Source organism: Notamacropus eugenii, chromosome 3 (assembly GCF_028372415.1).
Source record: "Notamacropus eugenii isolate mMacEug1 chromosome 3, mMacEug1.pri_v2, whole genome shotgun sequence".
Taxonomy (NCBI): Eukaryota; Metazoa; Chordata; class Mammalia; order Diprotodontia; family Macropodidae; genus Notamacropus; species Notamacropus eugenii.
In genome coordinates, this window is record NC_092874.1 from 347,274,856 (window position 1) to 347,419,034 (window position 144,179).

Consider the following 144,179-nt stretch of genomic DNA (forward strand, 5'->3'; position numbering starts at 1 on the left):
CATGCGACCTTTTGCCAGATTGTCTATAAAATTTTCCCCCCAATTTACTGCTTTCTTTCTAATTTTGGCTACATTGGTTTTATTTGTACAAAAACTTTTTAAGTTGACATAATTGAAATTATCCATTTTACACCTCCCAATGCTATCTCATCTTTTACAAATTATTCTCATATCCATAAGTATAATAGATAATTTGTTCCATATTCCTCTAATTTTCTTGTGATATCTCTCTTTATAACTAGGTCATACACCCATTTTAACCTTATGTCGGTAAATGGTATAAGATATTGATCTTTGCCCAATTTCTGCCAAACTTCTTTCTAGTTTTTCCAACAATTTTTTACCAAACAATGAATTCTTATCCTCAAAATTTAAATCTTTTCATTGGTCAAACATAAGGTTACTATAATCATTTACTGCTGTTTATTGTATGTATTCTGTTCCACTGATCTACCTTTCTATTTCTTAACCAATACCAGATAGTTTTGATAATTACCAGATAGTTTTGATAATAATTTGATAATATAGTTTAACATCTGGTACTGCTAAGCCTCCTTCCTTCATATTTATATTTTTGAGTAAAATTACATGAAAATTACTTTTAACCATGAGTCCAAATCCTCTTCATCAAGAAGTATCCCATGTAATTTATGCTCATTCTTTCATTTCCATACAATCTTCTTAAAGATTTTAGAGAATTCTTCCAAGAGGTAGCAATGGGACATAAAATGGAATGCTCCAAACAGCTTGATTGTTGAAGGGCCTCCAGAATACAGGAGTTTAGTTTCTTGCTTTCCTCTAGGATTATGTCTTTGCTTTATATATACATAAAATATTCCACCACTGGGAAACCATTACCACAAGAAAGGAGTAAATCTGATGTGTCCCAGAACATTTATTTCACTCCAGCAATCTTGTCCATTCCCACCACTATATGAAAACAGAATCAGTGTCACATATTTCCCTTCCCTGGAGCAGCATGCCAATTCTTTGTATTAAAGCAATTTATCCCATTAATTGAGAACAGTACAATGTCAAAAGAAATATAATCATTGTGTGCTGTCATTTTCTCGATTTCAGTTGGGAACTGGATATCCAGTCCAACAATTTCTTTTGTTAGAGAAAGCAGTTCATTTTGCTGAAGTTCTAGGAATACTTAAAGAAAGCAGCATGTACACCCAATTAAAATGTCCTTGTTTTCTATTAAAAATCACAGTTCTTTTAATTGAGTCAAATCACATGGAAATTACTCTCAACCATGAGAACCAAAGTCTCTTTCTCAAGGAATATCCCAAGTCATTTACCACATTATTTCATTTCCATAGACTACATAGTGTCCTTCCTAAAGACTTGCCATGATTCCTCTTAAAGGAAACAATTTGGCTTGAAATAGAAGGCTCCACAGCCTGATTATGGAAGATTTTGAAGTAAATAATGGAAACCAAATGTCTTGCTTTTCTTTAGGATTATGTCTTCACACAGACATAGTAAATAGGGCACTAATGGAATACCATCCCCCAAGAAAGCAGATGAATCTGTTGTGTTCCAAGCCATTTGTGTGATTTCAGTATATCACCCATTTCCATCACTATGTGAAAGTCCCTTGAAATACCACTGAATTTTTAAATACTAAAATAACATTTATTCTCTTTATGGAAAGTTCTCTGCAAAAACAATGCAAAATTTCATTCTTATGGATTGAGAGAGAAAGCTGGCTTCAGGGGACAGAGCCAAGATGGCAGATTAAGAGCAGGACCCAGTTGAACTCTCTCAACATTCCTCTTCAAATAATTTTTAAATAACACCTCAAATAAAATTTTGAAGTGGCAGAGCCAACAAAACACTTTTCCAGCCTAAGAAAACTTAAGAGGTTGGTAAGAGAAGTCTGTGACACAAGGTGGGTGAGAGAGTAGGCTTATGCAAGAGTATACACATGCAGTGGCAGCAATAGAAGCAACAGTAGTGGTAATGGCTTTGGGAACTCTCAACCCAGAGATGGTAAGGAATCCATACAACCGGTTATAAAAGATTACAGGGTACACTTTGCTGGCACTGGGCACAGCTAGCACTGATTGGCAACTCTATTGCCCGTAAGCAGTTCTGGATCACAATTCCAGGGCAGAAAGGAGCACCAGTGCTTTTATCTATAGGAGAACAGAGGACCTGATCACAGTTCCAGGGCCGAGGAGTGCTTACACTCGCAGCTGTAGGACTGCAGGGTTTTTTTCCTGGGTAAAGATCAGAGTGCAGACCAAGAAAGCAATCACCACACCTCTCCCTGGATCACAACACCTTGAAAGCACTGAAAATTTGAAGACATCCCAAAACTAGCTCTGAAAACAGCAGCACAAAAAAGCCTCAAGCTTGGAACTGTACTTTTCCATGCCTAGATGAGCCCAGTTCAACCTTAACATAAAATCCAAATTCAAGAAACAGGAAAATAAGTTAGCATTAAAAAAAAAAAAAGAAGAAGAACTTGACCGTAAAAAGGTACTGTGGTGGCAGGGAAGACCAAGACACAAACTCAGAAGACAACAACATGAAAACAGCTACAAACAAAGCCTTGAGAAAAGCAAATTGATTCTATTTTTAAATTGATTCTGTTTTGTATTACTGAAAATATTTTGTATAGCTGCCTTAGTCAAGTTTTTGTCTCTGAGTTAAATTGGGAAATTCATCAGTCCAAAAGTTCAGTTTTCCTCTCTGAGTTATGTTTAAAGTTCAGTTTCCCCATAAATTGCTTTAGTTAAGACAAAAGCTATTGTCTCTATACACTAATTGCTCCTGTATAATTAAAATAAAGTTGTTATCTATATATTATTAGTTATTTTTACAGTTGGACCAAAATCAATTGGAATTTCCTACATACGCCTGCATTCCTAATTTCTAGCCAATCATATTGTCCCACACACCTAAGTTGCTTCATGACCCTTTTCAGGAGTTTTCTTGGCAGAGATACTGGAATGGTTTTACTATTTCCTTCTCCAGCTCATTTTACAGATGAAGAAAGTGAGGTAAACAGATTAAGAGTCTTGCCCAGTGTCACACAGCTAGTAGGTGTCTGCGACCATATTTGAACTTAGTTCTTCCTGATCGCAGGTCCAACACTCTATCCACTGTTTGTCATCTAGTTGCCCTTGGACTACTTGAAAGCTATGATTTAAAAAAAAAGAGTCTAGACATCACATTTCAAGATATTATCAAGGAGAACTGCCCTGATACTTAGAACCAGAGGGCAAAATGGACACTGAAAGACTCCAACAATAACCTTCTGCAAGAGATCCTCAAACAAAAACTCCCAGGAATATTACAGCCAAATTCTAGAGCTCCCAGGTCAAGGATAAAATACTGTAAGTAGCTAGAAAGAAATATTTCAAATGTCATGGAACCACAATCAGAATCATACAAGATTTAGCAACTTCCATGTTGAAGGAATAGAGGGCTTGAAATATGATATTTTGGAAGGTAATGTTGCTAAGATTACCATTAAATTGAGTATACTACTTCAGGGCAAAACCTCAGACATTTAATGAAATAGATGACCTCTAAGCCTTCCTGATGAAAAGATCAGAGTTGACTAGGAAACATGACACACAAACAGAAGACTCAAGAGAAGTATAAAAAGGTAAACACAAAAGAGTAATTAATAGAATTCAACAGAGTTAAACTGTTTACATTCCTATATGGGAATATGACACATGTAATTCCTAAGAACTTTATCATTATTGAGGCAGTTTAGAGGGCATGGATGTGAGACAATTATGTTGGAATTATGTCCAAAGAAACCCCCAAAAAACCAAAGGGGTGAAAAACAGGGATGCATTGGGAGAAGAGGGAAGGGAGAGATAGAATGGGGAAAATTTTTCTCACATAAAAAAATTACTCAAAGAAGAGCTTTTATGGTGTGAAGGAAAATCGATGGATGTTTGAACCCCACTTTCATTGGAATTCATCCAAAGATGCAAAAATATATACATAAGTATGCACACACACACACACACACACACACACACACACACACATATATATATATATATTGTGTATCTATTTGACCCATTCTGGAATTAGGAAGGGAAGGGGATAATCAAAGGGAAGCATAATATAAGGGAGGGTGGATTAAGGAAGGCTGTGGTTAGAAGCAGAAGAGATTTATGAGGAAGGACAGATAAAGAAAGAGAGAGAAGAAGAATTAGAAGAAAATATGATGGAGAAAAACAAATAATTATGAGTCATAATTGTGATTGTGAATGGAATGAGACAGAAATGTAAGACAGAAACAGATAACAGAATGGATTAGAGACTAGAATTCAACAATATGTTGCTTACAAGAGACATATTTGAAAAGAAACACACACACAAAGTTAAAATAAAGAGGTGGAACAGAAGTGGCTATGCTTCTGCTGAAGTAAAAAAGTCAGGAGTAACAACCATGGGCTCAGACAAAGCAAAAGCAGAAATAGACTTAATTTTAAAAAATAATCAGAGAAATTACTTTTTGCTAAAATGTACCATAGACAATGAAATAATATAAAAAATTTACAAGAAGTTTCTCTGATAAAAACTTCATTTTTCAATATATAACGAGTATAAAACTGAATCAAATTTATAAAAATGAGAACCATTCCCCAATTGATAAATAGTCAAAGGATATGAACAAGCAGTTTTCAGAAAAAGAAATCAAAGCTATCTATAGTCATATTAAAAAGTGTTCTAAATCACTATGGATTAAAGAAATGCAAATTAAAACAACTCTGAAGTACCATCTTGAAGCTATCAGAAATGACAAATCCTTGAGGAGATATGGAAAAACAGGCAAGCTCATGAAATGTTGGTGTGGTATTGAATTGGTCCAATCATCTTGGAGAACAATTTGGAACTGTGCTCACTACTACCAATTGTATCCCAAAGAGATCAAAGAAAAAGGAAAAGAACCTATACATACAAAAATATTTGTAGCAGCTCTTTTTGTTGTGGCAAAGAATTATAAATCAAGGGGATGCTCATGAGTTGGAGAATGATTAAACAAATTGTGGCATATGATTGGGATGGAATACTATTGTGTGAATATCAACAAAATGTGGCAAGTCCTCAAAGAAATGGGAGCATCAGATCATCTTATCTCTCTCTTGAGCCAGGAAGGAGCAGTTAGAAGCAAACATATAACAACTGACTGGTTAAAAATTGGAAAATGATAAGGTTGTATACTGACACCTTACTTATTTAACTTACACACCAAGTACATTATGTGAAATGTCAAGCTGTATGAGTCAAAAGTTGGAATTAAAGTTGCTGGGAGAAATATCAACAATTTCCCTACTTTCTACCACCAAATTAAGTTGTTTTTTTTTTTTTTTTACTTCCTACTGCTTTTTCTTTTCTAAAGTCACAATTATCCTCTTGTAGGTATTTTTTTTTCAACAGAAAGCAAATTTTCCTTGGTGTGGATTCAAAGTGAAAGACAGCTACATTTCACTCCAATAACCACCAAACTGGAAGTCTCTATGAGGAGCATCGTAGTATATATAATTCAAATATTGATCGAGATTCCTCATTAGGCACCATAAGTCCTGTGTAATATTTCTCTTACCAAATAGTTTGTCTTTACTTCCTCCACATTCTTCAATGTGACAAATATGACAATTTAAAATGCTTCAGAACCCGAATGATTGTTTTATATCTTGCTTCCCTGGAGCATTATGCAATTCATCTAAATTGAAGTAAGTTTTCAAATCAATTCGAGAACTATCACAAAAGAAACAAGATATTAGCTTCCATTCCAGTTAACTGACTTCAACATTCAACTGAATATCTGGTTCAATAAATTGTTTCTTAGAGAAAAGTAGTTTGCTTTGCTGAGGTTCTAAGCAACAGATCTTTTTTTAATGGCAAGGCAACCATTCTTTTAATTGAGGAGAATCACAATAATGTAGCTCTAAAGCACAAAAAATATAGCAAAGGCATCTTTCTCAATTTTTATCCTCTATTGTTGGCTCCATCGTTTAATTCTAATAGAGTACATAGCATTTCTTCTTCAGTGTTTCCAGAATTCCTCCTATAGGCAATAATGTGACATGAAGTGGAAGACCATAAAAATGTTTGGTGAAGTTCCTGAAGAAATTGTATGAGAGCTAATGTGGTGTTTTTTCTCTGCCTACATCTTTCCTTTACATGCACATCATCTATATCATCAACTGAGTACTATATACACACAAAGATTGTAAAGCCAATAAGGTCCATCACATTTATTTGCCTCCTGGTATCTCCCTGATTTCTATGACTAATACATTTTATTCACTGAAATATCAATTATCTTTTTCTAGGAAAATGTTTTAGCAGAAGGCAACATTTCATTCAAAGTAATTGAAAGAGAAACCTCACTTCATTTGACTATAATAACTACTAAAGTAAGAAAACTTATGAGGAATATTATGATATATTTAATTTAAACATTGGATTGTTTTCTTGGCTAGGTGTATTAATTCCTTTATGTCACTTGTTCTGTTTCCAAATATTTTGGTTTTATTCCCTTTATAAATTTAAATGTGTCATAAATTGGAGAAGGTCTCCACTGAGAATTTGTAGAATATCTTCCAAAACCTTAATGAAAGTGTCAGTATACCATTTCTTTGTCTTGAAATAAACTATGCCATTTATTGAGAAAAATATAAACCTCAAAGGGAAAGTGAGGAGGAACTTGTGCTTTACATGCAATTACTTGTTTCTGGATATTCAGACCACTGCATGCTGCCATCATTGTTTTCACATCCTGTCTGTCTATTCTTCTTATAATAATGTAGTCTATTAAATGCCAATGCTTTCTGTGAGGGTGCATCCATGAAGTTTTAGCAGATTCTATTCCAGTTGAGATTTACAAAGTGGGGGTGGGGCATCCATTGCTTATACAAAAGCTGACTGAAGTTTTCTGGGTTATATGCCAAGAAGAGGTTAACCCCCAGTAATGCAAGAGTAACTCCATTGTCCCCTTCTATAATATAAAGGAAATAAATTGCCCTGTGACAATCACAGGGAGGTCTCTCTCTTCATCATTGTTGGCAAGATTCTTGCCAGAGTCCTCCTTAATAGGCTGATTCTTTGCCTGGAAGATGGTCCTCTACCTGAGAGCCAACATGGCATCAGAAAGGGCTGGGGAATGACTGATCTGGTTTTTAATGCCAACAACTCCAGGAGAAATGCCAAGAGCAGAACAGATATCTGTATACAACATTTGGCAAGCTGACCAAGGCTTTTGATACTGTCAGTGTGAAGGTTTATAGAAAATTATGTCAATATTTAGTTTCCCAGAGAAGTTCATCAATATTGTACATCATTTTCATGATAGCATGTTTGCTTGGGTTCTGGATAATGGATAATGGTGCTTCTGCTTTCCCAGTCACCAGTGGAATGAAACAAGACTGTTTGTTTGCTCCCATGCTTTTTGACATGTTTTCAGTAATGTTGTCAAACACCTTCAATGAGGATGAACATGGCATCAAGGTCAGCTACCACACTGATAGTAAATTATTCAACTGAAAAGTCTAGAAGCCAAGACTAAAGTAGAGGGACGGTTGGTGCATGATGTTCACAGACAATTCTGTACTCAATACAGCCTCTGAAGCTGAGATACAATGAAGTATGGATCAATTCTCTGCTGCTTGCACCAATTTTGACCTAAAAGTTGACCTGAAGAACTTTGGAATAGATTGTGTGACATGGGAGATACTGGCACAGAACAGCCCAGTATAGTGTGCCCTCATCAAAGAAGGTACTGTGCTCTGTAAGCAAAGTAGAATAGAAGTAAGTCATAGTAACACATGAGATGCACAAAATTTAGAGAATTCATGTCACATGTTCACATGCACTATTTTTGCCTGAACTATGGTAGATAGTGATGTAACTTCAATCCTCTTCAAGAATGAAGGACAACAACCAACCAAGTAACAAAGTTCCCACTCAGCTTTGGTGTTTTCAGAAATGCTTAAAAGTCCTTCATTCCATTAAAGATCCATTCCTCCCTGATTATACTCGGCTTTGTAGGGTGTGCTATCATTAGCTATAAGCCTATTATCTTTTGCCTTTTATAGTAATTTTACTCCAAGAACTCTTCTCATTTTTCCATTGAAGCTGTCAGATCTTGTGAAATCCTTACAGTCATTCCATAGTACTTGAACTGTTTCTTTCTAATCACTTGATATATGTCTCTATTTCTGTCTCCAGACATGGGGTACAGCTAGTGCAAAGGCTTGGCGATAGAAGATGGAATGTCATATGTGACTTCAATTTCTCTAGACTGCAGAAGGCAAAAAGATGAATAATGCAAACAAAGCTAGAGAGGTAAGTTAGGGACATATAGTTAAATTCTTTATAATATTTTATTTTTCCCCAATCACATGTTAAATTTTTTAACATCTTTTAAAGTTTTGAGATCCATATTCCATCACTCTCTTCCTCCATCCCCTTCCCTCTCCACAAGACAGTAAGCAATCCAATATAGTTTATATATATTCAATGATGTAAAACATTTCCATATTAGTCATTTTGTACAAGAAAACTCAAATAAAAACATGAAAGAAAATGAAATGCCGCATGTTTCAGTCTGAATTCAGGTGGTATTAGTTCTCTCTCTGGAGGCAGATAGCATGCTTCATCATGAGTCCTTTGGGATTGTCTTGGATTATCATATTGCTGAAAATAGCCATGTCATTCACAGTTTTTCACTGTACAATATTGCTGTTACTGTGTATAACATTCTGCTGGTTCTGCTCACTTTATTTTGCATTAGCTCATGTAAGTCTTTCTAGGTTTTTCTGAAATCATCCTGCTTGTCATTTCCTATAGTACAATAATATTCCATCACAATTATATACCATGGCTTGTTTAGTCATTCCCCAACTGATGGGCAACTTCTTGATTTCCAATTCTTAGACACCACAAAAAGAGCTGCTATAAATATTTTTGTACATGTATATATGTCCTTTTCTGTTTTTTATAAAGATGTCCTTTATAGACCTAGCAATGGTATTGCTGGATCAAAGAGTATGCACAGTTTTATCCCTTTTAGGCATAGTTTCAAATTGCTCTCCAGAATGGTTGGATCAGTTCACAACTCTACCAACTATGCATGTGTCCCACTTTTCCTACATCCCCTCTAATATTTATCATTTTCCTTTTCTGTCATATTAACGAATCTGATAGGTATGAGGTGGTACCTCAGAATTGTTTTAATTTGAATCAATAGTGATTTAGAGCATTTTTTCATATGACTATAGCCTTGTCCTTTGTCTGAAAACTGCTTGCTCATATCCCTTGACAATTTATCAATTGGGGAATGACCCATTCTTACAAAATTGACAAAGTCCTATATACATTTGAGAAAAATGGCCCTTATCAGAGATACTTGTTGCAAAAACATTTCCGTTTTCTGCTTTCCTTCTAATTTTGGTTGCATTACTTGTGTTTGTGCAAAACCTTTTAAACTTTATATAATCAAAACTATCTCTTTTACATTTTATAATGCTCTCTATATTTCCTTCGTTCATAAATTCTTCCCTTATCCATAAATCTGACCAGTAAACCATTCCATGCTCTCCTAATTTGCTTATAGCGTCAGCCTTTATATGTAGACCATGTCCCCATTTGGACTGTATTTTGGTATATGGTGTGAGATGTTGGTCTACACCTAGTTTCTGCCATGCTGTTTTTCCAGCTGCTGCATCAGATTTTGTCCAATAATGAGTCTTTGTTCCAAAAGCTTGGATCTTTGCCTTTATCCTAGGCTAGATTACGGTAGCAATTTACTATCATACAACGCGTACCTCATCTTTCCCACTGATCCACCACTGTATTTCTTAGCCAGGACCAGAATGTTTTGATAATGATTGCTTTATAATCAAGTAAAGTTCTTTAAAAAACCAAACAAAAGAGTCCTGATTCTGAAGACGTTAGAGAACCAAGAGTTTATTGAATAGGGGAATGACTCGGTCACAAGAAGAGGTAAGAGAATCCTTTAAGACTCTCAAGGAAATGTCAGAGGATGAGACCCCCTAGAGGACACTAGAGGAGTCAGGAGAGGAGCCAGGAGGCGCAGTCACTGACCGGGGGCTCTCTGGACTCGTTTCTTTAGCCCCCACTTTCAGGGAGGTGGATCATGCATAAAGCATGCACAGTCTCTACATCCCAGGACCGCTCCCAAGCTCCCCAGCATCCTCGGAGAGCTCCCTTGCCCCTCCCACCCGCCGTGACGAGCTGACGTAAGACTACGTCACGACGCCGCGGCGTCCGGTCTGGGCGGCGCCGAAGTGGCCGAGAGCTGCGGCGCCCCGGCTAACTGTGGCTGGGCACCCTGCGGCTCCCAGGCGTGCGGGGCCCTGTAGTCCCCCGGTTTTCGGTTGCCCCCGGCCCCCGTCCCTCTCCATCTTGGCGCCCCGTAGGCCTCCCCCGAGGCTCGGTCTGGGTCCCGCCTCCCCCCGCCTCGCGCCCCATCCGTCAGTCAGCGTCCCCTCAGCGAGGTCGGCGGCGGCTCCCATGTCCAGGCCGAGCAGCGTCTCCCCGCGGCCGCCGGCCCCGGGCGGCGGGGGCGGGGGCGGCGGCGGCGGCGGGGTGTCCGCTCAGTGCGGCTCGGGCTCCGGCGGCGGCGGCCGGGCCAAGGGGCTGAAGGACATCCGCATCGATGAGGAGGTCAAGATCGCTGTCAACATCGCCCTGGAGCGCTTTCGTTACGGAGACCAGAGGGGTGAGTGCGGCGGGCGTCCGGCCTGGGCGCGGGGCTGGAGGCGGGAGGCCCCGAGGGGGCTGGAGGCGGGCCTTGGACGTGCTTGGGCTCGCGTCCGCGGGGGCTCCGGGGACCTCCGCAAGCTCGGGACCCCTTAGAGGTGGGGGTCACGTAACGGGAAGTCCGGGGGGCACGGCCCGAGGAGGCAGTGCACCGGTCAGATAGCAGCAAGGGGGAATTGGGCAGGATGCACCGCGTCTGTCCAGCTCCGCCCGTTCTACCAAAAGTGTATTTATTTATCATTCGGTGCAGTGAGAAGCCGCGACCTGTCAGGAAGACTAGCGGGGCTCGGACCTTCACCTCTGGGAGCCGGGCTCGTCCCTCGAGTTTTGGTGCCCGTATCTGTCAGGTGTGGAGGTCGTGTGTGGAAAGAGCTGAAGTTTAGGGCTGCCCAAAGGGCGTGAGAGTGCGCCTTCCCTCTGGGAGAGAGCCTCTTGTCTAAAAAAGCCTTTTTATAACTGTGTTCCTTATCATTTTATATATTTTATTTTATGTATTTGAACCGTTATTCTGAGAAAGGGTCCACAGACTTCACCAGACTTCCGTAAGACCCCCCCCCTGTAGAATCTTCCTGTGCAAACAGTCACTTACTCAGAGGTCTTGAACACGTCTGTGCTTCCATCAGTGTAGGGAGCTCTTGATAAGTGTCTCCCCCTTCCAAAGCAGACTTCAGAAAGTAGCCCAGTGCTCTGAGATGACTTGGCCAAGGTCACACAGGCAGAAGGAGGACCAGGACCGGAGCTTGGCCGAGTCCTCCTTTCTCCTCACCTTGTAAAAGGCCCAGCCCAACCAGCCTTGATTTTCCCAGTTGTACCCATGCTTCCCCACCTCACATGCTTCCTTCTCCCCGCTTCATTTCACCTCCTCTTTTAGGTGTTATTAGAATGTCAGCTCCTTGAGGGACTATCCCCTTTTTTTTATATCGCCAGCATTCATATAGTGCTAAACGATAATAAGCACTTAATAAATGCAAACTGTGCAGTAATTCTAAGTAACGCTTTATCTAGGACATGCATGCAACAGTTTTTTTCCTTGAATTATCTCTAACATGACCTCCCCTAGTGACTTGCATTCACTAAATGTTTTGAATTGTCAAAGTATCTAAATGTTTGGGTTGACATTTCTCCATTTTTTAAAATATGAGCCCATGTCAGAAGTTCAAGGAAGAAGAATTTTCCCAGACTTCATAGAACTTAGAATCATAAATTATTAAAATTGGAAGTAAAAAGTGGAAGTACAAATAACTACAGTGCAATATAGAGAATGTGTGTGTATATATCTATCTAGATATATCTATCTATCTATATATACGTATATATGAGAGAGAAAATGCTACAGAGAGAAATGACTACAATGCACTACAGAGAATGAAAGTATAAAGTGTTCCATCAGGTCAGAAAAGGGATTGATTACTTCCAACTAAGGCTGACTTCTTGAAAGAAATAACACTGATTTAGGCCTTGAAAAATAGGTAAAAATTGAAGAGTTGGAGCTAGAGAAGAAGGGCATTGTAGCTGTAGAAACACTGTTTAAAAGGATAGAGATAGGAAACCAATGTGCATGTTTAGAAAGTTAACAGGTAGCTCAAATGAAGCTTCAATTCTGAAAAGACCTTTAGGGTCTCCTGTTGCATCCTGGGCCATCTCCAGTCATCTTGATGAATGTCTGATCATTGGACCCAGAAGACTCAGGAGGAGAAAGTGAGGCTGGTGACCCTGAACAACCCTCCCTCACCCTTAAAACAAAGTCAACTGCAAGTCGTGTCATCATCTCCCTGATGTCATGGTCCTCTTCTGGAACTAAGGACAAACACGACACAACAAATTCTTTTGGACCATATTGGTGGTATACATATAATTGCTTTTTCATTGCCAGGCTTAACATTTGGGTGATGTGTTTGAAGTAATGATATAAGGCCTGACTTAATAGTAAATGCTTATTGAAGTGAATTAATTACTTGTACTTACCATCATGTAAACATAGTAAAGATAAATGAGGTTTCAAGTATATTATTTTAGCCAAAGCTAAATAAAAGAATTTTTTTCTTCCTCATATGTGACCATTTAAAAGAATACATTTTTCTTTCTCTAGAAATGGAATTTCCTTCTTCTTTAACCAGTACTGAAAGAGCTTTTATTCATCGATTAAGTCAGTCTCTTGGTTTGGTCTCTAAAAGCAAAGGGTAAGTTCATTTATCTTTTCTTATCAAAGAGAAATTTCTGGCTACTTTTTATAGTAATATATATCTGTGGAAGGGGGGAGGGAAAGAGAAACACTTCTTTTACTGTGTCTGACTTTTCTGTATACCCATACCCATATTTTCTTCCTGTTTCTTTTATCTCCTTCCCAATTTCTTCTTCCCCAGGGGGAAAAAGGAAGAAAGTAGTTAAATCTTACCTTAAAAGAGAAAGATGGTCTTGACTTGATATCAAAATAGAAATGTTAAAACAGGAAGTGATTTTGTAAATATAGCTAGTTGAATCCCCTTATTTTGCAGATGGGAGAAATAAAACCTGAGAAGTGAAATGCTTTATCCAACATTGTACTAATGAGTGGCAGAGCTAGAATCTGCTGCTTGCTCCATTTATATCCTATTTTTTTGTTTGTTTATAGACATCTGTTTTATTCTTGATGTGGTTTTCTTGTTTGTTTATTTCTTTGTGATGAGGAATTATAGTTCATGTCCTCTGCTTATTCTCTTTCTGATCAGGTTTTAGGTTTTAGAAACAATTATAAGGCTGAGCATGACGGCATGAACCTGTAGTCCCTGCTGCTGAGGCTTCCTGCTTGAGTTCAGGAACTCTGAATTATAGTAGGGCTAAATCTGGTACCAAAATAATGAGCGCCATGGAGTCTCCACTGTAGGCTGCGTAAGGAGGGACTTATGGCCCAGGTTGAAAAAAAGGAACAGGTTGAAAGTTCTGTGCCCATCAGTTTTGGAATTGAGTCCATGATAGCTCTTGCACTAATAATAATTAGCTGTTACTTCAGTATGCAAGGATTTGTGACTTTACACATGTGGGTACTAATATTGATCACAGCCTTACAAAAGTTGGTCTTTGATAACTACTATGACTGAAAAATGCATCCCTCCGTACCAACCCTGGAGATAAGAATGTATGGGCAAAATAAAGAGATCCTGTCTCAAAATAAATAGTTATATAAAACAGGTTGGATAGAGGGGAAAGAAGAGTAGGAGGTTCCATTTGAGAGATATCCTCAATGAAAAAGCAGTATGTGTTGAGCACATTCTGTTTTTGGAGAGAAATTATTAGTTAACTTACCTTTTAAATCAAGAGTTTTTTTGTTTTCTTACCTTTTTTGCATCATGGGACATTTTGGCAATGTGGTGAAACCCATCAACTCTTTAGGATAATGTTTTAAAATACGTAAATTAAAATAGATGAGACTACAAAGGAGAATTATTGAATAATTATTGAATTAATTAATTGAATTATTGAAATAATTACCAAAATAGTCACCAGAACAAAAAAACAAGTTGACAGAATCCATGATAAGAACTCTTGTATTAAGGAAAAGTCAAATGCCAAAAAAAAAAAAAAAAGCAACAGAAAGAATTATGCAGGCGATTCTTCACACATGATCCACAAATACCCGTTACTCTTTAAATATTCAGTTGCCTTTGAGTCTAGGAAGTTCCTATCTTATACTCCCAAAACTATTGCTAATCACTTCACTGGGTGGTAGTAGAGTCCCTTCTTGCTGCTAATGCTTCAGAAAGGGAAAGGTATGCTTCTTGGGGCCCAAGAGTTTTATTTGGAATTTGGAACACATTTTCCCAAAGAAACAATTACTCATATTGGATAGTTCGTAGGTCAGCCTGCAAGGATAAGGAGAACCATACATTTACAACAGTATTGTTTTCTGCTAGTGTGGTTATTTTCTAATTTTAAATATACAATATTTTAGCTATATTACACTGGTCTTATCGCTTCCTGGCAAATAGAAGGAGAAGAAATGGAAACAGTGTCAGATTTTACATTCTTGGGCTCAAAGATCACTGCAGATGGTGAATGTAGCCATGAAGTTAAAAGACACTTGTTCTTTGGAAGAAAAACTGTCGCGAATCTGAACAGTGTACGAGAAAGCAGAAACATCACTTTGCCAGCAAAGGTCCATATAGTCAAAGCTGTGGTTTTTCCAGTAGCACTGTATGACTGTGAATTGGACTATACAGAAAGCTGAGGTCTGAAGAATTGATGCTTTGGAATTGTAGTGCTGAAGAAGACTTTTGAGAGTTCCTTGGACATCAAGGAGATCAAATCAGTCAGTACTGAAATAAATTAATTCAAACTGTTCATTGGAAGGTCAACTACTGAAGCTGAAGGTGAAATACTTTGGCCATGTAATGAGAAGACTGGACTCGTTAGAAAAGACTGATGTTGGGGGGCGGAGCCAAGATGGCGGAGTGGAAAGACGCACATACACATAGCTCCGAACCCACAACTCACAGAATGGCTAGAGGGGACCAACTCACCGTGAATTCTGCACCCAGAGGCCACGGAATATTGGAGCGAGGGAGATTTCTGTTCCGGAGAGACCTGCAAACCTCTCGCGGGGGGTCCTTCGTGCTGCGGACTGGGCGCCGGGACTGGGAGCTGGGTGCAGCCCTGCAGCAGCCACGACACCGTGAGGAGGAGATCCGAGCGGGCTGCGGGGACGGGACCTCCAGCGGCCACGAGGGTCCCTCCACCCACAGAGGGACCTGCAAACCTCTTGCAAAAGGTCCGTCGCGCTGCAGATGCGGAGCCCAGCCCAGACCTGCGGCGGCTGCGGCTCCGAGAGGTACAGATCCAAGCGGGCTTCAGAGACGGGATCTCCAGTGGCGGCACAAGCCCCCCCACCCACAGGTGACGAGGGTCGGTGAGAAAGTCTCTTTGGTGGGTCGAGAGGGGAGTGGGGTGCCCCCATGGCTTGGGCCCCCCCGGGAGATAGAAGCTGAGAGGCGGCTGCAGACAGGGGCTCCCCAAGCGGGCGGGAGCCTGGATCCATTGTGGAAGGTCTGTGCATAAACCCCCTGAGGGAACAGAGCCTGAGAGGCGGCCCTGCCCCGACCTGACCATCTGAACTTAATTCTCACACTGAATAGCAGCCCTGCCCCCGCCAAAAGCCCTAAGGCAGGAAGCAGCATTTGAATCTCAGTCCCCAAACGCTGGCTGGGAGGACCAGGAGGCGAGGTGGGTGTGAGGAGAATATTCAGAGGTCAAGCCACTGGCTGGGGAGAATGCCCAGAAAAGGGAAAAGAAATAAAACTATTGAAGGGTACTTTCTCGGAGAAAAGACACCTCCTCTCTTCCTTTCTGACAAGGAAGAACAATGCTTACCATCAGGCAAAGACACAGAAATCAAGGATTCTGTGTCCCAGCCCACCCAATGGGCTCAGGCCATGGAAGAGCTCAAAAAGAATTTTGAAAATCAAGCTAGAGAGGTGGAGGAAAAACTGGGAAGAGAAATGAGAGGGATGAAAGAGAAGCATGAAAAGCAGATCAGCTCCCTGCTAAAGGAGAACCAAAAAAATGTTGAAGAAATTAACACCTTGAAAACTAGCCTAACTCAATTGGCAAAAGAGGTTCAAAAGGCCAATGAGGAGAAGAATGCTTTCAAAAGCAGAATTAGCCAAATGGAAAAGGAGATTCAAAAGCTCACTGAAAAAAATAGATCTTTCAAAACTGGAATGGTACAGATGGACGCTAAGGACTTTATGAGAAAAGACTAATGTTGAGAAAGTTGAAGGCAAAAGGCAAAGGGAATAGCGGAGGATGAGATGGATCATGTCATGGGAGAAATGACATAAAACTTGGAGAGACTTGAAGAGATAGTGAAGGATAAAAAGTCCTGGCATGCTGTGGTTCATGGAGTCATAAAGAGTCAGATACAAGTGAACAGCTAAACAACAGAAAAAGGAAAAAAAAGTTCAAGGTTTCAAATAATTGGTTTACTAAAAAGATCTTTGGAATATGAGCTGCTGATAACTTGGAAATTTGTATTTAGTTTCAGGTAAAAAAGAGGGATCTATTTGGGGGTAAAAGATCAGGACAGTGTAGAAATATCAGTAGAGGTAAGAGGGGAAAAGAATTATGCTAGTCATAATGAATAAATGAGTGAATGAAAATTTAATTATTAAGCATTTATTTCGTACAACAGAGTATACCAAGCACTTGGGATACAAATAGAAAATAGAAAAGACTGTCTCTGTTCCCCTGGTCTGTAGATTGCAATGGCATTTGGTGGGAGGTAGTTAAGAAAATGCATAGAGGAGTATGCAGAGCAAGGAAAGGGATAAGATAACATCTAGTATGAGAGGAAGTATAAAACAGAATTTTTTAAAGCACCCATCATTTTCATTTTCTGATGTTGCAGCTTGATCAAGGCACCCTTTCCTCTGCCTACTTGGTGCCATTTCTTTTCATACCTAAGAACAGCTTTTGCAATATGATTAAGTGGTCCCACAGATTCTTTAGGTAACTTCTTTCTTTGGTTGTATTTGAGTCATTTCTTTTGGTTTCATTTCCAGAATTCACTTACCTGTTCATGCTTTTTGGTCCCCTAACCTCATATGGGTAGTCTTGTCTAATTTTTGAATGATAACTTCTTTGAAATAACCCCTATGACCTTGCCTGTTAGCTATTCCAGATCTCCCCCTTTGTACCTAGCATTGTTCTTTGGCATGAATTTATCATATGATTCTAGTGAGATATTTTAAATTAATCTCTGGACAATATTGTCCGTAAAGGAGACAGATTTCTTACTTTGTAGAAGTAAAGAGTACAATCAGAGATAAGTTGACTGTATTTGTATATGTAAAAGAAATTTCTACAACAAAGGATGAGCATTTCATCAAAAAGGAAACAGCACTTGAGTACGGTGGTGCACACCTGGAGTCCCTGCTAATAAAGAGGCAGAAGCTGGTGCTCACTTGAATGTGGGAGTTCTGAGCTATAGCAGCACTAACGTTGATCAGTCTTCAGTAAGTCTTGCATCTATATGGTGAACCCAGGGGGCTGGGAGGGGGACACCTGGCTGCCCAAGGAGAGGTGAACTGACCCAGTTTGGAAATAAGGCACATATCAGCAGTGAGATTGGACTTGTGAGTGGCTACTGCCCTTTCAGCCTGGGTAAAATATGAGATACCTAGTATCCAAAATAAAGGAAAAAATGCTGTAGAGTAGTAAAATGTGTGATACCTAGTAAAAGTTACTGTCCAATACAAAACATTAGTGTAAATGCCCAGATTCTACTTGATAAATGATAAAAAAAATAAGAAATAAATACAATTAGTATATAAACAGAAAAATTCCCAGTCTTATTAGCATAGTGATTTCCTCACAGTAACAGTTATTATAAGGTAGAAAGTCAAGGCCTCAGTTTCTTAATTTGTAAAATGAAGAAATGGAAAGACAATAGAAATATGGTGGATTAATTGTAAAAGGTACTTTTAATTACAGATAGAGCTAGCCTTCTATTGTTTTCTCTTGTAATATTGGATAAATCACTCTACCGGTGCCCTCAGCATTCTCAGATTTGTGACTGTAGCTATTGAGGTTCCCTCTTGTGAACTCTTATCACTCCCAAGGTATTACAATGATGGACACAATAGAAGGGGAAATTTAGGTTATGTAAATAACAAAAGATATTAATATAATGTATTTTACAATAATAAATGAATGACCTTAGTTGGAATTGTTTGATCATATGCTCTGCTACCTTCTAGAAGAACCCAGTGTCATTTTCATGCTATGGAGAGACTTTGGAAGAGGACTTGAAGAAACACTTAGCTTTAGGGTGATAAAAAAATATGTTTCCCTTACTTTATGAACCTTATTTGAGACAAAACAGTCAAAGAACTTTAAAACTGTAACACTTCCTTACAAATGGGAGAAATAGACCTTGAGGTAGCTTCTTAATCTTTTGTTAAACCAAAGATAAATCTGTGATGATAATAGAACCAACACTGGGATTTATATATTTTTAATCATTATATTAGAATTTTTTTGATGACTGTTTTTACAACAGTCATTTTTAGAAGTAAAACAACACTTCACGCAATTACATGGGCAACATTTTGTACCTATAGCCAAAGACAGGAGAAAGATGCATTCACTGGGGATAAGATTGGTCATTACAGTTACAGCTCCAGCAGAGGGAGGTGTTATTCAGTCATTTTTCAGTTGTCTCTGACTTTTCTTGACCCCATTTGGGATTTTCTTGGCAAAGATACTGGAGTGGTTTGCCATTTCCTTCCCCAGGTCATTTTACAGATGAGAAAACTGAGGCAAGTAGGGGTTTAGTGAGTTGCCCAGGGTCACACATCCAGATTTGAACTCAGGAAGATGAGTCTTCCTGACTCCAGGTTCAGCATTTTATCCATTGTGCCACCTTATGATTAGTTAAAGACACCCATTATATTAGATTGTGTTCACAGGATTCCATAACAGTGAGAGTATCATAGTACGTGCTGATGAGACATTTAGAGGGAATATAGTCTGGATAGGCGACTTAAAACTTTTATTATTTTTGGATCCTATTCGAATTGTTTCTACTGACCCCTCCCGCCACTCTCTCCCCACAGGCCATTCATTAGCTGGTATTTTATCCACCACCGTGCTAAAGGCAATCTTCATGTACATAAATAAACCTTTTTCAGTAATTGTAAATTGAGTTTCAGGCCTTTTTTTTGTTTAATATTTTTGTGATAAATTTGGACATGACTTCTTTTTACTGAAGGTTTTGGAAGGCATTTAGTGGATAAATACATCTGAAATCTAGTTTCTGCCACATAACTGCTTTTGTGACTTTGGGCAACTCATTTAACTTTTTTCTGCAGCAGACAGCTTTTTTAAAACTGGAAGTTGCAGAGAAGTTATTCATCATCCACATTGGCTGACAAAGTTCCTTGTTTCTGCTCCCAGAACTAACAGGTCCAGTCAAAAAGTAAACAAAACCATTAGAAATATGTTTTTTGAGTAGGAGTAAGTTTTGTGTATATAAATGACTTTATAATTTTAAAATTATTTTTCAGAAAGGGAGCAAATAGATACCTAACTGTGAAGAAGAAGGATGGATCAGAAACAGCACATGCAATGATGACCTGCAGTTTGACTCACAATACAAAGCACGCCGTTAGGAGTCTGATTCAGAGATTTCCAGTCACAAATAAAGAGCGTACTGAACTTCTGCCTAAAACAGAACGGGGAAATGTGTTTGCAGTTGAAGCTGGTATGTCTGTCTTCTGAATTTCCTTCTATATTTTGCGATGTGATGATTTTCCCCTACTCTGGACTAATGTAATTAAAACTAGAATGAAACAAGTTTTCCAAATTTCGTTAGTTAAATTGTGCAGTATATGGATTTAAATATGAAATTGTTTAAGTATTAATTTATATAGTGCAGAGTTTGACTGTTAGTTTTTCTTTTAGTGGAGTGGTAGAGATACAGAGTTTTTGATTTATGGAATGTTCCATAAATGGCTTTTTTGGCTATGTTCCAAAGTGTAAAAACATCAAATTAAAATTTTCTGATTTAGAAAGGAAAATAGAAATAATTAGTTCCCTCTGTTATTTCAACGTTTTCAGTTTTTTCTGGTAACAGATATCATATACTATTGTGTTTTATGTGTGATGATGTAGTCCGCAGCCAATATGAGGTTCCAAGCCTCAGGAATTTAAAAACTATTTAAGAAAATAGTTAGACCTGTAATTGTGTACAGATTGCATATTGATTTTAGCTTGTGGACTGTGAATTTGATGTCTGTTTTAAAATACCTAGTTAAAAAGATGTTTTGGTAAATTTGTTAACTTTTTGGAGTATCATACTTTTTTTAATTAATAAACTTTTGTGGTTCTAACACTGAAATTTATATTTTATATAAATAACTCCACTGAAGTCCTATTTTAGTGCCTCATCAGGGTGCAGAGATATACCTAGGTTCTTGAAAGTTCTCCCAATAGATCACAAAATTTGACAGATCCTCATAGAGCCTGAGAGGTGGCTCATCTCCAGGGTTGATACAGGCTGATGCATTTTCCAGCCATAGCAGCTATCAAACACCAATTCTTGTAGGACTGTGATCAGTATTAGTACCCACATGTGTGAAGTCACAAATCCTTGCATATTGGAGTAGTAGTTTAGAATAAGTGTTCTGTTCTTAATAATATCATTCTTTAGATTTTGGAACATCTGTAATTTTAAATGTGTTAAACTCTGGTAAAAGAGTTGAAATGAAGAGTAACAACCATACAGGGGGATAGGTGACAGAACTGTATCGCTCCTGCTCATAGACAGGAGAATAGGAGCCAACAACGAGCAACCTTGGGACCGTAGTGCCATCACCTCCAGCTCCCAGCATAGAGAGCAGCGCACAGAGGGAAGATTATTGGATGTGAAATGACTTTTGCACTCCAGTTGAAATCCCAGTGCCCCTTAGAGCTCAAATTTATACAGAGTTTTAGACAACAAACATGAGTCCAATGTGAGATTGCCCTGTTATAGGACCAGTAAAGTGAGAATATTTTCTAAATTGCATAATAGGGAGTGATGAATGAGGGGCAGTGATGTAGGGAGCTTAACTTAAATGAGACCATTCTAATAAGAGATTGAAGAAGGTTAATGCCCAGTCTCTAGAGCTGTATCAGTCAAATTGGTTTTCATTGTTCAGCATAAACCCAATTTTGATATGGAAATGAAAATAGCATTTATTAAGTTCATGTTATGTGCAAATCACTGTGGATACAAATAGAAAAATAAGTTAGTTCATGATCTTCTGCAGCTCATATTCTAATTGAAGGATGCAGTATACATAGAAATACTGTCATTTTCATTGATTAAAAACCTTTTAATTTCTGAAGTTGAATCCATTTTACAATGCCAAGACTTTGGTGGTGAGCACTTTCTTTCCTAACTGAAGTAGCTTTGTGATGTACTTTAAAAATTTTTTTTCTTGATTTATTTTGTTTGACACAGTAAGATTGTCTAATATTCACAAAATATGGTCCCTGCAAAACAGTTAAATGAAAGTACCTAATACAGTGGTTTCATTTGTTAGTGTTTGTTACTTTCAACATGACATAACAACAGTTATGTTGACTTTTGTAATTTAACACTTTTTGACAGGAAATAGGTATTCTTGATAACTTGTTGGCCTTTGTCTTTGATCAGAGTTGTTTCCTTTTCATTTTGTTTTTTTTTTTTTTAACATTGCTATAGTCATGTATATTGGTCTAATTTTGCTTCATTCATTTGAGGTTTGTTTTTTGTTATCTTATTAGTTATTTCTACTTATTCGGGTTATTTCCACATTCATGCTGAAGTAGGAAAATTGTAAGGTCTTTTCCTCTAGATGAAAAAATTCTACTGTCATAATGTGCTTATTTGTTATAGGACAAGAATAAATCTTAGCACTTAAAAATATGAATCAAATATAATAAAGGTTCTTGAAAGCAAGGACAAAGAGGACATGGCTTTTTAAACCCAGCGTACACATACTAAGGTTGGGGGTTATATTTGGTAAATAACAGAAATTTATAGACATTGTTTCATTTTCTTTTTTTGTTACGTGTTTCATCTTTTGTGCTGTTTTTTCCTTTTTTTTATGCTCTTGTTAGCTACCTGAATATCTGTCTTTATCAGTGGAAGAGAAAATTAAAATGTACATATATTAGACTATTTTTTTATTCACTATTGTTTGTTAATATCTGTCTTATTGTGTTTTCCATTTTTTTTAAAGAAAACCGAGAAATGAGTAAGACAAGTGGACGGCTGAACAACGGTATACCTCAAATTCCAGTGAAAAGGGGAGAATCGGAATTTGACTCTTTTAGACAATCTTTACCAGTGTTTGAAAAACAAGAAGAAATTGTCAAAATAATTAAAGATAATAAGGTTGTTTTGATTGTTGGAGAAACTGGGTCAGGAAAGACCACACAGGTTTGTTTGTCTTTAATTCAGCTGAAGAAAAGTATGTGATTGTATTTTGTAGTTTAAAGGCTAATTTTATCCATGACAGGAATCTAAATATGATTGAGACAAAATTTGCATCTGACTAGGTAGTACTTTTTAGGAATCCGTAAGAAAATTTTAGTTGTAAAAGAAAATTAAATTTAACAACTATTTATTAAGTGTTTATTATATGCAAGACATTGTGCTTGTTTTTAGAAATACGGTGAGAGAACTTAACATTTCTACAAGGCCTTACATTTCGCAGTGACAATGCCACATCCTGGGTAAATAGTTAAGGGGAAATATCAGAGAATAAAGTTCAGTGAATTTTGATGTAGGAGAGAGCTTTAATAGGACAGGAGTGATCAGAGAGTAAATGAAACCTTGTAGTTAGTTCACTAAACCCTCACAATAACACTATATCACTTAATCAACTAGCATTTATTAGGTGCTTCCAGTGTGCCACTGGATGATAGGGATAGAAAAACAAAAAAGATATACTTCCTATCCTCAAGGAGTTTGAGGTCAATAGGGGATATATCTGTATAATTAGTTACAAAATAAATACAAGGGGAAGTATTACTAGGGAGATCAGGAAAGACTTCATGTAAAAGGTAATACTTGAATTGAATCTTGAAAGAAGTAAGGGATTATATTACATGAATGTGAGGAGAGAGTATTCCAGGCATAGAGATGGTCTATGTAAAGATACAGATGAAAGATTGAATGTCATAGGTGAGAAATAGGAAGAAGGCTAGTTTGGCTAGAACAGAATGTGGGAAAGGGGATAATATATAATGAGGTTGGAAAGGTAGGTAAGGGCCAAGTTGTGAAAAGCTTTAAAAGCAAAACAGAGGAATATATATTTGATCCAAGAAACAGTAGGTAGTCACAGGAGTTTGTCAAGTAGTAGAGGGGCAGGGTCAAACATATGCTTAGGGAAAATGATGTTGGTAGCTAGTAGAGGATGAATTTGGAGTTGGGAGAGCCTTGAGACAAGAAGGCCATAATTAGCCAGTAGGGTCATCCCAGGTGAGAGATAATGAAAGCCCACCCTGGATTAAATTGATGGCCTTTGTGGATAGAGTGAAAAGAATGAACGTGAGATGTTGTGGAGCTAGAAATGGTGAGAGTTGGCAAATGATTGAATATATGGGATGAGGGAGAATGAGGAATTGAGGATAATTTCAAGGTTGTGAACTTGGGAGATTAGAAGGATGGTGATTCTCTGGACAGAAATAAGAGATATGGAAGAGGTAATGAGATAATGATTAAAGATAATTATTTTGAACATGTTGAGTTTGAGATTGTCTATGGAAAATTTTTTTTGAAATTTGAAGTATACAATAGATAATTGGTAATATGAGACTGAAGCTCAGGGAAAAGGAGGCTAAGGTTGGATTTATAGAGATGGACATGGTGATTAAGGCCATGGGGGTTGATAAGATCATCAGAAGAGTATAAAGAGAGAAGAGGACCCAGGACGAGGTCATGGGGAACACCCTCAGAGAGTGGGACATGGGTAAAAAGGCAGCAAAAGAGATTGAACAGTGGGCAGACAGGCAGGAGAACCAGAAAAGAATGATCATAAAAATGGAAAGAAAACAATGTCTACAAAGAGTGATTAACCATATCATATGTTATTGTTTGTCCTTCATTCTCAAAGAAGACTGTGACATCAGGAAGGTGATACCATGACTTGTGAGTTGAATTTAAGTGAGGCAGAGCTGTGCAAGGGTTTACCAGCCTCACTTTCTCCTCCAGAGCCATCTGAGTCCAGTGGCAAGATATAGGTCAGGATGACTGGAAATGACCCCAGATGCAGTGGGAGGCCATGGCCTTTTGAAGCCAAGGTCTTTCCAGGTTTCAGTTTGACTGAGGCAACACACATTCAGTGATTATGGCTAAGTAAGAAATGAGGCAAAGAATGACCTCTTTTACCTAGTGTGTCCCACCTCCCCCCCCAAAATGTGTGTGTTTATGTGTGTATGTATGTATTTGTGTATGTATACATATATACACATTTATATACATATATAATGTATATACATATATGTATGTGTATGTACACACACACACACACACACACACACACACACACACACACACACACACACACACACACACACACACACACACACACACACACACACACACACACACACACACACACACACACACACACACACACACACCCCCTATTCACATTCACTCTGAGCAGTCAGGCCCAAACAATGACCCTGTGGCTTGGCCCGAGACCTATTATTGGACAAACAGAGCCAGTGATTTGGGTTTAAGGCATGGAACTTTACAGGATTAAATGTAGCAGAAAAGTCAAGGAGAGGGATAACTTTGGAGAGAGTACTTTCATTTGAGGGATGAGGTGGGAAGCAAGATTCCTCAGGGATAAGGAGAGAGAGTGGAGTCAATGAACACAGGCTTTTTTTTCTTTTGATGGGAAATACAAGTTGTTATTTAGTACAAATTGTTTTTCAAGGATATCTGTGTTTGTGTTCAGCAAGGAAAGATTCAGTAGATAAGAGAGATTGAAGAAAGGGTGAGTGATATAGGAGGCAATCTGCTCTTTATAAAGAATCTTTTTATAAGCCAGATGGGATGAGAAAGAGGGAAGCTCATAATATTAGTGTTTTATTTTTTCCAATTACATGTAAAGATAATTTTCAACATTCATTTTTGTAAAATTTTGAGTTCCAAATTTTTCTTCCTCCCTTCCTTCCCTCTTCCCAATATAGCAAGCAATCTGATGTAGGTTATACATGTACAGTCATGTTAAACTTATTTCCACATTAGTCATATTGTGAAAGAAGAATTAGAACAAAAGTGAAAAAAAACCCTCCAGAAAGAAGGAACAAAAACAAAGTGAAAATAGTAAGCTTTGATCTGCATTCAGACTCCATAGTTCTTCCTCTGGATGTGGTTAGCATTTTCCATCATGAGTCTTTTGGAATCAAAAGACTTGGATCATTGTATTGCTGGGAGGCACTAAGGAATGACTTCTTTCTTCTTTCTAGTATTAGATTGTCAGCTGAAAGGGTAGAGGAAAGGGAAGTTTGTGAAATTTGAAAAGAGAACAGCCTCTGTGAGGAATGGGATAGCAAATCAGTAAGGAGAAGTAAAAAGATTGACTTGCTACAGTGTGGACCAAGTTAGGGTTAAATAATTTGTAGTGACTCAGCTTGGTTTTATCTTCCCCCTGTCCATTTAGCAGTACATGACTAAGAGTGAGAGGATGATGGGAATAATCCAAGGCTGGGTTTGGTAAACTATGATGGAGAAAGAAGGCAGATGTAAATGAGGCAAATGTAACTTAGAATTTGTCTTAGATAATAGTTACTGAAATATCAAAAAGGTTTCATTAAGACAGTTTTCACCTATTAGGTAGCACAGTGTGATGGCAGTAGAACACTGATGTGTTTTCACTTTTCCTTTGTTAGCTTTGTGTTGCACCTGTGTTAAGAAAATGTTTCTGTACTTTTCCTAGACTCTTCTATGGTCATTTCCTTAATTTCCTGAACTTTTCTCTGCATATATCATTTTATATTTACTCAGCAGATAGAATGACACATTGCCCCTTATCATTTTTGCTCACTCTTTACACATTAGTGAAAAGAAATCAGTGGGAACATTCTTATACATTCATAAGCCCTTCTCAGTTGTTATCACTATTCCTCCCCCTTCCCCAAAGAGAATCAGATGATAGAACTTAAATTTCTTTTTATGAAAAGCCCTTTTATAAAGAGCAGTACTGGTTAAATCCTCTTACAATCAGCTCTAAGAAATTGTCCTGATTTCATTGTTGTGCTAGAATATTTTGTTTCAGTATCAACTGTTGTTTGGAATAGGTAATTCGTTTGAAATCTTTTTCATTTCTATTATAATTATATTCATTATTAGTAGAATATGATGTGTAAATTTCGAACACCATGATAATCTATAGTGATAATGATTCAAATTCAAATGATTCAAACACAATTTTCTTTATTTGACATTTTCCTTTAAACAACTGATATTATCAGATTTCCTTTTATATTCTTGTATTTTAAGCTTTTTTACTTTTTCATGTTAATTTACTAATTATGCTAAGGTACTTAAAATTTTAATTGGGAACTCCAACTCTATCTTGTTGGTATAAATAAGATGTGATAAAACCCTGGAAAGGTGGGGAAGAAAGCAGTTGAAGTACACTATTATAAATCACTGGAGTTTTTTGCAAGATTATAGGTAATTATTCCCTGGGATTTAAACAATTACAGCAAATTTTCATAATGAGTACATGAATAATTAGCTCTACCTGTCTTGTTGATTGAGTTTGAAGAATTTCAATAGTGACTGAAATCTTTGTTTCAGATTCCTCAGTTCCTTTTAGATGATTGCTTCAAAAATGGAATTCCCTGCCGGATATTTTGTACTCAACCAAGACGTTTAGCTGCTATTGCTGTGGCTGAAAGAGTTGCAGCAGAAAGAAGAGAAAAGATTGGCCAGACAATTGGCTATCAGATACGATTAGAAAGCAGGTGATGTAAATTTTCCTAAAATATGTTTTTTTAGTCTATTGTGTGGACAAAACTGCATTTACCAGGTTTAGTCAAAATGATATAAACACTTCATACCATTAATTTTTCTCAGAGTTTCTGAAAATTTGGATTCAAAGTTGGTAACTAAAACCATTTGAGTCTTTAAAATAATAATTGTCTTCGAATATTTGGCAATGAAAGAGTTAGAAAACAGGAAATAGAAAGTATTTCTCTCGTTTCCAAATTGGCAGTCCCATTTGGGAGAAAATATTTCATAGGATTTGTGTTTCAGATAAGAGCTTCTTCACCTTTCCCATTGCTTAGTGCCTTAATCTAATAGCTGACGTTTTAGCTATTCTATATACTTTGCAGATGAGGCATTCATGATGGCTTAAGAAAGCAGCTTTACTGAAGAGGACATTTTTTCCAAGGAAAAGCTTTGAAGGGTGCTTGATTACTTAAAAGAAAAGTGTCACATTGTTATCAAAAGGAGACTTTGGGTAATATTTTGTTTGTGGGGTTGATGGATTATCTGTGACATTTTCCACAAGGCTGTGATAATTGAGCATACAAACCACTGATCTGATAATTTTATTAATAGTAGGGGATATATAATTAAAATATAATCATAATAGATTTGTAACTTTGCAAAACACTTTACTTCCTTAGAGTTTCCCCAAAGACTCTTCTGACATTTTGCACTAATGGAGTATTACTTCGCACATTGATGGCCGGAGATAGCACATTGTCAACTGTGACACATGTTATTGTGGTAAGAATTTTGCTCTTTCCAATATTATAACCGAATTTCAGTAATTGTGATTGTGACTTTATTTGCCAGTGTAGAGCAGACTATATAAAAGATAAGAGAGGCAGCACAACATAGTAAATAGAGGGCCAGCTTTGAAATCAGAAAGGCAAATGTTCAAATCTCCAATCTGATGCATGTTATCTGTATGACAAGGGAGAATTCTTTTACTCTCACTGCCTCAGGAAAATCTGCAAGTTTCAAGTTACCTAGGGAGTTACCTATGTGAGTGGAAGATGTTTTCACACCAGGATATCCCCGTACTGATTAAAGCATAGGTTCAGACCCCACCCCTTCAAAGAGAGAAATATTTGTTTATTGCACACTGTTATATATGATGATTTTTGATATTTAAAAAAATGAGTTTATTTCTTGTACTATATTTAAAAGAAGATTAAGTTCAAATTCTGCCACAGACACTTATTATCTGAGTGATCTTGGAAAAGTTATTTAACCTCTCTGAGCCTCAATTTTTTTCATCTGTAAAATGAAAATAATAAGAGATCCATCGTAAGGATCAGTGAAATATCTTTAAAGTGCTTTGCAAACCATGAAGCACTGAATAAATGCTAGTTGTTTTTGTTATGAGTAATAAAATTATAAGACTTATTTAATGCACCTTAGGAAAATTATAATATTTATATAGTTTGCTTGTCCTTTTTATGTAAGAAAATGATGCTAAGGAATGACCATCAAAGAGGTTCATGCACTTTGTTTAGTTGTGATTTTCTTTTTTCTTTCCTTTGTTTTTTTTTAAGGCAGTAGGAAGTTAAGTGACTCACCCAGAGTCACACAGCTAATAAGTATCTGAGGCCAGATTTTAACTTAGGTCCTCTTGACTCCAGGGCTAGTGCTCTGTCCTGACCACCTGCAGTCAATAAGCTGTCCCCTCACACACACACATATACCTTGCTGCCTCTGTGATTGCTTTTAAGAATCCACACTTAACCCCATTTAAAGACTTGATGTCGATAAAGAGCTAGCAAAGGAGTTTGAGAAATGATTGAATAGATGGGTAGAGAACTAGGAGAGAATGTCAGGAGGAGACAAGAATATACAGAAGTAAAGCAATATCAGATGCTGTAAAGACAGGTCAAGAAGGATGAGAAATGAGAATAGATCACAAGATTTGCTGTTTACATAATTGGAAACTTTGTATGGATCTGTTTCAGTTTGAGTGATACATTTGTACCTTCACTGGACACCTTGGAAGTATTATCTTTGGCCATGGTAGAGAGTAACTCTTAACTTAATTATCTAAGTATTCAACCTTTTACCTCATTATTACCATATTCAGATCATCTGACCTAACTGGTAACTGATAAGGGCAGCTGGTGGTATAATGGATAGAGTGCTGGGCTTGGAGTCATGAAAACCTGAATTCAAATCCAACCTCAGATACTGACTGTGACTCTGGGCAAGTCACTTAACCTCTGTTTGCCTCAGTTTCCTCAGCTGTAAAATGAGGATAACAAGGGTTGTGAGGACCTAAATGAGATAATATTTATGAAGTGCTTAGCCCTTTGTGTGGCATATAGGAAGTAATCAGTAAATGTTCCCTCTTTACCACTGGTTTACCTGAGAATTAAGTAACTAGTTTTTTAGGGCTTTTCACAGAGTAAAATTGTTACTGTGTCCCAGAATCATACACATTTACGATGAGATAAACTAGCAGAAAATAGCGGTTTCATAATTAATAGTTAGTGGATCACAAATTTATACCTGGAAGGATCTTCAGAGATCGTGTTATTCAGTCCTCTCAAACAACTTGCCCAGCATTACATAGTTGTGGACCTGGAATTCAAACCCAGGTTCTTTAACTTCAGAACCTGTGTATTTTCCATATAGTATATGTCCTCTCACATAGTCCTTTATCTGGAGTTTAGATTTAAAGGTGTTTTTGAGTTATTTTTGAGTGATAGTCTTTTAAGTAATAGAGTTGGGGTATAAAGTAAAACTATGTTAATTCACTCCATTAAATTCAGATTTTGTATTAATTTGACAAGAGTTGACTGAAGTTTAACTTTTTTGTTTCTAGGAAGAAGGATTTACAATGATTTGTTAGTTAAGTAATACTTATAGAGAATTCACTTAATAAACTGTTTCTTTTCACATATTCAAATTAGATTTTCACTGATTCAAATTGACCATCCTCACTAGTTTGTCTGAATTGTTAAGGTTTTTAGTCTACCTTTTATCAAAAAATAGTACAACAAAAGAGATCGTAGTTACCTGTAATGTCTTAACAATTATCTTTTTTTTTTTTTTCTTGATTCAGGATGAAGTACATGAAAGGGATCGATTTAGTGATTTTTTACTCACAAAGTTAAGAGACTTGTTACAGAAGCATCCAACTTTGAAACTGATTCTTTCTAGTGCTGCATTGGATGTAAATCTCTTTATAAGATATTTTGGAAGTTGCCCAGTGATATACAGTAAGTAAATATGAAATGTGGTCAAACATCTCAGGGAAACGTATTATTAATATCATTGTTAAATATTCTTTGTTGAAATTTTGGAAGTAAAAAATTTCCTTTTTTTTTTTTTGCATGCTCAAAATCATCTTAACCCTATCTACATCATATACAAAGTTGAGTAGAATTAGTATAGTTATGCACTAGGAATAGGTTCCAATGCCGTGGTAAGGAGAAGACAGAGGAATTGAATTTATCTTCCTAATATTTAAGTTCCAGACCAGTACTTTCTGAACTATACCCAAATGTTGCCCATTACTTTCTTAAATCCTTTTACCCTGAAATGCATTTTAGAAAACTGCTTTTTTTGCTTTCATTCGCTAATTCAGCAAATACAGCATATTTGTATCGTTACAAAGCAGTGTTGGAGATGCAAAAATGAATAAAAACCAGTAGAAGGCACAACTCGATGTTCATAAGAAATCCTGGGGAAGTTCACAGCTGAAACTGATGACTTCTGTGAGGGAAAGGGGTTGGATCAGATCAGGGAAATATCCATGTAAGAGGTGATATTGGAGTTGGGGCTTGAAGGGTGTGTCCAGAAGGGGCAGGGATGGTAAGGGCTCTTTAGGAGTAAAGAGTAGTAGCTCTTTAAGATAAGCTAGAGAGGCATAGGACAGATTTAGAAAACAGTAGTCCAGTTTCTCTGGAGTATAGAGTGAAGGAAAGTAGTAAGAGAGGAATCTGGGCAGATGAGTTGAGGCCAGATAGTGAAGACTCTGTCAGATATAGTTTCAGCAAAAGCTTTGGGGAACTACTTTTTGAGTTATGGAAATGATATGAGCAGATCTGTGCTTAAGATTGATTTTTCTGTTGTGTACATTATGAGGTAGGGAGAGACTGGCACCAAGAACACAAGGTAAGAGACTATTTTAATGATTCAGGTAAGGCATAATCAAGGCTAGAACGAAGGTATTAACAGTGGGAAGGAAAATTTATTGAGTGCTTAGTCTGTGCAGCACACTCTGTTAAATTTGGGGGATACAGATAGAAAAGTAAGAGAGTTCCTGCTCCCTCCAAGCTCACATTTCAAAAGAGGGAAGACAATGCATACAGGAAATTTCAGCTGTAAGTCATACGGAAAGGTCCACTGATCCTAAAGGGTACATCTGAAAAACAGATGTTAATGTATCTTCTTTAATGTTATTTGCACTGATTAAAAAAAACAACAACTTTTTCTTAGGTTAAACTATTTGAAAATGAGAGTTTGGTAGTGAGAGTTTTCTTTTTTCAGACCTTCAGTAACTAGCTGCTGAGGAGGCACCGTCTGCCCAGATTTCTGAAGCAGTGGCTAGGTCACATCTCCAAAGGGTTAATTTCCTGACTGATGACTAGTATGTGACTAGTCACTAGTAGTTACTGATGTCACTTCATGACAGTAGTGGAGCTGGCGATTCTTTTCCTGGGACTCTTAGCTTTAACTTGCTTGCTTATAGCGTTTTATTAGCTGCATTTGTTAGTAGTGGCAAGGATGGTGTAATCATCCTTTTGGAGGACGTTGTTTCCCTAGTTGATGGCTTCCTGATTAAACTGAAAGCAAGGCCAGTGGTCTAGGGGCATTGCTTTACCCTGGGCTTTTGGTGTCAGAATCATAGGTTGTGTTTGTATGAAAAATCTGGAGGGAGTTGGTGACCCAGGTGGTGGTGGTAGTGATTATAGCTTGGTTTACCTGAGATGTGTTACCTCTTGGTTCTCCCTCAGGCTACCTTGCTACTTCAGCTATATTGATAAGTCACTAAGAATTTTAATATAATCAGAATTTTCACCAGCTTTGTTCAAAATTTATAGTTGTAGTATTTTTGTCATAGTTTAATGGAAAGATCATTGCTTCTGGAATCACAGGAACTGGATTCAAATTCTACCTCTTGATACCAACTCTGTGACCCTAGGCAAGTTACCTAATCTTCGTAGGCCTCAATTTCCTGCCTCATCTGTAAAATGAAGGGGTTGGACATCCCTTCCAGCACTAGGTCCTATGATCTTTGCTCAATTTACATTAATAAATCATTTTGTAGTGTTATGTTGATTTATTTCTGTCTCCTGTTTCTGCATAACTGAAATATTTTCTGTATCCATATAGTTTCCATTTGTGTTACTAATACCTCAAGTTTTAATTTTAAATAATCTGTACTTTCATTTAAAAAAATGCAACCAATTCAAGGACTTTAAGCAATCATTTTAATTGTGTGAGAGTTTAGTCATTTTAATCTCTTGCCTCAGAAATGGATTGTGCAGAGAAATAAATAACAAATGAAAAAATGTAAGTAAATGGATGAACAACTAAATAAGAATGTTAAAAAATGAGAAAAATCCCCTCTTGATGAATAGTTTTAATTTCTAGGAAGTGTTTCTTCCTATCAAACCTTTAATTTATCTTTTAATTTATCCTGTACATAGCTTATTTGTACATAGTTGTTTTCATGTTACCTCCCCTATTAGAATGTGAGCTGCTTGAGGGCAGGGACTGTCATTTGCCTTTCTTTCTATTCTCAAGGCTTGGTATAGTGCCTGACACATAGTAGGTACTTAATAAATATTTATTGACTATTGACTAGTAACTGATTTGTCTTTTTTTTTACACTTGTTAATGTATGACATTTTACTTTAAGATCTTTTATTTGATCCTGTGATTTTGTTAGCATTGGTTATTTTTGCTTAATTTCTTTGAATGTTCAGATAAGTACCTGAACATAGATAAAAGAAAAAATCTTGTATAATTTCTTTTTCTGTTTTCATTGTTTTTAGCATTTTAATTGATTTGGTTATTCTTAATATTTTTTAAAATTATACTTATACTCCTATTTACTTTGTTCATTTTAAATTTTGGTCAATTTCCATTTTCTTCTGGATTTTTAGCCATTTCCTCTCAGTTTTGTGTTACCTGCAAATTTTACATGCATTCTACTTATATCTTTTTTCCAGGTTATTTTACAAAAAAATCAGTTTATATACTATTAGGACTGAATAATACTACTAATAATCAAGGGTTATCTGTGAAGTACAGTAAATAGGGAAATATAATAGTTTACAGAATCTGTCATGTCATTGATTTTTATACTTCTTCCATATCCCTATGATGTGTAGCATAAAAATGTGTCCAACTCCTATCCATCCACAAGAGGGCCACCCACTGTGTTGCATGCCTTGCTCTAGATCTGTTGACCTTATGTGGATAACAATGAACATCTAGGCTGCCTATTGTGTTGTTTCTTGTTCTCCCTGCTTTTGATTTTTCCACCTCCTTTTCAGTCACACGTTTCTTTGGCATCTTTTATATCACCTTACAGCAGCCTTCTACACTTGCAAGTGCAACCTGAACCAGATTAAGATGTCATTGGGAAGTGTTTAATAAAATAAAAATACATGTAGTGTAATGGGCCCTGTTTGTGTGACACCACTGTTTTGCATTGCTTCTAGTTTGCCTTGTTGTTAAAATGCTCATACAAGTCACATGTCTTTCCATTGAACTTTGAGTGAACTTAAACTTTGCTCCTTTGGAGACTTTTGTATTCCATGAAATAAATATAGCCATATTTCAAATTGCTTTCCATAATTGGTGGGTCAATTTGCAGCTCCACAAAGAATGCATTTGGACTTTCTACAATCCTTCCAACAGTTGTTCATTTTTTATTATGGAGCCTGACATACATTTTAATTTGTATCCCCCTTATTTAGTGATTTGGAGTATTTTTAATATGGTTTTTTATGTTTTCTACACAGATATTTGCTTATATTTTTCAGTAAACAGTGGTCTCAGGTTAACTTAATTAACTTAATGTCTAAAACTGTATGATTGTTAACACTCTTTACCCCTGTTCAACTACTCTGCTGCCATCACTGCAAAAATGAAAGGTAGTCTTATAAGATAAAGGATAGTTTACACCTATCTTCACTTCAGTGGGTTATTGTGGCCGAAGAATTCATTGCCTATGGCTAGTGTACTGTTAAGGAAGCTACCTAGACTGATCTTCAGAAGGAAAATGGTTACCAGGGCCATAAAGTCTTTCTAGGACTTTCCAGAGTTTGTGCTCTGCTAACATAGCCTTCAGCAACCCAGGATTACTTGTATGCTACATTGAGGCATTGAAGTGAAGAATACTTATTTATTTTTTTAAAGTAAAGACATTTTATGAAGAATAAAGACAATTTTAGACCATTTTTCTTTTAAAAATCAGTTTTTAAAAAGATATCTTAATGTTAAGGTCTTCTGGGAAAAAGTAATATGCTTCTGATTTGCTCAATAGAAAAAATATTTTTTGATTTTTTTAGTACAGGGAAGACCATTTGAAGTAAAAGAAATGTTTCTGGAAGACATTTTAAGAAGTACAGGATATACAAACAAAGAAATGTTAAAATACAAGAAGGAAAAACAGCGAGGTGAGTTTTTTTCTTGCACAGAATATAAATATGCTTTTTTACTAAACATAACAGAGGAAGGTGAAGTTGAAATATTTTTCTTTTTATTTGTTATATAAATGCTGATGTCATCTAATAACATAAGCCAAAAGCATGCCCCCATATGTCTAATGACATAAGGCAAAACCATGCCCTCCTGTATGGCTGTTGACTTGGTGGGTGACATGAGGAATGGGAAAGATTAGCTGTACTTAGCAGGAAAAGAAATGTGAGCCTGAAACTAATTATTGTAGCTTGAAACTGATCTTGCTGGGGATCAGGAAGGTAATGGAACAGTATCATCTCCCGCAGATTCTGTCTTTCCTGTTAAGATTTACAGTCCTGGACTGTAAATAACCATTTGGTTATTTGGTAAATAATCATATCATAACCACTTGGTTATGTTATATTTCCAGTCTTGGTTATAGTATAATGAATAATTTGGATTCAATTATTTCTGAAGTCTCTTTTCTTTATGAATCCTATGGTTTTATAAACATTTTGTCTTCAGTTTTGATATAGTTCTAATAAGGCTTAAAAATTTTGCCTAAGCTTCAATTTTTAGAATTTGACATTTCTTTTACTTCATTATTCATGTTCCATAGGAATTTTTTGGAGTGTTTTAAGTATTTTCATTTAAAATTTTCATTTAGAAAGTACCCATTGGTTAAAAGTAAACATTCATTATACATTGAATGAAATTAAATGAAATAAAGTGATTGATTATATATATAAAGCCATAAACCCACTGTTTACAATTTCAGTTCAACAAAATTTATTAGCCTTTTTTATATGCCAGACTCTTATATTTATAAAATGTGTATATTTACTTTTACAAAATGATAATGTAAACATTATGTTTGATTCCTCCTCTTCTGATCTGTGGTTCCTCTCAACTCATGTGTTTTTATGGCTAATAGTATTTTGTTTTATGTAGTTGTTGTCAATATGTATGTTGTGGATTTTCTTTATTCTGCATCATATTTTATAAGGCCTCCCACTTTTCTTTGTGTTTTTCCCATTTGTCATTTTTTATTGTGCAAGAACATCCTATTACAGTCATTACAAAAGTATTACAATACAAAAGTAGTACAGTACTTTTTATTTAGTATGTAATCCACCTCTGAATTTCTATGTGCTTATTTTGTATACATTCTGTATTTATTTATGAATAGATTGTATGGGGCATAGAATATGGGGCAGCTAGGTAGTACAGTGGATAAAGCACTGGGCTGGTAACCAAGAAGTCTCATTTCCCTGAAGTAAAATCTGGGCTCAGACACGTACTAGTTATGTGACCCTAGATAAGTCACTTAACCTTGTTTGCCTCAGTTCTCCATCTGTAAAATGAGCTAGAGAAGGAAACGGCAAACCACTGCAGTGCCTTTGTCAAGAACACCCCTAATGGGGTCATGAAGAGTCGGACATGATTGAGCGGTAACAGTAACAAGTTAAATATAAGCTGTGTGAAGGCAGGTCTGTCTTACCTTTGTATTTATATTTCTAGCATCTAGTGTAGTAGATGCTTAATAAATACTTACTGATTGAATTGTTGACTGTCCAGGTTACCTCCAATATTTTACTAGCATGAATAAAACTGCTCTGAATATGCTTTTACAAATCGCTCTTTTTTATCTTTCTATAGCATCCTCGGATTATATTACTAATTGTGGTAACATTGGGTTAAAGGATAGGAAGTTTTGTAGCTCTTTTTGTATATTGCCATAATATTTTCTAAAAATATATTTCTATCTTATGCCTCCAATGTAAATGGTCTACTTATTTCACCACAGCCCTTCCAACTTTGGATTTTACTGCTTTTAAGTACCTTTGTAAATTTAGTGGATGTATCTAATAATTCAACATTGCACACTTTTTTTGGTAAAAGTTTTTTATAATTTGTATTTCAAGAAATGTTTGTTCATATCTTTTCATCACATATCCATTGAGGAAAGAATTTGGTATTACTTTTGAAAAATTACTTTTGGGGTTGTTGCATGGCTTATAGATACCTTATTAGTAGGCTGGATTGGCAAATAGTTTCAGATCTGAGAGCATCATTCACAGGAAAATGTTTCAATTTATGAGTACATTTAAAGTATTTTTTATTTCATTAACTATTTCTCAGTTACATGTAAAAATTTTTCAACATTTGTTAAAAATTTTTGAGTTCCAAATTTTCTTCCTCCTTTCTTCCTCTCCCTTGCCCCTTGAAAAGATAAGCAATGTGATATAAATTGTAAATGTGAAGTCATGCAGAACATTTCCATATTTGCCATGTTACAAAAGAAAATAAGAAAAATTTTAAAAAGTTAAAAATACGCTTCAGTCTGCATTCAGACTTCATTATTTCTCTCTCTGGTGGCGGGTAGCATTTTTCATCATGGGCCTTTGGAATTGTCTTGGATGGTTGTCTTAATCAGAGCAACCAGGTTTTTACAGTTAATGGTCCTTACATTATTGCATTACTGTGTTCAACATTCTCGTGATTCTGCTCACTTCATTTTACATCAGTTCATATATGATTTCCCAGGTTTTTCTGAAAGTATCCTGCTTGTCATTTCTTATAACACAATAATATGACATCACAATCATGTACCACAATTTCTAGTTGGTAAATATCCCCTCAGTTTCCAGTTCTCTACCGGCACAAAAAGAACTGGTATAAATATTTTGTCACATAGGTCTTTTTCTCTTTTTTTTGATCTCTTTGGGATACAGATATAGTAATGGTATTGCTGGATTAAAGGATATGCACAGTGTTATAGCCCTTTACACTTAGTTCCAAATTTTTCTCCACAATTGTTGGCCCAGTTCACAACTCCTCCAAAAGTGCATTAGTATTCCAATTTTTCCACATCCTTCCAGCATTTCTCACTTTCCTTTTATAAGTACATTTTAATATTTTAAATACAGTTAATGACAAGAACTTTAAGGGAGGTATTACTATCTTAGGACATAGCTTTTAATGCCACTGCATTTATATTATTTAATTTTATAAGTGGATAAATTTTTAAAGTTTTCCTTTTAAAAAATTGATGCATTTTTATATCATATTCATTTCCAAATGTACCTTCCTACCCATCAGTTCTTGTGACAGATTTTAAAAATGTCAGCCAGCCAAGTTGACCTTGTCTAACATAATGTGCATAGTGTTTGCTCACATCTTCAGGGAAGGATATGAGGTTCATCTTCTCAGTTTTTATCTAGGGTAAAACTTCATTTTCTTGTTTTTTCTGTTTATGTTGTTATAGTTAGTGGGTTACCGTACTTGGTGTGTTCTTGGTTCCGTTTACTTCACTCTGGATCCTTTTGTGAATGGTTTTTTCTGAGCTCATTTGTTGTTATAGCACAATAATATCCAGTTACATTCATGTATCACAATTTCAAAGAAATGAGTTTTGAAAAGCAAACTAAACAGTGTACTGACAAATAATCTTTCTCTTATAAATGATTTAGAAGAAAAACAGCAAACTACTCTTACTGAATGGTACTCTGCTCAAGAGAACAGTGTGAAACCTGAGTCTCAGAGGCAAAGAACCGTTCCAAATGTCACTGAGGAGTATGATTTATTGGATGACGGTGGGGATGCCGTGTTCAGTCAGCTGGTAAGACTTTCACTGTCTCAACTGGAACTTTGAGAGTTTTCATTCTTTTTTTCTGAACATTAAGTTGTATTCTAATCATTGTTCATTATGAACTTAGAGGATTAATTTATCAGCTAAATGGTGCTAGACTTTTTACTTTTTAAAAAATGTGTCTATATCAACTCTTCGAAGAAGAAAAATATTTAAAATTCTACACGTTTTTGTAGTTTCTGTGATACTCATTTCTATGAGGTATGGTTCATGATTTGAGCACATTCAAAACCCTGACATTTTGTGTATATTTTGATGCCTCATTGGCGGCGTAGCATTGACCCTGTATTCACAAAGACTGTGTCTGAAAAATACAAACCTGGCAAGTGTTAGAAGTTGGAAAGGCTTTAAGTATGGTACACTGCCAGCTATTGTCTAAAGACCAGCCAAGCTGAATTCATTCGTAATTCATAATTATCCTCTAGTCCCTGTCAACCAATGAATTTTTTTTGGTCAGAGCACACATGAAACTGTTTCCTAAAACATGGAAGTGTGCTCTCTCTGGTTGGAAGAAGTATACATACCAATGAAATTTCAGATCATTTGAAGTGTTAAAGAATTTCAGAGCCATTTTTGATAGTGTCATTGCAAGTTTAACAGGGCTTGACTGGAATTATATATTCTTTATATGTCTGGAGGTAACTACCATGAATACTTGTTGTGAAGTTCATGCAGAACATGTCATTGTTGTCATCATCACATTATTTATATTTATGTTTTATATTATTCTATAATATACTTATAATGCTAATTGCTAGAATATATATATAGTCCCTTAAAGTTTTCTAAGCACTTTATATGTGTTATCTCATTGGATCTTCTCCACAACTTTATGAAGTAGAAATTGTTATCGTCTTCATTTTTATAGATGAGAAAACTTGGACTGAGAGAGATTAAATTACTTGTCACATAGCTAGTTAGTGTTTGAGGTAGGATTCTAACTCAGGTCTTCCTGACGTATAGATCTGGCACTCTGTCCAGTGTGTCACCCAGCTGCCTAGTTGTAATGTGTTTGTCTTTACTTGACTGATACTAAAGATTTTTTGAACTAATGGTTATAGATGATCACATTCTTAAAAACAATCTCTTCAGACATTAGATTAATTTGAACATTTCTGCATTTTTAGACCGAAAAAGATGTGAATTGCCTTGAACCGTGGCTAATAAAAGAAATGGACGCTTGTCTTTCTGACATATGGCTGCATAAAGATGTTGATGCCTTTGCTCAGGTGTTTCACCTTATTTTAACTGAGAATGTTAGCGGTAGGTTGCATCTTTTAATAAATTGCTCAATACATGCAGTTATCTTGTAGAGAAAATTTAGGTTACATAGAAATTTATTCCCTAAGTTTTTCATTTATTTTCAAAAAGTTGTTTATTCCTCAAACATGTGAGTGCCTACTCTGTAAAGCACTGTGGAGTATACAAAGACAAATGGGGCATGGTCTCTGCCTTGTGATCATAAGGTAATTTGTGTTCAGTACTTACTTTACTTTATATCTCTGAAACCACCTTTTCATACTAATATATTGGAAAATATTTGTGTATACTGAGTTACTAATTTGATAAATGATATAAAATAAAACACTGAGGTATACTATATATGCATAATATATGGTGTTGCCAATATTTCAAGTCAGGAGGTATCCCCACATCATGTTTGTGGAATATGATAAATGCTAGCAATCTGTGATAACATCAGGATGCATTTTCAGGGTTGTACGGGGCCGTAGGTAATATTTGTAAAAATCTCATTTATCTTAGTTTTCTTCTACTTCCTGGTCCCTTTCTTCCATGCATTATGAGATGCTTAATTGCTCTCATGCTGTCATCTTGGTGTACTAGATCCCATACACAAGCCTAACCCCTGTCTTATGTAGTGTGCCTCATATGTCAGTTACCTCCCTATATACAAGAGGTGTGCGTGTGCATGCGTGTGTAATGAAAATACTCATTCTCAGATATTTCAGCCAAATTTTTTGCATTGTGAGAACTAGTATCATTTTCTTGAGTAGGTTTGTATTTTTTAAAAAGTTTATAAAACCAGATGAATCTTTAATTAGTAGATTATATGGGAAAATTTGTGAAGAGAAAGTTTGTGAGAGCTTCCTGATACAATTTAAATAAAATAACCTATAGTTGTCTTAGAAGTTTATAAAGTGCTTTTCATATATTACATCATTTGAACCTCCCAGCCTCTGTTTGAAGTAGAAAGCACAATAAGTCAGTGATCTGAGACTCAGGGATTTCCCTAAAGCCACAGTTTCTGTGTGGCAATGTTGGAATTTGGATTCAGGTTATATGACACTAATGACACTTGTTTACTATACCAGGCTGCTCCTTGTTTATTCTGGGTCTTTGGTACCTTCCATTCAGGACAGGACAGCAAGTAAGGCTTGTACTTTTTTATTTTCCTTATTCGGTCCCATTTCCTAAAAAGGAAAATTTTCTTTTCTGGTATTTGTGGAAATGAGAGGAAGGGAACAGGGAAGACTCTTTAGGTACCTTCACTTTTTCCCTTTGAGTGTATATCTCACTGTGTGTAGGGGATACTGATCATCTTTAGGCTTTTCATGACCTATAAGATCTAATGTCTTCAAATAGCCACTTAAGACCATTTAAATCTATGGATTTTGTGCCTTTAGTTATACAGTTTGGAGGTTTAGATGATTTTTTTAGGAAAACATTTCCTTATTTTTCTTTTTGAGTTTGAACATACAAGGTATTCCAAAAGTTATAGTGCATTGTAAAGCTTTAGTATCTTAAAATGACCATAAGAATTTTGAGGCACCTTGTAAAAAAAAATAATATATACATTCATTCCTTTTCTTCTGATAATTTATATCTTTTTATATTGTTTTGATGAATGGTTATGGTTGGGAAGTTTACATTAGTTTGATAGGTAATTATAGTGTACTAGGTAAGGATAGTAAAAATGAAAGAAATTTGCTGCATGTCATAATACTTAACCCACGAAGTACCTAATTCTCTTTTCCTAAAATTCTGTGATTCAGGGAAAGTATTGGTTGTACTAAGTTATGTTTTTGAAATTAGTGTTGTTAACTCGTTTGGGCCAACCATTAGGCCTAGAACTAACTTTACTATATAAAGCCATTTTTAATAAAGTTTCTTTTAATGAGATTTTATACATATTAAGTGGCAGCTATTACTAGACACATTGAATTAAAATAGCAAGGGTTATTATTTAATTATTAAACTTTCTGTGTAATGTTCTAAGGTTTACAAATCATTTTGCATACATTAACCAATTTTACCTCATAACAGTTTTGTTGAGTGACTACCATGGAACAAAAGAAACAACCTTCTGAGAAGTGAAATAACTCACCATTGTCACATGTCTAATGTACATCAAATTTAGGAATCTGGCCCAGATATCTAGTGATCAAGTCATGCTCCACAATGGCTAAACCTCAGTCTTTTTATTCTAGTTGACTTTTGAATTCTGTTTTATTTTTATTTTTACTTTTCTGTAAATCCCCATCCTACACGTTTTATATTTTTTCATAGTTTTTTTTCTTTTGGTTAGAGTGCCTTCTTTCCGGAGGCATTTTTATTCTCCTTCCTCCTTTTTCCATAGATGCCTTTATTTGCCTTACTCTGGTCACCAAAAGATTGAAGATGTGGGCTTAATGGAGACAAGCCACTTAAAATGGAAGAGAAACTGAAGTTGAGTTACCTTGTGTGATAGGGTGGGAACATGCAGCTTCGTTGGAAATTTGGGATTCACTGGGATCAATGATATTGTTTTATTATACATATATGTGGACGTGTGTATTTTTATGTCTATTGTATGCTTTATGCATGATATAATAATACATGTACAATATAACTATATTCTGCATTATGTATGCATGTATCATGTGTGTTTATGTGTATATATTATATATAAACAAATATACATATTTATGTGTATAATATAACAATATTGCACATTATATATGTACATATAGGTATATGTGTTCATGTACCTATACGTAACACGTATACTAATGCATATACATATATAGAAACATACATACGTGTATGTGTGTATTAAGTCCTTCAGTATGTATTTGAAAATTATCAATTGAATAGAAAAAGTCCTAACAGATAATTCAGCTATAGTATAAGTAGTAATATGCATCAACTTTCATCAATCTTCTTTATTTTCTATAATAAATTCTTTTCAGTAATTACCGATTCAATTTTGGATATTTCATAAGAGCAACTTATTTTGAGAAACAGCAATTTGTTAAAATTCCTGAGAAATTCATTGTAGAAAATATTTAACTTATCAACTTTTTATAGGAAAAAACATTTTTTTACTAATGATGCAATTCTATTTAAATGCGATGGGGAAATTATCTTATAGTTTATCATCCTTTGTGAGTAATACTCTGAATTAATAGATTTCTGAGTCTAACATCACTCACTTACTGATAAAAATAAGTTTGCATTTTCCTGATCTTTGTATCCAGAGTCCGGTTTATAACTTATGTTAGCATTTGTGATCAAGAAAGAGTATAGGCTGAAAGAAATAATTCATGTGATTTAGGAGATGATAACCTTTCAGTGTTAATTCCTTCTCAGCGGTGTTACAGATTTCAAATATTACTGTTTTTTATTTAAAAATTTAAGTTACCTCCACTTAATCATTCATATGGCAGAGTCTTTTCTCTAATCTTACCTGTGTTGAGGGTGAGATAAGAACAAACATCGTCATGGTTGACCTGCTTGAGATTGAATTTTTTGAAGAAAAAACACCTTATAATATTCTCACCATGTAATTACATTTCAAGTTTATTCTCATTTTAAAAGTATGGCTAGTATTTTTAAAATGTTTGTAAGTTTTTACATTTTTAGTAGCAATTAAGCATCTAGTTTCTGGAATTGAAGACATTTTAGTATAAAAGTTGAATATAAACTTAAATTTACTATATGTGACTTATTTCATATGATAGTTTGAAAAATATTCTTATAAATATTATTTTTATTGTTTTCTTTTTTGTTAGTGGATTACAGACACAGTGAAACCAGTGCAACAGCACTAATGGTTGCTGCAGGAAGAGGTTTTTTGAGTCAAGTAGAACAGTTGATCAGTATGGGAGCCAATGTCCATAGCAAAGCATCAAATGGCTGGTAATTTTTTTAAACCTCAGTCATATGTGTTTTTATGTCTATTCATTTATTTGTACTTTTACGCTAAAAATTCTTTCACGTGCATTTGGATAGATAAATAATAAAATAATTGCATGTTTTGGATGTTAATTTAAAGGAAAGTCGATCTTAGATTGAGTCTTTGAAATTTTGGCAGGATGGCTTTAGATTGGGCTAAACACTTTGGACAGACTGAGATTGTAGACCTTCTGGAGTCTTACAGGTAAGGCAATATTCTTGCTTTAAAGATATTTCATACACATACACACATATATGTGAGAAATCTTTGTTTTAAGATGATATACTGTAATAAAATTGAGGCAAACATCTGTATAATATGATATTCTGTTATTAAAGATGTTTTATTTGTTATTTTTGTAGGAATATGATACTAGATAAGAATCAATGGGGTTTGACTTATTTTTTATTAATAGACTGAAAAATCAGAAGATAGTGCCCTAAGTTTTTAATTGTAATGAAATAAATGGATGTTTTAATAATTTTTAAAACAATGTTATTACCATTTTAAAGATTTTTTTAAAAATAAGTTCTGCTCACTTATTTTACCCTACTACAAGAATATTTTTAATATTTTATTTTTTCCCAAGTGCATGTAAAACAATTTTTAACATTCATTTTTTTTTTTTAAATGAATTTTGAGTTCCAAATTCTCTTGCTCCCTCCCTTCCCTTACTCCACCATAGGCAATAAGCAGTTTGATATAGGGTTACACATGTACAGTCATTTGAAACATTTTTCCGTATGAAATTATGTTGTGAAAGGAAACATATACCAAAAGAAAACCCATGAAAAAAACAAAGAGAAAAATAGTAATCTTTGATTTGCATTCAGACACCCTCAATTCTTTCTCTGGAAGTGAATAACTTTTTTCATCATGAGTCTTTTGGAATTGTCTTGGATCATTTCTTTGCTGAGAATACCTAAGTTATGCACAGGTGATCATCATGTAACATTGCTGTTATTGTGTATAGTGTTGTCCGGGTTCTACTCACTTCACTTTACATCAGTTCATATAAGTCTTGGCAGGTTTTTCTGAAAGCCTCCTGCTCTTTATTTCTTAGCACAGTAATATTCCATCACAATCATGTATCATTTTTTTCAGTTATTCCCCAGATGATGGACATTCCCTCAGTTTATAATTCTTTGCCACTACAAAAAGAGCTGCTTTAAATACTTTTGTACATGTAGATCCTTTTCCTTTTTTTTTATCTTTTTGGGATGCAGACCTGGTAGTGGTATTGCTGGGCCAAAGGGTATGCAGTTTTATTGCCCTTTGGGCATAGTTCCAAACTGCTGTCCACAATTGTTGGATTAGTTCACCATTATACCAACAATGTATGAGTATGCCAATTTTCCCATGTCCCCTCCAACATTTATCATTTTCCTTTTCTGTCATGTTAGCCAATCTGATAAGTGGTACCTCAGAGTTTTTTTAATTTGCATTTCTTTCATCAGTAGTGATTTAGAGCATTTTTTCATATGACTGGAGATAGCTTTGATTTCTTCTTCTGAAAATTGCCTGTTCATGTCATTTAACCATTTATCAGTTGGGGAATGACTTGTATTCTTATAAATTTGACTCATTTCTCTGTATATTTGAGAAAAGAGGCCTTTATGACAGATACTTGCTATAAAAATTTTTTTCCCAGCTGTTTTCCTTCTAATCTTGGCAGCACTGCTTTGCTTGTGCAAAACCTTTTTAATATAAAATGACCAAAATTATCAATTTTATATGCTCTTTTTCTTCTTTGGTCATAAATTCTTCCCCTATCCATAGATCTGACAAGTAATTATCCCATGTTCCCTTAACTTGTCCTTTGTCTAAAAATGTCTAAAAATCACTTACCCATTTTGACCTTTTCTTGTTATATGATGTGAGATGCTGGTCTCTACCTAGTTACAACCTTACTTTTCAGTTTTCCTAACAATTTTTGCCAGGTAGTGAGTTCTTGTCCCAAAATCTTGGGTCTTTGGGTTTATCGAACACTAGATTATAATGGTCATTTACTCCTGTGTATTGTATGCCTAATCTATACCACTGATCCACCACTCTATTTCCTAGCCAGTACCCAGATTGTTTTGGTGATTACCACTTTATACAGTTTTGAAGTCTGGTATAGCTAGGCCACCTTCCTACAAATTTTTTTTCATTGATTTTCTTGATGTTCTTGACTTTTGAACTTCCACATGAATTTGTCATGATTGTTTCTAGCTCTATAAAATAGTTTTTGGTAGTTAGATTTTTATGGCACTGAATAAGTAGGTTAATTTAGGTAGAATTGTCTTTTTAGTATATTGGCTTGGTCTCCTGATGTACAATTACTGTTTTTCCAGTTGTTAGGATGTGATTTTATTTTTGTGAGAACTGTTTTGTAATTGCGGTCATATTGTTCTAGAGTTTGTCTTTGCAAGTCATTTTTCAAGTATTTTATGTTGTCCACAGTTATTTTAAATGGAATTTCTTTTTCTGTCTCTTGATGCTGGGCTTTATTGGTAGTATGTAGAAATGCTGATGACTTATGTGGATTTATTTTATATCCTGTAGCCTTGCTAAAGTTTTTTATTTCAAGTAGTTTTTTAGTTGATTCTCTAGGATTCTCTATGCCATCATCATATGCAAATAGTGATAATTTTCTTTTCTCATTGCCTATTCTAATTCTTTAAATTTCTTTTTTCTTCTCTTATTGCTATAGCTAGCATTTTTTGTACTATGTTATAGTAGTATTGATAATGGGCATCCTTGCTTAACCTCTCATGTTATTAGGAAGACTTCTAGCTTATCTCCATGACAGATAATGCTTGCTGATGGCTTCAGATAGATACTGATTACCATTTTAAGGAAAGTTCCATTTATATTTATGTTTTCTGGTGTTTTTAATAGGAATGGGTGCTGTATTTTGTCAAAAACTTTTTCTATATCTGTTGAAATAATTATTTGATTTCTTTTGGTTTTGTTATTGATATGGTCAGTTATGCTGATAGGTTTCCTAATATTGAACCAGCCCTGCATTCCATACATTCCTGGTATATGATCCATGTTTGTTGATCCATAGTATATGATCCTTGTGATACATTGTTGTAATCTCCTTACTAGCATTTTTAAATTTTTTTTTCACATCAGTCATTAGAGAAATTAGTCTGTAGTTTTCTTTCTCTTTTTTAGTTCTTCCTGGTTTAGGTATCATTTGTGTCTTAAATGAAATTTGGTAGAGCTCCTTTTTGCCTATTTTTCTGAATAAAATATATATAGTTTTCGAACTAATTGTTCTTTAAGTGGTTGGTAGAATTCATTTGTGGATCCATCTGGCCATGGGGATTTTTTTTTAGGGCTACATACCAAGGCCTATATATGTGTATGTTCATCCTTCATTGCCGAAGAAGACCATGCCATCAGAGAAATGATGACATGCCTTGCACTTGACTTTGATTTGAGTGAGGGAGGGCTGTGCACGTCACCAGCCTCACTTCTCCTCCAGAGCCATCTGAATCCAGTGACCAGATATTCATCAGGATGACTGGAGATGACCCAGGATGAGGCATTTGGGGTTAAGTGACTTGCCCAAGGTCACCCAGCTAGTGAATGTCAAGTGTCTGAGGTGAGATTTGAACTCAGGTCCTCCTGACTCCTGCACTGATGCTTTATCCACTGCACCACCTAGATACCCCTTTTTTACCAAGGCCCATGCTGGCTATGTAAGGGACCTCACTGCTGCCTCATGCATGGTAGCAGGACCTTGCTACTTCCTTGCTGGGGTATGGCCTGTTGCTGGCTTACTTTCACTGCCTGCAGTGCATTGCAGTCACTCATGCCTCATTGCGACAGTTCTTTTCTGTTGATATTCTAAATTATCTAAAACTAGAAAATTGTTTCTCTGCTCCTTTCTGTCACTCCAGAATTTGTTTTGAGGTGTTATTTTAAAGTTGTTTGGAGGGGAATTTGGGAAAGCTCTGGCAAGTTCCTACCTTACTTTTGCCATCTTGACTTCACTTTCTAAGTCAGCAAGAATCTTATCAAAGACAATTGTAGGGAAAATTGTTTTTATTTCACATAGGATGTCCATTCTCTTAAAATAAGTGAAACTCTTAACGTAATGATCTTATGGAATGGAATGCTTTTGGATTTATTTTTTTCTTTTAACATGAATTTACTAGACAAAGTAAAACTTGAGAACTACAGTAGGTAGTGTTACTGTTGTTTTAGGATGGGCAGTAAGGTGTCCTAATTTAGTACCAATTATTAAAAGAGCCCTTAAGTAACCTGCAAAGGTCACATTGTCCTAGATCTAAATAGAGACACCTGAAGCACCATTATAGGAAATTCACATCAACCTGCTATAAAATCTGGAGCACTTAGAAGTTTAAAATATTTCTGTGGGTATATTCTAGAGTACTTGTTCCTGTGCCAGGTTTATCTCATCAATCTCAGCTTATTTTGGAACAATAGTATGTGAATCAATATGGTTAAGTTTTGGATTAGTCATCTTCCAAGAACAAAAAACAAAGGTATAGGACCATTAGCTTTCTGAAAGCTCTAATATTTTTTGATGGTGTCCCCTTCAGATCCTCTAGGTATTCAAATGAAGAGGGTCTAAAAGTATTCTTTGAATTGCCATATGGCAACTGGACAGCTCATTTTATTTTTACAGGTCTTGACCATTATTTAAAGAAATTTGTGAACCTTGAAAAGTAAATAAAACAAAAAAGTAAATGAAAAGCAAATTTACTGAGAAATGTGTGATAAGCTTTTAAAAAACATTTTTATTGATTGCTTTGGTTTTTATTTCGCATTTCCCAAATGTATTGTTCTTTTACTCCCCCGCCTAACAAGCCCCTGTCTTACAGAAAGATTAAAGAAGAGGGGGGGAACAGATCAACTCACATACTGCTTTTATTTGACCATATATGGAATTTTCTATACTTAGAACCCTACCTTTTCAATGAAAGATAGGAAAAGCATTTGTTGACTCTTTTCCAGGTCCATACTTGATCATTTTAATTATTCATTGTTCAGTTTTGTTTCTTCTTTGTGTTTATATTGTAGTCATTTGTATATTGTTTTCCTGATTTTACTTACTTCACTGTCAGTTCATATAGGGCCTTCCATATTTCTCTGTATTTTTTGTTTGTTTTTTCTTACAGTGCATTAGTCATTCTCCAACCAATATGTTCTTGCTTTGTCTTCAGTTCTTTGCTATCCCCCCCAAAAAAATCCTGCTATGAATTTTTTGGTCTGTGTAGTGTATTTCTTTCTGTTATTGTCATCTTGTAGTTTATGCCTGTGTAGTAGGTATATATGAGTCAAAAGTAATAGACGTTCCCCCAAAGAGATCAGGGAAAAAGGAAAAGGACAAAGATATTTATATCAGCTCTTTTTGTAGTGGCAAAGAATTGAAAATTGAAGGGATGTCCATCAATTGAGGTATTGCTGAACAATTTGTGTACATGATAGTGATGAAATATATTGTGCTATAAGGAATACAAGTAGAGGATGCTTTCAGAAAAAATCTGGGAAGATTTACATGAAATGGTACAAAATGAAATGAGCAGAACCAGGGGAACACTGTATATAGTAATCACAGTATTATAAGCATCATCAGCTGTGAAAGACTTAACTATTCTCAGCAATACAGTGATCCAAGACAACTCTGAAGGACTTATGATGAAAAATGCTATCCACCTCCAGAGAAAGAACTGACGTCTGAATGCCAATGGAAGCATCCATTTTTTTATCCTTTTTTTAAATTTTTTGGTCTGTATTTTCCTTCACAACATGACTAATATGGAAATGTTTTTTCATGCCTGCACATTTATAATTGATATCATATTCCTTGCCTTCTCCAAGAGGGAGAGGTGTGGGAGAAAGGGACAAAATTTGGAACTCAAAAATTTACAAAACAAATGACTCCTTTTTCAGCCTGTTAAAACCACTGCCAGCACTGTCAATTAAATGAAAACATTTCTAATAATGATTTTTTTTTTGTCTGCACCTGTGATTTCAACAGTGTGGAAATTGTGTTATAATTCACATTTTTATGGTACTTTAAGGTTTACAAATCACTTTCCTCACAACAACCCTTTGGAATTGGAGGTGTGATGTTATCATTCTCATTTTACAGATAAAGAAAATAAGGCTCAGAGAAATTAAATAATTTACATAGGGCAATATAGTCAGTTAAAGGTGAGAATCAAAATTTGAACACAGGTCTTCTGACTCCCAAGTTCAGTGTTCTTTCCACTATATCTTACTGCTGTCTCCATAAATTGTTTTACCACAACCCCAGAAGAAAAGCAGAAAAAATGGCACAGAATTGGCATTTATTTGCCACCAAGGAAACTTTAATTTAGGTCACCTTCTTAATTTTGAGGATATTAAGATTATAAGTATATAATTTTGTTTTCTAACAAGATGAGATCTTATCATTACATATTGTATTAATAAAAGTTGTTATTCAATCGTATCTGCCTCTCTGTCACCCCATTTGGGATTTTCTTGGCAAGCCCTAATTCACCGATCTGGTCAAGTAGCACAGCCTATTTAAAATAGACACTGATTCTACAATACCTTAAAGCGGTAATTGTAGTTGGTGTGACTTTTTGGTGTTCCAGGGTACAAAAAGGCCAGCTTTTAGTGCCTTATATACGTTATGTGTCTGAACCTAACCTGTATTTGTTACTACAGATATTGTCCCCATCTTAGTGATAAAGAAGCTCAAGTTCAGAGAGGTTAAGTGACTCGTCGATGGTCTTATACCTCCTAAGAGTTGGAGAAAAAATTTGAACTCAGGATTTCCTGACTCCAAACTGTAACCCTGTTTTCTATGCCATGTTTCTTCAAGGGGACTTCAAGCACCTTTGAAACCCCAAATAGCAATTATCATTAGGCTATGGGAATATGCCATCTATTTGACAGTATAGTAGTAGGTAAAATAAATTTGTAATATAATATTGAGAAAATACTGACTTTTGAAATTTTACTTTTTATGAGAAATTAAATTTTCTTTATTCTGTTTGCTTTTTAAGTGCTTCATTGGAGTTTGGAAATCTAGATGAAAGTTCCTTAGTCCAAGCAAATGGAAGTGATCTTAATGCAGAAGACAGAGAATTACTGAAAGCGTACCATCACAGCTTTGATGATGAAAAAGTGGACTTGGATTTGATTATGCACCTTCTCTATAACATCTGCCATAGCTGTGATGCTGGTAAATATGTACTGTATGTTAAACTTAAGGAACCAAAATAATTCTGTTTTAAGGTGATTTTTGTTTTTTCCAAATTATTTATGTGGAGTTATGTATGTATATATATATATATATATATATATATATATATATATATATATATGTATGTGTGTGTATAGTAATGCATGAATAGTTCCAAAAATGATTTTAGTATTACAAATTGGCTATACTTAGGTTGTTTCATATTGGTAGACCTTCAGTAAATATTTCTTGTTTGATTCAAGTTGTATTAAGTTTTGTTGGACTTTTTTTTTTCTTTATTTTTCCCATAGGCGCAATCTTAATTTTCCTGCCTGGATATGATGAAATTGTTGGACTGAGGGATCGCATTCTGTTTGATGACAAGCGTTTTGCAGATAATGCACATAGGTAGAATCATAGAATTTTAGAACTGGAATGGCCCTTAGAGATTATCTAGTTCAAGTCATGTATTTTATAGATGAGAGGAAATTGAAACCCAGAGAGGTGAAGTGATTTATCTGAGTGAAGCTGAAGTTTTCTTATTTAGTTCATTGCTAATCTTCTTTAATGTTCTGTTATACTATCTCTTGTTGCCTATAGGTATCAAGTCTTTATGCTTCACTCAAATATGCAAACTTCTGATCAGAAAAAGGTACTAAAAAATCCACCCTCAGGCATTCGGAAAATAGTAAGTATCATACAGTTTTTCATTTCAATTCTTTTTTTTTTTTCTGTTTCTAGCATTACTTTAAAAATAATATTCTTATTGCAGATCCTTTCTACCAATATTGCAGAAACCAGCATTACAGTCAATGATGTTGTCTTTGTTATCGATTCTGGCAAGGTGAAAGAGGTATGTTTTGTTGTTGTTAGCTCCCATGTATTTAGTTATCACCAGGTGTTTGTTGGACATATTGTGTTGCATGTTTGTCCAAAACTAGACAGTAGAATTTCCCTCAAATTTCAGTATTTTAAACTTCCTGTTATTGTCAAGGGAGAATACAACCATCCTTCCATTAACTCAGGTTCATAACTTTGGTGTCGTCCTTGATTTTTCACTGTGACTCACCCACATATCCAGTCAGTTTCAAGTTTTGTCATTTCTGTCTTCAGAGCATCTCTCATACCTTCCCTGTCTATTCACACAACCACCATCCTAGTTCAGGCTCTCATCATGTCTTGCCTGTGTTATATTGCAGCAGCCTGTTAGTGTTAGCGTAACTGAGTGGCACAATGAGTAGAGTGCTGGCCCCAGAATCAGGAATACTTTTCTTCTCAAGTTCATATCTGGCCTCACATACTTACTAGCTGTGTGACCATGGGCAAGTCACTTACTTAACCTTGTTTGCCTCATCTAAAATGATTAAACCACAGCAAATTAGTCAGTCTTATCTAAGTCTCTCCCTCTTGCATTCTGTCTTCCACAAAAGCAACAAAAGTTATTTTGCTAAAGCGTACTTTGACCATAATACCTCCCTATATTCAGTAAAGTCCTGTGGCTCTTACCCCTAGGGTAAAATATAAACTCCTCTATTTGCATTTAACAAATGCACAAAAGTTCTTCACAACCCATTTCCAACTGCTCTTTCAGTCTTTTTCTACATTACTTCCCTGCAGACACTCTGTGGTCTGGCATACTTGCTGGTCCTCAGAGGTAATGCTCCATCTTCCTTCCTTGTGCCCTTGCACTGTATGTCTCCTATTCCTTCCTCATCTCTGCCTCTCAAATTCCTGATTTTCTTCAAAAGACTCAGTTGAAATGCCATCTTTTGTTCCTTTCTTGGTCCCTTCAATTGCTAGTGCCTCTAAGTTTATTAAATACCTATTTCATATGTATCTTGTATATAACTATATATGTATATGTTTTCTCCCCAGTTAGAATGCTCACTTCTGAAGGACAGGGACTATTTTGCTTTTGTCTTTAGATCCCTAGCACTTGATAAAATGTTGGGTACAAAGTTTTTGTTGTTGTTCAGTTGTTTCAATCTTGACCAACTCTTCATGACCTCATTTGAGATTTTCCTGGCAAAGATACTAGAGTGTATTTGCCATTTCCTTCTTCAGCTCATTTTGCAGGTGAGGAAACTGAGGCAAGCAGTGTAGTGACTTGTTCAGAGTCACATAGGTAGTAAATGTCTAAGTCCACATTTGAACTCAGAAAAGTAAATCTTTCGAACTTTAGGCCCAGTATTCTATCCACTGACACTTAGATGCCCTTGGTACAAAATGGATGCTTAATAAATCCTTGTTGATTGATAGTGAATCACTTCACCACTTAGATCTTGAAGAAAGTAATAGATCAGATCTGAGCCTAATGGACATTCTTACAGCCAGAATTCACTATAATAAAAATGTTCTTGGTCTCAGGTGTTGTCCTATTATTGTAAAGACAAGTTTCTTATCTCAGAGCAGACTAAATACTGAATCATAAATACTTAAATACAATGAATTCTTATCTCCTTTGTACATTAAAAGACACTTACTAATATGGGAGGGAGGGAGACTGGCATCTGATTATTTAATATTATGTGAGGAGGGAAGTAGAGGTATTACAAAGTTGTAGAAACTTTTCATTTGGACGATAGTAGATGGTAGCAAAGGGTAATGAAGTTTCCTAGGGGGGTGCTAGAAGTAACCAATACCCTTGTTTTTCTTAAAAGAAGAAAAAAACCAAATGAAACCTTATCTTCTCAGTTCCCTCTTTCTGTATAGTGACAGTTTTCATATTTTATGGAATACTCAATAGAAAAATAACAGACAATGAATGAAACTCTTCAGGAATGTTTCTCAACTAATCAATAGTAGAAGCAATTAATATTTTAGAAAAAAATGTTTTCCACATCATTGAAAAAAATCTATATTGAATCTGCACACTAAAGGGCATAATTAAGCTTCATTAAGATTATTTTCTTTCAATTATTGGATACTTTGAGGAACTAAAATTTAGAACTAATCACATTAGAACAATTCTAATGTGAAAGAATTTGGGCACTTTTCAGAAATTTACCATAACAGATGAAACATAACAGATGAAAATTACAAAAGATGCATTTTATTTTATTAATGATTTTGTCTGGTAAAAAAAAATTAAGCTATTATAGATGAAATCTTATTCACAGCTAATTAGATATCTTATGAGAAAACTAAATTGTTTTAATATATTTTTGTAAATAGAAGATCCTAGATTAGACTCATAGGTTAGAACCAAAAGGTACTTTTGAGATTAATTAGTCCGGTTTCCTCATTTTGCAGAGGAGGAAACGGAGGTGAAATGACTTGCCTAATGTCCAGTAGTAAGAGATAATACCTGGAATTTGAACCCAGGTCCAATGACTCCAAATTTATTATTTATTCCACTGTCCAGTGTTGCCCCTTCTTTTGCTATGCCAGTTAAGAAATTATTTAAAAATTAGTTGAGAAAATTTTAGATGCGCTGGTTTTAAAGACTACTATATTAATATTATGTATTAATAATATAAGCACAGATATGTGTTGCACAGAGCACTGGGCTTGGAGTCAGGAAGGCTTATATTTATGAGTTCAAATCCAGCCTCAGACACTTACTAGCAGTGTGACCCTAGGCAAGTCACTTCACCTTGTTTTCCAGAGTTCCTCATCTGTAAAATGAGCTAGAAAAAAAACAAACGGCAAAGCACTCCAGTATCTTTGCCAAGAAGACCTCAAAATGGGGTCACAAAGGGTTGGACATGACTGAAATGACTCAACAACAAAAATTAATAATATATTTCTCTGCATGAAGTGGACAAACAAGAAATATCTCATTCTGTTGTATATTATGTAAGCAATGGCTTTTAAAAAGCTTCTTTTTGAACTATATTATGTAAACTTTTTTCCCTTATGTATATAAAATGTTATACAAATGAAAAAGCTATAAACTTTTTCTTATAAGTAAACTAAGCCTAGAGTGCTTTATGCACATTTAACAGATTCAGTTCTGAATATTCTGTTGGGAAGGGAAAATCTAGAGAAAAGATAAACATGATTCTTTTCCTCATAGATCTTTTGCTCTAACGGAGATTAAGACACAGATGTATCTCTACTATAAGAGAATATATAATACATATTTTAAAGAGGCCCAAAACCTAGTAAGGTCCAATGTGGAGTGAAAGGCGATGGAGGATAGCCACTTTTTCTCTCTGGTGAAGTGCTGTAGGATTCACATTCTGGTTTTGTGACTGTACAGGCAGATGGGTGTCTCAGTAGAGAGAGTGCTGGGCCCTTCTTTAATTAGGAAGACCTAAGTTTAAATCCAGCCTCAGATAATTATTACCTATGTGACCCTGGAGAAGTTTTAACCTCTTTTTGCTTCATTTTCCTCAACTATAAAATTACTTTGCAAGGCTGTTGTCAGTATCAAATGGGATATTATTTGTAAAAAAAACTTTGCACATTTACTGGCATGTAGTAGGCACAAAAAAATGCTTCTTCTAATTCTAATTCTTTTTCCACTGGGCTGTATTGTAGTTTAGAATCCATGCTTTGGAAATAACTTACACCTCTGTAATTAATTTTAATTTGGGGAACTTTGAAGGTTTATGATTGCTGTGGATAGTATTTACTGTGTTTTAATTTTATGATTCTGTTTGTTTTTATGTCTTGTGTTGATCTGTTGCACTAGAAGCCTAGCAAAGTCTCGAAGAGAAGGGGCTTTGAATTCTTCATTCTGGGGAAGGGATCTGGTCAACAAGAATTGTTTTCATTCTTCCTAGCATGCCATAGCCACCAAGAAATGTATTTCAAATAAACATGAGTCCTTTTTCTCTGTACTCTCAGGGAAAATGTAATCCACCTTTTAGGTACTTTTTTTACTTTTTAAGTAAATTTAGAAAGGGGAATTGTTAGACTAGAGCATTATGCAACAATTATGAGAAATGATAACATTCTTTCAGCAGAATAGAGCAGCAAGCAATTCAACATTGTAAGTATAGTTTTTCCTGAGTTGAATTTTCACAATGTTGCTCATTGGAAAAGAATTTTGGATTATTTATTATATTACTCCTTTCCATTACTGTTTCTGAGAGGTAGTAAGGATTATGTATAAAAATATAGTGATAAAACTCTTTACTATTCCTTGTTAAAGGATTTTCATGCTTTTATATTTGAATGTGAACTAAATATTGCAGAAATCCTTTGATGCCCTGAATTACGTTACGATGCTAAAAATGGTGTGGATTTCAAAAGCCAGTGCTATCCAAAGAAAAGGCAGGTAATGTGTATTTAATGTGGATTTTATTAAATTTAAGATACTAATTTTGCATGTTAATGTTAAAAATTGATGTTGAAACTTGGACATGAGAGGTGATAAAGTGTAATTGGAGGAACTGTAATCAAATTCAATTTTGTCATTCACTCTCTTTGTGACATTGTGCATTATTTGAGCTGTCTGGGCCTCAATTTTCTTACCTATAAAATTAGAGCACTGGACTAGATCAAGGTTTTTAACCTTCTTTGTGTCGTGGATTCCTTTTTCATTCTGGTAAATTTTATGGACTCATTCTCAGGATAATGTTTTTGAATGCATAAAATAAAACATGTAAGATTACTAAGGAAACCAATTAATTTGAAATAATACAGTTGTCAAAACATTAAAAAGAAAACAAATTTATGGATGAATCCCTGAACTAGATGAACTCTTAACATACTTCTGGCTCCAAATCCTCTGATACTGAGATACTTTGATTTATTAATTCAAAAGCAAGAATAAAATCACTTTCCTGGATCAATAATTCCTTTCTTCACTGATGCAGATTGAAACACCTCTATGCCTTCTTATGCCATGTGATTCTTATTCCTGTAAGTCCTTCACTGAGGATATATGGATATTTACTGGAGGCTTCTTTTAGTTCTCATCCTACCTTTCTGATTGCTTCTTCTCTCCTTTATTGAATCACTCCCTAACTGGATTGTCCCCAAATCTCTGTCCTAAGCAGTTTTCTCTTATCCTGTACACTTTCTTGATTACTTCAGTTTATCTCTATTTCAGTGTTTCACAGACCTGTGTATTCAGGTTCTGTCTTACGAATTTTAATCTGATATTACCAACTGCTTATTGAACATTTCTAACTGGATGTTCTTGTGACATCTTAAAATCAGTATACTAAAAACAGAATTTATTATTTTTCCCTACAATCCCAACCCTCTTCCAAACTTCCCTATTTCCGTCAAAGATGTCAACGCTTTTCCAGTTTCCCAGTTAAACAATCTCAACATTATCCATAACCCCTTATTCTCTCTTACACCTCATATCCTATACACTCAGTTACTGTATACTGTGTTTCCACTTCTATAATATCTCTCACATCTGACCCCCTCTCTCTACTCATAAAGCTCTTTATCACCAGAGTTCAGGTCCTTATCGCCTCTTGCTTTAGATTACTGCAATAACCTCTTAATCTCAGTTTAAAAACCATTGCAAAATCATTGAGACTAGAGGTGGGATGTCATATGAGGAATAGGAAGAAGTCCAGTTTGGCTAGGTCATAAAGTACAAGATTCGGAGGAATTAGAGTGGTGAGAGACTTGAGTCAGGGAAGAGAGGAAAGAGCTTGTCTAATCACAAAGAATTGAGAAGTGTAGACAGTGTATATAGATGACTTTTTCAAGGAATTTGGCTGAGAAAGGTAAGAGAGATATAAAACATAAGGGTATGTTACAGTTTAGTGAAAGTTTTTTTAAAGATGCAAAAGACATGGGCATATTTAAAAGCAGTAGGTAATGAACTAAGAGACAGGGAATGCTTGAAGATTTGAGAGAGATGGGGACTGATTTTTAGACTGTTTTCTACAAGAGAAAATGAAAAGAAATAGATCAAGAGCAATTGTAAAGAAGTTGACTTTGGCAAGAAGGACCACTTTTTTGTCAAGAGACTTCGTTATTGTTGTGTTTGTCCTTAGTTCTCCAGGCTTAGACATCAGGGCAATGATGACATGACTTGCTGTTGACTTCGGTTTGAGTGAGGGAAGGTGGTGCAGGGTTACCAGCCTCACTTTCTCCTCCAGAGCCATCTGGTTCCAGTGGCCAGATATTTGTCAGAATGACTGGAGACGGCCCCCAAGAAAACTGGAAAAGTAGGAGGGAGTAGGAGATAGTATTCGTTGATTGTCATTCACTAATTGTCCAACATATTTAACTTTTTAAAGGTCCTTGCCTTCCTTTTTTTATACATATTTTAATAGTTTTATTTATTTTTAGATTTAAACATTCATTTTCACAAAATTTTGAGTTCCAATTTTTCTCCCCATCTCTTCCCTCTCCCACCCCATAACACTTTGCATTCTGATTACCCCTTCCCTCAATGTACCCTCCCTTCTGTCACACCCCACCCTTTCCTTATCCTCATCTTCTCTCTTGTCTTGTAGGGCAAGATAAATTTTTATACTCCATTACCTGTATTTGTTATTTCCCAGTTATATGCAATAATAATTCTCAGTATTCTCTCCCTCTCTCCCTCCCCATCCATCCTCACTGAGAAGGCAAGCAATTCAATACAGGCTATGTATGTGTCATTTTGCAAAAGACTTCCATAATAGTCATGTTGTGTAAGACAAGCTGTATTTCCCTCCATCTTACCCATGCCCCCATTTTTTTTTCTGCTCTCTCATTTGCCCTTGTCCCTTCCCAAAAGTGTTTACTTCTAGTTACTCCCTTCTCCCATTTGCCCTCCCTTCTGTCGTCCTCCCACACCCCACTTATCCCCCCCTCCCCTACTTTCCTGTAGTGTAAGACAGATTTTCATACCAAATTTAGTGAGCATATTATTGCCTCCTTAAGCCATATGTGAAGAGAGTAAGCTTCACTTTTCCCCTCTCACCTCCTCCCTTTTCTCCTCCATTGAACAAGATTTTTCTTATCTCTTTTTATGAGTGATAGTCTGCCCCATTCCATTTTTCCCATTCTCCTCCCAATATTTTTCCCTCTCACCCCTTAATTTTATTTTACTTTTTTGTGGATATCATCTCTTCTGATTCAACTCAACCTGTACTCTCTGTCTAGGGGTGTGTGTGTGTGTGTGTGTGTGTGTGTGTGTGTGTGTGTGTGTGTGTGTGTGTGTGTGTGTGTGTGTGTGTGTGTACACGTATGTATGTATGATCCCTCCACCTACCCAAATACTGAGAAAAGTCTCATAAGTTACAAGTATTATCTGTCCATGTAGGGATGTAAAAATAAAGCTTTAGAAAGTCCTTTATGATTTCTCTTTCCTATTTACCTTTTTATGCTTCTCTTGATTCTTGTGTTTGAAAGTCAGATTTTCTATTCAGTTCTTGTCTTTTCATCATGAATGCTTGAAAGTCCTCAATATCGTTGAATGACCATTTTTTTCCCATGAAGTATTTTGCTCAGTTTTGCTGGGTAGGTGATTCTTGGTTTTAATCCCAGTTCCTTTGACTTCTGGAATATCCTATTCCAAGCCCTTTGAACTCTTAATGTAGAAGCTGCCAGATCCTGTGTTATCCTGATTGCATTTCCACAATACTTGAATTGTTTCTTTCCAGCTGTTTGCAATATTTTCTCCTCGACCTGGGAACTCTGAAATTAGGCCACAATATTCCTAGGAGTTTCTCTTTTTGGGTCTCTTTCAGGAGGTGATTGGTGGATTCTTTCAGTATTTAATATTTCAATATCTTCTATGACCTGAGCACATTTCATATTCATTTTCTAGGCTAGAGGCAGAAGCCTTGATTTCCTCTGACAGTATGCATTGTTCTTCCTCATCTGAAAGGATGGAAGGAGATACCTGTTCACCAAGAAAGTAACCTTCTATGGTCTTATTTTTTTTTCCCTTTTGGGGGCATTTTTCCCAGCTAGTTACTTGACTTCTGAATCCTTTGTCAAGAGGAAGGTCCTAGTGCTCCTCCTCCCCCCAGGACTGTGCTCAGGACTGAGATTCAGATCCCCTGCTCAGTTCCCCCAGAGACTTTAAGCTGAGTCGCTGGGACAGTGGACCCATGCTGCTCCTGTGGCCACCATAGCCTCCCACTGCTGCTGCTGCCTTTGCCGCCATCTGGGGCCAATACTGGGGGGACCTCGCTCCCCTCTCATTCAGCTGGGAAAGCCCTCCCACACTGACCTTTGAAGGTTTCTTTGGCGCTTGTGAGTTGAGGGATCTGGGACCCTCCCTGCTAGGGATTCTGGCCTGGAGGCCTCTTCTGGTCCTGTTCCTCCCCGTGCCACATGGCCAGGGCTGGGCTCTGCTCCACTCAGTGTCCTGTGGGGTAGAACTTTCCTGTCGGCCTTCCAGGTTACCTTTGGCTGGAAATCTCTTTCATTCTGTCATTCTTTTGCTTCTGCTGCTCTAGAATTTGTTGAGAGTCATTTTTTACAGGTATTTTGTGGGCTGTGGGGGGAAGGACTAGAGTATATGCGTCTTTTTACTCTGCCATGTTGGCTCTTCTCCCCTCCCACCCCCTTGCCTTCCTTTTTTGCAGTCTTTTTATTACATTTTTCTATTTTTGAATGGGACACATTGAGATCCTCAACTATTAAAGTTTTGTTATATATTTCCCCCTGTAGTTTGGTTAGCTTTTCCTGAAAGTATTTAAATGGTATGACATTCATTTCATATATTCTGAGTATTGATAGTATTTCATTATCTGTGGCATCTTTAAGTATAATGTATCTTTCTTGCTTTTATCTTTTGTAACCATTTCTATTTTCACTGTTTCCTTGTCTGAGATCGTGAGTGACACATCTGCAAACATTTTTAGATTGATATGCTATAATAAATTCTGCTCTAGCCCCTCAATTTAATTCAGTCATTGTACATCTTTATGCTTGAAGTCTGTTTCTTATAAACAACATATTGTTGGAATCTGCTTTCTAATTTATTCTGCTACCTTCTTCTATTTTATGGGTGAGTTCATGGTGATGGTTGTTAAATGTTTTTCCTTCCATCATATCCTCTTACAGTTTTTATCTCTTCCTTGCTTCTCCCATCCCCACTTTTCAAAGAGCAAAAGTGGAGAAGGAAACAGAATGGGATTGACATTAGTAATCCATAATTGAAGTGGTTGCATTCCATTCCTTTGCCACTCCTTTCTTCCCTCAACTGAGACCCCCTCACTGAATTTTTATATTCTTTTACCATATAATACCCCTTTGATTCATTTTCTATAACAGAAGTTTGTTTTGCTTCCCTGGATCCATCCTTTCTCTTAAATTTCTGTTTCCCCTTTTCATACTTATTTCTTTTTCCTCCTTGTAAACTAAAGAGAGAGGGTGTATATGTGTGTGTGTTTGTGTGTGTTTTCAGCCCTTCTTTGCCCAAATAGTTCATTAGATGCCTTATTTCCCCAGTTCCACCTCCATGGTTTTTTTACCCTTTTAATGAGAGTTCTTTGAGGGCAGGGCCTGCCTTTTTGTTTTTGCTTTTGTTTGTAGCACCACATTGAGTATAGTATCTGTGTGTCTAACACAGTACTTGGTGCATAGTAGGTACTTAGTAACCATTAGTTGCATAATTAATCCCACTTATGAGTCAGAATTAAATTCTTTATATCTTCCATAAACATTTTATTAACTTTTCCCTTCCTTTTGTTTCCTTTCTTAAAAATAACAAAATAGAACCAAACCACTTTTAGGCTTTGTGTTTGACTTTATTCTCTTTGTGACCCTTGAGATTTTGAATGAATACCTTTGTCTTTTCCACATATTGTAGTGTAAGCATTTGAACATCATTTATTCTTTTTTGGATGCTCAAGTATATTTACCTTTCTAAATTTGTCTTTTCTTGTGTTTTTGTTTCAAAGATTCAACTCAGATATAGTCTTTTCTTTAGCAATGTTTATAAGTTCTTTTTTCTTTTTTATCAAAAGTCTATTTTCCTCCAGTGGGATTATATTGTTTTACAGAATAGGTTTTTCATAATTGTATCCTTTTTCTTTCCCCTTTTGTTACTGCTTTCTAGGATTTCCTTTCATTTATAAAAACTGAAGCTTATCCTTTTATGATCTTTGCTGTGTTTCTTTGAATACTTTCTTTCTGGCTTCTTGCAATATTTTTTTCTTTGAACTGTAAGCTGTGGATTTTGGGTATTCTTGGGCATTTTCAATTTTAGGTTCTCAAGGTGAAGATCATTTGTTTTGCCAACAGCCATTTTAACAAAGTTTAATTATTAACAGTTTAATTATAAAACTTTGTACTATGCAATAGTCCATACAACACATATTTTAAGCATTTTTATGTAGAGTTTTTTGTACCACTTTCTAATCTGTTAATTATTTGAAAGAGCTCAGAATCCATCTCACTCAGCAGACAGTACTTTTGCTAAGAGAAGAGACTGGCAGCAAATTGCAGTGTCAATTTAAAGTGAAAGCTCAGTTGTGAAACACTGTAGAGAGAATGAGTGAAGGTGGTGGTATATATGGTGGTATCTATCAATATGCATATATACATGATCTCACAGAAAGGGAGAAAAGCATTTGAGAAAATCAGGTTGTACAAACCTTGGCATGAGGTCCAGCAAAACCAGATTATCATGAGAACATTTGTAGAAGATTAGAAAGAGGACAATAGATATTAGCAGCAAAATGTAACAATTTTGGTCATGTTTTATGATAATCTGGTCCTGTTGATGAAAGTAAATTCTACTATTTTAAAAACCCAATGAACTACGTGAGAAATTGGTAATGGCAATTTAAGAACATGAAGTTAATAAGAATAACAGTACCTGATCAAATACATGTAGAAGGGTGGAGCTAAGATGGCAGAGTAGAAAGATGGACCTGTAGAAAATACCTGTAAAAATGACTAAAGAAATTCTAGAGCAGCAGAAGCCACAAAACGAGAGAGTGAGAGAGATTTCCAGACCAAGAGAGCCGCTAAGGCCGACAGGGAAGGTCTATTGCACCAGGCATGGAGTGGAACATAGCCCAGCCTTGACTGCAGGGCACCAGCAGAAATAGGGCAGGAGCAGACCTTGGGGGCAGAATCCCCCACAGCAGCTGCAGTTCCCAGATTGCTCAACCCAAAACACCAAAGACAGCTTCAAAGGCCAGTGAGAAAGTGCTTTCACCTGTGTGAGAAGGGAAACCTTTCTGGCCTCAGCAGCCCCAGGGTGGTAGCAGTTCCTGCAGCACAGCATGCATTTTAGGAACCCTCAGCCTAAAGCCCCTGGGGGAATTGCTGGGCTGATCTGGACCTCAGCCATGAGTGGTGGCCCTGTGGTGACGAGGAGTGCTGGCTGGCCTGGTGGAGCTGGTGGAAGCTCTGGAGAGGGAACCCTATTGGCAATTCCTGGGCAGGACAGAGTGCTTGTGGTTGCTCACAGACAAGAATGCAGGCCAGGAGAGGAGTAAACTCCTATCCCTTGTTTGTGCCACCTTGGAGGAACTGAGAACTTACAGGTCTCCAGAGTATACCCTTCTCTTGACAAAGGACTCAAAAGTCAAATAACTGGCTGGGAAAATGCCCCAAAAAGGGAAAAAAAGTAAGACTACAGAAGGCTACTTTCTTGGTGAACAAGTATTTTCTTCCATCCTTTTGGATGAGGAAGAACAATGCTTACCATCAGAGAAAGACCTAAAAGTCAAGACTTCTGCATCCAAAACCTCCAAAATAAATATTCAATGGTCTCAGGCCATGGAAGAGCTCGAAAAGGATTTTGAAAATCAAGTAAGAGATGTGGATGAAAAATTGGGAAGAGAAATGAGAGCATTGCAAGAAAATCATGTAAAGCAAATTAACAGCTTGCTAAAGGAGACCCAAGAAAATGCTGAAAAAAAAATAACACCTTTAAAAATAGGCAAACTCAATTGGAAAAAGAGGTCCAAAAAGCCAGTGAGAAGAAGAATGCTTTAAAAAGCAGAATTAGTCAAAAAGAGGTCCCAAAGCTCACTGAAGAAAACAGTTATTGAAAAATTAGAATGGAGCAAGTGGAAGCTAATGACTTTATGGGGAAACAAGAAATTACAAAACAAAACCAAAAGAATGAAAAAATAGAAGACAATGTGAAATATCTCATTGGAAAAACAACTACCTTGGAAAATAGATCCAGGAGAGACAATTTAAAAATTATGGAACTACCTAGAAGTCATGATCAAAAAAAGAGCCTAGACATCATCTTTCGTAAAATTATCAAGGAAAACTGCCTTGATATTTTAGAACCAGATGGCAAAATACATATTGAAAGAATCCACTGATCACCTCCTGAGAGAGATCCAAAAAGAGAAACTTTTAGGAATATTGTGGCCAAATTCCAGAGTTCCCAGGTCAAGGAGAAAATATTGCAAGCAGCTAGAAAGAAAAAAGTTCAAGTATTGTGGAAACACAATCATAATAACGCAAGATCTAGCAGCTTCTACATTAAGGGATCAAAAGGCTTGGAATATGATATTCTGGAAGTCAAAAGAACTAGGATTAAAACCAAGAATCACCTATCCAGCAAAACTGAGTATGATACTTCAGGGGAATAAATGGTCATCCAATGAAACAGAGGACTTTCAAGCATTCTTGATGAAAAGTCCAGAGGTGAATAGAAAATTTGACCTTCAAACACAAGAATGAAGAAAAGCATGAAAAGGCAAACAGGAAAGAGAAGTCATAAGGGACTTACTAAAGATGAACTCTTTACATTCATTCCTACATGGAAAGATAATATTTCTAACTCTTGAAACTTTTCTCAGTATTTGGGTAGTTGGAGGGATTTTATGTACACACACACACACACACACACACACACACACACACGCACGCACGCACGCACGCACGCACCACAGGGTGAGTTGAATAGGAAGGGATCATATCTAAAAAAATAAAATTAAGGGATGAGAGGAGTATATTGGAAGGAGAAAGTCTGAAATGGAATGGGGCAAATTATCTCCATAAAAGAGGTAAGAGAAAGCTTTTTCATTGGAGGGGACAAGGGGAGAGGTGAGAGGGAAAAACTGAAGTTTATTCTCATCACATTTGGCTTAAGGAAGGAATAACATGCACAGTCAACTTGGTATGAAAAGCTATCTTACACTACAGGAAAGTAGGGGAGAAGGGGATAAGTGGGGTGGGGGGATGATAGAAGAGAGGATAAATGGGAGGAGGGAGTAATTAGAAGTAAACACTTTTGGGGAGGGACAAGGTTAAAAGAGATGATAGAAGAAATGGGGAGCAGGATAGGATGGAGGGAAACATAGTTAGTTTTACACAACATGACTGTTTTGGAAGTCATTTGCAAAACTGCACATAGATAGCCTATATTGAAATGCTTGCCTTCTCACTGGGGATTGGTGGGGAGGGGAAGAAGGAAGAGAAGTTGGAACTCAAAAGTTTTAGGAACAAATGTTGGGAATTCTTTTTGCATACAACTGGGAAATAAATACAAGTAATGGGGTATAGAAATCTATCTTGCCCTACAAGAAGAGAGAAGATGGGGATAAGGGATGGGAGGGGTGTGGTAGAAGAGAGGGCAGATTGTGGGAAGGGGTAATTAGAATGTACAGTGTTTGGGGGTGGGGGGAAGCAGAGATGGGGAGAAAATTTGTAATTCAAAATTTTGTGGAAATGAATATTGAAAACTAAATAAATAAATGAAACATACTCTATTAACAAAAATACATATAGAAGATATCCATGCTAGAAATGATAGTTTTAAGGAAACTCGGAATTTGATTTTTAAGATATCTCAAGACTTCCAGAATGATGGAATAGCTTTTTGGTACTTTTAACCAGAAAAGGGCAGCCAGGTGATTAGAGGCAATTGCCAACCCATACCTGATTTCTCATGTCTATAAAATTTTTAAGACTACTTCACAGTATTTATTAAAGCGCAATTAATTAATGAGATTCTTTCAATAACTTGTTGGTTCATAAACTATATCAAATACATTTATTAAATACCCTTTTTATGTGGTGGAATATTAGGAATTGAAGGATTTAGAAAGATATGATTCTTGCCTTCTAGGAATTTAAAAAGTTAGCAACATTATTCAAGCTTTCACTGTACAAATCAGTATTGCACAAATAGAAGGAGAAATTAGAGTGGGATCAAATACTTGATCAGAGGAAAAAGTGCCAGGAAATGGATTTTGGAAGAGGAAAATGACACAGAAGAAATTCTGCATGGGAAGAATATAAGACAATAGCTAACAAATATTATTTAGAAATAACAATATGGATTGAAAAAGGAAAATAAAAATGTTAACATTATTTGTTTATCAAAGGTTAGTTAGAGAGTGTTGGGAATTTTAAGTAGATAAGATAGGCTCAGAAAAATCCATAGTTTCTACTTTTGTGTCATCTATAAAGCATATATTTCATAGTAAGGGTATGATTTTAAGAGCTATTTGCACAGTGAGGAATATGGGTTAGTGGGTAAGAGTAGAATAGAATGAAGTAATGAAAAAAGAAAAACTTTGAACAAATTTCTCAGAATTCAGTGCCATTGGGGAAAAAAACAAACCTAGATTGTGGGACAGGAGGACCGTAGGATGGGAGAGGAGATTAAAGAAATGTGATAACTGGTAATCATATTATAGTTTGAAGTTGGAAGGAACCTGAACTATCACATTATCAGAGTTGGAAGTAGCCATTTAGTTCAACTCATACATAAAAGCAATATATAGTAATACATGACAAGTGTATTACTTTCAAGGCAACCCATTCCATTTCTTGGTAACTTTTCTTGTTAAGAAGTTTTTTTCTGAAATTTAACCTTTGCCTCTTTACAACTTTCATCGATTTTTCCTGTGTACTTCTGGGTCCAAATAGAACAAATCTAGCCCCTCATTCGCATATCAGTCCTTCAGATATTTGAAGAAAATTATCACATGTCCTTGGAGTCTTTTCTTATCTATCCGCAATTTTTAAATAAAATTTTGCGTAACATGATCTCAAGGCCCATCCTCATTGCCTTCTTCTGGTCGCTATCTTATAAAAAGTCTCTAAAGACTCAGAGATACAGAGCTGAAAAGCACCTTACAACATGGAGGCCCCTTCATTTTACAGATGAGGAAGCTGAAGCAAAGAAGTTACGTGACTTGTACAAGTTTACAGTTACTGTCAGAGACAGTATTTGAACATTTTTGTTGTTGAGTTGCCTTTCGGTCATATCTAACTTTTTATGACCTTATTTGAAGTTTTCTTGTCAAAGATACTAAAGTGGTTTGCTGTTTTTCTTCTTCAGATTGAGGTAAACAGGGTTAAGTGACTTGCCCAAGGTCACACAGCTAGTAAGTAAGTGTCTGAGACCAGATTTGAACTCAGGAAGGTGATTCCAGGCTTTCTTCTCCATCATCTAGCTGCTCCAGATAAGGACATAGGTTTTCCTCTTTCCAAGTCAGTACCTCTCTTAGATCACCCCTTACTCTGTGGTACCTAGAACTGAACGTACTACTCTAGATGAGGTCTGAGAAGGACACAGTACAGTGAGATCATCACTTTCCTTTTCCTAGATCTATGCAGCCCAAGATCACATGAGCTTTTTTGACTGCTATTTCCCTCTCTGATTCACACTGAATTTGTAATCCACCAAAACTTCGTTTTCAGAATTGTTGCCTAACCATGCCTTTCTCCATATTTTATTTCTGAAGGTGTTTTTATTTAGTTTTGGTCTTTGTCCCTAAATATAAAAATAATCCTATTAAATTTTGATGTGCTAGTACAGGGGTGGGACCCTGAGGCCACATGTGGCCCTTTAGGTTCTCAAGTGCAGCCCTTTGAATCCAAACTTCACAGAACAAGTCCCAGGATTCAAAGGGCCACATTTGAGGACCTAGAGGGTCACGTGTGGCCTCAATGCCACAGGTTCACCACCCCACCATGTCCAGATCTCCCTTACATCCTCATATTTTCTTCAGTTATAATAGCTGTCCTTCTCAGCTTGGTCTCTTAAGCAAAACTTGATGAACATGCCATTTGTGTCTTCTCATTTAAGTCATTAATAAAAATGTCAACAGCACAGGGCCAAGTACAGATCTTTAAAGTACTCCATTGGAGAAATTTTTTCACATTGACATTGAACCTTGAAAAACTCCTCTTGAGTTTGGCCATCCAACCAGTTTTGAATCTATCCAGTTGTATCATTACCATTTAATCTACATCTCTCTACCTTTTTCAGAGTAATTGCATTGTTGAAAGCTAGGTTTAAATCTAAGTAAAGTATGGCCATGGCACTCTCCTAAACTACTAGTTTAGTAATCTTTTTAAAAACAAAATGGTATTAGTCTAGTATAAGCTGTTCTGGTGAAGTCATGCCTTTATAATTCCTACTTCCCTTTCTAGATGTTCACCAAACATTTTTAAAATTAATACATTTTAAGATTTCCCCAGGACTGGAAGTCAAACTGTTCTAAAACCATTATAACCAAAACAGTCCTCTTCCCTCTTTTCAAAATCCAGAAACTTGCCCTTCTCTGTTCTTCTATTTCCTTTCCCTTTTCTATGATGTTTCATATATAACTGATAGTGACTCAACAGCCAGATCTCCTTGTCCTTTCAGGACTGAAGGATGTAATTTCTCTGGGCTTAATAACTAAAAATCATCAAGGGAAAATAGATGCTTTTTTACTAACTCCTTATATGATTTGGTTACTAATTCTGTTAGCTATTTTTGCTCTGTCATTTCCAATGTAAAGTTCATTTTCTAAAACAAAAACAAGAATTGTGAGCAGGTCTGCTTTCTTTGTCAATTATTTTTCTGTCTACCCTAAGCAAAGAACCTATTTTTTGATCCTTTTTTTCTCCCAATATAGTTTAAAATACACTTTTGTTGTCCTTGTAACTTACCTTGACAGCCTCAGCTTATTCTGAGTTGTATCATTTTTGAAATAAGTTGAACCACACCTTAGAGATTATCCAGTTCATTTTAAAGATGAGGAAACTGAGGCCCATAGAAGTAGTAATCAAGTAGATAACGATTAATTGAATTGAACTCTTGTAATTACTAAATTAAGTTGATCTTAAACTTAATCTTTTTACTGGTTAGGCAAATGATGTCCCAAGAAGTCAAATGGCCTTGTACATGAATTTTGAATTTCATTAGTATAATAATTATTTTAGTTGAAAGGATCTTATTGGCCAGCATGATTTATATTGGAAAACATTTCTTGGAAAGTCATAAGCCATTTTATGTTCTATATCTATATAATTAAGGGACGGATTGGTTTTTTTTTCTTGAATTTACACATATTTGTGTACTCAGTATCTGATATTTTATTCCCAAGGGCGGGTCGATGTAGGCCTGGAATCTGTTTTCGTCTATTTAGCAGACTTCGATTTCAGAATATGTTGGAATTTCAGACACCAGAACTTCTGAGAATGCCACTGCAGGTGGGAATTTGATTGAAAACTTGAACAATAGAATTTATTGATACTGAACATGCTGATAGGACTTACTTTTAGGAAAACATAATTGCAAACATTCCAAACTCACAAAGCACATGTTTTAGGGAGTATTTATTTGCATTACAAAAGAAAAATTTATCCTTTAAATGTTCTTTTAAAGTTAATGCTATCATTTTTGTAGTAAAATTTCAGTATTTCAGTTTATGGGAAATTTAAATAATTTCCCATATTATTGGGAATATATATTTATGTACAGTTTTTCACTACCACATTTATAAGTTCATTTCTGTATGATTCTCTTATGTTTTCAGTTGTTTTAGAAGATAAACAGATATAATCATTTCAGATAAAAGAACCTTTCTTAGTTTTTAAGAGATAACGCCAGAAGTATATTGGTTTCCTAGGTTCTAGGACACTAGGTTATCTTTTATGTTATCAGTTCTTGCCACTTCAACATTGTAGGAAACCTGATCTTGTAAAGATACTTTCCCTCCTCCTCAGTCCCTGGTAGGTAAGCCAGCCCTTCTTTTTAGAAACTTGTCAAGCTCTGTAGGATCTGATTTTTCTGTGCTTAGAGCTGCCACATAAAATGTAATCTGGAATTTAATTTAAAACTATATATTTTCAAAAATTTTATTTTAGAGCTCATTTTAAAAAAATCATACACTGCTTTGATGAGTGGCCAAAATTATGAAAGTCAATGTTAGATTAATTTTATTGTTTTTTTCAAAATATGTTTGCTGATTTTGATTTACAGGAGCTTTGTTTACATACCAAACTATTAGCACCTATAAACTGTCCCATTGCTGACTTTCTTATGAAAGCCCCAGAACCTCCACCGGCTTTGATTGTTAGAAATGCTGTTCAAATGCTCAAGGTAAGTGTCTTAATGTTTTCAATCTGTAATTGCTTTTGTAGTCTTGTATAAAGTTGTACGTCTTAAGAATACATTTTTATTGATATCTTCTATTTTTATATTACCTACATTCCCCCCATAACCTTTCCATATTCCTCCCCCCCAACCCTGAGAGATCTGTCCTGTGTAACAGAAAGTATTTTTTTAAAAAGAAAAAAAGAGGATGAAGAGACAACTGGCAAAAACCAATCAGTATAATGAAAAAAATCCGAAAATATATTCAATGTTCCACAGCTTGAACTTCCCACTTCTACAGAGAAGTTGAGGGTAGAAGGTGTCTTCTTTTATCTCTTTGAGTCTAACTGTTCTTTGTAATTTTGCAACATTCACCTTCAGTTGTTTTGTAGTTGGTTTTTTCCTCTATTTACATTATTGTCATTGAGTACATTGCTTTCTTACATCTGCTTGCTTTATTCTGCATCAGTTCGTGTAAATCTTTTTGTGTTCTTTGTATTCATCATATTTATAATATCTTACAGCATAGTAATACTCCATTTCATTCATATACTATTAATTTTTTTTTTGCCATTTGCTAATCAGTAGGCCTCAATTTTATTTTGAGTTATTTGCCCAGACAAAACATGTGGCTGTAAATATTTTGATGTATATTGAAGCATTTTTTTTATGACTTTCTTGAGCTGTATACCTAGTAGTTTTTCAAAATTGTGGTAACTCTTGTAATTCATGTTATTTTTGTACTTCATAACTTTTCCACCAATAAACTAGTATGCCTAGTACATGCAATCCCAGCATGACTATATATACCTTTTTCATCACCTTTGCCCATTTGCTGGGTGTGAGATAAAATCTGAAGGTTGCTTTGATTTGCTTTTCTCATATCATTAGTGATTTGGAGCATTCTTTCACATGGTTAATAAAAACTACTCACTTTTAAATAAAAATAGGATTAATAATAAAGTATAACAATATTTTACATCCCAAATGAGTGTTTTTGAAGCAAATTGCCACAGTGTTTCTGATAAGAAAATAGAGGAATAATGTCAATCTTCAAACATTTGAAAGGTTGCCATATGGAAAAGGGATCAAACTTATTCTACTTAGCTGTAGAAGAGAGACCAGAATCACTGGATAAAAATTAGAAAGAGGTAGATTTGTCTCAGTTTAAGAAAGACCTTTCTAATGCTTAGTGATGTCCAAAAAAATATAATGCATTCCCTTATAAAGAAGCAAGATTCTCCTCACTCAAGGTATTCACTAAGACTTGATGAGCCCATGTTAGGGATCTTGTAGACAAGATTTGTGCATTGATTTTGGAGTTGGACTAGATGACCTTGAAGGTCCCTTCCAACTCACGTTCTGTGAGTATGGGAAATAGCAGTAAAATATTCTATTTTGTTTTCTTTAATATGGATATAAAATTTCGTTTAGTATGATTAATTAACTGGGTATAACAGTAACGTCCAATTAAACTTGGCTGTGTCATTTATTTAGACAATAGATGCCATGGATACCTGGGAAGATCTGACTGAACTTGGATATCATTTGGCTGACTTGCCAGTAGAACCTCACCTTGGTAAAATGGTCTTGTGTGCTGTCGTTTTGAAGTGTCTGGACCCTATCCTTACCATTGCCTGTACTCTAGCATATAGAGATCCTTTTGTGCTACCCACACAAGCTTCTCAAAAGCGTGCAGCCATGCTGTGTAGGAAACGTTTTACTGCAGGCACCTTTAGCGACCATATGGCACTTCTGAGAGCTTTTCAGGTATTGTCATTATCATTTAATGTATGCAAAGAGTACAGGTTTTACAGATTTCAGGTGTACATAATATGGGGAGAAAAAACTTAAAATCTCAAAAGTGTTTAGTTACATTTACCGTATGTTATGTATGTTATTCTGTTAAAGTCCTGTGTTGTATATACTGGGTGGTTGGAGGTTATAGCATTGCAACAGAAGCTCTTATAGTAAGCTGCAAGGACTTTGAGTATTAGGGAGGGCTAGCATGCCTAAATTTCAAAAAATTCATCACTAGAAGATTGACTGTTAGATGGTGGATATTTTTGATTACAGAAACTCATAAAATCATCTACTTAAGTGTAAAATACTTATGATATATATTTGTGCAGGGGAAATACCCCTACTCATTAAATCACAGCTCTTTTAAAGTATTTAAGCATGTGTTACTTTGATCTTTTTTTTTTTTAGTAATAGTCATCTCAGAAAATAGGACGATAATACCTTGAACAATAGCTGGTGCATTAAGGAGTATTCGTATCTTTTTTTGCTTTCACACTATAGTCCTTAGAGTAAGCGTATACATATTTTATTTGGGGATAGGAAGATTAGTAAGAATTAGGGATAGTGGAAAGGTCGGGAAAGCCTCCCAGAGGAGGTGGCACATGAACTTTTGAACACCAGGTAGAATGAAGATGAGAATCCATTCTAGGAGCAAGTTCCTTGTAGAGGTACAGAGTGTAAACTTTATGAAACAAACAGTCGGCCAGTGTGGCTGGAATGTAGAGTTACACCAAATGGGAACAATGTGAAATGACGGTACCTGGCTGAAGTCAGATTGTGAAGGGTTTCAAGTGCCAGATTGAGGAGTTTATGTTTTATCATAGAGGTAAATAGGAAACATTGAAGGTTCATGTCACAGTGAAGTGACATGGCCAGACTTGTGTTTTAGGAAGATTATTTTGGCAGTTGTGTGGGAGGGGAGAGATTGGAAGCTGGGTGTTCAGTTAGGATGCTGTTATATTACAGCCAATGAGAAGTGGGAGGCCTGAACAAAAATGGGATCTTTGTGAGTATAGAGAAGAAAGTGAGATCAAAAGACATGGAGGTAGCATCGGCAAGATTTGGCCATTGATTGGACATGTGGAGTGAAGGAACCGTTAAAGTTGGGATAATTATGAGGTTATAACCTGAACTACTAGGAGGATAGTGGTACCCACAGGCATCAGAGTGAAGTTTAGAAAGTTTGTGTGTAAAGATAACGAGTTTAGTTTTAAGCATGTTGAATTTTAAGATGCTTATGGGAGAACCTCTTACAGGTGTCTAGTGGGCAGGTGGTTGAAGGGGAACTGCTATTCACAGGAAGGATCAGGATTTGATTTATAGATTTGGGAGTCATCTTGAGATGATAATTGAATCTGTGGGAGCTGATAAGTGAGAAGATGTAAAAAGAAAAGAGTGTCCAGGACACTTGGGGAAAGTATATCTTTTTTTTTGCTCAAATACCAGGGTCTTTAGAGAAGTAATGTGATGTATTTGGCTTGAATTCTGCATTTAGGCCTAAGAAGAGCTGAATTTTAAGTCCATCTTTGAAATCTGTTATAGTGGAAAGTATTTGGGAGGAGAAGGGGTTTTAACAATGTCATGAGATCAAGAAGGACCAGAACTGCCACTGGATTAAACAACTGAAAGAATATTGAAAACTTTAAAAGATAGTAGTGTTAGTTGTTTTTTTTCCCTAGGAGTTTGGCAGATTTTAGATGTATATAGTTTGGGGGAGAAAAAGCTTAAAATTTCAAAAGTGTTCAGTCACATTCACTGAGAAAGAGAGCCAGCCTACAGATCCTTAATCTGTTGATAAAGATTATCTTATTGTATCCAGACACAATTATCTTCTTTTAGGACTGTATCTTTATGTTGATGTTTTTGGTTCTTAATATCTTTGTTTGGCATAAGAAATAGTATTTCAGTACTTTAAGAATACATAATTTCAGTCATGTTGGTCTCCTTCACTAATGTAGCTCAAACAACCTTAATGCCTTAATAAATGGTCTGCGAGTTGTAACAAGAAAATGAATCATTTCATTCTTAACCTTCTAGTGATGAACCCTTCCCAACTTAGCTAAGCTAGTTCTTAGATAAAAGACATATAATCTGTGGTACCCTAGTATTAGAAGTTTTTGTGATTTAGTAGAACCTGCTATAATTTGTGTAATATTTCTGTAGCCTTCATGAACCTTGGAATGTCCATAATGAGATATCAAGTCAACAGGCATTTATTAAGGGCTTACTTTATGCCAGGCACTGTACTTAGTGTAGAGTAGTACTTCAGTGGAAGATACCAAGAATGTAATTTTTTTAAAAGATTCTTACACTCTGTGACCAAAAATATAATGATAAAGGAGGGACAACAAAGTAAAGTATTAGAAGCAGGGAGATAAACAGGAAGCAACATGAGAAATGGGAAATAGTGGAAAGTAGTATATATTAAAAAGAAGACTGTATATTTTGCCACTTCCCGAGATAGAAGATGTAGGATCTTAAGCACAATGTAAAGAACATTGGATTTAGATTGTAGAACCTGGATTAAAAATTCTACTCAGCCACTAAGAAACCTGGCCAAAACACTAAGATTCCATCTTGGATGTCTTGTGATCTATTTTAACAGTTCTAAAATGTGTTCCTTATTATTTTTTAAAAAGTTTTCTAATATAATAGCACATATACCTAGAGCCCAATAAATAGAGCTCCATGCAGAATTCTTTTGGCTCCTGTGGTGTTCATGGGACTAGGAACGCTTATCATATAGTTGAAAATTTACATATACCTATTATTTGTAAAGCATTATTAACATTATAACTGCTAAATACCATAGTCTGCCTCCAGGCAGATAAGCCTTAGAAGGAATATTGAAATAATGTTTTGTTTCGCATTTTTTATTTTAATTTCTCTCTGTTCCTCAAAACAGAAAACCTGGCTAGGAAAGAGAGAGAGGGAATACGAACAAGAGGAGTATGTCATTTGGGGGTCTTCCTACTTTTGCTACTACTCTGCATCCTACTGTTTATCTAGAGTAGCTTCCATTACTGCATAGGCAATTTACAAAAGTCCTTGCTTTTCAGCTCCATTTAAGGAAGGGGAGAGTTATGGCTTTGACCTAAGGACCTAAGTGACTGCTATAAATTTTTGCAACATATATTATTTTGAAGTTTCGTTAGCAATTGGATATTCTCCCAGGCCTAGGAGGAGGACAAGATAATGAATCAAGTATCAATCACAGTATAGAATTTTTGGGTTTTTTTGGAGTTAGCAATAGCAGAAAGTAAAAGTAAATTAAATATTGCTGAACCTTTCCCAATTTGGGACTTGCCCTTCCCTCCACTGAATGAACAAGTAAGTTAAGGAGCTTTTGCTTCATTTGATAAATTAGAGGATCACAGAGTCAAAGAATCTGAAAGTCAAAAGGGCTAAACATTACTGATCAGCTAATACATGAAGAGACTCCCCTCTTGAAGACCTCTAAGAAGGCCTAACATAATTTTTAAAGGTTAATAAAATAATCAGAAGAAGAAAAGCAAACTAGAGAGATAAATTAGGTCTTAGTTTTCAGTAATGCTGCTGGACATATTTTAGATGTTCATTAAGTATTGTTTAATCTTCTCCATAGGCATGGCAGAAAGCACGAAGTGATGGCTGGGAACGAGCCTTTTGTGAAAAGAATTTTCTTTCACAAGCTACAATGGAAATCATTATAGGCATGAGAACTCAGTTGCTTGGTCAGCTTAGAGCATCAGGTAAAGTTCCAAAATAGTTACTATATTGAGCATAAGCATTGGCTCATACTTATGATATTTTTTAGCAGTGGCAGCTTATTTTTGTCATGCAGAGTACACATCAGGTTGCACATATTAAGTTTAACAAAATGCATTGTGGAATTTTACTTGTCTACCTCATTTTTAATTGGTATTAAAACATCTGAAATTAAGATAAACCTGCAAAATACCATGCACTTACCTACTTGTGACTGGCATTTTCTCTTTCTCCTCTATTCCTCTCTCCCTCCTTCCCCCTTTTTTTCTCCCGATATACACACATACCACAAATCTTGTAACAAATATTGTACGGCCAGCATTTTGACTGAGGAATTGTAAAAGTTAACATTTGCTTGTTCCTTCCAGTGATTAAGGTTACTGCCACAACTCCATGCCTTTTCATCCTGTATATGATTCTTATCCACCTCCTATGTGTCTGCCAAAGGGGGCTAACTGATATGCTAAAGAACTTGCTTGCCTTTTCCTGACATTAAGAAAATAACAGTGGAACACTGTGGTTGTCCATCTGTCTTCCTTTATCCTTTTAGTGTGATGTTTTTATATATTTCCTCTTTTACTCCATTTTTTCTTCCATGTTTTGCACTGGTTACATATTATAGCCTGCTCACACACACCATATATTGGCTTCTGAGAGGTTTATTTTCAGTTCTTTGAAGACTTGTATTTCAAGCCTTATACCACCACAAGTAGAATGTTGGTATTAAAAAGATGGACCTTAATTTCAAGGGAAGCCTTGGAATTATTAAAAAAGCTTTCCCATTACCCAAAGGCAATCCAGGCCACTCTCTACCTGTTCATCTCTTGTCTAAATCATTGCATTGCCTGTCCAAGATGTATATAGTGATAGATGTTCTGTAGGTTGTCCAAATACAAGTAATAATTTGGGTAATAGATAATCTTCATGCACTTGGTCTTTCCAGTGTGAATGATCAGGCCTTTTTTTTTCTTTTTTGAGTGGTTATGGCTCTCTTCTAGGAGGTATCACAATAATCCATGGCTAGATGCAACTAACACAATGTCATCCGCAAATATTAGCATCTGGAGTACTTCATTATCCTGCTTCAGCTTACACTCAGTGTTGGATCTCCTCCATCATAATGACAAACACCTATGGCAAGCATAGATACTCATACCTCACCAGATAATGAGGTCAAGGAACAGACTTATTTCTGTTATATTTTTTTAAGGAATCTAGAATTATTATTTTGGATGGGATATATACCTTGTTGGAAGAAAGTTTTTAAAGTGGCGTTTTGCCTTACTAAATCAAATGCTTTTTTCATAATCTATAAATAAGCACGATGGGGTCTTATATTCACTACATTTTTAATCAGTTATAAAATAGTAAAAGATGTGGCCCATTGTTAAATATTTCTTGTGAAGCCTGCTCATTCCTTCCTACCCTCGTCAAGGATGCCCTTCATTTGAGCAAAAGTGTCTTTCATAAAGATTTTATAATGATAGGAGAGAAATAATTATTGATATTTGCCTGGCCACCTTTTCTTTTATTATTAATAAAGTCTGAAATTTTTCCAACACCTTTGATCTTTCCCCTCCTTCAGTTCTCTGGCTTACTGATTCCTGAAAGCCCACACAATTATTTTGTTTCCAGTATGTTTCTCTTTTATATACGCTTTGTCAATTCTGCTGCATTTCTGTCTCATTTATAAAGATGTCTAGGACTGTAGTATTAGAATACTCACTCTACTTTTCTTGATGTGTTAAAGTGATCTTTGCAGATTATTTCCATTTTTCCCCCAGTTGTTAACCTTCTTTTTAGTTTCATCCTCACATGTCCTTGAGATAACTTTGCATCATTGAATTTTTTGCCTAGCTTTCTTTACCCTGGTTTTAACTTTGCTTTCTCTCAGTTTATGAGATGATATTGCTCGTAGTCATTTGTCATCCTTCATAAAATTTCATAAATGAGTTTCTATTCTAAACTGGTGTAGTCTTTGGCTGTCATCTCTCTCGAGTAAGTCAAGAGTTTCATGACTAAGCAATGTTCTAGACTCTTACAGGGTTTGTTACAGCTAGTGTTTACATTGGTTAAACTTTGATATATAACAGTATTTTTAAAATTATGTTGATATTCTTTCTCTTGTCTGCTTCCGATTTTTCATTATCAGCTTCTTATTTAAATAGTTCAAGATGGAGTTGTTTTTATTATATGCCATACCTTTTTCTCACTTTTTTCAAGCTTTTTATTTATTATCATTTTTTTCTTTGGCAAGCGTAGTGCCTGACTTTACACACATAGCTGATTTAGGTATGAATTCGACATCCCTAAGGAGCTTTTTTCTATTTATTAAAATATAATTGATTTCCTTTTTATGATATTAGTGTTTGCTATGTCCAATCCCTACCATTATTTTTCTTGATGAAAGTGTTTACATGTGAAGACTTAAGGTTTCTGTATCGTCTATAAGTCTTTCACCGTCTCATTCCTTCTTGAAATATACTTTACCATTTGTCTCCCGTAATCCTCACTTTTTCCAACCATTGCATTGAAGTCAATAAGTATCCGTCCTTGTTGATTTTATTTGGAAGATATTATCAAGTTCTTCATAGAATTCTCTACCCCTTAATCTTTTGGAAAAAATGTTGATATATGTTACAATTATTTTCATGGTGTTCTTTTTGCATGAGTATTAGAATATAAGGTAGTCAACTATGCTATAAAATAATGTTTCTTATTTTCTTTGGGCATACAGCAAAATCAACTCAATCTTCTTTTCAAGAAGAAACTAAACTATCCCTTTATTTAGCTGCAACTTCCTTCTTCTGGTCTTTTATAGCAAAGATTATTTTGATTCAGCTTTTCTAACATTGTCCATTCAGTGGTCATTGACAAGAATCTCTCATTTAGAATACCAGCGGCTCAGTTAATGTTGATAGATGGTCTAAAACTTGTGATTCTTTGTATTTTCTGCTACTCTGCCACTGTCAGTACAGATGCAGAAGGAGGTAGTCATGAAACCATTGATTTTTTCATTTTTGTTTCAGTGGTTGCTATGGCCAAAAACCTAATTACTAGGCTGCCAGCTTTCCACTAATAAGCTTCTCTGTATTTAGTTACATTGGCTCCTGAATAACAGACTCAGTCTTTTTCTGGGGCCATAATTGAAGCATTTCCAGTGTGATAGAACTTGCTAGAACTTAAGTTCCTATGGTAGAGTCTTTGAGAACCCCCCATCACCACAAAGTAAGACGTTGAGGAAGTTAAAATTGATAAAGATTTCTAAAAGCACTTAATTCCTTTATGGCACCAAATGCTTTTTATTTTTCTTTTAGAGAGCATTTAAATTTCCATTTCCCTCGAGGGTAATTACTTTGAATCAGTTATTGAGGATTATAGTTCAGTGAGGAAAAATACTTCCAGGCTTTATATTATAGGTTAGACAAAAGAAAGAGATGTTATTGTTAGGATGAAGGAGTAAAGTTTAATGATATGTTGAATGTGGAGAAAGGGAAAAAACGTTTTTGACATTTCACTTTGTATTGTAGCCAATATATAATTTACTTTGATCAGGAGAAATGTTCAGTTGCCCATTTGTGGCACCCTTTGGTAGCATGTAGTAATGGACATTTCAGATAATAGAAATAGAAGAGATCCTGGGACATCATTTAATTCCAACTACTTACCTTCATCTTGGATGACCCAAAAAGATGTGATAGAGATCACAGAATGATGACATTTAAGAAAATGTCTCATCACACCCACTCATTTTATAGATTAAGAAACAAGCCCAGAGGGTCTATGGCTACATTTATTAAGGTTATAGAATTACTTATGAAATGCTTTGTCTTATTTAAAGGTTTTCCAGAAAAGGACATTCCATAAATCCACATGTATATATGTATCTGTATTTCATTTAATGAGCTGTAACTTTTATTACGAGAAAGCTTTTGTTCAGTTTCAAATCACTTATAAGTTATGAATGGATTTTCTTCATTCTAGGTTTCGTTAGAGCACGAGGTGGTGGTGACATTCGGGATGTTAACACAAACTCTGAAAATTGGGCTGTGGTTAAAGCTGCATTGGTGGCAGGCATGTATCCTAATTTAGTTCATGTGGACAGAGAGAACGTAGTATTGACAGGCCCAAAGGAGAAAAAAGTACGGTTTCATCCAACTTCTGTTCTCAGTCAGCCTCAGTATAAAAAGGTAAATGATATTCTTGGTTTCACTTTTAGAATGCAGAATATTTGAATAGAATAAAATTTAGCTCAAGAATATGAAAATGCCAAGAATTGGTTTACTTGCCTTCTTTTGGAATTGAAACATTAAGATACATAAAATTAAACACCAGGCAAAAGCATATTTGATGGAGACATAGGGATGAGAGAACTAGAGTGATTATTTTAAAATTTAAAAAAATATCATTTAAAACTCATGAAATACTATGTCTCAGAGTTTCGATAATAGAGTATATGTTGGTATACTTATGTATTTCATGAGAAAACATCCACATTTTGAAATATTTTAAGTAAGCTGAGTAAAAGTTAAAATACTTTTATAATTTTTCAAATTTTTATTTTTAATTTATGGAATAAAACAAGCATTTCCATAACATCATACAATAAAAAAGGTGATTATACATGAAACTGCAAATCTACTATGCACAACTTCCTATTCCTTTCAAATAAACAGCAACATTATCATGTAAATTTCTTTTAGTCTGCTTTTCTCCCTTCCCTCCCTGCCACCCTAGAGATAGCTACCATTAGACTCAAATACATACAAATATATGTAAAATTATTCTAGGTATACTTCTTTTTACCATTTCTTTCTCTTGATGCAGACAAGGTCTTCCTTTATATGTCCTTTAAAGTTATTTGGGTACTCATTAATAGACAAAATAATTTATTCACTCTAAGTCCTTCTTATACAATGTTGCTGTTACTATATGCAGTGTTTTCTTTTTTCTGCTCATTTCACTCTTCATTATTTCATGCAAGTCTCCATGTTTTTCTGAAATCATTGAGTTCATCATTTCTTATAGCAAAATAGTATTTCATCACCATCATATACTATCTTGTTCAACCATTCCCCAATTGATGGGAATCCTTGCAATTTCAGGTCCTTTGCCACCACAAAGAGAGCTGCTGTAAACATTTCCATAATTGATAAATGGTCAAAGGATATGAATAGGCAGTTTTCCAGTGAAGGAATCAAAACATTTTATATAAAAATGTTCTAAATCATATTGATTAGAGAAATGCTGATTAAAACAACCTTGAGATATCATTTTATACCTACCAGATTGGCTAATATGATAGAAGGGAAAAATGACAAATGTTGGAGGGGATATGGAAAAATTGGGACACATTCATTGTTGACAGAATTGTGCAATGATCAAACTCTTTTGGAGAGTAATCTGGAATTATGCCCAAAGAATTAAACTACCTATACTTTTGATCTAGCGATACCACTTCTTGGTCTATTTCCAAAGGTTTTTTTGTAATTTTGTAATTGCATGTTTTAATTTTTATAATTTTATGTAATTTTATATTTTTAACAGATTCCTCCAGCCAACGGCCAAGCAGCAGCACTTCAAGCCCTCCCTACAGATTGGCTTATATATGATGAAATGACCAGAGCACATAGAATAGCCAACATCCGATGTTGTTCAGCTGTGACACCTGTCACTGTTTCAGTATTTTGTGGACCAGCTAGATTGGCAAGTAATGCTCTTCAGGAGCCTTCATCATTTAGAGGTAAATGCTAAGTAAAACTCAGTAGTTTTAATTAAAAGTTCTTATTAAAACAAGAATATCATGAAGTAAAAAATCAAGCACAGTAGCTGTCATGTGTAAAATGCAGTGTAACTAAAGGTCTACTCCCTTTATGTTTTCCTCATGAGACGAACATGTTCCCAGTTAGGTCATACTATACTAGGAAGTCTTTGAGTATGATCTCAGCAACAGGATAAGTCACCTTTCTGAGGACCTACCTAGCTAAGTAACATCACTAGCAAGTCATCTGCTTGATAAATTCATTGCACAGGGCAGTGAATAAAGAAAAATACAAACTGACCCCTCCTCCTTCAGTTCCTGTAGAGCCATTGGCAAGATTCTGGAAAAGTGAGCATAGGATGTTAAGAATTACACAGCTTTTAGACCATCTGTCCTTTTTAACTTAGTTCTAAATATGAAGTCTTTGTCAGGTGACAAAGGAGTACTATACTTCTTGGAGGAACTGAGTCATCACTGACAACATTTCACTATAAATCATAAAAAAAGAAGAAAAGTGCCACATGAAGGTGCGAATGAAGGAGCTGATGGAGTGACTTTTATTAGGAAGGCAACAAGAAAAATCATTTCATGGGACATTTTTATTTCATACTGTTGTGACTATGAGTATTCATAAAAAGACCACCATGGAAACAATTTTAACTTCTACACCAGTGTATGTTTCTGAGGACAAAGTCATACAACAGTTCTTTGAAGAATTTGTTAACTCTCCAAGTCAGACATGTATTTTGATACCCATTGACTTCAGTACAAAGGTGGAAATAGAGACAATGTGAGTGTAGTGAAAAATATATTGGAAGGTATGGATCTGGAATAAGTACTAAGAGAAACCAAAACTTGTGGTTTTCAAAGTTAACTTGTGACTCCACATCATAATTGCTTTCTTCAAAAAAAAAGTTTGGAAAGCTGGGGACATGGTAAGCACTAAATGGCATCACACCAAGGAAATGAAAATGATTATGTCAATAGGTAGGAAATTTGAACAGATTCATTGCTTATGTGGGAGTAATTCCTAAATTAGCTGTCTATTTATTCAAACCACTAATTTATTAGAGCAAATTTATTAGAATGTAGAGCCAAAAGAAAAGCGAGAAAATTGTGGTATGTGTTAAAATAACTTTAACCTAATCTTTTTGAACAAGTTTTCAGCGTTAAAAGTGGGAAATAGATGGACAAAAGTACAGGAGAGCAATTTTAACCCTAACCTAAAAATTGCTTTGGTTCGGTAATGCTTGACTGAACTTGCCAAGTAAAAAGAGAGCAATTCAAGAACAATTGCACCAGTTAGAAATGCAAAATCTTACGGAGATGAATAGTGGTAGCCAATATTGCTTTATGAAATAGAAGCTGAAGAGTTAAACCTGTTTTGAAAAAGCTTGGCAAAGATTAAATTAAGTAGAGTTATCCTGAGAGCATTTAGGAATAAAACTGGAACAATGTAACAAAAGGTTGAGAAAAAAATTATAATAAACTTTTCACCATGAAGAACAACATGGTAGTCTAAGCTACCATGCTTAGACTAATGTTACAGTCTTGGATATGTTTATGAAGTAGGTGGAAATGCCGTTAAAGAGCCAGTTTAGAAATTGGTTTTTCAGCTGTTGAATCATGACTGACTCTTCATGACCTTGTGGACAATATTGTCCATGGAGTTTTCTTGGCAACGATACAGGAGTGGTTTGCCATTTCCTTCTTCAGTGGATTAGGGCAAACAAAGATAAAGTGACTTGCCCAGGGTCACACAGCTATTAACTGAATGAGGCAGGATTTTAAGTCAAGCCTCCCTGATTGCAGGCCCAGTGCTATATCCACTGAGCCATCTAGCTGCCCCAAGTTTAGAAATACCAGTGAGAATAGATCACATGTGCATTAACAGTGTCCATGCTGAAGGTAATACAATTATGAAAGTATTGCATGAATAAGATTCACAGCTTATTTGAAGAGAGGGTACCAAAGACATGGAAAAAAACATTGAACTTTATAAAAAGCAAAAGAAAAAAAAGAAAGCTCAAAGCTGCAACTGTTAACTTATATGCCTGCTTTCCAAACTGTATAGCAGTTTTATGAGAATTATCTATACTCACATCAGGGGAATCCTTGATGGATAATATAGGCAGGGAATGAACCTACTTTCTTAAACAATGTTCTGCAATAGATCATATATAGTATATCACTGACTGAAAGATACATGTACATAAAATTTCACTCTGTTTAGTTTGTGGACTATTAAATAAAAAAAGAATCGTTTGAGTAAGTGGCACACAAACTTAAAGATTTAAAGACTGTCTTTGTACAAGGTCTTTCTTATACATCAAAATTGTTCACAATGCTTTGAAAGACATACCAACAGATAATATTTTTATAACACTTTTAAGATTTATAAAACATTTTATGTATGTTATCTTTTGTTCTGGGTGAGAATGAAATAGTATAGGAGTTCGATGAACAATTTCTTAAGATCTTCCAGATCAGATCCATCTACACTGATACTTTGTGATTTCAGTGGAAAGGTAGGAAAAGGTGAAGATGGAGAGAGATATATGGGAAAGTATAATTCAGGAGAAAGAGGTGAAATTGACCAAATACTTGGAAATTGTACAGAAGCCTTACATCTCTATATCATGGACTCTTTCATCAAAAAAAGAATTGGTAGACACTGGACAAAGTGAACATGAAGTGACTTCACAGAGAGTGAAATTGGCTATGTTTTAACAGCCTAGACAAGAAATGTTACTGACAGAGGATTTATTGTGTAGTCAATTATATGAGTACAGACCATTGTCTCATTATAGTGAGATCAATATTTATTATAACACGAAGAAAGAATAAGAAAAAGATATGGTGAACAATTAGAATGATTTAACTGAATTATTTTAAAAAGCTACTTAAAACCAAAATGTAATGTGGACAACAGAAATGACATCATCACCAACTATAATAATTTCATTCAGAAGTTTAACCAACATATATTAATTCATACAACAAGGAGACCAGATTCCAGAAAGTGCTTTAGCAAATAATTGATTTACTGGCCAAATAGCTGACAACGGCAACACTGATGTATTACTATATATACTTATAATAAGGATATAAATTAGTCTTAAGTCTTATGAAGAAAAACGATGAAGGGTTATGAGCACTGTTATTTCATAGAGCAGTGGAGAATAAAACTGCTTTAAATAAAGTTGCATTTAAAGATGAAACTGGAAAAAAGTCTATAAACAGAAGAAAAAAGAAAAAGAAAAATTAAAAAAAACTTTTAATGCAAGTCAGCAATGGTAGTGAAACCACCACACTTGAATTCTAACATCACAGTTTCTGAGGTACTTACAGATGGAAAGGACAAAGATGGAAAAAGCAACCAGATTAAATCAAATATACAGTTATCCCTTCCACATCACAGCTCTCCCCATCACAGTTTCAATATCACAGTTCAGCATGAGAAATTAAATGGAAATTTTGTGGGAATTTTTGCAGAAGCCACAAATGACTTACGAAGGTCAGCAGATGACAGAGCCTATGACCAAATACTTAACCCAAATTTTACAATAAAGTATTGTAAACACCCCATAATAGAAAAAATTCAAACTTCTCTTGACCTCCACAAAAGGACAAAGACTTTTACATCGATTTTCCAGATCACAGGGGCACTATGGACCTAACCCCAGTGATGTAGAAAAAGGACTGACTGTACATGGAAGAAACCTATCTTTGAGGCATTACAATTGAAAGGATATTGAGGGACCAAATACAAGTTATTTCAAGAAGGAGAAGATAACAAAGGTATGGGGGAAAAAATCTCATACTTTTTTGATGTTAAAAAAAAAATGTATGCCTACTTTTCTGTCTGTTCAAAATGTTTATGAGAGTCTTCCATAGGGGAATTGAGGGCATATTTGATGAGGGTACAAATAAAGAACAACAAGTTTTGACAAGTGATTTCTCACAGTGAACTATAAAAAGTATGCAGAATGACATCCTGTTGTGCTCACTATTTGTTGCTTATGAAAAGTTTTCAGCTTAATATTATTGGGGAGGAAATGCCATATACCTGATGACTAAAAGGGAAAGAATGACTACAAAGAAAACAGAAGTGAATGCTGCAAAATTATAAAAAGCAAGCATGACCCCAAAGAAGGATACAAGAAGGGACAAAACTCCACTCTACCCTTTGCAGAGATGGATGGTTCATGATTGTAATACATTGTATGTATTTTTAGACTTTTTCAATTAATCGGTTTTGAAGAGTTGATGATATAATTGATATATGTATTGATGATATATCAAAATAAAATAACAATATAATTTTATGGTATATAAAATAAGTGTATCATAACATCATAAAATAATATATATTGATGATATAAATAAATGATGATAAAAGGCAAAAAGCTTTAATAAAAATTTATTTTTAAAAAATGCTGCCTTACAAGGTTTTTTTGCAGCAAGGTGAATCTTATCTCCTATCTCCTGAATGTGAAGATCATTCAGGATTCCTTGGAAGATGTAATAGCAGAAATGACTTGCTGATAATAAAGTTCAGGCATGGTATAATATAGGGAGGTACATACTTATCATAAGTATTTACTGTGATGGAGGATATCCAGCACAGAAGTACAAGTTGAAGAAGGATTCCCTATGGTAAAGTTCCCCAAATGTTCCTTTTTAGAGGATGATATTGTATTGGTTGCATCCCTAGGTCATTATAGATCTGCCTGGAAGAGATTTCTAATCACTTAAGAGTTTGACTTGTCCATCGTCATAAAAAAACCAAACAAAAAAAAAATGCTTTTTGTCCTGATTTCATCATGCATCAGCTGAAAAATTTCAGTATGGATACCCGGTGGAGCATATACAACATTATATATATATTTGAGTTAGCTTATACAGATAGACTGTGCGTTGAACCCAGAGTTAAAAGTAAAGACAGCAGTGGACTGGATTGCTTTTAGAACTTTCCAGAGTATTTTTGCTAATCCATAGCTTCCCATAGCAGCAAAGGTCCATCTTTTCAGTACAAACATTTTACCAATGTTGCTTGCATGGCAGGATACCTGGAACACCACTTCCTTGAAGAACCAAAGATGAATATAGAAAATATAATGAAAAAGTACATAACAGATGTGAGCAAACACCTATAACCAATGAGGAATTCTGAAGAACAAGTAGAACAAGATTTCATTATTCAATATTAGGTGACCAGAGTGCTCCACAGGCTCTTTTGCAGTGCCTGAAGAAAGTGAGGAAGGCAGACCTCAATCAAGCACATTGGGTGGATCTCTTGTGGCGAACTTTGGGGAGGACATAAATGAAAGTTGGCCTGTATGAATTCTGATCTGCACCATTGAAAGGAATGCCAAATTTATTACATCACAAAAAATTTTGATGATTTGTGTATTGAGATTTCTAGGCTTGACCTGATTCAAGTAGGTCCAGTGGTTCATATTTGGTATTGCAACAAAATGGGACAGTCATAGACCACTTAGCAAGATTAATTTTACTTAACAATAACATGGAAAGGATATTTAACAAGGATTTACCATCTGTTGGGTGACCCTGGGCTAGGTCACTTAACCCCGTTTGTCTCATTTTCCTCATCTTTAAAATGAGTTTGAGAATTAGGTGGCAAACCACTCCAGTATCTTTGCCAAGAAAACCACAAATGGGGTCAAGAGTTGGACATGCCCGACCTGACACAGCAGCCACAACAGCATCATAGGAAGGATATTAAACAGGGATACAGCATTTATTTAGCTCTATGTAGCACTCCTGCCTTTGTATTTTGCCTTGGTAGTAAGCTCCTCCGTATTCACTAGGCTTTTGTATCTATGTTAATGCATTTAGTCTTCACCTACAATACCAGTTAAATGGAGGATGAAGAGTCATTAACTTTATGACAGAAGCTGACCTGCCCGTTTGGCATGAGATGTTGCTTATACCAATCATTTGATCATTGATAATTAGATTTGCCAGGTCATGGAGGGTTCTAATGCAAAATCAAAGTTGAAGTGGCTTCCCTAGAGGTGATAAGGACCTCCATCCACTCTTAGGTGCGATGAAATTGTGTTGATTGTGTCAAACCTGAAGATACTGTAGAGCTGCCTGAAAGACAACCATAACCACTCAAAAGAGTTTGGTCTTCCCATCCACACAGGAAAAGCCACATGGTTGAGGAATGTCTGTTGCCCAGATTATGACATGCATTTGGATGAAAATAGTGCTTGTTCATCAGCGTGTGCTAGGAAATTGCAAAGTTCTTTCAGTGACCTCAAATTTCTCCCAAATACAAAGACTCGTCTCTTTGAAACCAATATTACACTTGTGGGACATGGAATACTACAGTCTTTCAAGAATTAAAGATGACTGTCACACAAAGGGCAATGGAAGAGAATATGGTACGTGTAAACAGGCTATGCTATGTGAAGACAACAGTGAAAAAGGAGAACAGTGAAGAACAAGAGTAACATATTCTCAAAGACTGAATGACTCCAAAAAGAAAATGGATTTCTTATCTGGAATGCACGACTGGTGGATACCTCAGGTGCTCCTGGTGTCTTAGTTAGAAGGGAAAGAGGAAGGCCATGTCAGGTAGACTATTTGCTATGACAGATTTGTAAGAAAACAAAGATGAGTCACATTGAATAGGTAGGCATGAGTAATTTGTAATCTTCATTGTTGGAGGGAACATATGTGAGCGCACAATGTATTTGAGTGGTGAATACAGATTATAAACTTTTATAAATACAGATTTCTGTAGCTCCAAAATATCTTAAGATTTACATGTTCATTCTTGACTATACCAATAATAACTGAATTTATATAGTGTTTTAAGTTTTTCAAAATGCTTTACATACAAATACCTACTTTGACTACTTGAGCTTTCCTGAAGGATGCTTGCTTTTCTTCTGTCACCTCCCTTCCAATTCCTCCTTGCTGTGACAGGGGAAAGCTGGAAGAGAGCTGTCCACATAAATATTTAAGTAAGTCAGGAAGATTTATGTAAGCATGGGAACGTTCCTTAGAAACATCTCTAAAGATATTTTTTTCTGCCCTGAAATATATGCTAAAATTTGTGTATTTTTTTCTTCCTTAATATTTTGTTTGAAAAGTGGATGGTGTTCCTAATGACAGCAGTGACAGTGAAATGGAAGACAGAACTACTGCCAATTTGGCTGCATTGAAACTGGATGAGTGGCTAAATTTCAAAATGGATCCAGAGGTAGTTTTCATTTAGTAGATTATGTAAGCATATTTGGTAACTTTGTGTTTATGTGATTTTTCCAACTAATTCTGCCCCTTGAATATTAAGGGAGAAACCTTTTCTGTTTTTCTTATTGTAGACTTTATCTTGAGATGAGTTTTTTGCTCAGTCCAAGGATGAATAGAAAAATCAAGCTCTAGGCCATAAAGATGGTAGTGTTAAGAGATAAGTTAGATAATATTTCAGTGAACCTGGGAGAATTTCTGAGAAAAAAATCTTCACAGAACAAGAGAGAATGATGTATAAGCATGGAATTTAAAGTCAGAAAATCTAGGATTTGAACCCCCTCTGTCATTTACTGCATGATTCATATCACCTGTTTAGGCCTCAGTTTCCTAATATTCGTAAAATTAAGAAGTTGAATTAGATGATTTCTGAGATCCCTTCTATCTTTATATTCTATGATCCTAAGAACTTCTTTCTACTTAGGTATCTAGAGAGAGAGAGAAAAAAAGAGAAAGATAGGGAGGCATAGAAGAAAGAGAGACAAAGAGAAGGGGAGGAAAAAAGAAACAATAATTTTTTTCTCAAATTATATATGTTGAATTACTTGCCTTCTCAGTGAGCGTGGCAGGGAAGGAGGAAGGGAGAGAATTTGGAACTCAGTAGTTTTAAAAACAAATGTTAAAAATTGTTTTTACATGTAATTGGGAAAAATAAAATACTACGTAATTTTTTTAAAAAATCAAGTCAGAAAAATAAATGAATCCAACCCTGCCCCCCCCAAAATAAAATTATGAGGAAAGCATAAAGCACAAGTTTTGTTCAATAAAAATTGCAAAATATCCTAAATAATGGAATAAGCAAATAGTTTATACGTCTTCTGCTTCAACATGAATTCTAATTGAATAAAAATTAATTCCAGGCTGCTAGCTTGTTGCTACAACTCAGACAGAAATGGCATAGCTTATTTTTACGCCGTATGAGAGCTCCTTCTAAGCCTTGGTCTCAAGTTGATGAAGCAACCATAAGAGCAATTATAGCTGTTTTAAGCACAGAAGAGCAGTCTGCAGGATTGCAGCAACCATCAGGAATTGGCCAGCGCCCAAGACCAATGTCTTCAGAGGAACTTCCTTTGGCATCTTCTTGGAGGTCAAATAATAGCAGGAAAAGTTCAGCAGATACTGAATTCTCTGATGATTCTTCTAATACAGAAAGGTAAATGTTTTAGATTTTTTTGAAGATTAGCATGGATATCTAGTTCTGGGAACAGCTTTTAGCTCGGGTGGCTAGAACATAGAGGTCGTAGAGAAGAGTAATTGAAATAAGACTAGAAAATTCTGGATTGTGAAGGAATAGAAGTATCATCGTAAAGAGTTTATATTTTATCTTATATGAGATGTTGAGCATGTAAGAGTTTTCTCATGAGGAATCTCCCACATCAGTGAAATCATAGGACCAGAGTGGAAAAAAAAAAATTTATAGAGTAAGTTCTCTTCCTTTGGGCAGCCCTGTGAAGCGATTCTTGAAAATGGATTGATACTCACTGAATTTGGAGAACCATATGATTTCATTCAACACAAAGAGGCTCAGGTCTCCAAGTCTACTCAAAGAATACTTGAAACTGCCCAGACTAGCAGGGCCATGCATACTTGAAAGGCTACTAAGTATTTGAAAAATGTCGCATGGAAGGATGTTCCTTTCAGTCACTAAAATCATAAATTTAGCAAATAGGGGCAGGTTGAGTAGTGGGCTAAACACAAGCTTCTTGGGCCCTAAAATTTTCTGAGTTCCTGCTACACAGGTTTAGATGTGAAATTTCTGGGTTTTAAACACATCAGATCAACAAAGTTTCCATGATGTACAGGCCTCCTTATAGGACTCATGGCCAAACTAATGTCTGTGCCTTCTCTCACACTGAGATAGATGGTTCTTGCTTGAACAAAACAAACAAAAACAAGATTGTTTTTAAGCCAGAAGAGTAGTTAGTTTGTTCAAATGTAATAAAAAAAGAAAAAATTATGACATGAATAAATTAATAAGCATTAAGTGCCTGCTATGTAATATTAATATGCAAATAAAATGAAATTCAAAATTTGTACTTGACCTAGTCAGCATGATAGTGTGATTTTTTCTGCTGGCATTTAGTCACTTCGGAGTAGAACCAGAGAATGTTGAGGGAAATACAGGGTTAAGAATTATTTGAATTTGAAATGTGGAAGGATCACAGGGCAAGGGTAGAAGATACTTCATAGATGAAGCAGTCAGCTAAAGAACTGGCTGCAAAAAGAGAAAAGTGAGGCCAAATGGATGGAATGGCAAAATAGAGAAGGTTGGAAGAATGCTGCTGGTAGCTATGAAAAGGAGGAATAGAGGAGAAGTGAAACAGTAAGAGATGGAAAAATACGATATTATAATTATGGAGGGTAATACCAAATTTCTAGTTATGGGTGATGAATATTCTCTGAAGCTTTGGAGTTAGGGAGCAAGAGATGCAAATTTTCTAACCTTCAGTACCTGTTGGTGGGAATATCTACTATGATGATAAAAGGTAGCATTGATACGGTGTTTAAATCAATAAACATCTGAGTGCATATTATATGCCCTGTACTGTACTAAGTGTTGGGGATACAAATACAAAAAAGATACTCCCTGCCCTCAAGGAGCTTCCTTTCCATATATTGTAAGTGGATAACTAAGAGTAGTGTTGAAGATATCTGGACTCCTAGGGACCAGATTAGATTCACACTAGGCACCAACTCAGTCATTATTATGACTTATGACAGGATGAGGCTCACTCAAAAGATGTCCTACTCGTAGAGCAAGCACTTGGCTCCGTGCAAGGACTGGTATCCAAGTCCTGGTGAGAGGACTTCTAGGCTTTGCCTCAGGTTAAAAAGATAAATGTATTGCTGTTTTTCTTTTGACAGTAAAGATATTTGCAACACACCCAAACGACTCTTTCTACATCTCTGAAAAGTTTATTGATTGTTAAATGAAAGGAGTAATGTATCCTTTAAGTTGGATAATAATATTATCGCAATCTTTATGGTTCCAAGAGTGCTGGCACACACCCCAGCACCTAACACAGTGCCTGGCAAAGTAGTAAGCACTTAATAAATGCTCTGATTAAAGTGATAGATGAGTTGCTATTAACAAGGTTAAAATTATTTAGAATTTTGTTTCAAAGTTAGTACTGGTATGTACTCAGGAGTCAGTGAGCTATGAGTAGCTTACAGAGCTCTGTTACAAATTTCCTGTGGTTTGTACTACTTAGAAGTAAAACCACATTCTTCTGAAGTTTCTGTTGTTTTCAAGGGTATCTGATTTTATTTCAGCAATCCAGTATTGAAATTACAAAGGCATGGATAACCACTGAGGTTACCCCATTGAGGAATTATCAGAATGTATAGAAAGGGTTTTTAGACAAGATTATGAAAATTTTATGTAGCTAATAGAATTATCAACTCAGAGAGTGATGTAATACTAAATGCTGGCTATCTAGAACTCTCTAGAGTCTTGGCAGTAAAGGATGCCAAGCACTTCTTTTCATATAAGAGAAAATGGCTCCTCACAGTGTCCTAATATTACCACCATTATTTCTATTTTATTTAACTTCAGCCTTTTTCAGTTCTTCATCTGTCTACTAGAAAGTTTTTAAATATGATGAAATTTTTCAGGTTTCACAACTAGATTGTTTATCTAACTGTCCAGCTACGCAAAGTAATTGGAACAAATGACAATGAAAAAAGTACTAAAGAACGTTTTACACCCCTTTCCTGATTTTTATTTTTAACGTGCTTTATATTTCAGTTTACATATTTGCCATGATGTTTCATAGTAACATCCTGGAAATAGTTCTAGATCTATGAGATTAACTAAAAGAAGAACCTTTCTTTGGGTACACTAGTTTGGCTTGTCTTGAAATCAGAGTAAATAGAGCTTTTAAGAATTTTGTAAAGTTTGCAAAATATCGGAGATAGAAAATGTTAAGATGCTGCAGAATATCTTGTTCACAGTGTGTAGAGATTTAAAGAATGATTGAGCTGGATGGAACATAAAGATTATCCTCTCACTTTATATATGAAAAATTTGGAGCTACAGGAAGCTAGTTATTAACAGAAGTGGAACTAGAACCAAAGTTTCCTGACTAGTTTAGTATTCTAGCCATTCTGTTGTGCTGTTTCTCTGTGTTGTACATAGCCCTTAGGTCTTTCAAATTATTTTTATAGAAAAGGCTAGTAGTATGGTGTTATGAATACTCTGCATATCTGAACCACCTAAATTTAAAACATACTTCAGTATAAAACAAGTATATAAAAATTCATGAGAATCCTTGTGGCATGGTCAGAATCCTTGGGTTCGAGCATTGCCTTTGACACGTACTGTCCATGTTAGCCTGGCAAGTCACAACCTCTCAATGGTCCCAGGCAGCTAAGACTATAAATTAATCGTAGACCAGTTGCATTCCACATTGATAAAGGGAGTTTCTTCACTGAGAGGCAATGAAATCATGAGTCTGTTAAAAATAATAATTTTAAAATTTATGAATGATTTATATCACTATTGATTCCTAAAAAGCAGTTAGGAATTTTTAAATAGGACTGTATATAGTACTGATGATAATTTTTTAGCTCTTGGGAAGTTGATTAACTTTTTACATGAAAGTAAACGTATAATCCAGATTTTTATTTCTGATCTCCAAATATTGATGTAGAAAATGCAATTTCTCTGTAAATTACTATTCCATAAAATGTAACCTTAAAACCCTTACAACATATTTTTAAAGTTTTTGTTGAAATTAACTATTTTTATAAAGTTACTTACCAAGTTGTCTTCATTATCCTCTCCTTTTCTCCAAAGAGTCTTGATGAAGTCACCATCTCCAGCATTCCATCCGCCCCAGAAATACAAAGATCGAGGTATTTTACATCCTAAACGAGGCACTGATGATCGATCTGACCAGTCTTCTGTGAAATCTACAGATAGTAGTAGTTACCCTAGCCCTTGTGCCAGCCCTTCTCCTCCATCCTCAGGAAAGGTGATCTGTGTCTGTAAACTTAATTGTGATTTTAATGTTGTATTTATAACCTTACAAGGTCATTATGAGCATGCAGTTAGACAATTTCGTATGTACTTTTCATTTTATCCATTCATAAACAACTATCTTTAGGTCAAAAAATGAGTATCTTACTTCTTGTGACATGACTTACAGTTTCTTCAAAGGACAGTTCGAAAACCATATTTAATCTTTGAGCTGAATCTTTTATTATGCTTAAAAACTTAATTGAAGGAAGTTCAGCAAACATAATTAAACACTTATTAAGTGCCTGCCATGTGCAAAATTCTGTAGGGATAGGTTTGAAAGTGGAATTTTTTTAAGGAGTTAGTTATATGAGTGATTTCTAGTACTTACATGGTAGCCTCTTATCTTTGATAATTTCTTGAAACACAAGTATGTATGTGTGTGTGTGTGTGTATTGCATTGTAAATATTTTATTTAAAGACTCCCCAGCTTTTGTCATTTCATATAAATTTACATTTCTAAAAATTAAATAATGAAAAAAAGAATTTGTATTTTCTTTCTTAAGAAATTGTATTTCAATTCATTTTAATGAATGATAGATTCTTTAATCTTAATTAGTTCTTTTTTTCCATAATAGATCTTTTGAAGGCACTAAAATATGCGCTCTAGTTCTACTAACTGCATTTTTGTGGATAATTTTCTTCACATTAGAATTATTTGACTTTCAAATACTATTGTTAGGTTAGTTTCTCCAAATGAATTTGACTTCATAATCCTTTGAGGTTTTATTCTTTACAGGGGCCCACAAATGAGATTGAAGAGATTTGAAGTAATGGAATTTATCCAGAATTAAGTGGAATCAGAATATTAAATTAAATCTGTTTTAATACTGAAAAATTACATTAAATGAATTATTTTGGATATATGCTATATATATATATATATATGTTATATTTAACATTTAATAACATTTAATAATAATAATTAATATATTTAATATATGTTATATTTAACATTTTGGAGGGAAATACACTAATATCAACATACTCTCATGGAAAAATAGGATTCTACGGAACACATTTTGAAAAGTGTTTTGTTAGATTATTTTGATTTGCCTTTTTGTAGCACTTATATCATAAGTGTCTTTCCATTTTATGTTACCTTTCAAGAACTTATATACTCCTTTGCAGGGCTCAAAATCCCCTTCACCAAGACCAAATATGCCAGTTCGATACTTCATAATGAAGAGTAGCAATCTGAGAAATCTGGAGATTTCTCAACAGAAAGGAATATGGTCTACAACCCCGAGCAATGAGCGGAAGTTAAATAGAGCCTTTTGGGAGAGCAGCATGGTCTACTTGGTGTTTTCTGTTCAAGGGTCTGGACATTTCCAAGTGAGTCATCTTGATACAGTTAAATGTTTTTTGGGGGGTTTTTAGTTGTGGGTTGGTTTTTTTTGTTTTGTTTTGTTTCTTGCTTATGACTGCAGATTATGCCACAGGCATATCTCCACTCTTGGAAATATTCTTTACTCTTGTCCTCCCACGCCCTACCCCCTTCCAATTAATGTTATCACTGCTTTTCATTGATCTCTCTGTCCATTGCACTTATCTCAGTTTCTAAAAAACTGATGTCTAATTTCTTTTTATTCCAGTCAACTAACACACTGTTGTATAGGTAGTAAACACTCAAATAGACATTGGGACTTTGTTTACTTTTTGTGTCATGTCTGAAGGCATTATGTGGAAGAAAAAAACTTAATAAAATGAACTTAATGATGTAAGGTAGGCTATAAACATACATGTATATATATGTATATATATGTATATATACATATTCTTTATATATATTCTTTATATGTAAGTAGACTATATGCATATATATGTATATAGCCTATTACAGTGGTTTATATTGATTTTGTTTTCTACCCTCCAAAACACTCTTAACAACAACTTTTTAGTAGTTGTCATAAGCATTATTCCCGTTTTATAAATGGGGAAACTGAAGGTTAGATTTAGTAACTTGTGCAGTTACATAGCTACAAAGTGTGAAAATCAGAACTCGATCTTTTAATTCTAGCGCAATACTTACTTGCTGTGTTGTATAAAGTACCCACCACTGTATTAATCTTCATGTCTGAGAAAACAAAGCAAGACTGATAATAACAGTAGCAAACATTTATATTGACTTTAAGGTTTGCAAAGTGAATGTTAACTCATCTGATCCTCACGACAACCTTGTATTATCCTGATTTTACATATGAGAAAATTGAGGCAGACAGAAATTAAAAGATTTGCATTGCTAAGTATCTGAGGAAGGATTTGAACTCAGATCTTCCTGATTCCAAGTTCAACACTATCCATTGAGCTACCTAGCTGCCACACTGTTGGGGAGGGAATTTGGGAGGAAGTATAGGATTTCAGTGAAATTCTCAAATGTGATATTCTAGATAATATATTTTTTTTACTTTCCTGCTCGTCCTGTGAAACCACAGGCTTAACTGCTGTTTCAGCTAAAGAGCAGTGTAATGCTGTGAGCCTGATCTCTTGAAAATCCCAAGATATTTTCAAGATCAAACGGTACCTTGGTTTATAGCCCCAGTTCCCCATGAATAGCAGGAAGGACCCATAATTAGCAATGTAGTTTCAAATTTACCATAACACTTTAAAAGAATATATAGCTCTTTGCTTCTTTCATGATCATGCCCTGAGGAGTGGGCTGCATTTCTACTTTGTAATCAACTTGGCCTTTTTGGATATTTTCCCCCCTTGGGCCTCTGGAGTTCCCTTCCCACCTAGACTTCAGATCATACTGTATTGACCTCACAGACATCTCTTATTTCTGAAAGAGATTGGGAGGTCAAGGAGAATGGTTGTATGTTTCTGGGAGCCTGGAGTTGTGACTCTGAGTTTGTGTGTGTGTGTGTGTGTGTGCTTGTGTGTGACATACTCAGTTTGCTTAAAACACACTCACTAATAGATTGTTAAAGCTGGTTCCATCGTTCAGTAAAACTAGACCTCCTCAGTACTAAGCTGGTGCCTAGGCCTCATCTAGCTAGCAGCAATTTTGCCTCAATGGTGATTACATGAACAGACTCATCATCAACTCTTGAAAAGTTTATGTCCTTCATTAGATCACCCATTATGTTCTTGTTTCCTGTGATACAAAAAGTTACCTCATGTGTAGATACGGAATCTGTGGTTTCGCTGGTATTATGGAACTGCTTGGTAAGGAAATTCCTTTACCATTGTAGATGAGCACATTTTCTGCAACATAAATCTTACTGAGTTGCCTGGAATACTCAGATTAAATGACTTCTCCAGGATTATAGAGCCAGTATGTACTTGAGGTAGAATTTGAATCCAGGTCTTCCTTATTCCCTGAGCCTTACTCTCTATCCATGTCACCATGCTGCTTCTTCTAGAAAATAAATAGAAAGAAGGAATTTGCCCCAAGGGAAGAGGACATTTATTCCTTTTAAAACATTGAAATTTATAAAATAATAAAGATTAATGTGGAATGAATATAGACAAAATTGCATTATTTGAATATTATCTGTTAATTTTGCTGCTACACATACGTGTCTTGCACAAATATACTCACACACATAGACACCTACATAGATAATAAAGGTTTTTAAAAAACTTAGCACCAGTGCCTGGCACATAGTTAGTACTTCATAAATGTTTGTTGCCCTATAAGAGGCCCTGCCATATATTGAATAGTAGTCTGTTCCAGAGTCAGGAAGACCTGAGTTTAAGTCTCATTTCTTGTATTCATATTAGCTATGTGACCGGGGGCAAGACACTTAACCTCTCAGTGACCTACACAACTGATTAAGCCTATAAGTTGCACAGCAGATGCTGTGTAATTTGACAAAACCATAGGTGTTTTTTTTTAAGTAGATATTTAGAGTTACTACTAGAAGATTGATAATGCTTGGTATCTGTTTAAAAAAAAAAAGTAGACATGTTAATGAATATCTTTATAAATTTTTTTAGATTTTTCTTGTAGTTTGTGTTACATGCTAAAATTACATTTTAAAATATTAAATTACAGCACACATTTGGAAACTCGAGTATTTTTTTCCTTAAATTTCACTACAGGGATTTTCTAGGATGTCTTCAGAGATAGGACGGGAGAAGAGTCAGGACTGGGGCTCAGCAGGTCTAGGAGGAGTTTTCAAGGTGGAATGGATACGGAAAGAAAGTCTTCCTTTTCAGTTTGCACACCATTTACTCAATCCTTGGAATGACAATAAGAAAGTACAAATAAGCAGAGATGGACAGGTATGTTAAATCTGTTGATTTTTGGTGTTACAGAAAAGCACCTTTTTCTCCCTCTATTATCCAATATTTTGTTTTGAAGATTAATAATTAGAATATAAATCTTGTTGATCGCTTACATATAGTATATAGTGGATCAGGTCCTGGGAACTTTGGAGTTGGTTATTAAAAGTATCACATTTTACAGATGGGAAAACTGAGAATTAGGTTAAATACCATTGATTTATGTTAATTTCACAAACCTTGTATTCAATAATCAGAAGTTTTTCAAATTTAACTTTCTTGTTTTGTTAAATTATAAAATCTTTGAATAGTCACTACATTTTTTTGCCTTTCTGATTTCTTTGAATATGTATTGTCAAGGAGTTACTCCAGAGACTAAGAATAAGCCTTTGTCCAAATTCTTCAAGATGGGAGTAGCCATTTATCTTTTGCATTATTTAATCATTAGTGTAAAATAACTTAATGTTTTATGTTTTTAATTTTTTCTTTTTGTTGAAGTTCCAGAAAATGTTTTTCCTCAGAGTATATGATAGTATTTTTCCCAAAGAATAAAAAAAATAAGATTTATAAACTCATACGTTTGTCTAATAATAACTTTGAAATCAGAACGATTTTCTCTGGAAATGGATATCTTCTAGATTTGTTTGCTTTTTAGAAAAAGGATTAATGGGCCAGTCTTTTGCATACAATGTTCTCCATTTGTGGTTAGATTTTAAAAGTTTGCAAGGTTTAAAACTGTCTTCTGACTTAAATATTAAAGAGAGGAAAAAAGTTTCTCTTTATGTAAAATCTGGAGCTGAAGGGATTATCAGAGGCCATCTATGGACTAAATAAATTCAGCTTATAGTATGAAATCTTACTTTTCTTTAATATGAACATATTCAGATCTTTACTCAGAAATGTTATTTTAAAACATTCTTTTGTGAAAAATCTTTTTCTCTAAACACAAGTAAAAATGTTAAAAGTTAAATATTATAGTTCTCAAAGCCATATTTGTTATACAACGTAATATGACAACCAAATTTGACTTCACTGTGATACAAAAAAAATTACTTCATATATAGGTAGATAGAGATGGAATCTGTAGTTTCACTGGTATTACGGAACTGCTTGGTATTCCTTTACCATTGTATATAAATAAGCATATTTCCTGCAACATAAAGAAAACCTTTTTCATTTTCAGTTAAAATGGTAGGGCCACTGTAGAGCCTTAATGCTGAAAGTTGGCCTCTTGAATCTTGAATTTTGACAGAAACGATTATATAACACCTACCAGATTTTCAAAGCATGATTAGTATATCGCTGATGTTTATGTAATGCTTTAATGTTTACAAAGCCTTTTTCATACTTTAAATGTGTGCAGTATCCTCACAACAACCCTGTGGAGTAGATATTATGGGATGTCATCTCCAAACCCTTTCTAACATTTGTGAAGGGCCCCTGACCTTGTTTTCTTGAGATGCCCTATTTTCCAAAAATGGAGCCTCCATGAACTAACATAACAGTGATCTTCTGCAACTGACTGCTATTAACCTCTCTTGAAGCCCTTGAAGCCAAGTCACTACAAGCCTGACTTTGGCCGGCCTAATGACTTAAGACTAATAAACCATTGGTGCAGCTGAAACTTTTTTTTTTTCAGATAAGCAAGACTGTCCTACCTTCATAGTTTGGCAGTTCCCAGGAGGGGCCCCAGCCATGCTTCACTATACTCATGACTCAACTTTAAGGAATTTCTCCCATTCTCCCTCCTCCTCCTCCTATAATCTCCTGTTCTCACCGTAACATAGAATAATACTCAAGGCTCTGCCTATGTTGTGGGCCCCTTTGTTGCCATAGGGAGTTCCCACATACATGTGCCTTTTTCTTGTCATAAATCAAGCCACAACTCATGTCTTGTGGAGTCATGACTTTTGGTTAACACACTTGAGGCTGTTCTACACAATCTGGTCCCCCAGCCTATCTAGTTTTATCTTACACCATTTTCTTTCCACATAATTATTGGACTAGGCACACTGAATTGTTTGTCATCCTAAACCACATACCCTTTGCTTTCCATCTCAAGTACTTTTTACTTTTTCTGTTGCCTTTGCCTGGACTTCCATCCCCCCTCTCCCTGATCTTTGTTAAAATACTACCTATCCTTTAAAATCCTGTTCAGGCTCCCTGCTTTTTTCTGAAGTAATCTCATCTTTTCTCCTGGACCTCCTTTCATGTTTTAGATAATGCTTTGTATTGTATTTATTTACACTTGGCTAAATCTCTCCCTCCAGTTAGGGATTATAAACTCCCTAAGATTTTAAGAAACTGAGTCATCTAAACATTTGTGTACTTCCAGCGCCTAGCACAGTGTTGTTTCATAGTTGACATTTCAGTATTTGAAATTGGAAGTTTCTTAATTTTTATAAGTCCTTCACTTATTTTTACATCTAGCCCATGAGAGAAATGTTACTTTCTTTTATATTTACTTTTTCTTATTTTTCCACATAGGAATTGGAGCCCCAGGTTGGAGAACAACTTTTACAGTTATGGGAACGTATTCCTTTAGGAGAGAAAAATGCAACTGATTGACATTTAGCTTATGGTAGCATTCCTTGAGGTGTTGTTGAAGTTTTCTAAATACTGACTATTTTGTGTTGATAAAAGACTTAAGCTAAGTATTTTAAGCCACTTTAAAAAGAGCTTTAGATGCAGTGTCATATCTATTTATGACCACTGGATGCACTGACTTGCAAGAACTGAACCTGGAAGTAATGACTTTTGACTGGACCCTTGTAATTCATGATCTTGCTCTAGAATCACCATCTTAAAAAAGAAAAAAGGATAATTTGAATGCTTGAAGATCATAGTGAATGATAATACAGTGTGTGTTGGCAGTGTTTTTAATTGAATAAAACTGGAATAAATTTGTTTCTTCATTTGACATTGAATGGCACTTCTTTTATACATTTTCAATTTTAAAAAATTGAAATTATTTAAAGCATTGTCTTGACTGTTATTGGTAACTTCTAAATGTAACAAATTATTTTCTTTCTCAAAATCCTTTAATTGGTTCCATAAATCTGTGCAAATCTTTCAGGATTTATATCATTCTATTGAGAACATAAATTTTCAAAGTGTCACGGTTACAGAGCTTATATTGGGAAGGGCCAGTTATTTGACCATAGTTAGTTTAGGACACATAGCGGGGGAAGAATGTCCTCTTTAATGCTTACATGACTTACCAGTTAAGTTCAAATTTGAGTAAAGGGTTTTTTTCTTGATTATAGACTGTATTCAGTTTGATGGCTAGTCCCTTTTAACTTAGTGTTGTTTTCATTTATTTAGTGATTGTCATCACAACGGACATTGTGATTGCAACATCTTTGTTTTGTCTAGTGATTTGTCTATGTGATTAAGCTTAACAAATAGCCATTCTTATTAAGGCCAAAGCAGAGGGCATAGCAAATTAACTCATTTAATAGCTTACAAAAACCAGAGAAGATGTAAAGATGAAAATATCCCAGACAGTACATAAAGTGAATGAATTCTTCCATTGAGATCTCAGTTTAACCAAGAGATTGAGTCTTGGATCTCATCCAAAAGTAAATTCCCTGGAAATGTGTCATAAGCTCAGGATAGGGACATGTTTAGGATCCTGATTCCTCTACAGATCAGCTTCATCCTAGAGCACCTGATAGTGAGCAGTATTGAAGCAAAGAGAGATACTGTCTTTCATGTTACAATATCCTTAGCAGCATTTTGAAATTTCTTTTTCCATTTTTTTTTCGTTTTTCCCCTTGGTAAATCATGGGGAAATAGTTTATCTTCAATATTTTAAATCATTGCCCCATTTTTGGCACTTTGAAATTTAAGACTTTGTTAGTGTTAACACAGACTTACTCTGCCATTACTCTCTAAGTATTCTTGACATTTGTTATTTATTGTTTTTGGTTGAAGCACTTAAATTTTTTCTCCCTGGCACCACTGTTATATTTGCCATTACAGACTACATATTTAAAACTGTTTCCTTAAAGACTTTATGGAGGTCCTGGTGGGTGATTAAGAAGTTCAGAGAAAATAGCAGAGATTACATAGTTAATGTACATGAAATAGGTTTGAGTAACAACTTCTAGAGAAGGCTTTCCTCTTATTCATTTAAGAAAATGTTAGAAAAATTCTTTTTTTAAAAAAGCCCCTAACTTCTAAAAAGTGAAAAATCATGGGTCAACAAAAGACCTTGAGAATTTTTTTATTTATTTCTGGAAGAACATTATGTGTTAATGTGTGAACATTTGTATATGTAAACCATTTGAGTTCAGTATTTGATATTTCCATTTATCCCTAGAAGTTTTATTTTTTAATATGTACTTCCAGACATTCCATTTGAATTATATTCCACAGTACTCACAGTTTTATTACCTTGTGATAGCACCTTGTAACAGCTTAGTGACAATGGAGATATCTTATTTAGATTCCTGTGTAGCATTTTACAGTGTTTCCAGTTTGGAAGAAAAGTTTGTTTTTCCCTTCTTGAATAAAAGTCTTTTTAATTTTGTTCTGTACTTCAAATTTTAGTCTTATGGAAGTTATGAGTTATTGGTATAGTTGCTGAACGAAAGTCATAGTGCTGGGAGAAATAAATTTCAAACGTATTTTAAAGTAGCAGCATCCTAATAATAATTTTCCTATACATGAAATGCCTCAAAATATATATTAAGATGCTTTGAGAATTATATTCCTCAAATATTGTCAAGTTTTCAACACCTGAAGTAAGTTAGATAAGATATATAGATTAAACTTTGAAAGCGTTCTTTGTGAAAACGTAATATTAAAAGGAAAAGAATGGTGAAATTAAGTGCAATGCAGAAATTAAGTTTAAACTGATGTATAGGGTCAGTATTATTGTATATTGTATAGAGCACCTCAGGCTTTAATAATTGTTAAAACTTTCAACTGTTTATATCAGATTTTTCTCTGAGCATACAGTAGAAAATAATTAAGAGCATTTTTAGCTTCATATCTTAACATAGCTTTCTCAGTGGCATATAATTTTATTCCTATCCACATGAACAGTCTGCCTTATTCTGGTAGTTGGTATATCAGTTCTTTTAAGCTGCAAGGTTATTATTTAATGATTTTCTACTCATTCACACTTGGTGGTGTTCTAGGGACTATAAAGAACTGGTGAATTCCAGAAAGGTCCAATTTAGTTATTCCTTACTGGTATCATAGTGATTGACAGTAATTAAACAGAAAACATGTTCTCTTAAAGCCCATCTGTGTATTCATATTTTTCCCTCTGAGCAAAAGAGCATGATACACTTAGCCCTTATTCCCATATTAGAAAGAATTTGGTTTTCTGGGAGGAGTTAGAAACAGTATATCAATCAAACATTTATTAAGTGCCTACTGTCTGCCAGACAGTGTGCTTTATGTGCTGGGGATACAAAAAGAGAAAAAAAAAACGAAATAATCCCTTGCCCTCAAGAAGCTCACAATCTAATGAGAGCAGTTGATTGCCGTTTGTTAAGTAAAAGTCGGGGTGCTTTCTTTGTGAAAGGAAATGCTCGAGGTGCTACATGGAATGACATGCACTCCAGTCCTCAGGAAACATATAATTTAGTAAGGGAAATAAGACAACAAAAATAGCCACAATACAAGGCGTTGGGTGATTTGTAATGGTACAGAATTTAAAGGAGGGAAGATTAATTCTGGTTGGGTCATTAGACAAAAACTATTTCAGGCATTTGAGCTGGCCCTTGAAGTATGGGCAGAATTTTAATAGAAATGGTATTTGGATAGACCTGCCTGATTATTTTAATTTTTTGTTTCATTTTTTAGCATGTTAATACTTGACATGGTGAATACATTTTCTTTACTATGTTGAAATCTTAAAACCATTTAAGTGAATTTATTTGTGAAGAAAATCTTTTTAAACTCAAGTCTTGTCATATTCTTACGTTTTTAGTTACTTAAAATTGTTAAGGTTTTTCCTTCAATATAGCAAGCATTTATATTAAGCACTTAAAATAAAAAGTAACAGTTAATATAGTGATATAGTTTTCAAAGGAGGTACCTGTAATACTTTACCTCAACAACTTTGTCAATAGTAAGTAAAATAGTGTCTTACTGATGAGGAAACATGTGTCTATGAGTTTAAGGAACTTCCCCAAGGTGACCCAACTGGAACATAAACATTAATGGAATTTGACCCAGGTCTTTCCCAATCCAAGTCCAGCACTTTAGTCTTCACAGCACAGTACGTCCTACACTAAAATCAAGTTCAGTTTTGCCTTGAAAATGGATAGCAAATTAAACTGTCTCTTGAAACACGACTTTCCCATACAAAACTTAGCTGATATTTTTGGTAACATATGAAAACCAGCCGATGATAATTCAAAGTAAACCATGATAAACTTTTTTTTAAGTTTCTCAAACCTCACTATTAGTTCACAAAGGAAGTTGTAGTGCAACAGAATTCAGATGAAGAGAAGCAGCCCCACACATGATAACTCTGAAAACTTAGCCCTCACTACTCAGGAGGGGAGGAAGAAAACAAATGCCAGTGGGGAACAACTCAGCGTGTGGCTCCCTTTGCCTATAGTCCTACTATGGCACACAGTGGGGTGGTTCTAAATATACAACTGTGCAAAGGTATTTGCACTCCAATCAAATGGCCCAGAGCCCCTCAAGACTCAAATATATAGCGAGTTTTAACAAAGAACCAGTGTGGTACTAAGAGTGCCCCATAATCCTCAGTCAATATGTATTTGTTAAGTACCTACTATATTATATACCAGACACTACTAGGGGTACAAAGGTAACGATAGTCCTTGTCCTTGAGAAGCTTACAGTCTATTTGGGGAGATGTTATGCAAACAACTATGCACAATCAAGCCATTTGGAAAATAGTCCTATAGCCAGTATCTGTGAAATGAGAGCATTTTCTTCATTGCTAAATAATGAGGAATGAGGCAGGAAGCAGGCAATTTAACTATGTACAAGGAAAGGAAGACACTGGAGATTGGGGTTCTCTAGTCATTGGTTTATTTAGGCATAGGCATGGATTCTGTGATCTCACTTGTAAGTTTTTAAATGTTACCGAATGTATAAGATTTGGTACATATCTAATTTTACAATGCATTTTGTATCACCAATGTTTATGCCTTAGAGCACAAAAAACTTACTGATAAATACTTCATTGGGACTTGAACAATCTGTTTTCCAAAACATTTTTTCCAATTATTAGGGATAATACCTATTATAATTTTGACTGGTTCAACTCTTATGTTTTAATTTTATTCCATAAATATGTTCCTATTGGTGAACTACATATTAATTCTTCAAAGAAAATTGTTCTTATTTAAACTTCTAACAAAAATATACATATAGAACCAGTAAATAGAAATTGTACCTGTCATTCGTGGTTAGAAAAGTATATTTTTTAAATTCTGAAATGTAATTTTTTTACATGATTGAATATTTTTTAAAAATCCTTAAATAGTAGGAATCTGCTGATATTAAATAAGATTGAAGTTTCGTAACTTTCCTATAACCATGTAAATTTGCTTACCAAATAGTCTCTCAGAGAAGTTGTATAGGATATTTTAAAGTATCATAGGTTTCTTTTTCTGCCCCTTTAAATAAAGTAACAATATTGTGCAGTTTCTTTACTCTCTGAAAATAAAAATTACTTCTCAAATAGAAGTTTCCCATGATTTTTGAAGTGTCTCTTAGTATTCAACCTTATAAATAATCTTAGAGCAGCCATAATGGTATACTGGATAGATGGTTCCCCTTGGAATTAGATCTGTATTCAGGTCCCACCTCTGACACAAATAGGCTTTGTGACCCTAGATAAGTCACTTAATATCTTATTACCCCTAGCAACTCTATAAATTGTAGAGTAGTTTCCTGTTTGGCATTGGTAGAGGGAATTTATTTGTCAGCAATTCTATACACCACTGAAAGCACAGAGACATACCACATCATAAAAGCTACTATTTATTTGATGCTTTAAACACTTTATCTCATTTGATCCTCACAACAACCCTGTGAGGTAAGTGCTATTATTATCATACTTATTTTACAGATGTGGAAGCTGCTGCTTAGACTGGTTAATTCACTTGTTCAGGGTTACACAGCTAGTAACTGAGGCAGGATTTAAAGCCAGGTAATAGTTCAGAATAGTTCAGTTCTCTATCTATACACCATGCCATTTTTCCTAAGGATGCTAATCAAAAATCAAACAAATTGGGTTTGGTGTGTGATTCTCATAGAACAAATGAAAATTGAGCCTCTTATTCCCAAGATATAGATTAAGATTTTTCAAAACTCTATATTCATACATATACTCCATTTCATACTTTGTCTATTTAGAGATTGTATTAAGATGGAAAGAAACAAAACATTCTAGTTATGTTCAAACTTTCTGGTATGGTCAGGGAGGAGGTTGTTTGGGTTAAAAGTTTTGACTAATGGAATTATTATGTATCACATTTTCAAAAATAACACTAACATTAAAACAGTTGTAATCTTTGTGCATATATGATTGACAATCCTGCAATTGCTCAGGGTTATCATTATGAATGTAATGGTATAGGAGTGTTACACTAACGAAGCCAGAAGTGTCGGTAAATGATGGTGTTTCTGTAATTGCTGGACAAGTCAATCTTTATTGTCAAGTTGATATGTTTTTATTCAACACCTGCTAAGGGCCAGGCACTGTGCTAAACACTGGGAATGAAAAAAAGGCACATGACAATCCCTACTGTGAAGAAACTCAAGAGTCTGATGGGAGAGACAACATCCAAACAACTGTACAAATGAGATGTGTGCAGAATGAATTGTAGACACTTAACAGGGAGAAGGAAGTATCATTAAGGAGGATCAAGAAAAGCTTTTTAAAGAATGTGAGATTTTTAGCTGAGGCTTGAGAGAATCCAGGAGGCAGAAATGAGGAGGGAGAGAATTCCAGTCATGGGGGACAGCCAGTAAAAAGGGATTGAGTCAGAAGGTGGCATGTCCTGTTTGAGAAATAGCAAAGGGGCCAGTGTCACTAAACCACAGAAATTATGGAGAGTAGTAAAGTATATGAAGGATGAAGGGATGGGGTAGGAATGGGTCCCTGCACCAAATGAAGGACAGAATCTAGTTGGAATAACCCAGGTGTGGAATAACGCAGGCCTGAACTAGACTGGTGGACACGTTGAACAGGTGGAATTGACAGGACTTGTCAACAGATTGGACATGCCAGGGAGGGCTCAGACAAAGGAGTTGAGAGTGACAGATTTATGAGCCTGGGGGGCTGGGAGGATGGTAGTGTCCTATACACTAATAGGAAAAGTTAGGTAGAAGTGAGACCTTGGAAGCAGGGAAGATGTGAATTTAAGATGGCTACAGGACATCCCATTGGAAATGTACAAAAGTAGTTGCAGATGTGAGACTGAAAGTCAGAGAAGAGAGGTTATGGTTGGATAAGTAGATTTGAGAATCATCAGCATAGAGGTGACATTTGAAGGGGCTGATGAGATCACCAAGTGAAATAATATGGAGGGAGAAGAGAAGAAGGCCCAGAACAGAGTCTTAAGGGATACCCAGACTTGATGAACATGGCCTGAATGAAGTCCAGCAAAGGACAGTGAAAAGGAGCAGTCCAACAGGCAGAAAGAGAACCAGGGCAGAGTAGCGTCACAAAAACTTAGAAAAAAAGTGTCAAAGAGGAGTCAGAGTCTACAGAGTTCAATAAGCATAAGGATTGAGAAAATGCTATGAGATCTGGCAATTGAAAAGTCATTAGTAACTTTGGAGAGAACAGTTTCAGTTGAATGATAAAGTCAGAAGCCAGACCATAAAGAGTTAAGAAAGGACTCAGAAGAAAGGGAGTGAAGGCATCAATTGTAGCTGACCATCTCAAGGAGTTTAGCCACAAAAAGAGAAGAAAGATGGGATGATAGTGGGGAGTAGACATACCAAGGGATTTTTGAGGATAGAGGAGGAATAAATGTGTTTGTAGGCAGCAGAGAAGCAGTCAGTGGACAGGGAATGATAAAGTGAACAATCTTAGGGAGAAGACAGGATGGAATGGGATCATTTATGAAAGCTGAGGAGTCTGCCCTAATAAGGAGAAAGGCTACCTCAATACATGATAGGAATAAAGGGAAGAAATAATAGCAAAGCACCTGGGTGATGGGAGGGGAAGAGGAGTGACTCCCTCTATAATCAGTTGGTGAATGGCGTCATTTTTTATCTATAAGTAAGAGGCAAGATTTGCAAGATTCTTATCTGAAAGGGTAAGAGAAGAGTAGCCATGGAAGTTTAAGGAAGAATTAAAAGACTGTGGTGAGTAGGATGCTGATTAGGATAATTAGATAGGTGAAAAAGAATTGCTTTGCAACGATAAGGGCCCAGTTGAGATGATGTCACATAAAAATTTATACTGAACCCAGTCAGCCTGATTTTCTCCAACTTCATTCATCAGCACATGGATAGGAGCGAAGGTCGTGAATGGTAGAAGTAATCCAAGACTGAAGGTTGGCAGTAGGACAAGGTGACAAGGGACTTGAGAGAGGAGGACACGTTCATCAAGGGATAAAGATGGGGAAGGGAGGATGGTCAACTTAGGTGCAGGGCTGATGGCCTGGGGAACATCTGAGGGGTTAAGAGATTAGGTGTGGCAGCGAGAATAAAGAGCAGCATTCACAGTTGTGAAACAGGTGGAGTGAGAACAGATTGTAGAGACATGAAAATTTCAGAGTCCTGTAAACATGGAAATGGAACATTTGTGGGTGATGGCAAGATGAAGTGCATGGCTATCTATGTGACTGAGATGGAGTGAAGGAGTAGATCATGGGAAATGAGTAAATTGAGGAACTAGGAACTTAAGAGTATTTAAGTATTGAGACTAAAAACATTTGTCATGATAGATTTCCCTATTAGTGCCAAATTGTGCAACATAGTAGTCCTATTTTAGTTGTGTTCATCCTTTGTTGCCGAAGAAGACCGTGCCATCAGAGAAATGATGACATGACTTGCACTTGACTTTGTTTTGAGTGAGGGAGGGCAGTGCAGGTCACCAGCCTCATGTCTTCTCCAGAGCCATCTGAATCCAGTGACCAGATATTATTCATCAGGATGCACTGGGAGACCTTGGGCCCTTTAGGACAAGGCCTGTCCGGTACTCACTGGGTTGTACTGACAAAGAAGATAGTTTTAGAATGTGAGAAGACTAATGTTTCTTCTGCTTATTTGTTGCTGTGGATAGATGTTAGCTCCTTGCTATGTAAAATCTCACAATATTAGAATAGATTTTTGAATTCAATAGCAGCAGTAAATTAAATTCTTGCTTCTTCCTGTAAATACATTCCAGTCTGCACTACCAATTCAAGTCATTGAAATTTACTTCTTTTCTTATAAAATATTTTCACCTAACATTAGGATCTAGTTAGTTGTCAGGTTCTCTCTTTTTGTGGACAGATTCCTCTATGTGGTCTACATCACCTCCCTACTTCTACTTTCTATTCCCTTCTGCAAGCTAATTTGTGCTCTGGTTCTTACAGGCTGGTTATTCGTATCCTTTCCTGCCTCCTTCCAGTCAAATGGGTTTTTCCATAGTACTCTTCCTCCCTAACTTCTCTGTGACACAGTCAGCTTCTTGAAATTGATGGTACTTTTTATTGTTTGATTCTTTTACCTTTGTGCTTTTTCTTTATTTTTTGCTGGCTCTTCTCTTTCTGACTTCTAAATCTGAGTTTCCTCAAGAGTTCATTCTTTGACCATACCATACGTTGTTCTCTTTCTATCGTGACTTTCTGGATGAGCTTATTATTTGACTCTGACCTATCTTTTCATTCTCTTTCCAGCTGCCTGCAAACTTGAGCTGTAGCTTTGAGATTTGTCACCTCAAACTCAGTGTGTCTCATTATCTTTTCTTTCCAAGTTCTCCCAACTACCATTTTCTCAGGCAAGAAATGTTAGAATCATCTTGGACTCATATCAAATTCATTAATTAGCACTGACTTAGACATCAACATATATTAAATTCTTCCTCTGTGCCTTCCCTTATATTCAATTTGCTACTAAATCCTATTGTCTTCCTTCAAAACATCTCTTGAATTTGCCCTTTTCTCCCTATTCCAACTGTTGCTTTCCTTGTTTAGGTACTCAGCTTACATTTGAACTACTCCAAGAGCCTTTCTACTAATGCGTTTGTTTATCCCCTTTAAACCATCTGGTGCTCTGTTGTGAGACCATTGGATAATCCATTATTTCCAGTTTATCCTGTATATAGTTTGTTTGGTTGTTGCCTCCCCCATTAGACCATAAATTACTTGAGAGCTGAGACTAGGTTTTTTGTTTGTTTTGCCTTTTGTGGATTCTCTAGAATCTAGCATTGTGCCTAGCACAAAATAGGTGCTTAATGCTTGTTGACTGACAATTTTTGTAAAAATACAACTGTTAGGCAGAGGGTGTTGCACTGAATTTGGAGTATGTGGGTTCAAATTCTAACTTTATCAATTATTACCTATATAGCTATAAGAAAATCTAACTGGCCTCTGAAAGATCAGTTTCCACATCTGTAAAATGAGGGAGTTAGACTCGGCCTCTAAGTTACTTTCCTGATTTAAATTTGTCAGTTTCTTGCTCAAGAAATGGCTATAAATGGCTATGCAGAAGCAGTAAAGTAATTTTACCCTCAAGCCAACCCCCAGATATGTGCCTTTCCAAATTCGTAGTAAATAGAGGACTGGCCTCAAAGCCAGGAGGACCCAGGGCCAAGTTCCGCCTCTGACACATACTAGCTGTATGACTTGGACAAGTCACTTAAGTTCTTAGTACTGAAGACCTGCATTGATACAGGTAGTTTCCTTCCTTAGGAGTTTCCTGTGCTCATGAAGTCACAGATCTGTTCTCAGCTTTTAGTTTTATTTGTCATTTATAGCTTTTATGGCTTTTAGTTTGTCTGCTTCTCTAATTTTTTTAACTCCTTATGTTTATTTTAGGTTTTGTTTATCTCTTGGCTTTTTAGGTTTTTAAAATGTCTATTAGTTTATTAATTTTTTCTTTCTTTCTTTCTTTTCTCAATGTATATTTTAGGGATATAATTTTTCCCCTGAGGGCCTGCTTTAGCTGCATCCCAGAAATTTTGGTATATTGTTTTATCATTATTTTCTTTCACATAATTATTCATTTTTTCTATGATTTGCTCTTTTGCCCACTCATTATTTAGGATTTAGTTGTTGTCTCCCTTTGGGTTTCTGTCTTTTGTTTTTGCTGCCTCAACTGATTACTATTTTCATGGCATTCTGGTCTGTGAAGGATATGTTTATTATTTCTGCTTTTTGACATCTGTCTGCAATATCCTTGTGCCCTAACACATGGCTAGTTTTTGTGAAAGTTCCACAGAGTACTTAAAAATATGTTTATTCTTTAGCAGTCCCATTTAGAAGTTTTAGCTTCTAGTTTCTCCCCTTTTGATTATCTTTCTGTTTGACTTATCCACAGCTCAGAAGGATATTAAAAGATTCTGCCATTAGTCTGATTACTGCCTGTGTCATCTTGTAATTGCTAATTTTTCCTTTATGAATTAAGATATTAAGGCATTTGTAGCATAGAAGTTTAATATTGTTATTGGTTTGTGATCTGTAGGTTCCTTTCAGTGTAATGTGACTTATTTGTTTTTCATTTTTAATGTTTATTTTTGCTTTGTATGATAGCATGATTGTAACACCTGCTTTTTTGCATTCACCTGATTCATAATAAATTATTTCCAGTCACTAATTCATATTTTTTGTATTTCCTTGTTTTTTGTAACCAAAGCATTGTAGGATTGTGGTTTCTAATCCAATTTGTCACTCTTTTTCATTTTACTAAATTGTTTAATCCATTCAGATTTAAAGTTATGATTTAGTTCTGTATATTCCTCTCTTTGTCTCTAATATTGACTATAGTTTGTTTTTTTTTAGGATTTTTTCTCTATTCCTTTCTAAAGACATTACTTCTTTTCAGTTATTTTAGTTTTATCTCTTTTAAAGCAACCCTGTTCCTATCTCCTCCTTTCCCCTTATTATCACTTTACTCCTACCCCCAATTGATACTCCTTTCCCTGGTTTTAGAATTTTGCTTAACTTATCCATTCCTTCTTTCTCATCTTTTTATCTGTTATAAAGTCAAGTAAAATTTGCCCTTAGTTTTTTATTTTATTTTCTGCACTTTTTTCTTGCTTCTGTTTATTATTTTGCTCTTTCTCTGCCTATTCTGGACATTTATTCTTTTCTTTTTGGTGGCTCATGCTTATTTGGTCCTTGTTTAATCTATATCTTCCTCGTGGAATTAATGTTTCTCAGCTAACAATTTTGAGTTTTCTCTTCTAAACAGTTTCCCTACTATTGCCTATGATCTTGCCCTGTTTTTGTTTTTTGGGGGTTTTTTTTTTGTGCCTCTCTTTTGGAAATATCAATTCCTGCAGGGAATTGTGCTTACCTTTATGGTAGAGCCATGTCCTGCTGCACAGTGCCCTAATTCCCTATTCTACAGAGTGCTTTTAGACCACAGTCCCAGCCAGGGAAAGTTTTTTGTTTTCCAGCGTGACCAGGGTTAGGGAGGGAGAAGGTAGAAGAGGTTGGAGTTTAATTCTTTTGTAATCTTGTGCATTAGCTTGTGCAGCCCAGCCAAAGTGTGATGGCTGGAAAGGAATGTGGGATACTGAGTGAGATTAGCCTTCTCTTCTGGTTTGTCAGGTTGTTAACCTTACTAGTTTTCTTGTTGTCTTAGAGTCTATGCCATAGAGACAGCTGACATTGCTTTATCTCTTGAATATAACTTCCGTTTTGGAGAGGTTTGAGAGGTTGCTATGGGCCAGTCAGTCCCAGGACAGCTTTGTGTCCTTTTAGGGAAAACTAATCCCTATTGCAGGAAGGAAGGAAGAAGGGTAGACCTAACCTATGTTGTGAAGAAATGCTGTTAGATATTAGTCCTATTGTATACCATCCTTTTGTGGTATGGTCCTAAGAATCTTCTAGAGGGTCTTCTACTGTTTTAATTCTTAGCTGAGCTTTTTCTGGAAGGGCAGTACTAAAGAGGAAAGGGAGAACAGAGAAGGGACAAACGAAGTTGCAACCACCACCAACAACACAGCAATAAAACTGTGGCCAAGAAGTCCCCATGATGAAGCACAATGAAAAGGGGAAAAAAAATTAAAAGTTAAGCTGGAGATTCTAGGCTTTTCCTCCCTCCTTCAGAAGGACCAAGTTTGAAATCTCAACAGTATGCTCCATGTGGTGGGTGATACCAAATATTTGAAATTCGTAGTAAGTTTCCTAGTACAAGGTAGTAATGATGAATCAGAGCAGGACCAGGCACATCAAAATTGACAGAACAGACGACGACCCCTCCATTAGAGTCGCAGGTTCTGCTCCTGAGGTGAGGAGCTAACCATGAGCAAGAATAGCTTGGGGAACATCAGAGACGTTTCTGTTACAGTCAAGAAAGAATTATTCATCATGTATCAGTCATCGGTAGTAAATAAGAAGTGATAATTCTTCTGTATGCAACCTATCTTGGGTACTGAGGCTCTCCATGTATACACATACATTCAGTATCCTCTAGGACACCTGCCAAAACGTCCCCCTCCCTTAGAGTTACATCAGGGGAAGGACAGGGACTCTTTCCTCCTTAGAGGCCTCTGTGGATGGGCTATCTCCTGTCCCTCACCTCCATCCAGGGATTCAGAAATTCCACCAAGTCAGTTAAGGAGTTCTTTTTCTTCTCAGTAAATACACACCTGCTATATTTCTGTAACAACGGTTTCACCTCAGTGCTATTACAAAGTTAGACACCTCTCATTTTTACCACCCCTTGGTCTTTTAAATCCTTTCTAGGAAGGAGTTGTCCCAATAATTTGAGAGGAAAGGAACTCTGCCAATTAAGGGGCATATGAGCTACTTTGTAAGGTATAGGAAGCCTTCTCTGAGAGCAAGAACTGAAGAAGATGAGCTGGACTTATATCAAAAGAAGTCCATTCATATCGGGTAAGTCTGGAGGCTGGATATGAGAAACCACTGGAAAAGAGAGTCCTTCCCTTTCCTAGGATGTCATTTATTACAAACATGGCTTCTTGGAGATTGGAAACCATCGAGACAATACAGCAATGTAACTTTTCATTCACAGGGCAAACCTCTTGCCCTGGGATGGGAAAATGTCCTTTTGCCAGTTGGGGATAAGTTGAGGACCTCTTGGGTTAGATGAGTTCTTTGATCCAAAGACTCCAATTGGATAGAAATAACTTAATTTTACTTTAGGGCAATCATATCCAGCATAACATGGTATCACCACTGACATCTGGATTGGTAACAGACCCACTCCCCAGCCTCTGCTGTTCTAGTAATGACCCCAGAATGGTGGTTTAGCATTTAATGTGTATAATGAATGTTCACAAGTTCCACAAACAACTGTTTGCTGTGGGAGTAAATCTGCTAAATTGCCCCATTGGTTCTGACTCCAGTTTCATTGTTCAATTCTTTGCTTTCCAGACCCCAGAGTATTTAGCTAGCCCCATAACTACCACCCAGAAATTGGTATATATCAAGATCTTCTATGCCCCATCCCTCAGTCTCACGTACCAGCCATTCAGCCTGTATAGCACCTTCCTCTGAGAAGCCCTGGGTGAACCCTCATTGCTTAGATATTTACTGTTACCAGAATAGTGACTGCTGAAGTCCAATTATTTATGCTTCTCTCATAGCATTTAGAATCATCAGTAGGCCGGGCAAAATAGTATTCCTCAGGAGTCAGGTCCTTATAGGTGGAAACCCATGGGATTAGAGGAGGCAGGATTCCAGGATCTGTAATGGGGACCTCAGTCTCTAGGAGAGTTACCACCTATTTGGGAATGAAGAGTAAGACAGGGCCCTAGGCAAGCATTATTGTGAATACTGTTTTCATTGGGCCATAGAAGCTTCCTATATTCTGTTTACCTTTTTAGAAGGACCATGTTTTACCACCCAACCCAAAATGAGCAACTCTAGACAAAGGCAACTCTGCGTCACCTTTTCAGTAGCAACTAGGGCCCCATAATAGAGTTTTCTCTATTAGTGGTCTAGTGAGTGGCTGCTTCAGAGAGCTAGGAGCTCTGGATGCCTAACAACTGCTTATTCTAGCTACCTTTTGGTGCTTCCAAAAGGCTCCATTAAACCTGATCTCTATAGAAATATATCTTTATAGAATTAAAAAATTATGAGTGTTTCAGGGACACATGAGCCCAAAGGAAGAGACTGATTCTGCTTTAGAGCTTTCATGAAGGAGGCAGACTGACCGGCATCTCCAGGTGGAAAGTATGGGTTTTTCAAAACCTGAAGAATACAATATTTCTGACCTTCTTAGACTGTGGAGAAAGCAAGTGTCAGTAGCTTATTCTATACTGTCAGAATCCTCTGGGTGTTCCTTACCCACTATATTTCCCTAAACTACTTGGGCTGGATCTCAGCTTTTCTTGAGATTGGTTTCTGATCCCTTTGTCCCTTATATGGGACACCATCTGATGTAGGGCTTCTGTCACTGTGACCTGCTCAATAGTATGCCACATCAGTGTAATGGTATACATTAATGTCCTCAGGAAGGGAAGGGAGGCCTCTTTCAGGTCTCTGCTTACCATAATTTGACAGTTTGTGGGAGAGTTTGAGTAGTTCTGTGGAAGGGCCATGAAAGTATGTGGGACTCCTTCCCAGGTGAAAACAAACTATTCCTGACTAGTCTCAGTCACAGGAATAGAGAAAGACATCGATAAGGTTATAACCTTAATGAGGTCAGAAATGTAGTGACACATGTGACAACTTTGTTCAGCCCTTTAGTCTGCTGTAAGCTTCCATTTGCCATCTGCCTTCCTCAAAAGTAATGCAGATTTATTGTGAGGGAGAGCAGGCATAATGTAGTGCTTCGGCTTCATCTCTTTCGTTAGAGAAGAAATATCTTTCACCTTCTGAGCTTTTAAGAGTTTCCATGTGGCCCTGGTTGGTAATATGCCTTGAGTTTTTTTGAAAGGGCCTTCAAATAAGTCCACAATACCCCTTCCCTCCATGGTCTGCCCTGTGTAGTTTCCCCTAAACATCAAAAGGGGATTGTGACTTTACAGAATATCTCAGGCTTAGGTGAGCCTAGAAAATCCTGGTGCTGAATTTTCATGTACAGTTTTACTAGCACCCCCAGCAATAGGCTGACTATAAATTATTTTCTTATCAACCTCATATTTCAGAATCCACACACAAAGCTCTATTTGGGATAAGGGGTTATTGCCGTCTGCACACTTAGGAGGATGGTGAATTCTGAGACTCCTCCCTCAATTCCCAGATTCCTCATTTGCATTGAAAGCAGTTTTTGTCCAAGCCAGAGCTCTCCCAACCTCCAGTGTAACATTGTGAAGCCAAGGAGACCCATAAGTGATTTCTGAAACCATTTTTTGGGATTGTCATGCTGAAGGTGAGATCTAATTGCCTCTGAGACTGACTGGGCATAAAGTGTGGTAGGTCATGGGGAGGGAACACATAAATCCAATCTGTCAAACCTATTTCCTTTTGAATCTTCATTTCCTCCCTTGCAGATTTCCATGGGGGGTAAGAGTGATCATTGATTACTCTGAAAGTCTTCTTTATATGGCCATATGGAAATAAATCCCCATATTAGCCACCTAAAAAGGGACTATGTGAGTGTTCTTTGTCTAGGGCCTCCAAATAAATTTAGTTGATTGTAAAAATACGTTCTCAGAGAGCTCCCTTGGCCTGTGGAAGTAAACCATGATCAGAGAAACTTATCAACATTGACTCCACTAGACCATGTCCTCAGCAGCCATCTGTTCAGTGACTCATCAAGTTTCTGTTTGAACTCCTACACATGACCTAGCTCCTTAGTGGAGAAGGTCCACTCAGGCTGGGAGTCACCTTCAGGAGCAGTGTTGATATGCCTGGAATTTACTTGCTACTGGGGAGAGTTCTCAGATCTCTACCTCATTCTCTTCCTCTCTTGCTTTGATCGCTACAGAAGCCAAGGTGAGCTGCTGACTGGGGCCCTTCAGTCTCCAGCCCCATCAGGAGACATTCCTTCACGTTCATGCCCTTCCAGCTCTTTTCATGGCATATTTCCTGGAAGCTGAGAGCTCTGTCTCTAGTTGCTGAATGTGCTGGCCCAGTTTACTTAAGTTTTATTGTACTGACAATTGAACTTAAGCAAGCAGGAAATGCTGAATTTGTTGCTTTGTTTACCCTGCTAGGCAACCTGTAAGACCCACTGAGCTCATTCCTCTGCCTAAGCAGGAGCCTGCTGCTTGTTCCATAGAGAATACTACGTGATCAGGAAGGGTCTTGCCACTGGCAGCTATGTACTGTCCTACTATCTGATCACCATATCCTCCATTTTTGCAGTACTTTTTCCTCAACTCAGTCACAGTGTGACCCACAAGTCCATCTCATCTCATCCTGTCTTGCTGTAACTAAGTCAGAGTTTGAAGGTGGTTCTAATACCAATACTCTTAGTTCAGGTTTGATGTTAGGATGAAATGAAACCCTCACAAATCACTGAACAGTTAACAAATGGTTTACTTTGCCCTGATATAGTAAGTTGCTCATATGCAGCAAGGATGCCGTTCCTCTGGATGCTCCCTTCCCCTTTGTTTTCACATTGAAACACATTTTCACTAGACGGACATGGTGACTTGAATTGGACATGGTCGTTGAATTGTCTTTAGAAATACACCAAGTTGCAGGGATGTGTGGGGCCCTAAGTTAACCAGGAAGCTGAGACAGGGAAATGGGCCAATCCATTCCCAGGACTGCTTTATCTCCTTTTAGGGAAAGTAAATCCTTGTCAAGAGAAGGTTGGATTGTCTAATTTGTTTTAGGGGAAATGCTCCTGTCTCAGATGGGGAAAAGAATATACTAGAGGTGGTTGGTTGGTTGGTTGGTTGGTTGTGGTCCTTCGTTCTCAAAGAGGACCAAAATGACATCACCATAAATTGAAGTTTCAGTGTGTCCGACTGTGGCTGATCAGACCAACATGAGCTCAGAGTGGTCTGCCACAAGTTGGGTAGAGATAGTCCATGTGAATATTTGGGGTGGTTACTCCAAATTTGTGCATCCTACATTTACTTTGTGCTGTCTCAATTCTGCTTTCCTCATAGAGCACAGCACCTTTTCTTATGTGGGCACGCCATACTGAGCAGTTCTGTGCCAGAGTCTCCCATGTCACACAGTCAAATCCAAAGTTCTTGAGAGAGACCTTGAGAGTGTCCTTGTATTGCTTCTTCTGCCCACCATGTGATCGCCTGCCTCATGCGAGTTCTCCATAAAATAGTCTTTTTGGCAAGCATACACTTTGCATTCGAACTACATGGCCAGCCCATCAGAGTTGTGCTCTCTGAGGCATAGTTTGAATACTTGGCAGTTTAGTTCCAGCAAGGACCTCAGTGTCTGGTGCCTTATCCTGCCAGGTGATCTTCAGAATCTTCCTAAAACAATTCAAATGGAAGCGATTCAGTTTCCTCGTATTGTGCTGATAGACTTGTCCATGTTTCACAGGCATACAACAATGAGGTCAGAACAACGGCTCTGTAGACCTTCAGTTTGGTAGTCACTCTAATACCTCTTCCCTCCCAAACCTCTCCAGAGCCTCCCAAACACTGAGCTGGCTCTGACAATGTGTGCATCAACCTCATTGTCAATGTGTACGTCCCTGGTAAGCACACTACCAAGGTAAGTGAACTTATCCACAACATTCAAATTTTCTCTATTTGTTGTAACTGCTGGTTCCACGTATGGATAGTGTGGGGGTGGTTGATGGAGCACCTGTGTTTTCTTGGTGTTAATTATTAGGCCAAAATTAGCACAGGCATCAGAGAATTGATCCACACTTCGTTGCATTTCAACTTGAGAGGCTGCATTGAGTGCACAATCATCTGCAAACAGAAAATCATGCACCAGCACTCTCTCCACTTTGGTCTTAGCTTGTAGTCTTTTCAGATCGAAGAACTTACTATCAGTATGGTTGTTGACCTTGATGCTGTGTTCATCCTCAATGAAAGCATTTGACAGAAGGGCTGAAAACATTATGCTAAAAAGCATGGGAGTAAACACACAGCCCTGTTTCACTCCATTGGTGACTGGGAAGGCACGAGAGCTTTGTCCATTATCCAGAACTCAGGCAAACATGCCACCATGAAATTGACATGCAATATTGATGAACTTCTCCAGGCAACCAAATTTTAATATAATTTTCCATAAGCCCTCATGACTAACAGTGTCAAAGACCTTGGTCAAATCTACAAATGTTGTGTACAGACCTCTGTTCTGCTCCTGGCATTTCTCTTGGAGTTTTTGGGCAGCAAACACCATATCAACTGTTCCTTGGCCCTTTCTGAAGCCACACTGGCTCTCAGGTATATGACCATCTTCCAGGTGAAGGATCAGCCTATTAAGGAGGATTCTAGGAAGAATTTTTGCCAGCAATGACTAAGAGAGAGACCCCCACTGTGATTGTCACAGGACAGTCTATTTCCTTTACCTTTATGAAGATGGACAGTGGAGGCATCTTTGAACTGGGGGATAACCTCCTCTTGCCATATAACCTGGAAAATTTCAGTCAGCTTTTGTATGAGCAATGGTCCCCCTGCCTTGTAAATCTCAGCTGCAATAGAATCAGCACCAGGTGCTTAGCCACATGAAAGGAGCCTAAAGGCCCCCAAAACCTCTTCCTCAGTTGGAAGTTCAGCTAAGGTGGGATTGACTTCAACCTGACATAAACGGTCAATGGCCTCAGCATTGATTGATGGTCTGTTGAGAACACTGTGGAAGTGTTCAGCCCATCTCTCTAGGATCATATCTTTATCAGAGTGGGGGTGGAGGGAAGGAAAGAAAAAGATGGGGAAAATAATCTCAACTCATCTGAGTGCACAAGCAAAAGTGTATACAAACAAGAAGAAAGGGATGGGTAGTGGGAGTAGCAAACAACACTTGAGCCTCACTCATCTGAAATGGTCGTAGGAAGAAAGAGATACAGAAATACATTTTACTCAATTAGAGAAACAAAAGAGGAGAAATGAAAGGGGAAAGAAAAAGAAAGTAGAAAAAAGGTAGGAATGGTCCTAAGCAAATCCAACTAAGCATGTACAAAGTGTTCTTAGCAGCTCTTGTTGTGGTAACAATAAATTGAAAACTGAGGGAGTGCCCATCAATTGGGAAAATGGAATTATGGTACACAAAAATGGAATACTATTATGCTAAAAGAAATGACAAAGGAGATAGTTACAGAGAAACCTGGGGAAACTCATATGCATTGATGCAGAATGAAGGGAAAGTATCAAGAGATGGAACAAAGTGTTGTAGAGATGACTTTGAAAGACTTGGGAACTCTGATCAACACAATGACCAACCATGATTCCAGAGCACCCGTAAAGAAACATGTTCACCTCTTGATAGGTAATGACTTTTTCTTTTTTTTTTGGAAGTGGCCAGTGGGATAATTTGTTTTGCTTGATTAAGTGTTTGAAACCAGGAGTTTGTTTTCCTTAATTGAAGTGGGAGGAATAGGAGAAAGGTTTTTGTTGATTGAAAAAAACAAAAAGATAAAACTTAAAGCCAGCATTATCTGTAGAGGGCATAAATAGGACTTTATAGTAAGATCAAAAGGAAAAGCAAAGATGTCCATTATCTTCATTACTAATCAATAAAGTGGTAGAAATACTAGTTATTGTGGTAAGATAGGGAAAAAAGAAATTGAAGGAGTAAGCATAGGCAAAGAAGAAATGAAACTACTGTTCTTTTGGCAGATGATATGATGGGAATCCTAGAAAGTCAACTAAAAACATTAATTGAAATAATTAGCTTCAACAAAGTTGTAGGCTATAAAATGAATCCACATGAATCATCAACTCTTCTGTATATTGCCACCAAATAACTACAGAAAATATAAATTACTTGAGTCTACTTTCCAAGACACAAAAATTATATGAATACAACCATAAAATATTTTATGAAAATAAGGACATTAAATAGTTGCTCAAGACTTGACCAGGCCAATATAATAAAAATAATAATACTGCCTAACTAGCTTGTTTAATTCCATACCAATCAAATAAGCAAAAGATTACTTTTTAGAGTTAGAAAAATTAAAATTGATCTGTAAGAACAAAAAGTCTCTGCCCTCGAGGAACTTGTAATATTGTTGAAATAAGAAACATATCAAGGAACTCTAGAGTAACAAAACACAGAAAATAAATTGCAAAATTAAAAATTAGATTCCAATGATAATGACATTGTGTTTTGAGTTGTCAGAAAGGGAAGATATTAAACGATGGTTCTAGTTATCAAGGAAGGAATCATTAATGAGGTGGTACTTTAAGTGAACCTTTAAAGATAGAAAGATTTTGGATAGGTGAAAAGGAGAAAGGATATTTTAACAACAAAGGTTACTAAAGAAGTTAATAGAGAATACTTTCCCAAATCCCAGATCCAGGGATTGACACAAGTTCATAGCAAATTGTGTTAGACTGCAAAATTTTGACTACTGAAGATCCTATAATCTCAAGAGAAAGAAAACTTTGTTAGAACCTGTAAGCCTAAAAAAAGTTTCATTTTCCTCCTCTGCCTCTTCCTTTTTTCCTTGATCTTGAAAAAATTTTGATGCACTTTTGTCTTTACCTCTGTAGTGCATATAGGACTACTCACACTTGTGCTAGCAGGCTGAGTCCCCAGAGCATACCTGCTAAATCTCTTCTTGGGGATCCAGGGGTAGCTCTGAAGGAAAGGCTGGATTGTCTTCCTAATATGACTCTCCAGTGGTGCACTTCCCTTTATGATTATTAATTAGTCAATTAATCAAGCAAACAATTTACTATCATTATATAGTGTCCAGGGGAAAGTGGACTCATATAGCAAAGGGATGACTTGAAACTCCTCCCTGTTGCTGGAAGTTCTTTTCATTCCTTCCTGGCATACTCATGAAATTCCTTTGAGATATAGAGCTTTTCAATTAAGCTCGTCATAGATCTTTGGACCTTTTCTCATCATATCCAAATTGTTCTTAGCTCCTAACATGCACACTTCTGCCAACCACTGCTGTCCCAAGGACACTGCTAGGATTATGATTTTAAAAAAATAGTTCAAATCCTTCACCTAAAAAGGGCATTATCTGAAATAATTTCGACTCTCTATTCCAGGCATTTGAATCACTTTCTTGGACCTGAACTGGCTCTATTTTGTAGATGACCCACAGGGCCTTCCTCCCCCAGGAAGGATGGGCACCAGGACCTCCTAGCCCCCACCTCAGTCCAGGATCAGTTTGATAATCTATACAAGCATACACAGTGAGGGATTGACTTCCTGGAAAAACATGCAAAATTTGTCAAAGAGAGAATACAAATTGAGCACAAGTATGTGAAAGAGTTGAGAAATCTGGTTAAGAAATATTGTCCTAAGCATTCATCCAAAGATGATTGAGCCAAGGTTTACTTCCTGCTTAGCCTTCTTAAACATCTTTAATGAGTTAAATAACTGTGCTGGACAGTGAGAAGTAGCAGCAGAAGAAACGAGATAGACAGTATATGGTACATTAATGAAATATTCTCATGATCTGAAAACAGAAAGAAAAATGCATCTCCAAGAAGGATGAAAAGTTCAGCAATATCTTGACATGTGCTGGAAACAGATGGATAATGTTAAACAGCAGCTGAATCTTTAGACACACATGGCTGATGAAAGTAAAAATGAATACATTGCACAACTTCAGAACTTCAATAGAGAACACCACAAACATTTTTACATAGTCATTCCTCAGATTTATAAGCATCTTCAAGAAATGAATGAACGAAGAACCATCAAATGCAGGGAATGTTATAAAGAATTTACAGATTCAGAACGTAAAGTTGTTCCAATCATCTCAAAGTGCTTCGAAGGAAAAATTCATGTTGCAAAATCAGTTGATGAAAGAAGAGACTTGCAAATGGTGGTCGACTCCTTCAAATCTGGATTTCCCTTCGAAGATTATAGTCAGCATATTTACAAAATTGTGCCAAACTACTGTAGGAAAGGCCAAGGACAAGATGTGCTCCACCAATAGTATACCTATTTTTCCATATCCCCTCCAAAATATGTCATTTTCCTTCTCTGATTTTTTAGACAAACTGAAAGCATGAGGTGATAAGTTGTTATAGTTTGCATTTCTCTAATAGTAATTTAGAGCATTTTATATGACTGTTGATAGGTTTGATTTCTTCCTCTGAAAACTGCCTGGTCATATATCTTAATCATTTATCAATTAAGAAATGCCTCATATTCTTGTAAAATTGACTGTTTTGCATATATTTGAGAAATGAAGTTTCTCCAATTTCCTGCTATTCTTCTAATTTTAGCTACATTTTATTTCTGTTTTTGAATTTTATGTTATCAGAAGTTCCATTTTACCTCTATATGTCTTTTGTCTTGTTTAGTCACGAACTCTTCCTTATGTATAGGTCTGATGGGTAATTTTTTCCATGTTCCAGAGTTCCTTGTGGTATCGCCACTTTTATCTAAATCATTTTGAGCATCTCTTGGTTTACAGAGTGAGATGTTTGTCTATACCTAGTTTCTGCCAGACTACTTTCCAGTTTTCTGAACAGATTTTGTCAAATAATGAATCCTTGTCCTAACACCTGAGATTTTTGGTTTTATCAATGTTAAGTTACTATGCTCATTGTCTTCCGCATTTTGTATACCTAATCTGTTCCACTGATCAACTATTTCTTATCTAGTACTAAATTGTTTTGATGATTAGACTTTGAGATCTATTACTAATTAGGTCCCTTTGTATTTTTTTCATATATTTTCTTTATGTGCTTGACTTTTATTTCTCCATATGAATTTTGTCTTTAATTTTTCTAGATTTATAAAGTAATTTTTGGTAGTTTGATTGGTATGGTACTATTAAATTAACTAATTTAAGTGATATTGTCATTTTTATATGGTTTAGCCTGCACATGACCAATATTTCTCCAATTATTTAGATTTGTATTTATTTATGTGAAGAGTTTTATAATTTATGTTCACATATTTCCTATGTGTGATTTGACGGGTAGACTATCAAGTATTCTAAATGTTGTGTAGTTATTTTTTTCCTGATTATGTGTAACAATTTGGATGTAATTACATGTAAAAGCAATTTTAACACTGGTTTTTAAATTTTTGAATTCCATATTCCCTCCCTCCCTCCATCTGTTCCCCTCTCATTGAGAAGGCATGCAATTTAATATAGATTATACATATGCACTCATGCAAAACATTTCCATATTAGTCATGTTGTGAAAGAAAACACAGACTAATTTTTTTAAAAAAGGAAAGTAAAAAATCATGCTTCAATCTGTATTCAGACTCTGTCACTTCTTTCTCTATGGGGCAGCTAGATGGTGCAGTGGATAGAGCACCAGTGCAGGAGTCAGGAGGACCTGAGCTCAAATCTCGTCTCAGACACTTGACACTCACTAGCTGTGTGACCTTGGGCAAGTCACTTAACCCAAATTGCCTCATCATGGGTCATCTCCAGTCATCCTGATGAATATCTGGTCACTGGATTCAGATGACTCTAGAGGAGAAGTGAGGCTGGTGACCTGCATAGCCCTCCCTCACTCAAAACAAAGTCAAGTGCAAGTCATGTTATCATTTCTCTGTTGGCATGGTCTTCTTCAGCAACGAAGGGTGAACACACTTCTTTCTATGAAGGTATATTACATTTTTCATCATAAGTCCTTTGGATTGTCTTAGATCACTGTACTTCCGAGAATAGTTATGTCATTCACAATAGATCATTGTACAAAATATTGCTGTTACTGCCCCCACCCCTTATTTATGTCTTTGGGATACATACCTAGTAGAGCTATTGCTAGGTCAAAAGTTATACAGTTTTATAACCCTTTGGGCATAGTTCCAAATTACAGTTTAGAAAGGTTACAATCAATTCACAACTCCACCAATAGTACTTGAGTGTCTTAATTTTACAACATCCCCTCCAACATTTATAATTTTTCTTTTCTGTCATATTAGCTAATCTGACAGGTACAAGGTAGTACCTCAGAGTTATTTTAATTTGCATTTCTCTAATCAATTGGGATTTAGAACAGTTTTTCATTTGGCTATATATAACTTTGATTTCTTTCTCTGAAAACTGCTTCCATGCTGGCCAATCAACTACTGTTCCCTTGTTCCTTTGTTTGAGTCCTATATAATGTGTAAGTAATGGACACTTAAAAGGCGTGGACCATCCCCTTTTCAGCTCTCTCCCCTGCTGAATGATTTAATAAATTTCTTTCTAAATTATTTCAGTTACGGATTTTGTTCTCGTCTAACACCCCCAAAACTGTAACTAAAAATATTTTTATCCAGGACAAAACAAAGTTGCAGAACTAGGATTTGAAATTAAGTCCTGTGTGTCTAAATACCCCTTTGATTTTAGCACTATTTCTTTCTTTAAATAAGTTTTTATTGATATGATATTTTTTTCATCATCATAATTAACACAAGTATCCTTCTCCCCTCCCAGAAAGCCATCCCATATAACAAATAGTGGGGGGGTTTTAAGACAGGAAAAATGTCAATTGACCAATACATTGAAAAAGTCTGAAAAATGGGAAATATGGACCAACCCCACCCAAGACCAACTGAAGGAGAGGATTGGGGGTATCTTCTCATATGTCTTCATTTGAATTGTGCTTGAACTTTATAATTTTGTTACATTCACTTTTGATTTTTGAGTGAGTACTTCTTTCCATTTACGTTATTTTTGACCTCTTGTATATTGTTTTCTTGGCTCTGTGTGTGTGTGTGTATGTGTGTGTATGTGAGTATATGTATATGTATATATGTATGTATATGTGTGTATGAGCTCTCCCCTCAAGCCCCTCCAAATACCTTTAAATAATGACTCAACAAATTCTAGAGTGACAGAACACACAAAAAGATGGAGTGAGATAATTTTCCATCCCAAGACAACTTAGATGGATGGCAGGAAAGTTTTGTTGCACCAGGGAGAGACAGGAGTACAGTCCAGCACAGGCTGACCCCAGCAAACCAAGAGCAGGCCTCTAGGCAACTGAATCAATCACAGCAATGGAAGTTTCCAAATCTCTCAGCTCACAGATTGTAACGGGATCAGACAATGGGTCAGAAGATTTGCAAGGGTCCCTCTTTTAGCAGTAGGGGCAGAACTCTTATGTTGCCTGTACTTGTATCTGGGTTGTGATCCTGGGTATGAGTCCCAGTATGAAGAGGAGCAGTAGCACAGCAGAGCTTGCAGTCACAGAGGAGCAGGACCCTGGTACAGTTCCAAGGATGAAATGAGTGCTTGTGGTACCTCTATTTTAAAAACCATGTGAGAAAAGATGGTGGAACAGCAGCATGGACTTGTTAGAGCTATCTCCTCAAAGCCCTTAAAATACCTGTAAAATTTGATTCTAAAAAACTCTAGAGCAGCAGAAGCCACACAATGACAGAGTGAAACAGATTTCCAGCCCAAGACAACCTGGAAGGCCAACAGGAATGGTCTGTTGCACTAGGCTCAGCGCAGAGCATAGCCCAGTATGGGCCATGCTGGCACAGATGGGACTGGGACAGGCTTCAAGACACTGAATCATAGGCAGCTGCTGCAGTTTCCCGATTTCTCAAACCACATACACCAAAAACAACTTCAAAGGTCACTGAGAAAGCTCTTTCATTTAGGTGAGAGGGGAGCGTAGTCTAGCCCCAGCCCCAGGGTGGCAGCAGTCACTGCCACAGAAGTGGCCTTTTCTGCAGCTCTTGGTCTACAGACAGTGGAGGAATTGAGCAGCTGATCTGGGTCTCAGTACTGAGTGTCGGTCCTGGGGTGAGGAGGAGAACTGGCATGGAGGAACTGGTGGTGACTGTAGAGACGGAATCCTACTCGCAGTTTCAGGGCAGAAAAGAGTGCTTGTGGTTGCTCACAAACCAGACCACAGGCCAGGAGAGGAGTAAACACTTCTCCTTTGATCCTACCACGTTGGAGGAACTGAGAACTTACAGGTTCCTAGAGATACCTTAGAGAATAATTACATAAAATCTCTGAAGCATGGAGTAATATACCTTCCACTTGACAAAGGCCTCAAAAGTCAAGCAATTGGCTGAGGAAATGCCCCAAAAGGGGCAAAAGACTATAAAAGTTTACTTTCTTGGTGAAAATGTATTTTTTTCCAACCTTTTGCAGGAAGATCAAAGCATACAACCAGAAACAGAACAAAGCATACAACTGGAGGAAGATAGCAAGATCAAGACTCCTACATCCAAAGCCTCAAAAGAAAAAAACCTTGAAATGGTCTCAGGCTGTGGGAGAATTCAAAAAGGACTTTGAAAATCAAGTGAGAGAGGTAGAGAAAAATTGGGAAGAGAAATGAGAGTAGTGCAAGAAAATCATGAAAAATGAGTCAACAGTTTGCTAAAAGACAATTGCTGAAGAAAATAACACCTCTAAAAAGACTAACCCAAATGGGAAAAGAGGTCTAAAAAGCCAGTGAGGAGAAGCATGCCTTAAAAAGCAGAACTGGCTGAATGGAAAAGGAGATCCAAAAGCTCACTGAAGAAAATAGTTCTTTAAAAATTAGAATAGAGTAGATGGAAGCTAATGACTGTTTGAGAAATCAAGAAATTATAAAACAAAAACAAAAGAATGAAAAAATAGGAGACAACGTGAAGTGAAATTATCTCTTTGGAAAAGCAACTGACCTGGAAAACAGATTCAGGAGAGATCATTTTAAAATCATTGGTCTGCCTGAAAACCATGATCAAAAAAAGAGCCCAGATATCATCTTCCAAGAAATTATCAAGGAAAACTGCTCTGATATTTTAGAACCAGAGAGTAAAATAGAAATTGAAAGAATTCACCAATCACCTCCTGAAAGAGTCCCCAAAAGGAAAACTCCTAGGAATATTGTAGCCAAATTCCAGAGTTCCCAGGTCAAGGATAAAAATATTACAAACAGCTAGAAAGAAATAATTCAAATATTGTGGAAATACAATCAGGATAACACAGGATTTAGCAGCTTCTACACTAAGGGATCAAAGGGCTTGGGATATCATATTCCAGAGATCAAATGAGATTAAAACCAAGAATCACCTACCCAATACAACTGAGTATAATCCTTCAAGGAGAAAAAAATGGATATTCAATGAAATAGAGGACTTTCAAGCATTCTTGATGAAAAGACCAGACCTGAATAGAAAATTTGACTTTCAAATATTAGAATCAAGAGAAGCATGAAAAAGTAAACAAGAAAGAGAAACCATAAGGCACTTATTAAAGTTAAACTGTTTACATTCCCACATGGAAAGATGATATTTGTAACTCATGTGACCTTTCTCAGTATTAGGGGAATTGGAGGGAATATACATATACGTACATACATATGTGGGTGTATGTGTATACACACAGAGGGCACAAGGTGAATTGAATATGAAGGAATTATATCTACAAAATAAAATCAAAGGGTGAAAGAGAGGAATGTACTGGGAGGAGAAAGGGAGAGGTAGAATGGGCTAAATTATATCCCATAAAAGAGGAAAGAAAAATATTTTACAGTGAGGGAAAGGGGGAAGGATGAGAAGGAGTATTCTCATCAGAATTGACTCAAAGAGGGAATAACCTACACATTCAGTTAGGTTTGGAGATTTATCTTACCATACAAGAAAGTAGGAGTGAAGAGGATAAGAGAGGTGGGGATGATAAAAGGGAGGGAAGATTGGAGAAGGTGGGGGGTGGGGAATCAGAAACAAACACTTTTGAGGAGAGACAGGGCCAAAGGAGAGAATAGAATAAATGCGTGGCAGGATAGGATGGGGGAAAATATAATTAGTCTTTTACAACATGACTATTATGGAAGTGTTTTGCATAACTACACATATAGTTATATATATATATATGTATATATATATATATATACATATGTATATATATATAAAACATATATTGAATTGCTTGCCTTCTCAATGAGGGTGGGTAGAGAGGGAGGAAGGAAGAGAATTTGGAACTCATAGTTTTAAAAACATGTTAAAATTGTTTTTACATGCAACTGGAACATGAGATATACAGGCAATGGGATATAGAAATGTATCTTGCCCTACAGGAAAATAGAATGGAAGGGAATGGGGTGTGGTGGTGATAGAAGGGAGGGCAGATAGGGAGAAGGGGTAATCAGAATGCACACTATCTTGGGGTGGGGGGAGGAGAGAGATGAGGAGGAAGTTTGGAACTCAAAATTTTGTGGAAATGAATGTTGAAAACTAAAAATAATTAATAAATGAAAACATACTCTAAATCACTATTGATGAGAGAAATGAACATTAAAACAACTCTGAACTACTACCTCACAGATGTCAGACTGGGTAATGTGACAGAAAAGGAAAATGACAAATGTTGGAAAGGATGTGGGAAAATTAAAACACTAATGTACTATTGGTGAAGTTGTGTACTGATTCAGCCATTCTGGAGAGCAATTTGCAGCTATACCCAGAAAGCTATAAAACCATGCATTCCCTCTGACCAAGCAACACAACTACTAGGTCTGTATCCCAAAGAGATTAAGGGGGAGAAAAAGGAAAAGGACTTATGTGTATAAAAATATTTAAAGCAGCTCTTTTAGTGGTGGCAAAGAATTGCAAATTGAGGGGATGTACATCAATTGGGGAATTGACTGATCAAGTTGTGGCATATGATTGTGATAGAAGAAATGTCAAGCAGGATGCTCTCCAAAAAACCTAAAAAAGGACTTACATGAACAGATGCAAAGTAAAATAAGCAGAACCAGGAGATCATTGTACACAGTAACTAATTTTTAATGGTGAACTACCATGAATGACCTAACTATTCTCAACACTACAATCCAAGACAGTTCTGAAGGACTTATGATGAAAAATGTTATCCATCTCCAGAAAAAGAATTGAGGGGTCTGAGTGTAGCTCTAAGCATACTTCTTTACTTTATTTTCCTTTGGGGGTGGGGCTTGGTCTGTGTTTTCTTTCACAAATATGACTAATATAGAAATATATTTTGCATGACTGCACATATATGATCTCTATCAAATTGCTTGCCTTCTCAATAAAGGGTGTGGGTACAGATGGAGGGAATTTGAAACTCTAAATTTTTTTAAACTAATGTTAAAAATTATTTTTACATGTAATTGGGAAAAATAAAAATTTTAATATATTAAAAAATGAAAATTAACTTTGGCAATACTGTCATTTTTATTATATTAACATGGCCTAACCCTGAGCACTGTATAGTTCTCTAAGTATTTAAATTGTTTGTATTTCGTTAAGAAGCACTTTGTAATTGAATTTATACAAGTCTTTTGTGTGTTTGGCAGGCCAATCCCTAGATATTTTTTGCATATTGTAGTTACTTGGAATGAGATTTCTGTTTCTATTATCGCTTCTTGGGTTTTCTTATTATTTTATTATGTAATTTTGAGGGTTGATTTTACAGCCTTCAACTTTGCTGATGCTGTTGACTCAGTCAATAGCTTTGCTGATTCTCTGTGTTTTTCCAAGTATATTATTATATCATCACCAAATGGGAATATTTTTTATTTCTTTTTTACTTATCTATGTCTTTGATTTTTTTTCTCTTGTCTTGTTGCTGTTGCTAGCATTTCCAGAACTACATTAAATAATAGTGGTGAGAGTAGACATTCTGGCTTCACTATGTTATTTATAGAAAAAGATTCTAGTATAGCCCAATTGCACACAATGTTGCTTTTGGTTTTGGATAGACATTTCTTTCTATATAAAATGGTCCCCCTCTTTGCCTCTACATTATAGAATTTTAAGCATAAAATAGAGCTTAATTTGTCAAAGGCATTTTCTATATCTACTGAGATTATGTGGTTTTCAATGTTTGAATTTTTAATTATATTGAGTATCATCCTAATTTTGAGCATCCTTACTTTCACTGTATATATCACACTTAATAATGGAAAAAATACCTGTAATCTATTTGACAGCATTTTCTTTAAAATTTTTGAGTCAATATTCATTAATGATGTTGGTGATAGTTTTCCTTCTGTGTTTATCATTCCCAAATTTTGATATTAGGATTATATTTGCCACATGAAATAATTCTGGTAAGGCTCAATTTTTTAGAACGATTTATGAAATATTTGTCCTAATTTTTCTTTACCTGTTTGGTAGAATTCTCCTGTGAATATATCGGTACCAGGAGGGTTTTTTTTAGCCCCTTTGGTAGATCCCTTACAGAGAGATGTATTTCATTTTCTGAGATTGGGTTATTTAAGCTCTCTATATGATCTTCCATTCATTTGGGCATTTTATATTTTTGAACATATTCCTCTATTTCTTTTGTGTACTCAGTTTCATTAACATGCAACTATGCATAATAGATTCTGATTATTCTTTTCAGTTATTTTGTTTTTGTTGTGATTTCACCTTGCTTATTTGCTGTTTTATTAATTTGGCTTTCTTGTCTCTTTTTAATAAGATCAGCTGAGAGTTTATCAATTTTATGCTATTTTCAAAGAACAGCATTAGTTTTATCATTTCTAGGGGAGTTTTGTTTCTAATTTATTTCTTCTCTAATTTTTAGTATTTCATGTTTTGTACTTGTTTTATATTTAAAAGTTTTCTCATTTGTAAGATAAATATTCAGTTCGTTAATCCTCTCTTTTTCTATTTTGCTAACGTATATGAGTTTTCTCCCTGAGGACTGCTTTAGCTGCATCTCAGAAATTTTGGTATGTTGTTTTATCATCATCATTTTATTTTCTGAGTTATTCATTGGCCCATCACTTATTTAGGATTCCATTGTTAAGTCTCCATTTGGGACTGTTTGTGGTCCCTGAACCAGGTTCTATTTTTATTGTAGTATGGTCCATTGTGGGTTATTAACTATTTCTATTTACTTATTTTCCATTTCTCCATGTCCAGTCAATAGTTATAAAAGTTCCAGTTCATGCTGTAAAATACATATATTCTTTTGTTGGTTCCTTTACAAAATGCCATGTCTTTTAATTATAATTTGTCCAGAAATTTATTAAGTTCCACATTTTCCCTTTAGTTTATCTTTCCTGGAAGACTTATCTAAATGGAGAGAGCATTACTGAAGTTTCCTGTCACTATTGTGTTACTGCTTCTTTTCGTAGCTCAAGTGATGTTTACTTCATGACTTTAGGTGATAAGCCATTTGAAGTATATAAGTTTATTACTTATATTGATTTGTTGTCTATGGTTCCTTTCAGCATAATATAGTCTCTTCTTTTTATATTATAAATATAGTCTCTTTTATATTATAAATGTCTTTTGCTTCATCAGATAGCATGATTCCAACTGCTACTTTTTTCAATTCACTTGATGTGTAATAATTTTTTCCCCATAACCTCAGTTGTGTTTTTTGTCTTTGCTTGTAAAACGTGTTTCTTGTAAGCAACAGTTCATAGTAGTTTTTTTTTTCTTAGCGAATCTGTCATTCATGATTATCTAAAATCTCAAACTCAGTTATTCAAGGATCGTGGAACAGCTTGGTCTGCTACTGCTATATAGTTTCTAAGGTACTGAGAACTGGGCATGTGAGACCTCCAGGCCCCCTGCCAGTAAAGTTTGTAGGACTGAAGGGAATGTGGGAAGTTTGAGGGGTCACCTGGGTCTGGTAACTATTGTCATCTCTATGAAAAGTATCCTTTTCTTTTTGGAAAAAAAAGTACTTGCTTATTTTAGTTTTCAGTTTTCACTTTTATAAGATTTTGAGTTCCAAATTTTTTTTTTCTCTCCCCCCTCTCTAAGATGGCATGCAATTTGATATAGGTTATACATGTCCAATCATATTAAACGTATTTCCACATTAGTCATGTTGTGAAAGAACATAAGGGAAGAACTACAAGAAAGAAAAAACAAAAAAAGTGAAAATAGTATGAAAAGCATCCTTTTCTTGACCATTTGATGACTTCTCATTTTTATAAGGGAAATTATCTTTAGTGCGCCTTACTCTGGCCCCTGTCAGCTGTCTGTTCACTGTAAGATTGGTATGCAGGGAGGTAAATTATTTCCAACTGGGGTTGGAGAAGGAGATCTTCAGTAAAATTTGCTTTCTGTTTGAAAACTGACTCCTTAATGTGGCATTCCTCCATGCATGTTGCAGATTAATCCAAGAACTCCTAAGGTTTTTTGGAACTGATTGAATTCATTCTGGCTTCTGGCTTCTGGCTTCACGCACAGAGTCCTATCTGTCTACGAAAACCATTGGGCATCTTCTCCTGGATTAATCCAGCATCTCCACCCCACCTTGCTCTTTGCCAAAAATTCACCACCTTCCCTACATTTGGAATGGAGAAGTTATATGTCCTATCTCTCCTCTGACTTTGTCCTACAGGGCTTGTTTGGGTCCTTTGTTTCTTCCTCTGTCTAACTTCATGTTTAATAATCAGGTAAGCATCTCTGAGGCTACCTGCAATTCCAGAGCTCCCTTAATATGGGTTATCTCTATATCTATTCATTGGGCTTTAGCTCTTTAAATTCATGTCAAAAATATTTGGTTCTCAGTCTAGAGTCTTTGAAACTAGGCCTGTGCTTTCTACATTCATGAAAAGCAGTCACACAACCAAGCTTCAGCACTGTGCTTTCTTGTCCTGTTTCCCTCCTTCTTAGGAATACTTCAGGACTGGTTGGACACCCTTCTTTGTCCCATTAATGAGACTTTTTTTCAGATCACTCAGCTCTTCAGTACCACTGGGCACCAAGGAAGAGTTAGTACCTAGACACCACTGACTTGGGTGGACAATATCACTCTTGAAGTTTACTCCTTGTTTCTCTGGGCACCAATGTGTGATGGCTACAAAATCCAGACTATGGAATGCCTGCATTCTCCTAACCTTTTGAAACTCACACCATTGGAGACTCCAATGCCTTCATCTGAAATGGACAAGAACAAATGCAGAGGCCAAGAGCTAAGGCCCTTTTCACACGATCATAGGACTTCAGCCTTGCCTTGTCCTCTTAGAACATGCCTTCTCCCTGAATGTTGTGAGCAAAGGCATCATCTAGCCCCATTAGGACTGAGCTCACTCAGCCTTTTATGAAACTCTCAGTTCTGACTGCGTAACCAATCAAATAAAAGGCACTAATGATGAGGTCAGCAAACTAGAGCCAGTTGTAGAATATCTACATATACTCCACAGTCTCTTCTAGACACTTTCATTCCACATCATGACTCACCTGGAAGTGGACTCCTCAGCCTTTCCAAGTGGAGAATTTGCATTAGTGCATTCTTCACATATGCCAGATTTCCATTAAAGTCACAATCATTTTGTGAGGTAGGTAGTACAAGTATTGCCAAGTATTGTCATTCTGCCTCCCCATTACCTTTTGCTTCCTTTTTCTAACTTCTCTCACAGAGCCACTACCTAGTTCAGGCCATCGTTACTACCACCATCATCATCCTTCTGTCTCTCACCTTCTCTCTCTTTTTCCCTCTCCGTGTCTCCCAATAGCCTCAGTGGCTTTCCTGCCTCCAACCTCTCCTCTCTTCAGTACTTTTGCCAAACTGACATTTATAAAGCACTAATCTGATCATTCAGACCTTGCTGAAAAGTAATGGGTTCCAGGATTGGAATTGCTTGGATGGCTTCCAGGATAAAACACAAATTCCTCAGTTTGGCATTTAAAACCCTTCATAGTCTAACTCCACTCCTGAAACATTTCAAATTGCTCCCTTTCATTCATTCTATATTTTCACCAGATTTGATTCCTTGTTCTTTCCCCTTACATTTCATTCTATCTCCTGCTTCCATGCTTTTGCATAGGCCATTCCTCATGCTCCAAATGCTCTCTGTCCTTGACTCTGCTTGGAATCTCTAGCTCTAGTTAAAGCTCAATTCAATACAACTTTGCCTCCTGGATCTTTCTAATTTGGTTTTTGTTTTTTGTTTTTTTGCTTTCCAGCCCCCCACTCAATTATTTTTATATTTAGTTTGCTTATGTAACACTTACCAACATGGCTCCCACTGTCTGGAAGGCCAGGGAAGTTAGCTTTCACCCCTCCTTCAGAGTTCTCAATCCCCTTAAGGTTATTGAGAAGTGTGTAGTATCCCTGCAAATGACCCTAGTCCCCATGGATGATGTTCTTCCATTTGTAGGATGTGAAGCCCCTGCACCCAAGTTGCACTTAGTGACTAAGAGTCAAAGTAGTTCTTATAAAGAAATATTTACTTCAGAAGATGTAGTCACAAATATACAAACTTACTCCCCCATCCCTCATACTACTCAGTCTCTGGGGAAGGAATTAGCTCTGTTCCTACAGAGTACACAGTTCTAGTTCCAAGTCCAAAATCCCCTTAGGCTTTAGTCCAAGACATCTTGGCTTCTCAGCACTTCTCTGCTGGACTAGCTGCTGTCATCCCTTCTGGAATCCTGGTTCCAAATGTGCCATGACCTAGATTTGGCAAGAGATCCCCATCAGTACCTGAAACTGGGAAGGAAAAAGGACAGAACACGAACACCCCTAGGCCTATTTCTCAATACTGCAGAAAGAGGGTGAGAGAAAAAACAGGTAGGTTCTTCCTCTCTCACTGTTCAATTCATGTTATCTGTGCTGTGGATAAACTGAGATCACATTCTGGATACAACAGGAAAGAGTGTGAGCCAGAAAGAGAGATAGAGAGAGAGAGAAAGAGAGACTGTATGAGTATCCCCAGTTTTAAAGATGAACTTGATTTGGTTATACAATCACCCAAATGGGGACTCAGAGACCTCCCGTATTAGACATTCTGCACGTGCTCCAAAGGTCTCTCAGGGTAATCTCCATGTTAAGAGATCTGGACATGCTCATACAGGCTCAGGTTATACATTTTCCCCTATCTGAAATCTGCTGTCCCCGGCAAATAGGCAGAGGAGTACTCACCCTCACCCCAAATTCAAGTCCTTATCCCAAATACAGAACATTTTTCTCTGGTCTCTAAGGTGATATAAACAAAGTCCTCTTGATGCAGAATAGGGCATGAATCCTGAAAGAATTCACTCAGACTGTCTCCAAATGAATAAAGGCCAGAGTGGGTCCTGCTCCCCGTGTGAGACAGGGCATTGAGCCAGGTTATATGTCTGGTCTATATACAGTTTAACAGGATAGGGGGAAGGGGAGGAGGAGCACTGCTCCAGAATGTCTTGTAACCCATACAGATAAGCAAAGGTAGCAGGAAAGAGCAGGGGAAGAGCTGTTCTGGAATATCTGGTCGTTGGGGGGTGTTTTGTGAAAGGACACAGATAAATCCAAGGTGAGGGACTTCAATACACAGTCTTCTTGAGCATCTTCTGGCTGATCACATTCTACATCTTATCTCATATCTCACATCCTGCATCCTGTTTATTCCATCTGCCTCAAACACTCCTTTCTACCACATCACTTTCATTTGCTTTTCCAAGGCCATACAGTATAGTTTCAATAGTATCCCAGCATTCCATGACAATATATAATTCCACACATACAGATAAAAATCAAAATTGTCTGTAAATAAAAAGGTTTGGGATTTGAGAAAATAAGAATCATTTTACAAAATTCACCAAATATTTCTGCTTATTTAGTTTTAGCCTCACAGGGCCTTTCTCAACCCATAAGCAAAAGAAAAAACAAAAACAAAGAAAAGCAACTTCCATGTGGAAGAGAAATTGTGCCCACACCCAGCTGTCCAAGCTATATGGAGTTCTCCCCATAGCGATTTAGGACTTGGGGTCAACTTGGAGTCACCCCATTCTCACATAAGAAAATTATCTAAGGTAGAAACTCTTTCAATGATTCCCTCAATGCATAAGGCCATCCAACTGGGATCTACCAAAAAAATCTACACTGGGCACAGTAAAATTTTCTTAGGGGTTCCTCTAGCATAGGTGATCTGCACAGAGGTCCGTGAAATTTCCTCCACATTCTTTATCCCAAAGGGCACCCAAATCTCCCCCATGGATCCTTGCTACTGACAGGGTAAACCAAACAGAATTGTAAACTTGCTCCAGTACAAGTAGGCAAATTACATCAAGTAGAGAAGGAGTAAAGAAACGTCAGGTATCTGTGGATTTTAGGCACTGCAAGAGGCTTTCATGAAAGGCAGGTTGTCTTAGTCTATGTTTCTCACATGAAACTTTAATATCAATACTTATACTCAGTAATACAAAATGTATCAGTATATCAAACCTTACAGAATTCATGAATACAAAAAATGTCAGTAGTTAAATGAAAATTTGTGAAATTATACTAATGGAAGTGACTGGATTGGGGAAAAGAAAGATTCAATTGTACAGTCTAAAAAATTATTTTGCCAAATTTCTCTAGGATCTCACAGACTAGGCTATCTCAAAATTAAAAGTGCCAGACCCATAATCAATCTAGGAATCCTTGCAAAAATGAAGAGCCCAGTTTATCCTCAACAAAGTCCCACATGTAATAACGTCTACTGTTGCCTTCAATAACCTGAAGTTCACAGGTGTTACATTTTACCCTTTCCTCAGAGTTCTCTAGTTATTCTTAAGGAAGCATTGGGTGTCTAGGCTCTCTGAAAATGACTCCGGTCCTTTTGAGTAGTATCAGAAAGAGATAGACAATCTTAGTCTGGGCAGTTTTTTAAAATACAACCAATCAAAAGAAGTTATACTCAGCCATGTAAGGGATGCAGAGGCCTCCATATTAGGTGATCTGGGCATGTCCAGACAATCCAGGTAAATATACATATATACACGCACACATGTGTATACATATATACACATGTACATGTGTATATATGTATACACACACATATATGTCTTGAGTTGTGCATGTATTATTTTTCTATCTCAGTTGAGTGCAAGTTCCTTGAGATCAGTTACTGTTTTCATCCTTGGTTTAATATCCCAAGTATGCACATCCCTATGTGCGTAGTATATAGGTGCTTATGTCCAAAGTAATTGTTGAATTGAATTGATTTGGATTAACTACAGGATGAGAGTCAATAAAGATTTCAAATGACAGAAGTGACATCCTGCTTCATGTTAATTATTTAGAAGCCCAAGAAATAGCATTCTAGTCATATTGTCAAAAAGAGACTAAATGATGCTAATTACATTATTATTTGGGAAATGCAAAACTGTGTTTAGTGAGTTAAAGACTGATATTAAAACTAGTAAACAGGTTCATTTCTGAGTTAAGTGCTCTAGGATAAGCCAGGATGCTGCTTCTCTCAGGTAGGTAGCTGGGTAGTGTAATGGATAGAGTACAGGACCTAGAGTAAAGAAGACTTGAATTCAAAAATCCTATCTCAGACGCTTAACTAACTGTATGACTTTGGGAAAGTCACTTAACCTCTGTTTGCCTCAGTTGCCTCAACTGGAAAATGGGGTTTATAATAGCACCTACCTCCCTGAGGTGTTGTAAGGACCAAATGATATAATGTTTGTAAAGCTCTTAGCACAGGCCCTTGCAAATAATATAGAGAAGTGATTATCTTTTTGTGATATTAATACAAATATTAAATTAAGAGTGAAGTTTTTCCTTTCAATTTCCTCATTCAAGGACCAGTCCCTGTAGATCATTCAGCCAGTCTCTGAAGGACCAAGCTGATAAATAAAATTGGCCTACTCCTCCCACCCAACCAGGGGAACCTTACTTTTATTTATAGTGCAAACAGAATCTAATCTAAGTGTGTTCTAATCTAAAGCATTGCACCCATGCCCTAGCACCCCTTGTGCCCCTCCACTGCAATATAGGAGAACTCAGCTCACAAAGGAGACAACCAACCAGAGTGGTCTAGGCAGAGATGGATTCCTTTTTCCAGATTGCTGGAGGCAACTGAGTCTCATGATCAAGTCACATTCTCAGTGGGAGAAGCTGAAAACTTTTAGCCCAACTCCTCATTAATATGTCCATGCCTTCATTTATTGTTCAACAATCTGGATTGATTTCTACCTCTCAGGGACACCCTCTTTTCCAAGCTATTTAAGCTTTCAATGATCTCTATGGTGCAGTCTTTGGTGGCCAAGAGAAACTACTGATAATTAGTAAATTGATTAATTACCCATATACATTTGTACCACTACTCTTAATGTTGTATTAGTTGAATTATGATTTTTCCCATGATTCCAAATCTAAGTGATCTAATTTGGAAGTTTTTATCTAAATGATCCAATTTAAAACTTTAGACTCTGGGGGAAAATGCCCAAATCAATTTATTTAAATTCTAAATTATTGCCAAATGGAGCATGAATCTTCTATCCCTATTGTAGAAGAAAATCATCTATAAAGACAGACTTTAGTCTGTTCAAGAAACTTTTCAAGATAGCATATAAATAAAATTAATTACTTAAAGTAATTAAAAATTATTTCTCTGTCTCTCTGACATTTTTCCTATAACAGCTTGCCAGAAACTCCAATCTGAGTTCAGGGTTATTTATTTTTACCTCTTGAACATGTACTTAGAGCATAATAAAACCTATGTTTTTAACCTGTATAATTTCTGCATTGTGATAGATATATTCAGCAGTAGTAATCTACCACATGGGCTTAATATAATAATAAGATGATGGGTAGAACTAGCTTCTGATTTCCCAATAAATTCATAAATCTGCTTTCATAGAAATCCAGAAAAATAGATTTCTATGAAATTGGTTTAAATGGCTTCCTCACCGTCTCACCACCCAAAGGAGAATTTCAATATATTCTGGCAGTTTGCTTGATAACTGACATTTTAATTCAGTGCATGTGTGTGCATGTTTGTGTGTGTGTGTGTGTGTGTGTGTGTGATTGACAGCATAGGCAAAATTAGTGTTGATTTTCCAAGTCTTTATTAAAGCCCCTTTTTTTGTTGGTCAGAAGATGTCAAATGCATAAGAACAAAAATAAGAAGCAGGATTTATATTTTAGGAATTTATGAGGAAAGGTAGCCCATCATCTCTAGGATTTGCTTATGTTCCAAGGAATTGATTCTTCTGCCATTAATGATTTGGTCTGGAATAAATGGTGCACCACTTGGTGGGGGTGGGGAAGCATTACATAAAGCAGATCAGAATTAAATATTTCACTGGCACTTTCTTCTCCTTGTCTACCTCTTCCTCCTTCTCTACAATGTGACTGGAATATTTTGCCATTTTTATAAGCTGTGTCTCATTCAAAGCAAGAGGAAATGCTGAATCACAGGGTGTATGGGGGTGGATGGAGGATGGATTACAGGCCTATAGAAATCTTGGGGTTTGAAGAAAGGTCCAGGGCTATAGAACCTTCCCTTGGATTTGGTGAGTTAGAATGATTGACTCGGTTCAGCTGTAACTGATACACAGATAGTAATTTAGATAGGTAGCCAGTAGGGGAGAGGGAAAAGCCCTGAGGAATTCATAAATTTACCATTAGCCTTCAACTTCCCCCATTGTCATAAACCTCACTGAAGCAGTTTCCCCCTTCTACACCATATGTAATCCTGCCCTACCTCCCCCCTCAACTTTTACTTTTCAAGGCTTCCTTTAGTATTTATTTTAACCTGGAAATGTTCCTAATGCTCTCTATAGAGGTTCTGTTGGGTGATGCAGAATTTTTAAAAATATACCTCATTACCATTTTGGCAAAAAAAAGTAATTTATTACAGGGTCATAAGACTTTTTAATTTCCTTTCTATTTGGCTCCAGCATGGCCATTTTATTTGTAAGTAAAATCATATAACTGGCTGAGACTTTCCTTCAAATATGGAATTTAGCTAAGTTATCCAATAATTTTACTAAGATGATTAATTGGTTATGGGTTATTGCAAGAATTTTTTGAGTTTTTGCTTTCCACTGCACAAATATACCTGCAGGCAGACAGAAATTTCAATTTATTGATCCACTCAAGAGTATGACACACACCATCACTAGATGATTGATACATGTTTCATATATAGTCTCTCCTCCTGAGCAATATGACACAGCATTTGTAGGTGTTAAATAAACACAGCACATAGGATGGCTGCTAGCACAGGTTCTCTTTTATCAGACAGGAAAGACTATGGGGTTAATAATCTTACTTTATTCTAGTCTAGTTTTCTCAGAAGAGAATTGCTGATAATGAGAACACAAGCTCACAGGGGCCTATTTGAAAGGAGGTGGGGCAGGGCAACTAACTACCCCTACTTTTGGATGGGGTCAATTGAGACAGAGCTTGTGCTTCCCCTGTATCCCCTCAAGCCTCAATGGGGGCCAGTTGAGGCAAACACAGATTCCTCCAAGCCTTGATGGGGGTAGATCAAGGCACACACAGCATTCCAGTTTGTGCATTCAACTCTAAGGTTCCCCATTCAATGACCAATGACCATCTGCTTTATAGGGCCATCAGACAATATTGCCAGCAGTAGTCTCACAAGCTTGCATCACCTCATCCCTGTATCTCACTGCACAGCTGCAGTGGATGTTTATATTTACCATTATATAACTGCACAAGTGTGGGGATGTTTTGAACCATAACTGTGGGAACTCATATCTAGTACCTGGGGAAAGGAGATTGATATGGCTATGGATCCTGGGAAAGTAAATTCTGAGAAATAACAAAAATTTACTTTACATGCACTAAAATCCACCTTACTATATCAGCAAGCACCCTGGCACCCAGGAGGACCTGCTGAGCAGGTTCCTAGATCTGCTTTTCACAAAGGAAAGCAACTTTAAGACGGGTAAACAATCTTACTTTAATTACATATATCAACAGAGAAAACATAAGCAGGACCAACAGACAGGGCTTCCAACCATCCGACCATAGGCAACACATACATCATTACCAGACAGAGAAGCACCAACATCTAGGTTTCCAAAGCTAGGGAACTTGGGGGGAAAGCTTCTTAAAAACCAGCTGCCCAGAGTCTCATCTAACACAAAAACTAAGCCCCAAAATAAAAACTCACCTCAGAGTATATATACTCTTTTCAGAGCTGGAGGCCAAGATCCCTCTTGACCCAGCACCTCATTAGCAATCAGAAAATGGTATGGGCTTTCATGCAAAACAATCCTCCCCTTATCAGACCTCTCTCAATAGCTCCAGTGGGTGGAGATTTTTAACTCCCATTACATTTACACTAAAATTCACCTTACGTACAGTAGGCATGCTTATAGAGCAGTTTTGATTAAGTTCAGGTAGGGCACCTCAGATGGGAAAAGTCAAATTTTTAGCAAAAGAAAAAGAATTCTTAAACTGTTACAAAGGCTCAGATTTATGATAACCATTTGCTAGTTGTTAATTCTGGAATAACTCCTCTCAGAATTCATTAATTTATAGTTTGACCTGATATAATTTCTCCTCTTCTGCTCTCTTTGACAAATAAACCTCCTTCTTCTCCATTAACCTGCTAAAAATTTTACAAGTTTATCTTTGAAATGTAAATCTTTCCCTTTCCCTTTTGGTAGCTTTAAATTCCAATTGTATATTTTTAAAAATAATAATATTTTTTAAAAAACTAGCTTTTCTAGTTAAAAAAACTAGAAACTATATAAGTTTTATGAAAACTTTATCTGATGCTTAGGGGCTGTTTTCTTAGATACCCCCAGTCTACATTTTATATAATAAAATTGGTTCTAAAATGTCTCTCTTTGTTAATAAGCATGATTAACAGCAGTACCTATGAATGAATGAATGAATCTTTGGACATTTCTATATCAACAATCTAGGCTATATTACAAATTACATAAATTAATAGTATTGAATGCAACCATCAGATGGGGCTACCTAACTTTAAAAGAAAGCAAAGTGGGATTTTTGTGGTTTTCTTTTTGGAGTTCAATTTCCCAGGCTCAGGTTCATTGAAAAGATCTGAAGGATTGATCTCCTTTGAACCCTGATAGTTCACAGCTGTGCTGAGTGATGTTGGGTTTCCTGCCTACTGACTCTGAGCCAATCAGGAGCTGAGTCTTTGTTCTACATACTGGGAGGTTGATATTTTACTTTGGGGGCTCCCTTTGAGAAGTACCTTGTGATTTCCTGGTTGAGACTCTTGACTAGCTATTTGTTCAGACCCGTGACTGCTCAGATGTGAATTCTCTCTCGATCCAGGGATATATGTAAAGTGTATAGCAATATTGCTTTGATTCAGGCAGTAGGGCCTGTTTCTCTGCTTATATTTTCTCTGTATTTTCTCTGAATTTCAGGATGCTGACTTTTCACCTGAACTAGTGAATATTATTTAAAAAGATCTTTGACCCCGTAAACAGCTATCTTTCCTAGAAAAGCAGATCTAACCTGCGCTATCAGTCATCCTGGGTATGCCAGTGTGTTTGCTGTTACACTAATCCTAACCCTGATCCCATGGTTAGAGCAAGTTTGAAGCAATTAGAGCCAGTCCTGCCATATCTTTGGAAACTCCCTGCTACAGTACCTGGAGCCCTCAGTTCTGACCAGATGTCATCAGTCCCTGAGCCTCCCCAGGCTTCTCTATGGAACTTTGGTTATTATGCAAAACAACTTATTTAACAGCTTCATAAAGGTGTCCCTTCCAAGTGATTCCCTCCCTATTGAAGGATATTTAAACCCTGTGCCCTCTGCCCCTCTCAAGTACTCCAGTGCATCAGTGCTATGCAGTGTCCTGAATTGCAATTCCCTTGACTTAATTAAAGACCCTTGCTATAGCTACTTTGGTAGCCCTCTTTATTTCAGGTTGATATTTCTGGATTCAGAAGTGAGATTCGAAGAATCTTGCCTGGCCAGCCACCATTTTCAACCTCAGACACCAGGTGCTGGCAATGACCTCTAGCGACCAGTCTGGAAAAGACTTGATGGTTCAACTTAGCTAAGTGATTTCCTCAATCTCTGAACTTCTGACTTTTTGACTGAGAGTGGAAAAAGATCCATGAGCAACTTGGGGTTCGCTCTGACAGTAAGGGAATAAGTTTTCAAATTATGGACAAATTACTTGCAAGTACTTGAATAACTGGCAGAATTTAATAAAGTCTGATGCCCATCATTGCCAGTCACAGTTGGGTTCTTTTGATTGCAACAAATTCAAAGAATTTCTAAAAAAGGCAGGGTCTTCCATCAAAATCCCCAGTGGGATACATTCTTTCTTTTGGTATCTAAAAACTGTAAATGAGAATCTAAATCTAAATTGTGTGTGTGTGTATATACTATACACACACACATATACATACATACATACATATATATGTATATATATGAACATTACTTAAAAGGGGGACTTTCATTTGTGCACACAAAATTATTTTTTAAGAAAACTGCAATCTTTTGCCTGTCTTTGCATAGTGCT

The 144,179-nt window shown here is 36.2% G+C and overlaps 1 protein-coding gene across 1 annotated transcript; it reads left to right on the forward strand.

Moving 5' to 3' along the window:
* Positions 1-10,275: 10,275 nt before the first annotated feature.
* Positions 10,276-100,877, forward strand: YTHDC2 (YTH N6-methyladenosine RNA binding protein C2). Its single transcript, XM_072597186.1, has 29 exons — positions 10,276-10,729; positions 12,860-12,950; positions 19,809-20,005; positions 22,512-22,711; positions 27,092-27,258; positions 27,928-28,030; positions 30,345-30,501; positions 34,810-34,917; positions 38,395-38,543; positions 39,701-39,836; positions 43,586-43,712; positions 43,888-43,953; positions 50,772-50,950; positions 51,262-51,358; positions 51,551-51,638; positions 51,723-51,803; positions 56,095-56,177; positions 69,121-69,226; positions 69,999-70,118; positions 71,610-71,882; positions 75,520-75,646; positions 79,647-79,852; positions 81,210-81,405; positions 88,551-88,660; positions 89,568-89,860; positions 93,506-93,683; positions 94,859-95,062; positions 97,775-97,957; positions 100,445-100,877. Exons 1-29 carry the CDS (start codon positions 10,522-10,524, stop codon positions 100,523-100,525), a joined length of 4,314 nt encoding a protein of 1,437 aa, XP_072453287.1. The 5' UTR covers positions 10,276-10,521; the 3' UTR covers positions 100,526-100,877.
* Positions 100,878-144,179: the final 43,302 nt, after the last annotated feature.

Coding starts and splice junctions, on each gene's coding strand:
- YTHDC2 (XM_072597186.1), top strand. CDS start 10,522: ATGTCCAGGCCGAGCAGCGTCTCCCCGCGGCCGCCGGCCCCGGGCGGC. Junction 43,713..43,887: donor AGCAAAGCATCAAATGGCTG/GTAATTTTTTTA, acceptor AAATTTTGGCAG/GATGGCTTTAGATTGGGCTA. Junction 43,954..50,771: donor GACCTTCTGGAGTCTTACAG/GTAAGGCAATAT, acceptor TTGCTTTTTAAG/TGCTTCATTGGAGTTTGGAA.